Source organism: Mya arenaria, chromosome 14, assembly GCF_026914265.1.
Source record: "Mya arenaria isolate MELC-2E11 chromosome 14, ASM2691426v1".
Classification (NCBI taxonomy): domain Eukaryota; kingdom Metazoa; phylum Mollusca; class Bivalvia; order Myida; family Myidae; genus Mya; species Mya arenaria.
This window is the reverse complement of record NC_069135.1, coordinates 37,030,862-37,175,040: the sequence shown is the minus strand read 5'-3', so window position 1 is coordinate 37,175,040 and position 144,179 is coordinate 37,030,862. Positions and strand designations below refer to the sequence as shown.

Genomic DNA, 144,179 nt, shown 5'->3' with positions numbered 1-144,179 from the left:
AGGTAAAAGTGTTTGACTTTTGTTAATACTATAGCTTGATTTTTTCTAAATGTTTTATTTGTACAAGGTCCAAAATTCGAAGCTGTAGCTTCAAAAATAAGAAAGTAGGTAACAAGGTAACCTAATAATGTCGATATTGATATTTGTTTGCAAAACTGTGAGCATGGTCGAAATTTCATTACAGTAACTTAAAAAATAAGAAAGGAGGTCAACAGATTTCAGTCAAGATCATCCAAAGAAGGCATTGACACTTGTTTTCAAAACTGTACAAAGGTCCAAATTTCATTGTTGTAGCTTTAACAATAAGAAAGTAGGTGAAAAGGTCGCAGTCAATGTCTTTTGGGGTCAAGATTGATATTTATTTTCATAACTGAACACATGTTCCAAATGTCACTTCTGAAGCTTCAGAATAAAAAAGTAGGATAAAGGTCACAGTCAAGGACTTCCAAGCACATCATTTATTTTTGTTTTCAAAAGTGTGCACATCATCAAAATTCCTTGCTGTTGCTTCAAAAATAAGAAAGTATGCCGAAAGGGGTGTGGCCAGCTTTGACCCTAAGGCATAATATGAAATGTTTTAATGAAGGACGACTTTATGATGTTACATACAAATTATTAAAGGTGTGGGCCTATCGGATTAAGACAAGAAGTGTACACACATACACACGAACGATGGGCAGTGCGCCATCACGTAGCTCTTCTGACCTTTAACTCTTACTTATTATAATTTGTACGAATCAGATTTTAACAAAATGTGCTTATAAGAAACGTGTTTCCCCCGATATGAGGCCAGTTTTGACCCCCGCGCCTCGATTTGGACAAACTTGATAGAATCCCACTATATGATGATACACAAAAAAGATCAAGGGTCTACGCATTACGTTTGCAGACAAGAATATTTCACTATGTTAGTATTTAAGGAAATTGTGATCCCCAGGGCGGGCCAGTTTTGACATAAGGGGCATAATGCAAATTTGATAGACGACCATTGGACAATGCTACAAAACAAATATCTTACCTCTTAGCCTCGTGGTTTTTGTCAAGAATAGTTTCGTAGTTTTCCATTCATGTTGCCATGACAACCAGACTTCTGCATGGAATTAATTCCTTTGAACAAGTTTGAAAGAGCACCACCAAAGGATATCTCCTGTGATGTTCATTAAAATTGTTCAGGCGGATTAGGATGAGATGAGGTTTATAAGCAACTGTTGACGCCGGACGACGGACAAATTGACAAAATCATTCGCATATACGTAAATGATGTACATACAAACATAAATCAACATCGCTGGTAACGTCACATGCATGTACTTCACGTCTTTATTCCTGACTGGTTCAAGTTTGCAAAACAAAGTTGGCCACCTATAACTTGGTAATTTCGGCCCGATTGGATATCACCCTTCTCCCGGTTGTTATGTCGCAGGTGCCAGAACGAAAAGTTATCGAAAAGGAATACGTTTATAATTTATATAGTTATTTAGAATATATGTAACATGTATATACGATAAAAGATGTATGGCGATTATATAAATGTTACAGAATTAAACAATAGGTCTTAAGTCTAGCATTATGAAACATTAATGGTTAATTAAATAGTAAAAATATCAATATACAGACATAAAACAGAAAATATTAGCAAAAAACACATATGCGAAGACACACAAAAAAATAGGAACCTGTTACTTTTGTCCTGAAATTGAAATGAACCTACGTTAATAATCGATGTGTTTCTGACATACTGTTTAAGCGACATTCAGTGGCATGTTTGAAAGTATATTTGAAAATCGTTAAAACAATGCTCATTTTGAGAAAAATATATCATGTATTTTTTATATGTTTCCGACGGATCACAAAATTGAATTCTCTGCCAAGTTGTCTTATAACTAGAAAATCTTAAACCGCGGAAAGTACATACAAAATAGTTTTCCTTTTGACTAGCTTCATCACAAATTTCCAAGCTTTTAAACTAAGAGTAACAACTTTTTAATCGTCATCAAGTACTAATATTGCTATATAAATCGAACAACAATTTCTTTGAAATATTACTCTAGAGTCAGAAATAAGGATGAAGGCAAAATGTTAAGTTGGGTCATAGCTTGAAAATATCGTAGCCTGCATTTCTTTATTCTAAACGGGGCCTCATAAACCACCTTCCAGTACTCAAAATGATAAATTAAAGTTTGAATGATGTATCAAAATATCTTGAGGCTCACCTTAATAAATGCTAAGCTTACAACTATGTATATTAATATATGTCTTCATATAGTCTCTTACCGAATGCATCTTATACAAATCAAGAGGTTGAAATCAATAAAAACAGAAACACTGAAAACAGCAACACGTACAAGTTATGTAGTTATGTCGCACCTAGGATTAAACTGGGTGTTTGCTACTTTGTTATTTGTCCCAGTTCAAACCAAATCAAATCAAATTTTATTTTCCGTCGGTATGGCATAACAGAGAAAACTATGAATAGCTATTAGTCGACTTAATGCAGGAAACGTTTTTCCCGTTCGGTAGCCACGTGTGAAATATCTCCCAAGAAGATTGCTGGACTTCAGCCCTACATACGGAGTGTTCATGCGGGACAATGCACCATGTCGTATCGTATTATCAGTTCAGCTATCAGTGTACCCTGCCTCAGCCATGATGTGCATATCAGTCAGTACAGAACAGTTGACATTGTAAAAAGTATCGATTTTCATATATGTTTGCTATTTAAGTATATTCAGTGTTAACTCAATCTCGGCCCTAAAAACTAAGTCAATATGTCCGTGACGCAATGTTTCCTCTTTTGTTTCAATTCCTTCAAATACTAGTGCACATTGAAAAGGTCAAATATGGTGTACTTGAATATCCAAGATTTTGCTCTTTTTTCCAACATAATTCTGTTGTGTAAAACTGCAATCTCACAGTTGGACTGTTTTGACAACTTTTTTTATTTCTTGTCTACAATGAGCCAAATTCTGTGTAAATGTCTACTTATTAGTTGGGTATTCGAATATGCAACTAACTACTAGTTTGTGGTTGGTTATTCGGATATTCATCTACCTGCTTTTAGCCAGTTGGCGATTTGAATTATCAACTACATAATAGTAAGATAATAATGTTCATATTAAAATGTTATTTGTGAATATCAAACTGCCAACCAGTTGCAAATTCGGGATTTAGATATTGTCCTGTTTTATGATTGAAAGGTACACATGTGAATTAGTCTGAAGCCAAATGTTATTTTGTGACAAACACTGTTTTATTGGGATATTTTTCATACATTTGCCAATATTCAATCATTTCCAGATTGTTATTCGTTATTACTACCAACCAGCTGATAGTTTGGGATTAAGAGTTGATCATTTTTTATGATTACTCTGTGTAATGCACCAGTCAATAATAAACACGCACCAGGTACTGGGGAAAGTGGGGAAATGGGCCGTGTTTTTTACCTTCAATGTGGCCGGAGTGCCGAGTGAATGCGGTTGATCTGTTTTCGCGCCGAAAAAAAACGTAGAATGGGCCGGGCGTGGCCTCACCTAGTACGCAGGGCATTTGGCGGGGATTCTACCAGCAGTTTGTCCCGGCAGGACGGGGATTTAACCTGGGATTAGCTTGACAGAAATCGAAGTCCCCACAAGGACCAGGGGGAGGGGGATGGGGGTTGCAATTGACCGATGCATAAGTCTATCCAGATGCTGTAAAATTTCCTCGATAGTTTTTTCTTCCATGTCATTAGTCTAATGATACAGCACATGGCGTTTCGTAAACTTTTTTAGGGCTGAACACATTTTTGTAAAACAGTGCAATACTATTGTACCATTGTGCTTGGTTATGGTATTCCTTTTAAAAAGCTGCACTCACTCACGAATTACCCAACAACAGTTACACCAGTAACAATCTCTATTACATCTCGAATATTAATATCATTCGGAAACTTCATATTCTTACTGAACACGAATGTTAAAATGTTGAGAAATGCCCCGTTTTCCTTATATTAATCAGAATATTTTTGTCTGTACGTTGTTGTGATGGATTAGGTGGTTTAATGCACGTAGTCTACTCATTAATTATTAATATGCAGGCGAATTACATTAAAATGCAAACGCACACACATACCTTTGTCCTTAAGTTACATTATTAATTGTAAAACATGTAGCTACTAGCGATTAACTACACAAGTCCAAATAATTATTAACATTATATTGACTTACAACTTTGTAATGTATTAGATACTGCGCAATACAGCTTCCTCATATACGCATGTCCTTTTTGGTGACTTTCAAAAGATGATGTTCAATTTATAAGTTTAAGTCAGAAAATTCAAATTATTTTTTTTAATATGACAAACTCGTGCTCAGTTTATAGTTTGACATTGAATAACATTTGTTCGCGCAATGTGATTTACTATCACCCTACTGGTCCTCCTTATTCGGGAGTATACATGTGTAAGCGAGAAAGAAATGGGTTAAGTTTTTTGACATAATCTCGACTAGCATAATGGGCGTCTAACAGCCGCTACGACTGTCACACTGAACACAAAATGATTTCATATACATGTATGTATTCACTGAAATTTAGAGTAAAAGGGCATAACACAATCCATATACAGAATTGCTTGATTATAATTATGTTATAACACTGTACTAAAAACAACTTGTATAACTTGTTTTGTAAGAAAATATGTCGATGTCATAACATGCTGTTTAATTATGTGGAGATGGGCTGGGAGGATGGAGCAAATTATGCTAACTATTTTGCTGAATAGTTGCAAGCAAGCATTTCTGAGATATCATGAAAATGTACGAAGGATAGGCTAACTATAGGCCACGTGACCTCTGGTCTCTTTATCATTGGATAGGTGTGCACGCGAGTTATCTTAGTCAACACGGCGCCGTGGTAGGCATGTGAGTAATGTTGGTGCAAATAGAAGTGCTTTTAACACAAATATGTCCAAAAAGACAGATCTAAACACTTTTGATTTCATTAAAAAATAGTACGTCCTCAAGCCTTGCATTATTACACAGCGTTACATTAACCAACAATGAGTTACATATATATATATATGCATGCATAGCAACAATTTAACTCTCTCTCTCAGCAGAACTCTGTATTTATAGGAGAAAGGGCTGGTGATAATGATGCTGAATCTGTTAAAGATAACGCAAGCACCAAATTTGGTCAAAGGACAAGTTTTGCTAAGCAAGCTAGAGGTCGAGGAAAATTTTACCAGTGAGATAAATGAAAGTGAAACGGAAGTGATAGAAAATAATAGACATATTAAATAGACACTGACCTTGCCTATGACATTCGATGTTCAAGTGTTGAAACCAAAGCTGTTTTTTTAAAGTCAACAACATTAAATCCGTTTGAATTCATTTCCTAACTTTAAAAAAAAAGAAGTCCATTTCTTTATAGAATAGTAAGTCAAATAAAAGGAATGGTATAGGTATTTTAACACCAAAGTATGTTTTTCTCAATACGGTCAATTCTATTATATCATATGGTTTATGAGATACTTAAATGACTTGTAAATAATGTCCCTTTTGAGTATATCATATTCAGAATGTTACAAATGTGTTAAGTCAAGACATAGCTTGATTTACGTGTATTATAATCTTGTTAAAGAGGAACAATGTTGGGGATACAATACTGGAATATGGTATATGGTATTATTGGCATTTCCAGGTATGATTTCTGTAATATTATTTTTTTGCATAGAGTCAGTGACACACTAGAAACTCAGTAGGCTGTTTATTTAGGATGTATTATGACGTAAGCATGTAGTCCTACAACTGTACAGATTTCAAACATTTTAAAAACATAGTTACATGAGAATGGGAAACCTATCACGCTAGTTATTTGGTATATTAATGGTATGAGGATTAATTGGAAGCATAAAGAAAATGCATGGACATTACGTCAGCACTATCATTCTACTTGAACTTCATGAACATGACGTCAGTATTATCATTTTACTTCCGTTGTTGGCATATGTCTTTACATAAATCTCTTGTCTTGATATAAATCTCAAGTTGATAATAAATTGTGTCACGACGAATACATGTACTGTGAATTAAACAGTGTCCTTGTTAAAAGTATTTCTAGGCTTAATATCCTTGCCACATTGCTTTGTGAAAATGTAGAATTAAAAACACTTGACTCCTGCCATAGTGAATACTATTTCGGTTTCAGCCATAAAACGTCGCTTCGTTTCCTCATCAGTGGCACAGAAGCTAGAACCGTCAATATCCGGATATGGAGGGTCCTTATCGGCCATGTCAAGTGGTTACAATTTAAAATCAAGCGCTCAAAAAACTTTGATCTGACTTCCTTGGTTGGTTGGAAGTTTCGTTATGCGTAGCTTCCTTTAGGCACTGTAGGCAAAAATGAAAAAATAAAAATTCAAAAATGCAATGAAATTTGAAGGGTGAGAGGGTAAGGAGTATAGTGTCGATCTGCAGCGAATCCATCGGATATGAAAATAAGTCCGTATTTAGTTACACTATTTTTCAAAAAGAAAGTAATCGAAGGTTTTCAGAAGTGGTGCGAAGTAGTGTGGTAACGAAACTTCCAAACAACCAAGGAAGTCAGATCAAAGTTTTTTGAGCGCTTGATTTTAAATTGTAACGATGCGACGTCTTCTGGCTGAAACCTGGTCGTCTTGTCTGTCCTACCCATTTCCATTCCGGTATGCCTTTCTGTGTCATAGTTTTAAATTAAATGCATCTGACCTTGCGACGTGTGAACAGCTCATGACATAAAATAATTCAAAAACTCATAATAAATATGTATCTGCTGCTTTTATTGCAGAATTTTAATTTAAATCTGCATTTGATCTATTTTATTTTATTTTTGGAAAAATGTTTTTATTGTTTTACTTACGAAACAAATGTGTTAAATTAATGTGTACTAGTTTAATAACTCAGATGAATCCTCGATTTAGCATATATACATTAAAGGGGCTGTCTCACGTATGATAAAATAGCAGGAAAAAAAGAAAATTGTCGAAAACTGACATAAACTTGGCATCGATGTGTACAATGCATTGAAACTTACTAACTGAAGTACCACATAGTTTACAATTTATTTAAGTTTAGCAGTTATTTCGTATTTTTCCATTAAAAAAGATTACTGGGTATGTCTACCTAGTAGAATTCATTTCTTATGCGTGATTGACTAGTCGGTGTTATCACGTGATATTATCGAGGTAGGGGTGTAGCTTAATTATGTCACCCGATTAGCATCAGCCTTTGTAGCTCAGTGAGTAAGACGCTGGACTTCAATTTTGGCGACGCGATTTCGAACCCGGTCTCCGACATATTTTTTTTTTACATTTTGGTACTTTTTTTTTTACAATTATGATATCAAAGCGTAACACATTCTATTAGATAATTGTCCTGAGATTCGTTACAGAAAAAACTTTTTCTGGTGCCAATCTGTGTTATACAGTCCCATTAAAAACATATTTTCGCCACTCATATTACATTTGTAACCAGTAAGTGAGTTTTTTACCTACGTCTGTCTGTACGTCCGTCCGTCCGAAACCATTATTCTAGATTTATCTCTACAATGTTAAACACTTAAATATTTTGCTTTACATAACATAACATTTATTCAGCATTAAACGTTTACACATTCATAGCCAACATAAATTATATCACTTTGTCGTAAAAAGCAAAGACATGGTCAATAAAGAGATGTTGTATAATTTCTAACATATTTGTAACAATGGTTTTAGTTATCACATCATGTTAATTTCGTGATCGTAATATAAATGCAAAGTACAAAAATCAAACTAATATTTCGTAATGTTTTTCTTGAATCTGATGACATCAAAGTTTTAAACTTTTGTTTTGTAGGCCAATGGCAAAAATAAGGTTTAAAGTATTCTTTCCTTAGACTATTATAATATGGACAAACTAGAAGGAAATGCTATTCGTTTTCAATAACATTCATGTTGCAATAGGTACAAATTCTATCTGCCCTCGGTATATTATGATGTCTACCCGTTTCAATCAATAAATCGTAATATGAAACTCGAAATTTTGTAAGTGCTATTCTAAATTTGTTCGTTTGTATCGCATCTAGGTAATTTTCTTGTTTAAGTTCTTTTTTGTACCCACAGTATGTTTCTAATCTGTTTGATTCGTTAATATCTGTATTCCACGATTGTTTAAATATATCAATAATTCTTTGCTTTATTATTTGGATGGGGTTTATTTGTATATCTTGAGTGTATCATATATCAGACATTCCAATTTCTTCTAATATGGTTTATACATGGTAAGCCCAATTTAATCCGTTATAGTTATTGTTGTTATCGATATCGTTCTTTAACATTGTATAAGTATGCTTGGAAAGAGAATTATTATCAAAATTCAATATTCTTATCCAGTACTTAATAATTCTTATTTTACGCTCTACTACCATTAGATGTCTGCCTAATTCTCCATATAATGCAGATAAATTGGTGCTTTTTCTGACATTAAGAATTTTCCTCATAAATTTACAATGAATTGATTCAATGTCTTTTGACGGGTGGTATCCGAAATAACTCTGCACCATAGTTTAGGATGGAGCCAATAAGACAGTCAAAAAGTTTACATTTATCTTTTATGTTAAGGTTTAATTGATTAAAAACAATAAACAAATTATGTAAGGCATACATGGAATACATGTTTCTGTGTTCTATTCCAGTTGCCATTCTTAAATAAAGTTATACCTAGATATTTGAAGGTTTCAGTTATTTCTAAAATTGTATTATTAAATGTGAAGTTACATTTTGTTTTTCTACCTCTCTCAAATATCATTATTTTAGTTTTTGCTGTGTTAACTTTTAAATCCCATAGGTCACAGTATACTTATAGATCATTAAGCATATTGTGTAAGGCTATGGGTGTTTGGGCAAAAATGATTGCATCGTCAGCAAATAAAAGTAAGTATAATTTTACATCATTTATACTACAAACACCATCTATATTATGATGAATATTTGATAATATATCATTCACGAAAAATAAAAACATCAGATTGGAACTGGGATCCCCCTGTTTCACACCGATGTTTCACGTAAATAATGGAGACAGGTTTGTTTTATATCGTACACATGCTTTGACAGAACTATATATTGCTTAAATGGCCTTAACAAACCGCGTGCTTATATTTTCAGTTATAAGTTTGTGAAATAGATGTGATCTAGTGATTTTATCGAAACATTTTTCAAAATCGATAAAACAACAATATAACTTCATTTTCGAAGCGAGAGTTTTGGCAATAATTGAGTGTAGAATATATATACAATCGAGCGTCGACTTTCCTTTTTGAAAGCCAAATTGATTTTCTATGAGCTTCTCATTACTTCTGCTCCAGTGTGTAAGCCTATTTAGTAAAATTTGTGAGTATATTTTTGAGAGGATGTTAATAAGTGCCATTCCTCTATAATTTTGGGGGGTCTTCAACGTTTCCACCTTTAAAAACAGGGACGATATTCCTTCTCCAAAAGATTTTGGATATTCTCCCGTTATAAAGATATGATTATATAGTTTCGAAAAAAGATAGTGATATGTGGGTGAATATATTTTTATAAATTTCTGCGATTATATTATCTAGACCGCTACTTTTATTATTATTATGTGAGAAGACTGCTTCTTTTAGCTCTGTTAATGTTATTTCTTTATCAAGGTAATCGTCATTAATATTTCTCATGAGGTTAGGATTATCATCATTATTGGTGGTAATGTACAAGGTTTTGAAAGTTTCATATAATTCTTCAACCTCTAAATTTACATCAGTTCGGGGAGGTTTTTTATACTGGTTCTTTACTTTTTTTCCAAAACTCCTTTGGTTTTGATTTGCTGAGGTTTGCTAAAACTTCTTTTTCCTTTGTATTATATTTGTTTTTATTTATACGTCTTATCTTATTGTAGTTTGTCTTACAACACATCTGGAGGGATACAACGAAATCGGAATGGTAAATGGTTATTGAAGAACAAATGGTTGCGGTATTGTAAGTCAAAGGATGGGATTTATTGGTGGAACTATTGCCTGTTTGGCGGGACTGATGACAGTGGGAAGACGTTTATAGCTGGTATGACCGATTGGAAGAACTTGTCATCGTTGGTTAAACGTCATGAAAATGAAACGTGTCATAGTAATGCTTCCGCTCGAGTTGAAAGTTATCAAGACATACAGTTTGGAAAAAGTGAGTCTATTAAAGCTGCACTCTCACATATTTACCGTTTTGACAACTTTTTTTTATTTCTTGTCTTCGCATGAGCCAATTGTTAGGTAAATATCTGCAAACCAGAGATATGATATATATAAGACTGCTGACAAAAGATCAGATCGCAGGTTTTTACATTTCCATTTGAAAATAAATGTTTTATGGCTAAAAGCTTTTCTAACGGTTAAAGAAAAATGCATAAAATGTCAATTTTTGAACATAAATATGAAGTCCTGCGATCTGATTTTGTGTCAGCAATCTTATATCACTGGTTTCCATGGATTTTCGCAAAAATTGGCTCGTTCCAAGACAAAAAAAAGTTGTCAAAACGTTCAATCTGTGAGAGTGCAGCTTTAACAAGAAACTGTCGGAATCCTCTAGGGCAGCAGTGGAGAACAACAGACATATCTTGCATAGGATGATTGAAATAATAGTTCTCTGTGCAAAGCAAAACATACCACTACGAGGGCATACTGAGGAAACTAGTAATTTCTACACAATACTTACTGCATTTGCACACAATGATGCAATTCTGTTGGAGCACATAGCTAGAATACAATATAATGCAAAGTACACTTCCCCTGACATCCAAAACAAACTCATTGACATTTGCGCTGAACATGTCAAGGAAAGGATTCTTTGATTTCTTTCTGTGCTGGTCGACTGTCGAAACTGTCCATACTTTGCAATAATTGTAGATAAAGCTAACGACAAATCAACTAAAGAACAGTTGTCGCTTTGTGCGAGATTTGTTGACAATAAGGGTACAGTAAGAGAGGATTGATGTCTTTAAAGTTCGAGCGCAGTGTTACGATGGGGCATCAAACATGTCGGGGAAATATTGAGGAGTTCAGGCTCTTGTTCGTGAAAAATCACCGCATGCTTATTACGAACACTGCAAAGCTCATTGCCTGCATCTCGCGTTGTTTCTCAACTCAAATATTTCTTGTGTTCAAACAATGATCCCAACAGTCCAGGATATAAGTTTTATGTTCGATTACTCTGCAAAAAGGCTAGCAGCTTTCGTGGACGAGTTATCTTGATACGCCACCACTAAAGAGGTAATGGAGCAGCAAACGAAACTGCGTACTTTGTGCGAAACAAGGTGGTCGAGTCGCGCCAATGCCCTGGCGACGTTCAAAAACGCATTTCCCGTTGTAGTTCATACGCTTGAGACAACAAAGCAGGGCAGTATCTGGCAGGGATACTTTGCATTGACTTCATTATAGCATTGATAGTAACTGAAAATGTGCTTAGTTCCACGGTTGCATTAACAAACCTATTGAAAATAGAAGATAGCGATCTATTGCAAGCAATTGGTGAGGCTAAGGTCGTCATTCAGTTAATGAATAATGAGCGAAACGACCCAGACGTGTGGGGCGCTCTCTATGAAAAAGCTACAATTGTTGCCGCGGAATTTGATATAATCCCGTCGAGACCAAGAAGAGCTGGTAGGCAAAATCACCGCGCTTAACCGGATGTAGATACAGTTTCCGACTATTGTAGAATAATTAACACTGTTCGTTGTATTCCTTGACCATTTGATACTGGAAATGGAGATTTGCATTTTAAGCAATGAAGACCGCTTCTTGGCACAGTATCTTCTGCCAAACCGACTGCCAGGTCTACAAGATGAAATGTTTCCGTCAATATATGCCGCATATGCTCCAGATCTCCAGCATTCATTTGAAGCTTTCGGTAACGAAGTTGCGAGGCGGGGAGTTCCGTGGAATATCGCGGCGAGTAGACCGGCTCGGCTCCAAGGTACGCTACGACAGACGAGCAAAGATTTGTACCCATGTATTTATAGAATTCTCGGAGTACTGTCGACAATGCCTCCGACATCAGCATCATGCGCACGAGCGTTTAGTGCAATGAAGCGAATCAAGAACTATTTACGGTCGACCATGAGCACAGACAGGATGTCATCGCTGGCATTTCTCGGCATATTCACAAGGACATGCAATGGACGTCGACATTAATAATGATATAAATACATTTGCTTCAAGGAAGTGCATGAAGCTTAACTTTTTCTGAAGCAAGTATAGCCGGCCATTGCTACAGAAAGTGTTTGATTTGTGCGATGTCTTTTCATGACGGTTTCTTAATCTGATTACTTACATGTTACTTGACGTGGTTGGTTATATGTACACGTAATAAATATATTCTGAATACAGTACGGATAGTTTTTTTTAGTTATTGTTAATTTAATTTTGGTGAAAGTTTGAACTGCTTTAGAACATGTATGGAATATACGTCTCAGCTTGGCAAAAGCTACAAAATTATAAAATTTATTTTCCTTCAATATATGCTTCAAAAATGCCCCAAATTACAGCTGCGGCGATATCGGATTTCAAAATGTTCCGGGGGGCTTGCACCCGGACCCGCCTACAACTACGGGGCCTACACATTGATTTTTGCCAAGCTACGCCCCTGGCCATGATCGCTGGATTATTTTCTAATAAACCCGTATTCCTGTTGGATACTGGCCGAGGTGTTCCGATTGACAGCCTGGTACACAGTAGATTGGTACCCTTATTCTCTTTTTTATCAAAAATTAACGTAGGGTACCAGTCTAGTACACAGTCGTGGATATTTAGTTGTTGTTAACCTTTTGTCAGTTTCATGAAAGTATATTTTTTGGTAAACAAATTAAGGTAAATGATCATTTCTTTTGTTTGAGTGCATTCTTATTCCCAATCCCTGGAACTAAATTGCTTAATATTAACTATTATGTGATAAATGAACGGCTACGTTTCTAAATAGACACATTAATTGCTTTAGATTTCTATTTTGTTAACTGTAATGTAAATTCGCGACTGAGAGTGAGAAAAGATCCATCAGCCTCTTTGTCGCACAGGGGCAGGATGCGTTGTTTTGACCACGCCCAGCCGCCTCCCCCCCCCACCCCGATTTTCGATCCATTCCCCGGTCTCCCGGTGGGAAATAAAAATCCCACGGAATTTAACAACAACATTTTTTTAATGAGATTTTACATCAGGCAATAATGACAAAGTGAAACCACAGTATGTGAGTGAAACCGAATGTAAACAAATGACTGTACTGGTTGACGGTACATTTCCGAACAGGGCACAAATCCCGAACACCAGCTAAAACACGCGTTTGTTTACCGTGATCAATTATTCAATGACGTAGATCAATACATAGGCTTGTCTTGGTCACATTTGCAGTTTCATCTTGTTTTGTTGAGAACTCTACTAAAAAAATGCCATTCAATGTTAATACCTTAAAGATCAAAATGTAGCACACGGGGGAGTGACGTCAGAGGGCGCACGCGCATCTTTAGGTTTTGCAGTTATGTTGACCCCTGAATACTACAAAAATCTGCCTGAATTTCAGCCTTTTTGAACAAATCCCCTAGAATGGTCTCCAGGAATATGTCATGTATGTCGATGGGATGTATCATTTGAATACTTGTATAAGATCACCTTGCAACCTTCTGTACTCTAGCATACATGTGATAATTTCTTGGGTCGATTCCGGGACACTCGTCGTAATGTCAACGCACACTAGGGGGGTCCGGGGGCCTGCCCCCCTGGTAATTTTTTTAAATGGGGAACGTCTGTGGTGCATTCTAGAGCATATCTGGGGCTATTTTAGTCGTTTTTAACGTCGGGAAAATGTACCTATTTTGACTGCCAAGACATATTTTTTACTTGACATGGTTGTTTTTTTCTGCATTTTCTTGAAAAAATAAAACCACCAGATATTTTCCCAGGTTTTAAATGAAGTGCTAACCAGGAGGATAAATTATGCAGTCTACTTTCGGTTTCATCAAAACAGGAAATAAACAACTATACGGGCACCTGTTTTCCCGCGCTTTTGAGAACATATTTATTTTTTTATCACATTTAAAACGTTTGCAATTTATGACACAATATTTTCCAGACGATAAAGAAGATTTTCCAGTCGATGAGCTTTTTTCCGTTTGGAGATGCATATAATTTTGATAGAGACATGTCAACAGTCGGCTGTATAAAGCGATCCCGTGACTTACCATGGTCACGTGATTAAAGCACTCTATATAACCACCTGTAAACCCCATATCGTCAGTTTTATTTCGGCCTAAAAATACACACGATAGTTCGAAAAAAAGTTAAAAACACTAAAATCCTTATCGACGCGTAAGTTGTTTAAAGTATAACCACGTATCGACTTTGAAATTTGAAAGGAATGGGATGTTTTCCGTGTTTTAATTTTTTTTTTTACTCATTTTGTCACTTTCTTTGAACTTACCTTCATGCTCGTTTGTCGGTAAAATGTGTGCAAAATATCAATTCATCAATTAAAAGCTATCATTCATAAGACCAAACAATTCCATATGAAAACAATGAATTTGTAAACAAGAACCCTCCACCACTCGTTAAGCACAACAATATGCCGATAGATCAATTATCGGGTGATTGATGATGACCTCGACGACACACGTACCAATTAACGGATTAGTGTCAACATGTCCTGTGTTTTACGACCAGTGTCCCGGACAGGCAAAATAGCTGACTTACATTGGTAAAATTAAGATAATCGATTCCGATTCCGAGATTATTTTTTTTCGTTTTTTTTTTATGACTTTCCGGGACAATCATGCACTCTCCGTGACTCCGTGACAGAGATACGATTTCCGGGACAATCCCGGACGTCCGGGACGTTATCACATGTATGACTCTAGAGATGGCGAGTTAAAAAAATATGTTAAAGGAGAAATTAACAAATGTGCCTCTACTGCTTGAATATCAGAAGCCGTAATATCGAAATCATTATGTAAGGTTTTCACCTCTTCTTATACAGATTCTCTTTCTTTTTTTAAAGATTTTTTAAGATATTAAGTAAAATGTGGTTTCCATAATTGTGGAAGTGAGACAATTTACATCAACAGTATTTTTGTTGAAAATCTCGGGGTTCTTATACCAGTGTCTGTTCTTTCACAAAGCTCTTGGCAAAAAGCCTGACTTGCCTAATGTCATACCAGTTTGAACATAGTAAATTCTTTATAGTATATTTTTGTGATTTCTTTATTGTTTTTTTTCATTTATTTTATCATATCATATCTTATATGTGAACATATTTCTACAGTCTAGTTAATTGGAGGTTGTCATGGTGCGGCATGAGGCGCTTCACAAAGACGTTCTTGGCCCTTCTGGCAGTCACAAGCTTGCTGATGGGAGGACTTTACCTCAGCTCCTTCTCCTCGCTCGCCAGTAGTGGTTTTGGTATGATGAATTGATAAAACCTATCATGCCATGGACATAATAATAGCTTGTCTATTTTTTCAGGGGAGGGGAAAATGTTAAGATAGAGTGTTAGACCAAACAAAAATAATGTTGTTATTCTGGTAACATGCTGATAAATAATAGGCTAGGTAAATGTAGGTAGGGAAAACATTTTTTTGTAAAAGCATTTTATTGTGTTTACTTTTGCAGTTGTCCAAGCGATTTCCATACTTATATTTACAAACAATAGTTGGACTAAGGACTTTAAAAAAAAAGTCAGTCTGGTAATCAGAATCGCAACATTTTTTTTGTTTTAAGGGTTGAGTTGCCAAATTCTAAATAATGGAGATATGAGACAATTTATTTTTGATATCCAGGACTACAAGTTAATTTATATTATGGTATTACAAAAATGGTGCCTTTACAACCAAACAAAAGGACATAATTGATAAACAGCCATATTGCTGTAGTACCTTGAGAGTTATCACCCTTATTTATTGAAATTAAATCAAAACTGTTTTGTCATTTAAATAACTTGTCAGAATGTGTATTTGCAGAATAATTATGTCAGTCAGATTCGATAACCAGCCATGTTGCCTCAGTCTCTCCAGAGTTATGACCCTTGAATAGGCAAAAGCTGAACAGTGTCCCCTCCAGTTATCAGCAACTTAGTGTCGTAAAAATAGGATGGGCATATTTTGTGACTGTAGGCAAGCAAGACGTTTAAACTAAAAACATTCTTTTGTTTGTTACAGGTCTAGTAAACAAAGCAAGAAAACCAGCATTTCCTGGAAACTCAATGGTAAGATTATTGATGCCAACACATTTTTTGTAATTTGTCCTTATGTTTATTTAAAGTAATACATGTAGTTAGATGACATGAAGTAACATTTTAATGAATAAGAATGGGCTCAGTGAGCGTAGCTAATGAGCCCTTCTTAATCATTCAAATGTTACTTCAGGTCATTAAACTGTCTTTGAATACTTCCTCATTGGTTGACACATTGTAAACGCAAACTCTGCCAGGGAGTGTGTATCGAATGAGTGGCACTTTTTTTAAGGTGGACCTTCAAACACTGGTGAAATGCTTAATGATTAAGCCTAGTACTAATGATTGCCTACCTGAACTGTTATTGTCTGAAAATGTAGGTTGTATTCTAAAGATATTAATAAATAATAAAATAAAATTAAGAAGCGCTCTTTATGATATTAATATAAAAATAAAATACTGTGTGGGTGTTATTTATTTTTTATACAAAGTACAAAAGTATTTCAGGATTATCTTTTGAATTGCAGGTTCTTACTTGTCATATGGTATTGTTAATTTTTAGGTCGTTGAAAGCAGTTTTAACACAGAGATGAAAAAACGGGTAAACACTTTGCGCCAAGAATGCAACAGACTTCAGGCGAATGGCTCCAGCTTCCAATCCATAGAGAAATCCAAATTAGATCATATAATCGTAGATGACAGGTACCAGACTTTGTACTGCTATGTACCCAAGGTTGCGTGTACAAACTTGAAGCGTGTGTTCCTACTTCTTACGGGTAAAATGAATGTGACCAATCCTCTGGAGCTACCAGCAGGTGATGTTCATGGCTCTTACGATACATATTTACGATATCTTGATTCATTCCCTGCTGCAGGAGTCAAATATAGACTAAACAACTACAAAAAAATTATGTTTGTTCGAGAACCCCTTGAGAGATTGTTGTCTGCTTACAGAAATAAGTTTATGCAGAGGGGTAATGAGTATTTTAAAGAAAAATTTGGAAAGAAGATTGTGAAGCTGTATCGTGAAAATCCAAGTAATCTTTCCCTGGAGAAGGGTCATGATGTTGAATTCCCTGAGTTTGTGCAATATTTTGTGGATCCAAAGACCCTGAAAACGAGATACAATGAGCACTGGGCTCCTTTCTTTGATTTGTGCCACCCTTGTCATTTGAAGTACAATTTCATCGGAAAGTATGAAACAATAGACGAGGATGTGGCCGGACTCCTGAAAATCCTGAAAGCAGACCGCCTGATACATTTTCCTGACCGGGGAGACTCGTATAAAACCAAGAAAACCGAAGATATCCTCACCAAGTTCTATGAGGGTATTCAGCCACATTTAGTGGAGAAAATTATCCAGATATATGCCAAAGATTATAATTTGTTCGGATATGAACAACCAATGTAGACAAAATGTTCAGGTCTTGATTTACTGCTGTATAAAAAAACGTGTTTTTTAAAGCCGCACTCTCACAGATTCAATGTCTTGACAACATTTTTTTGTTTTCGAACGAGTAACTTTTTGCCAAAATGCATCGAAACCAGTGATAAAAGACTGCTTGCAAAAAAATCAGATCGCAGGTTTTCATATTTATGGTCAAAATTTTTTAATGCATTTTTCTTAAAGCATTAGTAATGCTTTTTAATAGCCATAAATCATTAATTTTTTAATGTTAATATGAAAAAATGTGATCTGATTTGTCAGCAGTCTTGTATCACTGGTTTTCAGATATTTAAGCGAAAATTGGCTCATTCCAAGACCAAAAAAGAAAAAGTTGTCAAAACAGTAAATCTGTGAGAGTGCAGCTTCAAACTTCTTTTACTTGTATGATTTTGTTCATCATGATAAACTGCATTTAGCATTTGTCGCATATCCATGATATCATAAAATTTGCATTTTTAATATATTTTACACATATGACAGTTTATTGATTAATTTGTCTTTTAATATATGTTTTACATTAAACTCACACAATTATTTTAAACTCCCTCATAGTATATTAAGTAAGTACTTCATTGAGTTTATAATCTAGATTTTTTTTACAAGTTAATTAATTATATAAAATGAAAAATAAATTTCTAGTCCAATATTTAGTATCATTATGTTAATTAACATTTCCTGATCTATTAAAAATGTATATTATACATACAGTCAAACTCTATTGGCTCGAAATCACTTGGCTTGAATTTCTTGTTGGCTCGAACCGGATGTAAAGGACAAATTTCTATGTACTGAAATAAGCATTCCTGGTTGGCTTGAATTTTCTGAGGCTTAATGTATAATTGCCGGTCCCTGGGAGTTTGAGCCAACAGGGTTCCATTGTACTCCCATTAATTTTTTTATAATAATTCTATTATTATTATTATATAATATATGATATTATATTTTTTATTGTATATTCATTCCAAGATGATCAAGTACCGGTTGAAAATTAGAAAGGCACAAAATGTACAATTAGTTTTTCCATTAACTTTGCCTATAGTTTTTTCTAAAAATAAATAAATTCATAAGCCCATATGGCATCAGTAAGTTAAGACACACTTATGTGGTTTTCTCCTTACATGTATTTTGTTACTGTGCATAGACAAATTTTTGTACAATGTTTTGAAATTTTGAGAAGCTAGCCTTGGTCTCTTTATTTTTTCTTTAAATAAGCAAAGTATTTTGATAATTGTCTATCAAGGTAGTTTAGAGAAGGAATTTCCCCTTCCCTGCAATGGTGCATGTATATGGTTCTTTTCCTAGGCAACTAAAATATTTCAAGTCTGTCAATAGATTTATATGAGGGAGAAGTATAAGGAAATATTGCTAGGGCCAAAAACATTTTTTTATTAGGCTTTATATTAAATCGTAATCGTCATCATTGGAGAATGGTGTTAAAGGAATCTTCTGTATAAAGCTTCAAAGGTTTTAAACTATATATAAAAACAGACTAAGTTTTAAATGTTTTTTTTATCAACTGATTATAAAAAAAGTAGGGTCTGCCCCTATTTTGATAGGGTCTGGTAACCCAAACAAAATGTATTTTTTAGGCCTATCCAAAACAATTTCTTGTGAATGGCATTGAAATCAAAATAAATTATTTTACCTGTGATTGAAAAATGGTATAAATCTAGAGTATATATCACAATAGAATGATTAAAAACAGTTTAAAGGTATAATTATTTAATTTTATTTTTAAACGCTTCCATTTTTGTAAATTATTTCTTAATTCTACTGCTGATTTGTAAGTTTGTTTATTTCTATTTTAACTGTTTAGGGCTATTCCATTTAAACCTATAACCCCTACAGAAGAAAATTTACCTTCTTGGGGTCCAAATTAGCATACCCAGGTATGAGACACCCACCCATATACGGTACTATTTAAATAATTGCCTTCCTCCAGGGGGTTATATGTTTTACTGGAATAGCCCTTAGTACAATTTGTTAGATGTTACATTAACTGTATATGAAATTAATTTTTCACTAATGATCTATCTGATGTTTGTTGATCATATGTGTGTGTTCTGTTTTGAAATTATTGTTTTATACCAAATGTTTGTCCAGATCTGCATTGAAAAAATTGGGTATTTTGTCTGTGATTTTTTATCAATAGTTTTACTATTTCCACCTTTTGTCCACTGTTTTGCCATTATTAAAAAACCAAAATAACTACAAATACAATAATTTTTAAATGTTATTATCTAATATTGAAATGAATTTAATGAGGGGCTTATTCTTAAAATTTCTTAAGTCATTTCCTAACTTAATTCCCATTGATCTTACTGAAAAAAAACATACATTGATGTTAAAAACACTTAAACATTTCTTTTAATTTGACGATGAAAATGTTAAGAAATCAACTTAAGTTAGAAAATGACTTAAGATGCTTTATGAATATGACCTCTGGCCCTTTGAAATTTTGAAAAATTTCGAGCCATTATTTTGACCAATCCCAATGCAGTGTACCACCATATCATCCTTTACACATTTGTGTGGGGAATTAAAATTGTGCCTTGTCAAACAACATACGGCTTAATCAGGTTTCATTTTCATGTGCTTTGAGGTTAATCAGTTTTGCGATAAAGAAATGACAATTTTATAAAGGCTACAAGGGCTATGTCTATTCTGTTGCATTTAACAAAGCTTGTAAATGATGATAGAACTCATTCTTTGGCAAGGGTAAATGTGAGGTGAGGGGACCAGGGCTTCCATTCAGAATTTAAAAATGGGAGTCTGAACATCCTCACAGTCCATATTGTTTTTCATTTAAGTGATGGTTTAAGTCTTTCGAACCCCACAATTTGTTCCATTATTTTCCAACTATTGTGTAAAAAAATCAAATCACTTGTTACTTTAATTTGCAATTTCGCAATTTTATATTATAATAAATCATTTTACTTCAAGACTGATTGAAAATGTTACCATAAAAGTAATATTGACACCAGGTTTTGATGTTTTGAATTTCTAAGCATACAACTTTGGAAGTTTTCTCCAAAATTATTGAATTTTTTCATACTTCCAAAGAATCTATTTTGGATGATTTAGTTCATTTTTAGAGAGAAATATACTTCCAAACTACTTTAAATGGAAGCCCTTGGAGAAATTTTTGTCAGTTGATGCTGTGTTTTAACAGTACAACAAGAAGATCAATAGTTATTGCCCTTTCAGGCTAGATAAATGTACATGTGAACCACCGAAAGTATGTTTGTAATTATAATATTACTGCTAATACAACTGTACTTATAAAGGTACATGTAAATAACATTGAAATGTAAAAAATATGTTCTTTATATATAGTACATTCAGATATTAAACATTAAATATATGCACATGTATCTACGTTCATCATTACTACATTACCAAGAGTTATGGATTTGAAAAATTATCTTTACGCTGCACTCTCACAGGTTGGAAAACTGCCGAAAACTCAAAATTTCTTAAGCGTAAGTAATGCTTTTAGCCATAAAACATCATTCTTCGACCTTCAATATGAAATCTGCAATCTGATCTTTTGTCAGTGTAATTATATCACTGGTTGTCAGACATCTACACAAAAATTGGCTCATTCCAAGACAAAAAATAAAAAAGTTTTCAAAATGGTCAATCTGTGAGATTGCTGCTTTAAGATTACAGCTCTACTCATTTGTAAGACACCATGTTATAATTGTAAATGTACCGTATGACAACAGGATAATGTACAAAGTCTTAAAAGTCTAATAACATAAAAACTGTCAGGTAGCTTTCTGAGACTTAAAGCTGCACTCTCACTGAGCCAATTTTTACTCAGATTTCTGAAAACCAGTAATATAAGATTGCTGACAAAGGATCAGATCGCAGTTTTTCATATTTATGTTCAAAATTTGTTTATGCCGAAATACTCAGTTTTCTTAAAGCATTAGAAACACTCTGAAGCCTCATATTTTTCAAACATGAATATTAAAAACTGTAATCTGATATTTTGTCACCAGTCTTTATAATATTATTGGTATGAGATATTTTCACACGGATTGGTTCATTTCTTGAAAAAAAACTACTGTTGTTAAAACAGTCAATCTGTATGAGTGCAGCTTTAATATTAGTTTGAGCAGCATTTTATTAAAAAAAAATATTCTTTTTGATACTAAATTATTGTCAGATCTCTGTTACAGGAACAAAAATGATGATTGGGTTTGAACAGTGTAAATTATTAGTTTGTTTTTATAGTAACAGTGTTTTGAAATTTGTGTTATTTAATTATAATTTATTTTTCAATATTTTGTACTAATGATGCTGCTACATTTACATATACCCGGTAGTAGTATGTTTGTTTATCAGTCCAAGTTAATTATGTTGTTGTTCTCATTTTAAGTAATATATGATAATAAGTCCACCGATTCTACAAAGTATTTTTAATGAAATCCATCGATTTGATAATTCTACAAGTTTTGTACTTTTGTTATAACATTTGTTATGTCAAGAAATTTTACAATTTCTACAACCTACAGGTAGTAATGTATAGTTATCTTACATTTTAGATATTGTGTTCAACTGATATAATGTTTCCAAAGACTTAAGCATATACGATTTCTTCCCTTTGTCCTTGTCCAGTTTGATAATTATGAGTAATAATGTGTCAGTGCTTGTGGAACTTAAGAATTAATTAAGGCTTCCTTAAAGAATTTGAAATTGGAAGTATGAACTTCCTGTCCACCTTTCTGTGGAAGTTTTTCACTAAAATGTGGAAGTTTTTGTCTCGATTACAGTATTTTTTCCTCTATTTTCTGACTAGTATGTTAAAAATCAAATAGTTTGCAACCGTTACTGTGCATAACTTGCCAAATTCACATATTTCTATTGTAATAAATCATTCTCCATGAAGACTGACCATAAAAGATAAAAAGTAATATTGACACCAGGTTTGATATTTTAAACTTCCAAGCTTTTTACTTTGGAAGTTGTTTTTTTTCAAAATTTTAAGTATAGAAGTTTTTGTATTTCCAAGTTTCAAGGGATCAATTTTGGAAGTTTTAGCCCATTTCCAGGGAGTAATAGACTTTCAAACTTCCTTTAACAGAAGCCCTGATTAAAAGAAATGTTGTTTTTGCCAAAGTTCAGTTCATAATTGAATATTTACTAGTCAAAGAGGTATGAACAAAAAAAATCACATGTATATACAAGCCTACCCAAGACAATCTTTTGTTACAAATGTTAATCGGTTTAATCCAGTACAGCAAAATAGGCAATTTAAATTAAATAGCTTTACAATACTTTAAATGCATTTATATTGGTGCTACAGTTCGAATTATGGCTTAGCATGGCTTAGTGGTGAGATTATAGGTTTTCAGTAATAAAAACATTGTTTTACATTGTTTCCAATCCCTTTTAGAGCAACACACTAGATGTTGTTTTTTTTGTGATTTAATCTTGTATTTGTTTTGAAAATAGTTGATGGGTTGATTGATTGTATTTGTATAAATAAAAATAAGAAAAAATAGAATAAGAACAAAAGAGTACACGATATAAAGACAGATACAATGTATAAGTTAAATTGAAAAAAATCCTAAAGATTGAAGAGATGAATAAACATGTTAAAAGTGCAGATTTAAGTTTATTTGGCAGAATGTTAAACCATTATATGCTAGGGATTGCACAAACAACATTCTACATGATTAAAACGATAAGATTTAACAACTTTACCCATTACACCATTACCACTATTGATAGCAAAATGCTTGAACAAAAGTGAACTGCTTTACCCATTTATACAATAAATGCATTTATTGGAAAAATAATGACTTATATCTGCTTTAACTGTCATCATGCGTATCATTTTTTCATGCATTTCCTGTTATCATGGGAGGACTGTACCTAGTCGTAGCTGTAATTATGCATTTTAGTTGTTATACAATATAATTTATGATCATACTTAAATATACAGTTATATGTTGTTTAGTTATATACAATAAATATGTGTAAAGTATAATGGGTTTACTTTTGATTTAGTACATATAAAAAGCCTCAAGAAAATAAAGAGAAATTGAGAAAATATGAGAAATTGAGAAAATAAAGAGAATTTGAGAATAAGTGAGAATTTGGGAAAATATGAGAATTAGAGAAAATACAAGAATTTGATAAAATATGAGAAAATCAAGAGAATTTGCGAAAATATGGGAACTTGCTTTTAGATTGACTTGAGCTCTGATTAATTTGTCGTTCTGACCATCTTGATTGTTAAGTTTTTAGCATGTCTTGATCATAACTGCATAAATTTTAATACTACATTTTGTAATGAAGTAACACCAAAAATATTTTGCCGTCTGCTCCATGACCTCTTAAAACCACTTTAAGGCACCTGTGAAGTCCATTACTACTCCGTAAATCTTGAACGTTGGATGTACCAACTTTGTTTTTGACATGGAAGTCAGCTCTGAAGTCAATTTCTCCTCTGTTACTCTTGAACCTTGGATGTACCAACTTTGTTTTTTGCATGGAAGTCAGTCGTGATGCCAATTTCTACTCCGTAACTCTCGAACGTTGGATGTATCAACTTATTTTTCCCCTTCCTTAATGCTCATTATTCTAGAAGGGAGTGGTCATGTTACATCCATGGCTAAAGGGCACAGGGGTTAAAGGTCAAATACACATTTTCTCATTTTAGAATATACACTTAAACTGCTTGAACTATTTGGCTCTTCCTGAAATAAGTGTTTTAGAATGCAAATTCCCACATGTCAGTTCAAGGTGAGGGATCATAGTTCCAATCATTTTGGTGATGTTTTCATAGCGTTAAATGGTAGGATTTCAGAATTATATATAGTAGAAATAACCATTTTACCCAGGGTTTATTTCATAGAGGTCAAACATATAAAAGTATTTTGCCGTCTGCTCCATGACCTCTTTAAACCACTTCGTACATGTATTTAGGAAGAACTTATTACAAAGGTATGTCTTTAACATTTGCGGCCACCTTATAATAATAAATATAATAAAGCATTTATGAAGTTGAAACCGTAATCATGGTTCAACTGACCTTTGATTTTTAAGTCACTTTGACATAGATAGACATCTATAAATTTACTGGAAATTGTGGACTGCACATTTCTCAGGTTAAAATGTGAACTATTATGGATTATTTTTTTACTATTCTTGTGGAGATGCAGAGTTTAAACATGAAATGGAAACAGGACACATTGGAAAAAGCTTAATCCTTATTACCAACACTCAGAATCTTAATTTGTATATATATTCAATTTTCTACAGAAAAAAATAACCTGAAGTAGGGGCAAAGCATGACCTTGGATAAACCAGGGCTCAGTTCATGTGAAATCCTTAGAAGATCCTGGGATCAGTCAGTTCCAGTTATTTATCTGAACCATTGTATGACTAAAGGTCATTGTGACCTTGACATTTGATCATGTGACCTAAAGATCACTATGGTCATCTTCTGGCCAACATTAGTTTTTTATCAAAACATTTTTATGCCCCCAAAGGTGGACATATTAAAATTGAACCGTCCGTCAGTCTGTCTTTCCGGCTCATCTTCTCGTGTCCTGGCTGTAACTTTCTCTTGTATGGACAGATTTTTAAAATAACTTGCCACATGAATTGACCATATTTTTTCCCTGGTTAAGTTGGCATAAGACCAACAACAACACTGGCACATTACAGTGACCATGCATAGGTCTCATGTGGTGTTTCAAAACATCAATGAGAGGTAATTAGTGTTTTTATATATTTCACTTGTTCATTCCTTGCTTTATCCACACATTTCATTGCTATTTTTCTCCTTTTTTATGTACTGACATTGTTCAAAGGTCAATGTCACATTCGGGGGCATTCGTCACATACTGTGACAGCTCTTGTTTATTTCTAAAGGGCACTTTCATTTCAATCATGGACCTTTTGACCTCAATATCGATAGGATTTGTCTACATGTTAATGACCAACCTCATGTACATTTAAGGATCCAGAAAACAGGTATTCTTTAGTTACTGACCGTAACAACGAATGGATACTTACAACAACAAAATTACTGAAGGCTTTTAAAACCAAAACAATTGAAGGATTTGAGTTTTATTCGTTAATAGTTAATACAAATGTTCATATAAAGATACATATTAAATACACTGAAATGTAAAAGATGAGTTCTTAAATTGCAATATTTCACATGTTTTACATACAAGAATAGCACAAGATATGATTTCAAAAAGCAGCTAATGAGCACAAATGTTTACATTATGTTAGTAATTACCAACACATGTATGTATAAAAATAAAACAACAAAATGATAAAAAAAAGAGTGCAAACTTAATATAGTTCTTAGCACAACCGATACGAAACAAAGGCAACCACAGAACAAACAGTTTTAACAAACTTAATTAAACACACCATAAAACATAAAATACAATATATCATATTGAAGCACCAAGAAGTGATACTGGCAGACTGCTATTAAAATGCATAGGCAAATTAACTAATGTGTCTTTAAAGCTGCACTCTCACAGATTGATTGATTTGAAAACTTTTTTTAATTTTTACATCTTGGAATGAGCCTATTTTTGCTTTATTTTATGTCTGAAAACCAGTAATATGATCCAGACCTAGTTTTCATATTTACATTTGAAAATTTATGTTTTACAGCTTGAAGCCTTTACAACAGCTTAAAAAAATGAAATTTTTGGCCATACACCCAACAATTGATAATTCTTCTATTGTGAGTTATCTTGTATGACTGAGTTGAATGCACTGATGCCAAAATCAGCTGATTATGAGATAAAGAAATGAAAAAAGGTCAAATCTGTCAACCTGCGAATTGCAGCTAAGAATCATATATTGCACTGAAGTAATGCAGAAATCATATAAAAGCATAAACACACTACTGGCACAATAGTGAAAAATATGTTTGTTTCACAAACATTTGTTTGTTTCACAAACATTTTTAAGATGAAAACAAACAGAGTCTCTTGCAGTCTTGCTGTCTTGCTTCTTGAGTTGATGTTATAAACTGCTTTATTTATTTCATCTGGGGTTCTTTTTGTGAAGTTATAACTATCTGTTTTGTTTTCTTTTCAGTGGTAATCTGTGAATACATCATGATATTTGCGTATGGCCAAAGACATTAAAAATTAAATCATTGCATTCATTATCTTAAACATATAGAACTCATGAAATATGAATTCATAAACAAAAAAGTAATCTCAATCGAACAAGAACACATTATAACTCTGGAGAATACTGATACAGTAGAAATTAATCATAGAAAAAATAGAACAGATAAAACATAATATACAAAAAGCCTCCAAAAAATTCTACAATTTCTAACACTCTATCAGAGTTATAGTGGTATTACTTAGTACTATATTACATACAGACTACTAACTGTAACGGCAATATGGTAGTAATTCATCAAATACCTGTATTATCATGCTTTCCGTCGCCTACCGGTATATATAATAGATAAACAATATAATGCCAGTAATGATAACTATTCACTGTTACAGAATCATCTTTTCATTGGCATGTACTGTTAGGCCAAAAAAAATGGTTTGGTTAGGGTTACATCAATTTCAAAAACAGGTAGGGTAGGTAGGCTTTTAGATTTTTACTCTTTTTTATTAGGCTTTATATAAGAACGTTATTGTCATCATTGGAGAATTGTGTTAGAAAAAATATTCTGTATAAAGCTTTTAAGGTTTTAAACTACATATTAAAACAAACACTTAAAAAGTTGTTTTTTTTATCTTTTTTTAAGGACTGACTATAAAAGTGGTAGGGTCGACACCTATTTTATCAGGAGGGTCGGGTAACCCAAACCAAATGTTTTTGTTTTTTTGGCCTTATAACATTTCATGGTGATAATTATTTTGCACAACTATGCTGACAATGATTCTGCGGATGCACATACCGGGGGTATCTGCATGTGAACACAACCATTTCGTTCTTAATCTCATACTTAAGTAAAGTAAAAGAAACAGCCTGGAATTCATATAACTGGGTTTTCCCATGCCAGTTCCAATAAAAGGTGAAACTTGAGCCATTGAAATGCATATAACAGACCAATGACTCTATTGTTTTCGAAGAAATGTGTGTATATTAAAACGGTATCATTTTGTTTGTACCGTAGGATAAGCTTGGGAAAACCAGAATATTTATAATTCCCGGCTTACACTATTAAGACGGTAGAGCTTAAAGATTATTATGTCTTGTTTATTGTTAACAGTTGAACAAAAGTTAACATCACTGGTTGTTATCATGTTCTGCAAACATGATATAGTAATAAAATAAAATACATAGCAGCTCAAATATTCTGATACAAAACATATTGTTTATTTAAAAAAAAAATACATTCTAAGATGAGGGCTATTCCAGTAAAACGTATAACCCCTAGGGGAAAGGCAATTATTTTAATAGCATATGTGTGTGTGTCTTTTTTCACTAATTTGGACTCCAAAAGGGTTAATTTGCTTATGTGGGGGGAGGGGGGACAAAAAATAAAAGTGCCTTACCCCCAGGGGTTATATGTTTAAATGGAAAAGCCCTGAACATATGTACTATCTATTTATACATGTATAATTGTACAATTTGAGTAACCAGCCAAAAATATTTCCAAATTGGCAAATCTGCAAAATTAGCACCATGACTAAAACAGATTTCAATTATAAGACCCATAAAATAAATAAGACCATATACACTGAATGTGTAATCAGTTATCCTTTATATAAAAAAAATACATGTTTTGCATGTTATGCGAAATATGTAGAAATTATATACTTCAATAAACTTCCTGAGAACAGCTGGCGATTTATCTAGTAAGAACTTTGATAAGTTTAATTAGGTATTAGAAATATGCAGTTCAAAGAAAAAACTTATATAATTTGTTTCTACATGTAAATGTAAGGCAACATAAATAATTATAATCCCCCCCCCCAAAAAAAATAATAATATGGCCTGTTTAATTTAGTTTATGACTTTTATACAAATGACTAAGTTCTAAAACAGACAAATTTCCCTACGAGAGTCTATGGGGGTTGAAGTATGGTGGGGGAAGTCTGTATGGAGGGGGGTCAGAGAGGGCGTCCTGTGGCAGAGGGCCTCCAAATGAGTGGTGGGGTGGGACAGGGGGCCCTTCCTCTGTGGACGGGGCAGCACGATAGGGTGGGGAAGGGCGCCCATGTGGGGGTACTTCAGGGAGAGTCTCCTGTAGATAGTCAGCCGGCAGCACCAACGGCCCCTTGGGCTTCATCGAGGGGTCCAGCATCTCCAACTCTTCGGGAAAGATGATTGGTCGTCGGTCCTCAAGAAACATGGGCTTGTCCGAGTCCGGTACCCGCTTGCTTGGTCGCCTGTGTCTACAGCATATCAACAACAAGATGGCTATAATCACTATCACTAATATTGCAATTAATGCTGGTAGAACGATCTCTATCCAGGCCTTCTCGGTGGCTGGAGCTGGCGTGGGTGGAGGTACAGTTGTGGTGGATGAGAGACATACCCCGACATAAAAAAGTTCTGCTGATGTGGGTGGATCATCAGGAAAATGAGATGAGAAAAGTTTGGTCACTGAGTCGTTTTTATGGACAATTTGATTGAATAGAAACTCTATTTCTTGCCGTTTGCAAATGTTCGTGAACAATGAATTGTTTCCCCAAAGGAACGGAAACATTAATGACCCTTCCGATGGTTCAAAAAATGTAAAATGGCGCAAATCACTGTCATTGTAAAATTTGGCAAGTGTATAAGCAACCTGAATTAAGTAACTCCTATAAGCCTGTAAGGAATTCAAACTAAAATGTAAGCTACTATTCAAGTTAAGAAATATCTTATGCGTAACTTTAGTCTGAAACTTGTATGTAATACTGATCACATCTTTAGCACTCTGTCCTTGTGAATCTGTAGCAGTAAGTATGAACCTTTTAATCACCGATCTTGATCTGTTCCCAGTCGCATCATTTTCAAATGGAATTCCATACAACATCTGACCCTCAGGATCAAACATAAGCCAGGAGTCTGTAGGCAGGGTTTTCCCACTGACAAGGCTGATGTCCAGGGTAAGGTTACGGGAATTCCCATCCTCCTTGTCCAGAAACATACTTTTGAGAATGTTATACTGGAAGTACCTGCCGACCATTACGTCCAGGTGATCAATTGACTTGTTTACATAAGGGGGCAGGTCTGGGGCCGCTGAAAGTAGATATAGACTGGTTAACAATTGCTTTAATCTGATTAAGGCATCAATGCCTTCAATTCAGTCATATTGGATTTCACAACAGAACAATTCTCAAATGTTTGGTAAAACTACCGAAAAGTTCATTTTTTTTAAAACATGAGTAACGCTTTTACCCAAAAAACATCAGTTTTTGAACGTAAATATGAACATCTGCAATCTGATCTTTTGTCAGCAGTCACTGGTTTCAAGACATTTATGCAAAAATTGGCTCATTCAGAGACAACAAACAAAAAAGTTGTCACAACGATAAATCTGTGAGATTTCTGCTTTAACTTCATGGTTCATGGTCTAGACATAGAAAGCAACAGTTTTCAAACACAGTCCTGTGTAAAAAGGAACTGAATATCACAACAACAGCTAAATATACTCTTTAACTTATAAACATGTACATGTTCCTGGTATTCATTATCCAATAATTGGCTAAGAGGATTTCTTGGTTGATACCGCATGCAAAACTTAAAATAACAACTGCATTATTAAACATGCTCTGAGCACAATTTCAATAAAGGAGCATTTAATATTAAAATATTTTTGTTAATATTGTGAGCCAAATAATAATCCATTAGAACATGCACGTCATAATCTATTATATGATATATTATTTAACATGCACACACATATAAGTAAAGACAGCTAATTATTGCTAATCTAAATTAAGTTTCATATCAGTTGGCATGACCATGGCATTGGATGAAAAGTCTAAAGTGTAAGTGAAGAGAGATGATATAACAGTTAGTGTCATTGTGGGCGACTTAGATGAAACACAAACAGAAACTCTACCAGTTGAAGGTATATGAAGGATGCCTGACACCACAGATGATGAAACTCTCCAGACAGAGGAAACACTTGTTGTTGTGATGATAAATAAGGAAGAAACAAAACTTGAGGTTTTAGGTAAATATATTGAGATTGAAGATGAAACTGCTGTTGGTTTGATGGGAAATGAGGTTAAAACACTATTTGGGATTTTAGGTGAAGATATTGAGATTGAAGAGGGAACTGTTGTTGATGTAATGGAATATAAGGAAGATAATCTTCTTGTGAATATATACATAAAGATTTTGAGATTTAAGATGAAAATGTTGTTTTTGTGATAGAAAATGAAGTAGATACACTACTTAAGAGTTTAGGTAAAGGCATTGAGATTGAAGATAAAACTGTTGTTGATGTGATGGAAAATAAGGAAGATAAACTTCTTGTTGATATATTTACAGATTTTGAGGCTGAAGGCGATAATGTTGTTGATGTTGATGTAACAGTTCTTTTGAAAGATGAATTCTGAAAAGACCAAGAAGAATATTTAACATGATATGATGAGTTTGATGAATGTGATGAAAATGAGCTAGTAAAAAGTCTGGGTTTTTTTATTCATGGTTTGACTTGATAAAGGCATGGATGAAGGTAGGGCAGCTATTTTGTGGTGTGCTGAATAAAAAGATGAATACGTGAAGGAATTTGTTTCAGAATCTGTAATGATAGTTGGAGTTATAGGCAGCTTTGGGATGGAAGAAATTATAATTGCTAACTGCAAGTGTGTCTAATGTTGTGGAGCCACTTACTGATAATGAAACAGACAATGTTGGTGTGTCAAACAACAAAGCTACTTATGGGGAGTCTAACAAACTAGTTATAGAAAGCATTGGAGAAGTAAAATAAGATGAAAAACTAGATGAAATAATTGTTGGCTGTGTATTAAAGATGGACATTTTGCTTGAATACGGGGAAATGATACTAGTTGAAGGAGGTGAAAAGAAAGAAAGATTGGTCAGTGAATAAGATCTTGAAGATGGAATAGATCAGCTTAAAATGGTTGTTTAATGGCTTATGATTCATTGAATGAACTAGAGCTGTAAGTTGCTATCAATCTTGAGGATGTAATTATAGATGGAAACATTGAGGCAGACAAGCTCGTAAAAAAATATGAAATAAAACTTGTATTCATTTTATCTGATGAGAAACCTTGAACTGAAGATGTACTTACTAGGGAATTAAGAACTTATGTAAGACCAATGAACCTCACTAGTTTGGGATGTTATAAACTTAAAATCTGAAGTCAGTGTTGATGAAATACTGGAAGATGTTTGAAGCTCTGCAAAAACTGACAATGATAAAGGTAGTCTCAGTATGCATCTTACTTTGAATTCTAAGTTAACTTGACAAAAATAATGAGCTTGTTGACAGAAAAAGAGTTTGATCTTGACTAAAGTATTGAAGTAGTACACTGACGTTGATCTTGACAATTATATTGAAACAGATCTTGAAGAATATATACAGCATTTGAAAAATATATTGAACTAGATCTTGAAAAATATGTTGAAATAGATCTTGAAAAATATGTTGAACTAGACCTTGACAAAAATGATAAGCTTTATCTTGACAAATATAAAGATGAAGCATTACTGACAAAGGAATCAGTCAAACTAGCGGGTGTCTGAAAAGGTACTGATGTCTCAAGCATGATTATAGAAACTGAAATAGGTGAAGATGATAATTATGCTAAACTAGAGGATCAACATATGAGGTAGAGGTAATTACTTGAATTTCGAGACACAAAAACAGATATGCTGAAGAGCAAATGAACATGTGCATGGAGGACATGAACGAGGGGGGTGTGAAATTTGGTATATATATATATATATATATATATCACTACTGACAAAGTAAAGGAATGCATAGCAATAGGGAAAGAAGAAGATGAAAACAAAGAAAATATAGAACATTTTGAAAAAGGAGCTGATAAAGCTGACAAGTTCAATAAGTGATCAAAGCTACACAGATATGCAGGTGCTGACAATGATGTTAAAACTGAGAGTATTACAAATGAAGATTCAAATATAAAACTAAATGACGATGGCACAGTGAAAGATGGAGCAGAAAAGGAAGATAGAAGTTGGCACTGGAGGTGAGAAGGAAGGCGTAGCTCTATTTAGTCTTCCATGTAAGGCCGCCCTTTTTTCCCTGGGGGGTATGGGGCGGTCGTTTTGCACATACCAGGCTATTACATCATGGCCCAGCTGTTGTGTTAACTAACCCACATCTATGTTGAGCTGCAGGACACCGGTAAAGTCAGCTAGGTGTTCAAAGTGTCTACAGGCTAGGTGCCTCGATCACATTTCCTGGGCCTGCTGTCAGAACGTGCTTGTATCTTTTATGAATTAACTCCTCTTTGTTGGTCCTTGAAACATTGCATGCTGTTTTAAATTATATCTTTAGAAATAAAACTTGACAACTTATTTATTAAGCTCAAACTAAGGTCAACGAGGTAGGCATCTTTGATATTTGGCACATGCAAAACTAAAGCCACAAAATATGCAACTGCACTGTTATAACAGCAAAACGAGGACCAAACATTGTGTTTATATGAGATAAAAGAGACAGACACGCTACTTGAAATCACAGAAAAAATTAACACTGACGAAATGGACAAATCAGTTTGATATAATAAGAAACTAGAGGAGTGAAAACTCAAATCTGTATAAACAAAAATAGAAGTATCAAGATCAATGCAATTATCAAGAGCCATGCTATTATCAAGAGCCATGCTATTATCAAGAGCCATGCTATTATCAAGAGCCATGCTTATATCAAGAGCTAATGGCACTGTTATTACCAGGCTTTGTGTTAGTCGGATATGGTTGCATCCCAACATGCATATGGATAACTTGTCTACCACGAGACTCTGCAGACTTGATTGGCTCGTCCACGCGGATGTGGAAGGTACGACTGATCCGGTCATGACAAAAGGTGACAGCGGGGTCTATACAATCAGCCCTCATCCGCATGGTGTACACACCGAGGTCTCCCAGCCCTGGGGTCCCTGTCAGTACACTTGTGTTGCTGTCATACTCCAGCCACTCTGGTAGCTTCTTTACTCCCTTCTCAACAATCTGGAATACAACAATATAATTATTTTATGTTAAGGGAATATTCTTTAGTTTAATTTCAACATAATCAAGATCAAATCACAGTAAACAAAAGTGTAGTATTAAAGTTATTGAGGATTTTTTAATAGTCTATCAATATATTTCAAATTGTTATTGTTTGATTATAGAATTGTTTAAACCAATGTGTCTGATTATAGTGTTGTTTAAACATTAGTGTGTCTAAATTTCACCCACTGTGTCAGAGATAAAACTTAAGGATTTATCCATTAATATAAAAATACGTATCTCTAAGCAACATAACTGTCACAAAATATGCCTGTCTTAATTTTAGGACCCATGTTTGGTGATATGGATTGAATGATAAGCCAAGTTTAGAGAGCCTACAATGTGAAAACAGTTTTTGCCAAATCAAGAGGCATAGCTCTGGAGTGTCATGGTTTGTGAATGAACCTGACCAAGATATTCTGCTCATACACATTCTGACTAAATTTGTTGATGATTAGACTGTGGCTTCTAAAGTTTTAGATGGGACAAGACCGATTTAAAGGTTATTTCTGTAATTAAAGGGGAATAACTCTCCAGTGACTCAAGCGATCTGGATGGTTAATAAACTTGTCCCAAGATATTATGCCCATACACATTCTGACAACATAAGTAATGATTTTTGGTGAAAGGCTTCTTAAGTTTTAGATGGGACAAGACCTATTTAAGGTAATTTCTGTAATTAAAGGGGGATAACTCTCTAGTGACTCAAGCAATAGGGCTCGTTGACTAGCTTGTCGGAGATTATTATGCCCATACACAATGTCACATTCTGGCAAAACAAGTTGGGATATTTGGTAAAAGGCTTCTAAAGTTATTGATCAGACTAGACCTAAAAAGGGTCAATTCTGTATTTAAAGGGCAATAACTCTCTCGACTGACAAGAGCGATATGGCTGGTTATGGAACTTATCCAAAATATTATGCCCATTCACATTCTGACCAAATTTGATGGTTATTGGACAAAGGCTTCTTAAGTTTCTGACTGGACAAAATACTGGAGGCAAAAACCAAATAGCCAGAATACCCACTCGCCCATACACTGCAGGTAAAACTATAATATGTCTTGTTCAATGAACAAGCGTATAAAGATTACAAACATAGCTGCAGCAACTCACCTTAACCATCTTATAGACACTGAGAAACTCCGAATCTCCGACCACATACTCGAACCTGTGTCCGACCAGAGCGGTAACATCATCCAGAACTATGGTGGTCTTCCCCTCCAAGGTCAACACAAATGTCAAGGTCACCAACAGTCTGAAGGCCATCCTGGCTCAAGGTAATACTGTTGTCACATCTTTTTTGGGGTATCAGATACTGCCTTCACCTTAAAAAACAAACAGGCAATGTGTATTTATATTTTATAAGAGGAAGAATAATTTATATTAAATATTATTTTTAATACTTTGGGTATTACCAATTTAGTGAAAATGTTCCCAACCATATTAAACATTAAAATCATAGTTATCAAAGAAATTATTAATCCAGAAAAGTAAATAATTCTGAATATTAAAATGCTCAAATGTTTCCTATTTCATAACTAAACTTTCATGAACATATATTAAATAAAAATGGGATGATATTAAAAATCCATCAACACACATTAATGACAATATGCACCGCACCACTAGCCTGTTAGCCCATATAACACTGAATAGAAGACTTTCAGGATACTAAAACATGATAAAAGACATCCGTTTCCAATATCCACTGAACAGAGACACACAAAAAACTTTTAGTATTCTAGGCAAGCTACACGTACTTCTTTGAGTTTCTCACATCTAACATTCCGGTTTCTAACTCAATAAATGCTTCATGAATATTTGACCGAAAAATCTGGGAGACCAATGCCAGAAAGTTTTTTAACCCAATCTACTCAAGATCTAATTGATATTTATTAGAAGGTCCTATACTGCAGCAGAATGTCTCCCAATTTACAGCTGCATGCAACATGGAACTAATGATGTCTAACAATAATGAACGATTGTTAAGCAACAGTCTCTCCCATTATACAGATCAATAGGATGTTTTCTTTTACGGATATCAATATTTATGTTTAGTTTTGGTTCATTTATGATTAGGCATTCAGAAAATAGAAAATAATCATTGATTTACAAAATTGTACCTTCTATATAGCCAGTAAGAGTAAAAATATAATTATCCAGACACTGCTGAAGAGAAAAAAATCTCCTAGCATAGAAATAACACGTTTGCAATAAAACAGCACCTATTTTAACTTCAAAGGATAATTATTTTATGAAAATGAATCATATAAATAGCCATCCAGTAAGAATAAAAATATATCCACACACTGCTGAGGAGTAAAGAAAAACAACTAGCACAGAAAAGAACTCTCTAGCAATAAAACAGCACCTAAACTTTAAAGGACAATACTCATAGATTTACTAACATGTACCTTATATATAGCTATCCTAATCCAGTAAGAATAAATATCCACACACTGCTTAAGAGAAAGGAAAAAAAACTATCACAAAAAAGAACACTCTAGCAATAAAACAGCACCTAAACTTCAAAGAATACTAATCATAGATTAACAAAAGTGTACCTAAGAATTATAGCCATCCAGTTAGAATAAAAATTTATCCACAAAATACTGATGAGAAAAGGAAAAAAAATAGCACAGAAAAAGAACACTGGCAATAAAACAGCACCTAAACTTCAAAGGTTAATTATATCTGCCATGCTAACAGGCAGCAGCATACATCTGAATCTCATTAAAACATTCCCCCAGCCTGGGTCTTCCAGTGCCGACCTTTAGAACACCAGAGAGCCTGACATCCCTAGTATGCTAACCCTCCCTTTGATCTGCAACTCTGACAAGTTTTAACCATCTTACATTATTTTCCTCATACTGTTTAGATCACTGGATATGTTATGTTTTTGTCCAAATGCTTCTGATAAGCTTCATTGTCTTCCAGTATGTCTACGAAATATCCATTCTCATGCAGAGTGACTTTTCAGTTAGATTTAATCAAAATGTTTCCAAACTGTAGTACATGTAACTAGAAAATCATGATTATGATTCAGGTTGCCCAGTAAGCACAGTAGTTAGCGCACTCGCTTCTCACCGAGGCCATCGGGTTTAATTCCCGACCTAGGAGCATGTGAATTTGGTTAATGGTCTCAAAGCCAGACAAGTGGGTTTTTCTCTGAGTTTTCTCCATTTACCCATAACAAAAGACCACACTCTCGCACGACATCGTGCCAATGAGAGTGACTTATTAAGTTATCATAACTTTATCCAAAATCGTTGTAAAATATATAATGTTAAAACTAAACTAATTATTATTTCAGCCCAAAAAATTCAAATGTTAAGTATTTAATTCTGGCATTGCCTTGTAAAACTTAACATGTTTCCTGCTCTCTTCCATTTTGCTAGAAGTGTTTCCTATTCCGCACTAAGTTAATTGTTACCCATTTGAACATTGATTTAAAGCTGCACTCTCACAGATTGATTGTTTTCACATTTATTTATTTTTGTCTTTGAATGAGACAAGGTTTAAGTAAATGTCTGGAAACCAGTGATATAACACTGCTGATTAAAGTTTGAACATTGATGTTATGCAGCTAAAAGCGTTACAAAGGCTTTAAAGCTGCACTCTCACAGATTTATCATTTTTACAACTTCTTTTTATTTTTTGTCTTGAAAAGAGCAAATATTTGTGTAAATATCTGCAAACCAATTATATAAGATTGGTGCCAAAAAATCAGATCGTAGATTTTCATATTTCCGTTCGAAATTAATATTTTATGGCTTAAACCGTTACTAACAGTTTGAGAAAAATGCATAAAACATCATTTTTTTAATTTAAATATAAAAATCTGTGATCTGATTTTTTGTTAGTTGTCTGGTTTCCATGGCTTTTCGCAAAAAATGGCTCGTTCTAAGACAAAAAATAAAAAAGTTGTCAAAACTTTCAATCTGTGAGAGTGCAGCTTTAAAATAAAATTAAATTTTTGGCAGATTACCAAACAATTGAGATCTGTTCTATTGTGAGTTATCTTAAAAAAATATGACTGCATTGAAGGCACTGATGACAAAATGAGCTGATTCTGTGACAAAAAATCATTAAAAAAAGGTCAAAACTGTTAATTTGTGAGAGTGCAGCTTTAAGAACATTGATTTAAGCTCTTACCAGACAGCAATGAAGCAGAATAGCTTTCAATTCTTTGCCAAAAGGCATATATTTCCGAGACAAAAATTAACAGAATACATGACCTTACACGGGAAAGTCATCATTTAGATGAAAGTCGTGTAACTTAGATGTCCATCAATTCCTCTGGGGACATCAATGATGAAGAAAGCCATGTTGTTTTCCAAAAAAATAAATAACTGCACCTGACACCAGTTGCCATGATACAACTCATTTATCACAGTGCAATCACTAATGTCTGGTACGACCCTTACCCAAAACACATTATATAACCATTACCATCCGAAAACAAACCAACAGATGAATCTGATTGTATGAACAAAGTAATTAAAGAATTCCAAACAATTTGATAGATGAATCTGTATTATTTGATCGTATGCAACAATGTCGTTAATTACTTGAAACAATTCAATAGATGCATTTGATTGTATGCAATCTTCATAAGAACCATTGTTTTAATATTTATTCATTCTTTTCAGTAAATTAACACAATTGTATTATAATTTTGGTACATCTTATTTAGGAGTGCATCTTTTAAAGGAAATATATAATTTCTTTATCATAAAATAATGATAAAGTAATTCTTATTTATTAAATGCAGTACTTATTAAAAATAATGGCTATATATGAAAAAAGCTACTTAATGTCCGTTGTTACTTACCGGTACAAAATTTCAAGAAATTTGTAGCTTGTTGGATAAATCCAAAGGCAAAAGAATGTTTTAGCTAAAATCACATACACCAATCTACCTAAATATGTCAACTAATGAGGTGTACCAATAAGTAAGAATAATGAATCTGAATTATCTGATTGTATGCAAAAATGTAATTAGAGACGTGTATGCAACAATGTCATTAGAGACTTGAAACAATTCAATAGATGCATCTGATTGTATGCAACAATGTAATTAGAGACTTGAAACAATTGAATAGATGCATCTGATTGTATGCAACAATGTCATTAGAGACTTGAAACAATTCAATAGATGCATCTGATTGTATGCAACAATGTCATTAGAGACTTGAAAGAATTCAATAGATGCATCTGATTGTATGCAACAATGTAATTAGAGACTTGAAACAATTCAGTTGATGCATCTGATTGTATGCAACAATGTAATTAGAGACTTGAAACAATTCAATAGATGCATCTGATTGTATGCAACAATGTCATTAGAGACTTGAAACAATTCATTAGATGCATCTGATTGTTTGCACCAATGTAATTAGAGACTTGAAACAATTCAATAGTTGCATCTGATTGTTTGCAACAATGTAATTAGAGACTTGAAACAATTCAATAGATGCATCTGATTGTATGCAACAATGTCATTAAAGACTTTGATTCCCTTCATGCAAATGAATAGACAAAATATTCTGATAACGTTTTGCAGGGAAGAAAAAAACCCATCTGATATAAACTCCTTTAGGGAGAGCTAAACTCAATTTGCTATTCAATCATTCAATGGAGAAGAAACCTGTTATTGGCTGTAAAGCTGTATCATAACAGTTTCCAACAAGAGGCCCAAAAGGGCCTATGCTCTACTGGCATGGCTTTTGTGGTCATATCAATCCAGAGCATGTATGTATGGGTAAAAGGCAACAGACATATGGTTTATGTTTTGTGTTTGGCTTACCTGAAAACGTAGCACGTTCAACATCTGAGCCCAGAAAGTATTGTAAGCAGATTAGTTCCATGAACTATTTTAATATGTGCCAAGTAAAAGTCATCTGACAAAAAAAAAATGCTTATAAAACTGTACTCATAGTAAAAATTTCTGTAGTTTTAAAAGTTAAAAAAAGTTGGTCAAAAGGTCAAAGTCAAGGGCATCCTAGGACAACATTGATCAATTTGAACAAACATTCACAAGCAATTGTGCTGAGATGGATCCAACGAACACACAAAAAGATTTTTAAACCTTTCCAGATTTATGTTTACCAAACCTGTGAACCCTGGGTGTGGCCAGTAATGACACCAGGTGCATAACTTAAACATTCACAACCAATTTTGTTAAGATGAATGCGCAAACTACAGAACTTAAAGCTAAAAAATGGCCTTTGGGCTTTCAACAAGAACAAGGCAGAGTAATTCACAAAATCAGCTGCAGAAGCAAAAAGAAAATTGTCTCTCAAAATCCTAGACTTGCAAATTGTCTCCCTTAACTCTAAGACTTGAATTTACATGTACATGTAAACTTGGCTAAAAATAGAATTCGCTCATGCAGACCTGGCTAAAAATAGAGAGCATTTCTTTAAAACTTTCATGGCCCATAATCTAGGCATTCATGGGCGGAAGGAACCGAGCTCTAATGGATATCTAGATACTGTACAAGTTTCATTGAGATACAATAAAAACTGAAGACTGTATCGTGTTCACAACCAATTGTTTACAACCAATTGTTTACACAATAGCATTTTTTTATACTATCAAGGGCCATAATCTAGGCATGCATGAGCGGATCTGGCTGGTTTTCGAAAGGAACCCAGCTCTAATAGATATCTAAATACTATACAAGTTTCATTGAGATACAATCAAAACTGAAGACTGTATCGTGTTCACAAGCAATTGTTTACAGACGCACGAACGCACGACCGCACGGACGCACGGATGCACATACTACGTACACATTACCATCGCATAAGCTCTTCTGGCCTTTGGCCAGTAGAGCTAAAAATAGCCTGGTTTACCTGCCCTGACCATTTCATTCTCTTGTTGTGAATGGTATGCGGGGTACCAGCTAATTTCAACAGATAGCCTGGGTTACCTGCCCCTACCATTTCATTATCTTGTTGTGCATTGTACGCTGGGTACCAGCCAATTTCAACAGATAGCCTGGGTTACCTGCCCTTACCATTTCATTATCTTGTTGTGCATTGTACGCTGGGTACCAGCCAATTTCAACAGATAGCCTGGGTTACCTGCCCTTACCATTTCATTATCTTGTTGCCCATTGTATGCTGGGTACCAGCCAATTTCAACAGATAGCCTGGGTAACCTGCCCTCACCATTTCATTATTGTGTTGTGCATTGCAGGCTTGGCACCAGACAATTTCAACAGATAGCCTGGGTAACCTGCATTTAAGTTGCTGTTTATTATATGCTGGGTACCAGACCAATTTCAACAGATTGAAATCCTTATAATAAAACAAAACGTTAATGTAATAACTTGCAAGTGGTACAAACAGCGAGTGCCTAAGATTGCATGTTTATGGCCAATAAATTCACGAGGGGCACCCACTCACAAAATCTATAACCAGATGAACTTTGATCTAATGGTGTCTACTTCCTAGTACGAGGACTGTAATTCACTTACTGGCCATAAGTTTTGGACAGGACAGGAATCAATATCATTTCAAGAAAAACACATATCCCATGTCTCTGCATGCTCAATCAATTATGGAATAATTTGTGCTTCCTTTTTAAGATTTGATATCAATCAATACTGGCAGGCCAATGTTAGCATATGAACGATCTTATAGTTCGATCTTTTATTTTGTATACCCCAGTAACAAAAACACTAGGAAATGCAATTGTGCATGTTTTCCTTGCAATGTCAACAAAGTCAATGATAGGTTCCATCTGTCCAGGAAAAAACGGCTGATAACAAACCTGTGAAATCTTCTTTGTACAGCCTCTAATGAGATTACAGGCTGCAACAAAGCAAACACGATTTCCCCAAGAACATGGAAAAGCAATTCATTTTAAGAATGCATGTCACCAGAGTGCAAATTATATAATGGAGCTTTTTTGATAATACACAAACTTAAAGCTCATCTATAAATTTCTTAGTGACACTATTATTCAAAATCAATACATACACATGTGAATCAAACATACATTTTGACTGATAAAACCTTTGACTACTTACTAAATAATGCATTTATGGAAAATATTAATTACTGATAACAATTTAAGATTGTAACCATGTATTTATCAGCTGAAAACACAAAAATATTAAATGCTTGGTGAATGCTAAAAGATTTACAGTGGTCTAATATAGTCTGAAAAGGTAGAAATACCGTGTGTTATGCACATTTGTTTCAAAGTTAACTTGGTATCCTTTATAAGAACCATTGTTTTCGACATATATTCATCCCTTTTGGAATATTAAACATGAGTATTAATTGTGGTAAATCTTATCTGGAAATAAGAGTGCATCTTTTAAGTGACATGTATAAAAAAAATGATTTAACGGTTTCTATTATGTGATCAATGAATTATCAACTTTTTTACAAATATAGCCCAAGTACCACGAACTAATCCATAAGTTGCAGACTGAAGTATTTATCCATAATTCTTCCATTACCGCCTTTCAGAATAAGCTCCAATTTCTCATAAAAGCATAAGTCACTTTTATCAGGATTAAGCTAAGCTCATTATTTTGTTTTTGGATAATTTGTGTTATTTTTACACTCCTTTATAATTTTGAACTTCAAAGTGATTATAAGTCATATTTAAAATCAATCTTATACTTACAAATGTATAACAAACATATATTTTGAGCGATAAACCTTTAACTACTTACTAAATTAGTATAAATAATGCATTTATCGAAAATATTAATTACTGATAACAAGTCGGAAAAGATTTACAGTGATCAAGTATCGTCTAATATTAAACGTAGAAATACTGTGTTTTCTGCAACTTTCTTTCAAACTAAACACAGTACTTCTCCTTCATAAGAACCATTGTTTTTGATATTTAATTATTCTTTTGGGTAAATTAAAAACAATTGTATCAATTGTGGTACATCTTATTTAGGAGTAAGAGTTCATCTTAAAAGGAAATATTCTTTATCATAATAATGATAAACTAATTTTTACATTTTTAAAATCAATATAAAGCAAGAACAGTTTGGCTATATGTATAAAACTACTTACTCTTGTTTCTGACAAAATTTCAACAAATTTGGACCTTGTTGGATAAATCCAAAGGCAAAAGAATGTATTAGCTAAAATCACATACACCAATCTACCAAAATATTTCAACTAATGAGGTGTACCAATGAGTAAGAAGGCAACCCTGATCAGGAGCAATTAGATGTTGGTTAATCACCTGTCCAGGTAACACAAGACCTGTCACAATTCTCGTCCATCACCACACTGGGGGAGCAACACCAGCCAAGTATTTGCATATAGATTGGTGCAATACAACATTAATGTTCACTTGGGTAATGGGCGATCAGTCAGAATTATGTTATAGCATTACTGTAGTTGCATAAGTTACAGGTAGTTTATATGGTACTAAAAATATAAACATATTACCAGAAACATCTAGGTGTGGAGGTTACAGAATAGAATGATTCAACTTTAGGCCACGAAATTAACTGCTAGATTTTTATGCAAATTTGTTGTTCTTTTTATAAATGGTGGTGAGGGTACATTTTATTTTTTTTATTTTTTTTCTAGATGACTGTTTTACCATTGAATATGTGTTCGTGCTCTTTGCTAATATTGCATAAGGGACCATAAACATGAGTTTCTAGACGAACCACAATAGGATCGTTACAATTCTCCTTTTTAACATGTGAATGTTATACATCAAAACCGTACTTATAAATAAAAGCCGTTCCCATACAGTACTGAACCAATACTCAAGTACAGACCCTAGTTTTATCTTTTTATTTAAGTCAATATAAATAAAGATCGTCCCTGGACCAACTGAAGCAATTAATACTCAAACGCAGATCCTAGATTAACAATTTTATTAGAGTCAATAAAATTTAAGAGGCAGCAGAAAAAGGCGGGGCAGGTGGGTATAAAAATCTAGTAATTAATGTATAGTTTCCTAAGCAATGCTTATGTTAAGTAACTTCCTAAGGTGATGAATATGTACAGGCTCCTAATTAATCTGTTGACCAGAAATAAATCAAGATTCATTCTTAAAAACAATACCAAACAAGATAATGATCATATTAAATGTATAATAAAAAAATATATTTAGTGGTCATCATCTTCTTTTGTCCCATGAAAAGGCAGCATTTCTTATACTACTACAATATATTAAAGATGTGTACATAAAAATATAATTATTAATGTATATGATAATATCATTTGCTTTAAAATAAATTGAAAACACATGATTAAGACTGATTTTTTTTCCTGTAAAAAAACATAAGGTTTCACAACTTATTCATAAACAGGTACTCAGCGTTTTCCCAGAGCTAACATTATCATATCATCTGATAAGAACTTGAGAACAGGAAGTTTACAAATTCACTGTATATTAAATTATCATTCAACAGTTCGGAGCAGCTGACTTCTTCCTAAAAGATAGACCATCCCTTGAACTTACATCATCAATTTGCTGTAACATAATTATGCTCTTAAGACTTTGCAGAACATTTCATGTACTTATGAAACATACATACAAGATTATAAATGAGCTATGTGATTTTTTTCTCTAAAATGATTAAAACTTTTCACAGTTTGAATGAAAAAAATGTCTAAAAACAATCAATAGGTTTATTGGACATGAATTGGTAAATATGAATAATTAACAGATGTTATTTTCAATTTCCAAAAAGACATGCACACCCGCTAAACTCCTACTAGGTGCTAGTTCAATACTAAACAGACTACCAAATATTCAATTTATTAATTCATAAGTGGCAGTTTCTGTACCTGGTATAGTTATCGTTATTTGTGTTTCAATTAACTCTCGAAAACTACATTGAAATACTCACAATTATTAACCATAGCCAATGACTGAAAGTTTCATCATTTAAGAAAAACAGTTTATAGTCCAGAAAGTCGGAGAAAATCAGAAAACCACTGTATCCAGCAATGCTGATCAATTCCCCACACAGCTTTACCCTGATCTGAAGACTGGCTCCACATCTGCAGGCCTCACTGAAAAAGCTGTCAAAACAAATCCCAGATACTCCACCGCACAGTGGAAAGTACAGAAACATATCTCTCTGAGCATGATCAAATTTTGACCTCCAGTGATTTTTTGTTTGAAATTATTTTTACCAGCATGTGCCATGCAAATTGGGAAAAAAGTAAACTTTGAGAAAAAGTCAGTTCTGATCAATGCTATAGGTTGACAGTTCTGATATATGTTAGAGGTTGATAGTTCTGATCAATGCTATAGGGTGATAGTTCTGATCTATGCTATAGGTTGATAGTTCTGATCAATGTTATACATGTAGGTTGATAGTTCTGATCAATGCTATAGGGTGATAGTTCTGATCAATGCTATAGGTTGATAGTTCTTATCAATGCTATAAGTTGATAGTTCTGACCAATGTTATAGGTTGATAGTTCTGATCAATGTTATAGGTTGATAGTTCTGATCAATGCTATAGGTTGATAGTTCTGACCCATGCAATAGGTTGATAGGTCTGATCAATGCTATAGTTTGATAGTTCTGACCAATGTTAAAGGTTAGTAGTTCTGAGCAATGCTATAAGTTGATAGTTCTGATCAATGTTATAGAATTATAGTTCTGATCAATGTTTTAGGTTGATAGTTCTGATCAATGTTATAGAATGATAGTTCTGATCAATGTTTTAGGTTGATAGCTCTGATCAGTGTTGTACATGTAGGTTGATAGTCCTGATCAATGCTATAGGGTGATAGTTCTGATCAATGCTATAAGTTGATAGTTCTGATCAATGTTATACATGTAGGTTGATAGTTCTGATCAATGCTATAGGGTGATAGTTCTGATCAATGCTATAGGTTGATAGTTCTGATCAATGTTATACATGAGGTTGATAGTTCTGATCAATGCTATAGGGTGATAGTTCTGAGCAATGCTATAAGTTGATAGTTCTGATCAATGTTATAGAATTATAGTTCTGATCAATGTTTTAGGTTGATAGTTCTGATCAATGTTATAGAATGATAGTTCTGATCAATGTTTTAGGTTGATAGCTCTGATCAGTGTTGTACATGTAGGTTGATAGTCCTGATCAATGCTATAGGGTGATAGTTCTGATCAATGCTATAGGTTGATAGTTCTGATCAATGTTATACATGTAGGTTGATATTTCTGATCAATGCTATAGGGTGATAGTTTTGATCAATGCTATAGGTTGATAGTTCTGATCAATGTTATACATGAGGTTGATAGTTCTGATCAATGCTATAGGGTGATAGTTCTGAACAATGCTATAGGTTGATAGTTCTGATCAATGTTATAAGTTTATTGTTCTGACCAATGTTATAGATTGATAGTTCTGATCAATGCTATAGGTTGATAGTTCTGATCAATGCTATAGGTTGATAGTTCTGACCCATGCTATAGGTTGATAGTTCTGATCAATGCTATATGTTGATAGTTCTGACCAATGTTATAGGTTGATAGTTCTGAGCAATGCTATAGGTTGATAGTTCTGACCAATGTTATAGGTTGATAGTTCTGATCAATGTTATAGGTTTATAGTTCAGATCAATGTTATAGGTTGATATTTCTTATCAATGTTATAGGTTGATAGTTCTGATCAATGTTATAGGTTGATAGTTCTGATCAATGCTATAGGTTGATAGTTCTGATCAATGCTATAGGTTGATAGTTCTAATCAGTGTTATAGTTTGAGGCAAATCCTCCAATAAACCAGTGAATACCAGTTTAAATAAGTGGTATACTTAGAGGCAAACCTCCTATAGACCAGTGTTTGACTATTTCTAATCAGTGTTATAGTTTGAGGCAAATCCTGCAATAGACCAGTGTGTGACTAGTTCTGGTCAGTATTATAGTTTGAGACAAACCCTCCAACAGACCAGTGTATGACTAGTTCTAATCAGTGTTACAGTTTGAGACAAACCCTCCAACAGACCAGTGTTTGACTAGTTCTAATCAGTGTTATAGTTTGAGACAAACCCTCCAACAGACCAGTGTGTGACTAGTTCTAATCAGTGTTATAGTTTGAGACAAACCCTCCAACAGACCAGTGTATGACTAGTTCTAATCAGTGTTATACTTAGAGGCAAACCTCCAACAGACCAGTGTATGACTAGTTCTAATCAGTGATATACTTAGAGGCAAACCTCCTATAGACCAGTGTTTGACTAGTTCCAATCAGTGTTATAGTTTGAGACAAACCCTCCAACAGACCAGTGTATGACTAGTTCTAATCAGTGTTATACTTAGAGGCAAACCTCCTATAGACCAGTGTATGACTAGTTCTAATCAGTGTTATACTTAGAGGCAAACCTCCAACAGACCAGTGTTTGACTAGTTCTAATCAGTGTTATAGTTTGAGACAAACCCTCCAACAGACCAGTGTTTGACTTGTTCTAATCAGTGTTATAGTTTGAGACAAACCCTCCAACAGACCAGTGTGTGACAAGTTCTAATCAGTGTTATAGTTTGAGACAAACCCTCCAAGAGACAAGTGTGTGACTAGTTCTAATCAGTGTTATAGTTTGAGACAAACCCTCCAATAGACCAGTGGGTGACTAGTTCTAATCAGTGTTATTGTTTGAGACAAACCCTCCAAGATACTAGTGTATGACTAGTTCTAATCAGTGTTATACTTAGAGGCAAACCTCCAACAGACCAGTGTATGACTAGTTCTAATCAGTGTTATACTTAGAGGCAAACCTCCTATAGACCAGTGTATGACTAGTTCTAATCAGTGTTATACTTAGAGGCAAACCTCCTATAGACCAGTGTATGACAAGTTCTAATCAGTGTTATAGTTTGAGACAAAGCCTCCAACAGACCAGTGTATGACAAGTTCTAATCAGTGTTATAGTTTAAGACAAACCCTCCAACAGACCAGTGTATTACTAGTTCTAATCAGTGTTATAGTTTGAGACAAACCCTCTTATAGACCAGTGTTTGACTAGTTCTAATCAGTGTTATAGTTTGAGACAAACCCTCCAACAGACAAGTGTATGACAAGTTCTAATCTCTGTTATAGTTTGAGACAAACCCTCCAACAGACCAGTGTATGACTAGTTCTAAACAGTGTTACAGTTTGAGACAAACCCTCCAACAGACTAGTGTCTGACTAGTTCTAATCAGTGTTATAGTTTGAGACAAACCCTCCAAGATACAAGTGTGTGACTAGTTCTAATCAGTGTTATAGTTTGAGACAAACCCTCCAACAGACCAGTGTATGACTAGTTCTAATCAGTGTTATAGTTTGAGACAAACCCTCCAATAGACCAGTGTATGACTAGTTCTAATCAGTGTTATAGTTTGAGACAAACCCTCCAATAGACCAGTGTGTGACTAGTTCTAATCAGTGTTATAGTTTAAGACAAACCCTCCAATAGACCAGTGCATGACTAGTTCTAATCAGTGTTATAATTTGAGGCAAATTCTCCAATAGACCAGTGCATGAAGAGTTTAACACGCAACAATTCATACAAAGATAAAAAGCATTAAATGCCCCATAATTCGGGTAAAAAATGTCAATGCAGTACATTTTCAATCACAAATTCATTTCTTCTACACATGGTGCAAGATCATCTGTAACACTTTGAATAATTTGCTTCAAATGGCCAAATATTTTTTTACTACATCCAAAATAGGGAAAATGCTATGGGATTGATTCCAACCAGTCTTTGATTCCAGATGGACAGTCAGCACCATAACAATTATTCATAGCTATCTGCATTGGATGCCTTATCATCTGTAAAAATCCATAGCACTTCCTCCAAATGGTGCAAGAGGAATTCAACAAATTTGATTTTGTTAAAATGACACTCTTATTGAAAATCAGTAAAAACACATGTATAAAAAAATAAACCTTTTACTACTTATTAAAAAATTGATTTATGGAAACTATAATTACTGTTATCAAGATTGTAACCATGTACATGTAATACCTGAAAACGCAAAACTATTAAATGATTGGTGAGTGCTAAAAGATTTACTGTGAACTACTATTGTCTCATAAGGTAGAAATACCATGTTTTCTGCACCTTGCTTTCAAATTAAACTCGGTATCCTTCATAAGAACCATTGTTTTTGACATTTATTCATCTTTTTTGTTAGATTTTAACAATTGTATTCATTGTGGTAAATCTTATTTGGGAGTAAGAGTGCACCTTTAAGAAACATATACTTCATACACTTGTATAGGAAAATAAGGCTTTCAAAATGGACAGGGTGCTGAAGAAAAGAGTACTGAGAGACAAGAGAGCACATTGTATTTGGCAGTGAATAAGCAAAGCTTTACGAATTTCATTGAAAATGTTAGAAAATTTGCTCTTTTAAAGTAATATTAGTTTTCAGCTTATTAATATGTAATGTTTGATTTAATTCATAATCACATTTCAAGTTTTAATCAAAACAAAAGAAATATTTTATGTTTGATTGAATTGGTAATCACTTTTCAAGTTAAAATCAAAACAAAAGAAATATTTGATGATCTTCAGCATTAATAACTTTTTGAAGGCAGGAGTGGGCACATTCTAGTCATGAGGGCAGATTAGGGTGCTTACAAAACAGACAGGGTGCAGCACCCTCCCATAATCCTACAGCTAAAACCCTAGGGAAATAAACAAGGGATTGTAACAAAATAGATGCACTGGAAAATAATCTCTGAAACATTTACACACTGGACTTAAATACTCCAAATATTTCATGAGGAGTTTGACACCCAAGAATTTGTGTTGCAACAAAGAAACATTGGGCATTAAAGCTGGATTTTTCATTTTGACAAAAGCAATATTACAGCAGATAATCCTTTGTTTAAAAATCTGGCTTAGATTAATAAACAAAAGCAGCAACTGTTGCAAAATACCCATTTTAATCCTATTTTAATAATTCCAAGTTTGGTGATATGTGGTTGTAGGGTGGACACTGTAAATAGTATCAAACTTAGTACTATAATTACATTGTCTGCCCTCTAGCTGTGTATAGCTTACGTACAGCCACTTATCGCCAAACCTGGTATTTAAAAAATAGGATTGGGTATTTTGCGATTTATCGCCCTATAATTATAGAAATTACCTAGAACCTGTCATTCCCTATAAATAGCTTTAATAGCCATTGTCCAATCATCACCAAATTTGGTAAGAATTTGTATGAGCAATATTACTTTGTAAGGTTTGATACCGTAACCAGAAAAATGTCCCCTCAGTCACATGAGAGTTATGACCCTTAAATTGGCAATAATTATACTTTCTTTCAGAATATTTAGAACAGAACAGAAACTTTCTTTAGATCACAAAGAAATATGTACACACATACCAATACATCATAATGCATTGTTTAGGTTTATATCTTACCAAAATAATTGGGACTCGAAAAGTCGAAAGACAATAAAGACACAAAACATTACATTCAACAAAGGAATTATTGGTCGATCTTTACATATTTTGAATCAATACCTCTTCAGAATTTTATACATTGAAGGTTTCTGAATGTTGGATAATAATCATAATTTTGGATTGAACAGACTTGTCTGCATTCCTACACTTAAAGCTGCACTCCCACAGATTTACCGTTTTGACAACTTTTTCATTTTTTGTCCTTGAATGAGCGAATTTTTGCGTAAGTATTCATTCTGCAAACTGGTGATATAAGACTGCTGAGATGAGATGGCAGATTTTCATATTTCCGTTCGAAAATTAATGTTTTATGGCTAAAAGCTTTGCTATCGGTTTAAGAAAAATGCATAAAACATCAATTTTTTAACTTAATATGAAAACCTGCGATCTGATCTTTGCAGCAGTCTTATATCACTGGTTTCTAAGCATTTTTGTGTTGGCTCATTCATAGACAAACAATAAAAAAGCTGTCAAAACATTATTTCTGTGAGATTGCAGCTTTAAACTGTTTACAATTTTGTCATATCTTGCAATCTGGTTGTATAAAGTTATATCCTTGATTATAAAGTTATTCTAGATAAACCCTCACAAGCTGAATTCTACAACAAGCAGTAGAGCTTACTTTCCGGTGTATCTGCTTTGGACAATATTTTATTACAGCTCATAAAAAATATAATTTAGGCAGAAAACCGGTATAGAGAAAACTGGGTCTGGTGTCGGCCTGAAGCAACTAAATCAGCAACAAGCTTCCGATTATTAGCAAGGTGACCTACTAATTGAGATAACTTGTCTGTGATATACCTATAAACAACAGTTAAAGCATCCATTCCCATTCAAAGACGCATAATTATAATGCTTCTACTTAACCAGTCATTGATATTAGACTTTTGGATTAACAAGTCCGAATTCTTATACTACTGCTTGGCCAAATTTTTCAACAATCCCCGCTATAAAAATTCCAAATTTGAGCAAGCCTGAAGGATATTTTACCAGTGCAGGGTTTGCAGGCTTGTCTTAATTTCAACCACTGCTTAACCATGATTTTTTTTTAACTTGAATACCAGTGCGCCTGTCCTTAAGTTGTTCTTTATGTAAATGTTGCATACAACATAATTCGAGCTGTACAAAGGGATAACCTGTTTCAAGATTGTTTGTCCATTTTTATTGCAAAAAGAATGTTTAACTTGTCTTCTAAGACTGCAAGGTTTCCTGAGCAATATGCAGCTTTTGTCGAGGAAATTCATGGAAAATTGATTTATAAATATACAAGTAGACAAGAAGAGTGAATTCTATTTTTGCCCCATAACTTGTTGTATGTTTATTTATATATATATATTTATATGATAGGTGGAAATAAATCATGGACTTGATACTGTCATTGAATGGTAAATTTAAAGGGACTAGACACCAGACGGTCCCAAAATCAGCAAATACAGTTTTTTCTCGAAACAAGATTAGAATTATCAATATGAATTAATATGAGGCCATTAATATATCATTTTACATGATTAAAAGAATATATGTCACTGTCTCAGCCGAAGTTACCTGTTTAAAAATTGTTTCCTAGTTTATAGTACATATAGTCATTTAGCATATATACGTGAAAGTCACATGATAAGTAGAGGATACATATATACTGACGCTATCTTTTAATTTACTGGAATTTACATGGAAACAAACAAAATCAATAAGGAAACGGAAAAATATGCAAAAAAATGCAAAAGATACATGTGTTGTTGTCGATGTGATAAATCAGCAAGTAAGATTCGATGCATTGCACTCAGCGATATCAATTTTATGTAAGGTTTTGACAAAAAGAGCACTTCAAATGGTATCATCTGGTGTCTAGTCCCTTTAATCATTCATTGTTTGTTTTTAGACTCACAAATAGTCGTTAAGCTGGTCTTGTCAACAAAATGGTTGCCTGTGGACTACAGTTCTATTGCAAAATCAGGCCCCAAATGCAATTGGTTATCAAATCAAAATGGAAGGAGTATTATTTGCTAACAAAGAATTAATGAAACAGAACAATTATTCCTAATATTTGTTAAATAGAAATAATGTTAAACCATTAAGATTTATTGATTCTTATTTCCAATGCATACTTTTGGAAGAAATTCATTCAAAAAAATTGTATAAAAGGTATTAAGTCATTGACACAAGCTTTCTTGAACAAGCTCAAAAACTACTTGTTCATATAAATTATATATCGTAAGATTTTCTTGAACAAATCTGAACAAATAAACATTTGACTAGTTCTTATCAGTGTTATGGTTTGAGGCAAATCCTCCAGGGTTGATACAGACTTGTAGGCCTATGGCATAATATGCTTATTTCATTCACTGAGTAAGCAGAGGGAAGGTACAGAAGAACAAGGTCAAAGTTCTTTTACAAACTTCAAATATAAAAATCAATTCCATTCATCTTCTATTCTTTGTAAAGCTGTTATTTTGTATTGTGTTAAAGATGACATCCCTGAATCTAATACAGGGGGACAAGAAAAATAAATAAAGAGAATAAATATTGAGAAAAAAATAACATATCAGGGTTGTTGTTATTTTTGCAAATATACAGGATAACAATTATGTATGGTACCAGTAGCAAACTTGATTATAAAACGGTAACAACAATTGCTCTCAACCCAAAAACACATCTTGTGCCTACATGCTAGATTTCTTGACATAAATGCAGTCTATGTAATTTACTGACCTCCCCAATTCCACAAACAACAAGACATATTAAATATTGTTTCATAGAGCATTCATTAGCTACAAGATTAATTTTCCCCAATTCCATCACAAACTAGCAAAACCAATAACATTGCATAAAAGTTGACTTTAAAGACCTAGTTTAAGCCTTCTATAAGTGACCCCTCTTATCAGAGTATCCTGTTGTGCAGTTTTAGTGGCCCTGATCAAATAAATTAATACACAGGAAATTGGCAACTGCCTGAATGAGTACCGTATTTTCTCGACTATAAGACGGGGAAATTGGGTCCCGATTTTTACCCCCAAAGTAGGGGACCCGTCTTATAAGCAAGTCGATAAAATATTAAAAAAAGATTCAAGTCAAAATCAGTTAAATTTTACATAGGGTATTCGTCTATCCAGTCTATCGTCTGCTGATATAAGTATGGGGCAATTAAGTAAACAACAACACGAAATCTCTTCACCGCGCGTGCTCTGACGTCACACAGTGTACCGTTATATCTGCATTTTTTCTCATGGCGCGTGTCAGTATAATTAGTACGACAGATATATCAAATCAATAAATTGGAATCTTAATATGATGTAGGTACCTAACTGTCAATTTGATTAAGCAAACAAATGACAATGCGAATATGAATCCTTTATGTTCGTCGCCAATCAAGGGACAATATTGCCTAAAGCATTATTGCTAAACAAACACCTATTCATGCCTCGGCTTTTCGCAGTTATGTTATTGAAGCCATTTATTTTGCCGAAGAACTTCATTGGTGTCTTCAATAAAAAATAAACTAAAACAAACATATGTTGTTATTAATTAATTATTACAATTTCGATAAGTAACGACCTGTCCTGCAAACGTATGTACTCATTTTTAACCTACCTCCAAATAGAGAGCTCACAGTTGCCCGCCATTTTCTTTGAGTAAAACAAAAACAGTTACCGCGAAAGTCGATAATTGTCCGTTGAGCTTGAACATTTTTACACATTAGGAAGAATTTTAGCATTTTAGATTTGCTTAAAAATTGACCCCGTCTTATAAGCGAGTCGAAACAAAAAGCACCAGATTTCATAGGCAAAGTTAGGGGGCCGTCTTATAAGCGAATCGCCTTATAGTCGAGAAAATACGGTAGCTACAATAATGAGCTATCAGGGATACTTTTTTATTATTTTGACATTTCATGTGTATCCCTGTAACGTGGACGTCACGAGTCTGCCATAGTCTAAAAATCGTCAAAAGACTCATTGACGGCCATTTAGGTGGACTACCTGAATGAGTACTAGTACTTTGACTTTCAACAAGAGAGATTTATAAATATTATAATGATATGTTTTGCAGTACTAGAACTGTGCTTACTTCAGGCCTGATGCAAATAGTATTGAAACATTAACAGTGTTTTCCTTCAATGTGACTGAATTTATAAGGAGAAATGTGACAGTTTATTGACCTTTTTATTGCCTTTGTTTAAATCAATGTCATTTGAACTGAATTTAAAGGAATTACATGGCTGCCATTTAAGTGAAACTGGGACCAAAAACAAATGTAATCTTACTCCCTGGTGAAGGACTGGTAGTATCAAGGGAAACATCCGAATTCAGGTCATGTCCGAATAAGAAGTATTTGAAGATATGATCATAAATACTAAGGTCAGTTTCTAAGCATATTGGCATCGTAACTGTTCATTTAAGTTTAAAGGATATAAACATAATACCAAAAATCTTACCAAAATTGAAAATACACTAATTACAAATTAACAAGTTAACGAAACGAAAAATTGCCCTAACACCGGTTTGCAGTCAAATCGGCTATGAAAGAAAGGTAGAACAAGATGGTCGAGGAACAAGATTAAATGGTATAAAAAGTCGTTGGAGTTCAAGTTCGAAATTCATAACTAGTACCTGCGCGCTATTTTCGTTTAAAATGTTTTGGGAAAGAATTAGAAAGAAACAACCGGTTTACAAAATGCGCCAAAGATGATGCCCCTCTTCCCTCATAGTCAGTCGCATGCCCCTCGATCATCCATCATTGTCCCATGCTAAATGTGATGCCTCGTTGTCATATGCTCAAGTGTTGCCGCACTCGTTTTCATTTATCATGTACCTTCGGTGTCGTCAATAGTGACTCCCTATATAGCTCGTGACCACGTTGTCACAATTATATTAATATATATACCCCGACCCCATGGCTGTCTTGGGCTTATGTGCAGCCCCTCCAATGTTGCAATAGGCTAAATAAGATTCCTCCATCGTTGCCTAAGCTTCAATTGTTGTGTCATAACGGTTTAAGAAAAATGCATAAAACATTAATTTTTGACTTAAATATAAACATCTACGATTTAATCTTTTGTCCGCAGTCATACAGTACTGTTAAGACCAAACTTTACACCCTTGTGCACTAGGAGTGAACTACTAGTGAACAATTTGTGCACTATTGATAAACTAATGTAGTCTGTAGTTTATTTGATAAGCCAGTATTGATTTTTCTGGTCCACTGAGATTGGCCTTACTATATTGATTTTATATCACTGATAAGATCTTTTCCTCTACCAGTTCATTTCAAAACTTGTGACAAAATCTTTTAGTATTCACTGATGACTTTATGATGTAAAGCCATTGTACTAGGCTTATAAGACAAGGGGTTTCTATATTTGTCAATTTTATTTTATTGTTGATAAAAAAGAATATTACATTTCTTAAAATAAATACAATAAGTTTATTTGAAAGCCAATATTTTGAAACAGGTGTGTTATATAATATACTTGTGTCACTATTGTAACATCTGAACAATTATGACATTTTTTTTGTAATTCAGACATTTGATTTAAGTCATTAAGTGATAACAAAATATTAACTCTGAATGCTTTGTATATACAGTTAACAGCACTATTTCTATCATAATATTTACAACACATAATACTGTTTTGCTCCCTTAACAGACGTAAGCTAGAACAGATGAAATTTCTTCCCAACAACTCATCACAAGTACACATTGTTTTTGTCCATAACACGCACACACTCAGCCCACACCTGATGATGTAAATCATTTTTTCGGGCCAGTAACAAAAGAAAAGGGGACCCGTCATTTACTGGTCATATTTCTTAAATAAATTATTTCTTAGCCAATATTTTAAATAAGAGTGTAAAATCCTATGTATAAAAGTGAACAGCACTATTATATATTCAAACTGTAAATACAAAATCATTGTATCATTTATGATAAAAAAGTAAATGTGATTTAACGAAAGAAAAATGCATGCGGTTGAAAAAAGATCTTGCCTTAATTAGAATAATTTAAAAATAGTAGCTCAAGCTATTTTTCAGATTTTTTTACGTAACTATATTCACGATTTATTTCATTAACTTTCCATAAATAAACATCTTTAAAGCCTAGCTTTAGCATTTGATACTGAATATATCTATTTATCTTTTTCTATAAAAATAGCACAAAGGGAATTGTCCTACCAAATGGCCAACTAACCAGGCATTAAAATTAATTGAATATCAGCAAAATGATAAAACGCTTATTCATTACTTTTGTAATGAGATTACCCATTGTAACAGTGTTAGCCCCAATAGGTCAGAGCCAATAAACAATACACAGGAAGTATCAGGAACCCTGCTGTGATAACATTCAAAATGGCAAAAGATGAAATTATCCTATGCATTCAACCATTAACCAGGCATTACAATGAATATTATTTCATATTAAACTTGCTATTTGATGTTAAAATACATGATATGCATGGTAAATATTAAATATCTCCACTCTTAATAATTTGATTAACAAATGATGAAAAGTGTCATTTAAGATGCAGAATAAGATTTACCAAAATTAATAATATTGTTTTAATATTCCAAAAAGGATGAATAAATGTCAAAAACAATGGTCCTTATAAGGGTACCGAATTTAATTTGAAAGAAATGAGCATAAAACACGCTATCTCTACCGTATGAGACTATTGTAGACTACAGTAGTGTACAGTAAATCTTTTAGCATTCACCAATCATTTAATATTTTTTGCGCTTTCTGCTGTTAAATTCACGGTTACAATCTTGTTATCAGTAGTTAATATTTTCCATTAATGCCTTATTTAGTAGGTAGTTAATGGTTTATCAGTCAAAATTTTGGTTTGTTATTCATGTGTATGTATTGATTTTGAATAAAAGTGTCACTTTAAGAAATAGTATTTTTATTTTATTATGCAGTTGCAACACAAAATATAATAAAAATTAACTATTTTCCATCTTTTATTAAAGCGTATTTGTTTGCATCTCTTCTCTAAAACAAAATTCGTAAAAAATATATTGAGTTTCCTTCAAAGGCCTAGTTTTAGGAATGGTTGTCATGTTAATTGTCTGCTGTGTATCCCTTGTTTATTGCACTAGTGTCATTGCAGGGGCCAATTTCCTGTGTATTTGTTTATTGGCTTGGGGCCATTTAGAGTTGACAACATTTAGAGTAGAAAATAGCATTAGCTCATTAATACACAACCACTTCTTGCATAAACATATATGCATAGCAAATGTATTAATTTGACTGATTGGGAGTAAATAATAAACAAAATAAGTAAAAAGGGTTTTATTCCATTTAAGTTGTAAAATATAAATAATTTTAATGGGATATTATAAATAATACTACTCATATTCTTATTCTAAAGCATTTGATAGTTAGCAGGAGGCAATAAAGATAAAAATCAATACACAGTGTACTATGGGGGGGGGGGGGGCTCTTAAAGAAGGCTTAAATTAGCCTTCAATGGATAGTATTTCATTAAATTATGGAGCAGCATAACCAATAATACAAAATGCCTGAAATATACGTTTATCTATTATGTGTATCAAATTAGAAATGCAGTTAGTAAATCTGGGTACAATGTAGAAAATATACTATAATATTTAATGGTGTACTTATTTGATGATGATTGCTGTCAGGCTGTCACCTTAAATCCGAACACATTTGTTAAACAAGAATAAACATAAAATTGAAAGTTTCAGAAGAGTTGGAAGAAAATCTTTGTTAATATATCCTTTGAATGAATCAACAATGGCACAACAATTTCACAGTTTGAGCTTGGAACAATATATAAGGCGTGAACTTTGATAATTAACTATTACAAATAACGAACAACGTGTAATTATCACCTTGTGAAACTTTAAAGAAAGGCTCATGAACTCCTTTGAATGTTATGTCATAAAAGTATTTGAAGATGAAACCCTTTTATTTAGAACCAAAGTTATATAATTAAAGCTGTCATGATAGCTTTAATTATATAACTTTGGTTCTGTAATTAATATGAAAATAATGCAATGCATATTTATAAAGAAAACAAAAACATTTAAATGTTTGACAAATTAGCTTTATTTTATAAAACAACATCAATCATATAATTCTATATTGTTAAAATGAAAGGTCAAAATTGATTATAATTATTCTATAAAATAGTTTACATTAAAACATCTGTTGAAACTAAACACATCATTCTAAGTTTCACTGTAAAGATAGCATTTATTATAGACTGAAGAAGCCTTATCTGGTCCGCCCCTTGTCTCCATTTAGTCTTTCCCATGTCTTACCCTTGTCTTACCCTAGTGCACTACGAAGTGCACTACGAAGTGAACTGATAGTGAACACGATGTGCACTTACTGTCAAGTTTGGTCTTAACAGTACTGTATATCACTGGTTTCCATGGATTTTCGCAAAAAATTGGCTTGTTCCAAGACAAACATAAAAAGTTGTCAAAACGTCCAATCTGGGACAGTGCAGCTTTAATACTAAAACTTAGTTTTGTGCCATAACAATGAAAAATATACAGTACAGTATCGAGGTCATGAATAAAAATGTTGCCTCCTTCGATGTCGAAGGTTAAAGTGTGACATCCTCCCAAGTTGTTACTTGTAAAGATTTTGCCGCCCTAGTCACTGTCGTAGGTTGAAGTATTACCTTCCCAAGATTGCCATAGGTTAAAGAGTTGCCCTCCATGCTTAAGAAAGCTGCCACTCCGTCGAGATAATAGGTTAAACTATTACCGCTAATGTCGTCAAGCTTAAAGAGTGCCATCTTACCTCGTTTGCCAAATGATAAACTCGTGGTCATATGTTTATAAGTCCCCCTCCTTATCATATGTCAAAGTGTCGACCTCACTCGGTGTCGTAGTTTTAGTGCGGCTCTTCTATCGTTGCCATTGCCCACCTCCCCCGTTGGCTAAGGTTAAACTCGCCGTAACTCGTTGTACTCGCCGAAAGGTTATAAGGCCCGTGTGCGAGTATAAATAGCGTACTCATCTTGTCACCACTGTGGCCGATCCGTGGTCTAGTGGTAACACACTTGACTACAATCCAGGGGTCAAGGTTCGATTCCCCGTCGCATCACTTTAAAAAACTAATCGTCTTCCGGGAGGGACTTTCAATAGGGGTCTCGTGTGACAGTGCTATACACTGAAGCAGGTTAAAGAACCAGGGTAGATCTAACCAGGGCTACATTCTATATGTGCACTATGCTCCAAAAACCTAAAATGACTAACAATCTTAACGGAGCACTCGCCGAATTAGTCCATATAAACACGCGTCCATATCCCACTTGTTGTTTTCATAGCCAAGAATGACAGATCCCAGCGCTCAGTATATTGGGCGGAAAGATAACGGGCAACTATTAGATAGTTCTAAAATGGCGATGCTTTGTTGACAGATCGATCTGAATGTGTGTTTCATAAAACACTTAAGAGGTATTTGCTAAACAAAAAGTGTATGTTTAACTTTTGTGTTTTTATTTAACTATGCAGTGTTAAATATTATGGAGTTACAGTTGAAAAATATATTTTATATTGATTTGAATAAGTGGATTTGTGGCGTTTAGGGAACAAAATGAATATCCTAATGTTAAATAACACGAATGCGAAACAGTGGCTCCAGCTCTTTTAGGAGCTGTGTTTTATAAGAGCCAATATTTACACATCAACTTCCATTCCTTAAATGAACTGCCTTTCGGCAATTGCGTTCATCGATTGATGAACGCAACATCTTCGGATATGTTCGGATCGTAATTCATTGCATAACAGTATACATGAAAGCTATTAATCTTGTTATTGATTGTATTGTGTCTGCAGGTCCCGTAAAATATAGATCAACATTTTTAAAAGTGTTAGTTTATTATATTTTAAATATATTGGTACAAGAAGTGTTTCAATTTTACGTTTTAAAGTGATTTCAAGTAGTTGATCTTTTCCTGCGTTATTGTGACGTCATTTGAAAAAATGTTTCCGGTTATAGTCGGGTCGTTCTATTTACCGAATAGGTAAGAACGGGTTACTGAAAGGTTTTCTTAAATGAAATGAAGTATTTTTTTAACAATTCTTGAATGAAATAATGAACTATTGGTGTAAATATAAGGAATGAATTGCGGGGTTGATGTCATTATCGGGGATATGAACGCAATTGGGTTGGTCAAAGTACGCGTGGAGTCCTTCGGACTCCACACAGTGATAACACACCAACCCCGCAATTCATTCCTTAAATGACACTTCCGAGCTAGAACAAAAGAACGGATATCATCGTAAAACGTAAGTATGACTCGTTATTTTATGTAATATCACAATTATGAGGGCTTATTTGAGAAATCGGGGAATGCAGTGCCATATAAGTATGTTTAATCTTCACACGTATTTCGGTTATTCTGTAAACATATTGTTTATTGAGTTATAAAACCGATTCTCCGATCAAACACATGCATGTTTACAAACGAAAGAAGAACATATATATTTTATATTGATTTAAATAAGAGGATTTGTGGCGTTTAGGAAACAAAATGAATATCCAAATGTTAAATAACACGAATGCGAAACAGTGGCTCCAGCTCTTTTAGGAGCTGTGTTTTATAAGAGCCAATGACATTTCCGAGCTAGAGCAAAAGAACGGATATCATCGTAAAACGTAAGTATGACTCGTTATTTTATCTAATATCACAATTATGATGGCTTATTTGAGAAATCGGGGAATGCAGTGCCATATAAGTATGTTTAATCTTCACACATATTTCGGTTATTCTGTAAACATATTGTTTATTGAGTTATAAAACCGATTCTCCGATCAAACACATGCATGTTTACAAACGAAAGAAGAACATATTCACAAATTTTTAGCTGAATATCGCTCAAGACGCTTACATTTAAGGTAAAACCAGTATTATCGAGTGCTTTATTTTGTCGGGAATAAAAATGACCGCCTGTTCACCGGAATAAGCATGTTTATACTCTTTTTCTGGGTTGAGCTGGAGCCAAAAGCCAGGGAGCTGGAGCCAAAGCGTGGAGGTTGAGCCAATACGCTGTATAATAATGCACTCAACTCGGCATATTTGGAATAGTGGAAGTTCTGTATTTATAACTAGTATTAAGATATTGTTGTATTTTTTAAAATATATGATTATTTATGAATATTTAATGCAATTCGTCTGATAATGTGCGTTGCAATCTCAGAAATGTCGATGGAGCTAAACAATCCTTGCACAACATCTATATAATTATATGGCTACTGTTTCTTGACCAGTTTTTACTCTGGTCAATCAGATTAATTGTAGTGGATGTGTGTCATTTAACAAAGATTAGATGATAGACGAAAAACTGGTAAACTATGTGCTAAATTACATCAACTTAGAAATTAAATGACCGCTAGTACACCTAACACACTACACATAACTTGTATTAAGGATATGGAGTTATGTAACCTCATTGGGTGATGGTCCTGAACAATTGTGTGAAGTATTAAGTCAATTGAATGAAGGGTATAGAAGTTATTAAACAATATCCCAACCTGCCCTAAAACTTTAACCTAAGTTCCATAGTCAATCAGGGGCCATAATTTGTATAAAAGATAATATGGAGTTATCTAACCTCATTATGTGATGGCTCGGAACATCTGTGTGAAGTATTAAGTCAATTGAATGAATGGTATTGGAGTTTTAAGCGAAAATCCCAACTTGCCCTAAAACTTTAACCTGCCCTAAAACTTTTACCTAAGTCAATCAGGGGCCATAACTTGTATTTATGATAATATGGAGTTATGTAACCTCATTGTGTGATGGTCCTGAACAACTGTGTGAAGAATTGAAGTTATTAATAAATATTCCAACTTGCCCTAAAACTTTAACCTAAGTTCCATAGTCAATCAGGGGCCATAATCTGTGTAAAGAATAATATGGAGTTATCTAACCTCATCATGTGATGGCCCTGAACAACTGCGTGAAGTATTAAGTCAATTGAATGTAGGGTATTGGACTTATAAGTGAAAATCTCAACTTGCCCTAAAACTTTAACCGGACGCCGACGCCGACGCTGACGCTTGGGCGAGTAGTATAGCCCACCTATTCTTCGAATAGTCGAGCTAAAAATAAATGAATAAACATATATCTAACAGAACAAAATAGATCCCAGATTTTGCTGCACATCTGGCTTTCTGACTTGGAACATATCGAGGAGTAATACATTTGACATTTTTTTTTATTTAGTAATCTTTATTCATAAATAATTTAGCGTTCGGAAATTGCCGATATTTGATATTTCTCATCAAAACGTGCATAATTATACAATGTATTGGCTCAACCTCCACGCTTTGGCTCCAGCTTCCTGGCTTTTGGCTCCAGCTCAACCCAGAAAAAGAGTATAAACATGCTTATTCCGGTAAACAGGCGGTCATTTTTATTCCCGACAAAATAAAACACTCGATAATACTGGTTTTATCTTAAATGTAAGCTTCTACAGTAAAATTCAGCTGAACATTTGTGAAAATGGCACTGCAGTCCCCGTTTTCTCAAATAAGCCCTCATAATTGTGATATTAGATAAAATAACGAGTCATACTTACGTTTTACGATGATATCCGTTCTTTTGCTCTAGCTCGGAAATGTCATTGGCTCTTTTTTATACACATTCGGAGCTCCTCGGCCATTTTATCGAAAACAACCTCGGATGTATTTGGACGGTTTACATACTCAAAAAGTGGTACGTTTAAGTCCGCTACAAGTAGATCGCGTAGTAATTGTATTTAGCAGTTAAACTTTGTGACTTAACTCTTGTGATTCTTTATTATGTTTGCAATAATACAATTCAATGGCAATCAATTTAAACTTAGATCAATATATACAACTCTATAACACTACATTTAATTAATGATATAATTCAAAATTTTACGAACTACGAGGTTGTTTTTGAAAAAAATGGCCGAGGAGTTCCGAATGTTTCATACACAGCTCCTAAAAGAGCTGGAGCCACTGTTTCGCATCCGTGAAAAAAGTTCCCTCCATACGCACATTGTGGCTATCGCCGAATGAGCAGGGCCCGAGTGCGAATATAAATAAGCTTACATAAACACTCACAACTAGCCCTCTCTTATTGTCAAATTTGGTTGGCAAAGGTTGACCCCTTGAATGAAATATTTTAGGTATTTAATTATTGATAAATATATCACATCTTTTATTGAAGTATTGCGACAGTAATACCATTTATCAATAGTCAAATAACAACCTTATGCAACTATATATGACCTATATACCTACCACTTGAAAATAAAAACATAAAACATAATACGCAAATCATTATTATCATAAAAGTACATTTAACCCAAGCTACCCGGATAAAGGTATTGGATTTTTCTTGTGTCACGTTTTTCAGTCAGCAGCGAATCAATGGTTACATGGTAGCTCTGTATAAACCATAAAGGCGACAAAGGCGGAACAATACAGTATACCAAGCCAAAATGGCTACAAACACAGCTGTGAAATTTTCGTTTTTGGTTGTATTAATTTTCGTCCCGTCGGCGGCGGGATGGTGGCAAGACATGTAAGTAGTTTTGAGGGCATTTTAACTTGTACAAAATAATAGTTTATTGTCTAATTAAAATCTAAATTTATATAACAAAAGTTGGTATTTCTTTATTGTATGATTTCTATTTACGTAACTGCACGTAATGACTGTCTTATGTATTGATGATTTTAAACCTTGTAATTAAAAGCTGCACATTCATAGATTGAACGTTTTGACAACTTTTTTTATTTTTTTTTCTTGGAAAGAGGAATATTTGGCGTAAGTATCTGCAAACCAATGATATAAGATTGTTGACAAAAATCAGATCGTAGATTTTCATATTTCTGTTCGAAAATTAATGTTTTATGGCTTAAACCGTTACTAACGGTTTATGAAAATTGCATAAAACATCAATTTTTTAACTTAAATATAAAAATCTGCGATCTATTATTTTTCAGCAGTCTTGTAACACTTGTTTCCATGGATTTTCGCAAACATTGGCTCGCTCCAAGACAAAAAATATAAAAGTTGTCAAAATGTTCAATCTGTAAGAGTGCAGCTTATGTTGTGAAGAATCGTTAAATATTATAAATTATATAAATGTATTTATACACTTATAACATTGTACTGAAATTATACAGGATATTTATATTTGCCCTTCGAACTATAAAAGAAAAGTCTCCGAGGTTGTTTTGTTTAAATTGGCAAAAGTAAAGAAATTTTAACAAACACATTAAGAAAATGATACATTCACACTAATATTGAATTCATATATTAAATTTTCAAAAGCCATATCTTGGATAAATTTATTCTGGGACTATTTAACCATTCTAGCGTTAGTTTTTATTCAACGATTGTCTCTTATCACCTTTTAAAGGATATTTTTGATAAAATTCAAAATCATGTAACTACATTCAATGGAATAACATCGGCACTTGAAATGTAAACAATTATTTCCGGAATTCTTCGGTTATTTCCAAACAGGAAGTTTTCAACACTCAACATATTGCGTATTACAGATTGTAAAATCTATATACGTAAAATATGACTGTTTTTACATTGAGCATAATAAATGCTATGTTATGTGGTTTTTCGTATTGAATTGCTTTATACGCAATTATTTGGAAGCCATCCAGATTTTAAACTGATTTATATGCAAACCCACGTATCAATTTCAAGCCCTCACTTTTTCCACAGTGTTATTTTTGGATCTGCATCATATTTAAAGTCAAGTAAACTGTTAACAAAAATCCTCCTTGCGTTCCTCACGGTTTGTATAGAATTATAGTACAATCGAACCCCGTTAGCTCGAGCTCGTTTTGACTCAAATTCCTCGTTGGCTCGAACTGGGTGTGAAAGAATGATTTCCTTAAATTGAATGTACCCATTCCCGCTTGGCTCGATTTTTCCGAGGCTCGAGGTATTTTCGCCGGTCCCTGGGAGTTCGAGCGAACAGGGTTCGACTGTATATCGACATTCTTATATGGATGTATATATATATAAATCATTGACTTCGAACTAAAAAAGAAGAGTCTCCGAGGTTATTTTTTTTTTAAACTGGCAAAAGTACACACATCTTAACTAACACATTAGTGAAAATGATACATGTACACTAATATTGAATTAATATATTAAACTTTTAAAAGCCATATCTTGGATAATTAAAAACCATCCAGTTAATAAACTGATTTATATTGCAAAATTATGTATCAATTTCATTCCCTCACTTTTTCCACAATGTTATTTTATAACTACATCATATTAAAAGTCAAGCAAACGGACAAGAAAAATAAACCCTTGCTTTCATTACAGTCGAACCCCGTTAGCTCGAGCTCGTTGGCTCGAATTAGGTGTAAAGGACCGATTTCTTTATACTGAATGTAGGCATTCCCGCTTGGCTCGAACTTTCCGAGGGTCGATGTATTTTTGCCAGTTTCTGAGAGTTCGAGCCAACGGGGTTTCTTTAATTTATTTATTAAATTACAAAAAGTCAGTACTGTTTAATGCTTTGTCTATGTTTTAATACAACAATGTATCCATGAATTTGACCGACAAATAAGCTTTTTATCCGACAATTCCTTTTTCATTATTCATCAAATTAAATACCCATTAGACGCGATGTACTTATAAAATCAAACTACAAAACAGATGAATAATAAAATTCAAATACTAGCATGAAAGTTAGAAATGAAATAAAGCATATTAGATCATTTAATTCAAGTTGTTGTTCAATAGGAATAGAAAATATAGTACTTTGTTTCACAAGTGACTATTTGTTATAAACTGCAGTAACACACATTCAAAAATGTATGTAATATGTGTATGTTTGTGTGTTTTCAAATTCATGACACTTAAAAAAATTCTTAAAAATGTAATAAAAGTCAAATATATTGACTCGCGAAGAAAGAACGTGTTTACAAAGAAATGTTATAAATTCGCATAGTAAGAACTGGTTCCTGGACGCTTCTGTTTGCGGTATGAAGCTGAGGACCAAATGATGCATGCCTGTCGAAAAGTAGCATGGTACCTATGAACGGCATTGTTTTGGCAGTGCCGACCAAAAAGGCGCCTACTGTTTCGTTTCGTTTTTATAGTGATTCTTTTTAAGTGTGTGTTTTAAAGCTGCACTCTCACAGATTTGCCGTTTGGACAATCTTTTTATATTTTTTTTGTCTTGGAAAGAGCAAATTTTTGCGTTTATATCAGCAAACCAATGATAAAAGATGGCTGACAAAAGATCAGATCGCAAAATTTCATATTTCCGTTCGAAAATTAATATTTTATGGCATAAAAATGCATAAGACATCAATTTTTAAAATGAATATAAACATTTGTGATCTTATTTTTGTCAGCATTCTTATATGACTGGTTTCCATGCATTTTCACAACATCTGGCTAGTTCCAAGACAAAAAAAAACAACTAAAAAAGTTGTTAAAACGTTCAATCTGTAAGAGTGCAACTTAAATGTGTAGTTTAAAATCTTTAAAGTATTTTACATAGTGTTACTTTAAGCTGCACTCTCACAGATATACCATTTTTACAACTTTAAAAAAAAAATTGTCTTGGAAAGAGAAAATTATTCCGTAAATATCTGCAAAGCAATGATAAAAGATTTGCTGACAAAAATCAGATTGCAGATTTCCATATTTCCGTTCGAAAAATAATGTTTTATGTCTTACACCGTTACTTAAGGTTTAAGACAAATGCAAAACATCAATTTTTGAACTTAAATAATAATTTTTGTCAGCAGTCTTGTATAACTGGTTTCCATAGATTTTCGCAAAAATTGGCTCTTTTCAAGACAACAATAAAAAAGTTGTTAAAATGGTATATCTGTGAGAGTGCAGCTTTAACATTATTCTCCAATGTTGACAATAATGTTCCCTTTTAAAACCTTTTAAAATGGCCTACCTACCCTATCTGATTTTGATAATGAAGTAACCCTAACCATACCATTTTTTTGCCTAACCGAAAAGAAAAAAACACAATCCTTGTTGTAATGATGGCTTCAGCGAACAAACGAATACGGGAAGAATAGAATTTTTCTTGTCTACATGTATATAGTTCACTGATTTTATTTTAGCAAACTTTAAATTGTTTGATCTATACAGCAGATTCAGTCACACAACCAATCATTTCAGCGTGAATCGTCATGCATTTAAATTGTTCATTTATGTTTTATCTTATTCATCCGTTTATTTGTTGTAGTTTATAAATACTTATACCTGCTTAGTTCTACGTAATAGTTCATTTTATTAGAATGAAATAAAACTTTTTCCACACACTATTACTATACGTTCAGTGGCGTAGCTGACCCTTTATTCATGTGGATTCATAATTGGTCTGGGGGCCGGTCTTTGGGCATGCCTCCCCTTCCCCCTGAAATTAATGAAAATGATGCAATGTGTTGCATTCTAGGCGTTCTGGGTATTTTAAGTACTGGAAAATGGGCAGTGTTAGGATAATAAATAAACCCTTCACTTTCTATATAAAAGCAAACAACAAATGCACCAGTCAATTGTAACCACGCCCCCCCCCCCCACAAAGGTTCGGGGGTATACCGGGGATAGCCGGGGAAATGGGTCGTGTTTTTACCTTCCCGGTTGCCCCACAGTGCCGGGTGAATGCAGTGGTTTTGTATTCGCGTCAAATATAGCGGGGAATGTGCCTTACTTAGGGTCCTTGGGGTGCGAGGGCATTTGGCGGGAATTTTACCATCATTTCGTCCCCGCAAGGCGGTGGTTTTACCTGGGCTTGGTTGGACCGAAAGTCAAAGTCCCCGCTATTCCCCGGACCTGGAGGGGCCGTGGTTACAATTGACTGGTCCATAACTTAGCCCCTGGTATGTTAAAAACACTCAAACTGTCTAACAGAATTCTTATTTTCGTTCCTTTTGCCATTGAACCATATAATTACATGTTCGGTATGTCTGTAACAAAATGTAAAGTAATGTACGAATACTGTAACTTGGGCTGAATTTTATTTTGTCAGACTCATGTGGATTCAGACGGGTATTCGCGTATAGGCAGCTACGCACCTGCTGTATATAAACTAGTTTTTTCACCATACCTGAACGGTAATGCCACCTATGTAGTTTAACTGAACCTCCGCAGATTTTGGACCGAGCAGCGTCCAGAGAACTGCCCATACCAGGACAACGTGACGCACGTGTGTTCTGAGCTGCGGGAGGAAAACTTCACGTGCGTGACAGTCGCGTGCTGCGATCACTTCAAGAACGGTGACGTCGAAAGCGGAAATGACGTCTCTGAGTATGATGACGAATCTTTCTCAGATGAGGATGACTATCACGTGTACTACTATGGCAGGACTGACTCATGCCGGTAAGTGAAGTGTGGTGCTGTATATCAGGACCGACTCATGCCGGTCAGTGAAGTGTGGTGCTGTATATCAGGACCGACTCATGCCGGTAAGTGAAGTGTGGTGCCGTATATCAGGACCGAGTCATGCCGGTAAGTGAAGAGTGGTGCCGTATATCAGGACCGACTCATGCCGGTAAGTGAATTGTGGTGCCGTGTATCAGGACCGCCTAATGCCGGTAAGTGGAGTGTGGTGTCGTATATCAGGACCGACTCATGCCGGTAAGTGGAGTGTGGTGCCGTTTATCAGGACCGACTCATGCCGGTAAGTGAAGTGTGGTGCCGTATATCAGAATCGACTCATGCCGGAAAGTGAAGTGTGGTGTCGTGTATCAGGACCGACTCATGCCGGTAAGTGAAGTGTGGTGTCGTGTATCAGGACCGACTGGTGCCGGAAATTGAAGTCTTGTGTCGTATATCAGGACCGCCTCATGCCGGTAAGTGGAGTGTGGTGTCGTCTATCAGGACCGAATCATGCCGGTAAGTGGAGTGTGCCGCCGTGTATCATTACCGCCTCATGCCGGTAAGTGAAGTGTGGTGCCGTATATCAGGACCGACTCATGCCGGTAAGTGGAGTGTGGTGCCGTTTATCAGGATCGACTCATGCCGGTAAGTGAAGTGTGGTGCCGTATATCAGGACCGAGTCATGCCGGTAAGTGAAGAGTGGTGCCGTATATCAGGACCGACTCATGCCAGTAAGTGAAGTGTGGTGCCGTATATCAGGACCGACTCATGCCAGACAGTGAAGTGTAGTGCCGTATATCAGGACCGACTCATGTCGGTAGGTGAAGTGTGGTACCGTATATCAGGACCGACTCATGCCGGTAAGTGAAGTGTGGTGCCGTATATCAGGACCGACTCATGCCGGTAAGTAGAGTGTGGTGCCGTGTATCAGGACCGACTCATGCCGGTAAGTGTAGTGTTGTGCCGTGTATCAGGACCGACTCATGCCGGTAAGTGAAGTGTGGTGCCGTGTATCAGGACCGACTCATACCGGAAAGTGAAGTGTGGTGCCGTATATCAGGACCGATTGATGCCGGAAAGTGAAGTGTTGTGTCGTCTATCAGGACCGACTCATGCCGGTAAGTGAAGTGTGGTGCCGTGTATCAGGACCGCCTCATCCGGTAAGTGGAGTGTGGTGCCGTATATCAGGACCGACTCATGCCGGTAAGTGGATTGTGGTGCCGTATATCAAGACCGACTCATGCCGGTAAGTGAAGTGTGGTGCCGTATATCAGGACCGCCTCATCCGGTAAGTGGAGTGTGGTTCCGTATATCAGGACCGACTCATGCCGGCAAGTGGATTGTGGTGCCGTATATCAGGACCGACTCATGCCGGTAAGTGAAGTGTGGTGCCGTATATCAGGACCGACTCATGCCGGAAAGTGAAGTGTGGTGTCGTGTATCAGGACCGACTGGTGCCGGAAAGTGAAGTCTTGTGTCGTCTATCAGGACCGACTCATGCCGGTAAGTGGTGTGTGGTGCCGTGTATCAGGACCGCCTCATGCCGGTAAGTGGAGTGTGGTGCCGTATATCAGGACCGACTCATGCCGGTAAGTGAAGTGTGGTGCCGTGAATCAGGACCGCCTCATCCGGTAAGTGGAGTGTGGTGCCGTATATCAGGACCGACTCATGCCGGTAAGTGGATTGTGGTGCCGTATATCAGGACCGACTCATGCCGGTAAGTGAAGTGTGGTGCCGTATATCAGGACCGACTCATGCCGGAAAGTGAAGTGTGGTGTCGTGTATCAGGACCGACTGGTGCCGGAAAGTGAAGTCTTGTGTCGTCTATCAGGACCGACTCATGCCGGTAAGTGGTGTGTGGTGCCGTGTATCATGACCGACTCATGCCGGTTAGTGAAGTGTGGTGCCGTATATCAGGACCGACTCATGCCGGAAAGTGAAGTGTGGTGTCGTGTATCAGGACCGACTGGTGCCGGAAAGTGAAGTCTTGTGTCGTATATCAGGACCGCCTCATGCCGGTAAGCGGAGTGTGGTGTCGTCTATCAGGACCGCCTCATGCCGGTAAGTGAAGTGTGGTGCCGTGTATCATTACCGCCTCATGCCGGTAAGTGGAGTGTGGTGCCGTATATCAGGACCGACTCATGCCGGTAAGTAGAGTGTGGTGCCGTTTATCAGGACCGACTCATGCCGGTAAGTGAAGTGTGGTGCCGTATATCAGGACCGACTCATGCCGGTAAGTGGAGTGTGGTGCCGTGTATCATTACCGCCTCATGCCGGTAAGTGGAGTGTGGCGCCGTATATCAGGACCGACTCATGCCGGTAAGTGAAGAGTGGTGCCGTATATCAGGACCGCCTCGTGCCAGTAAGTGTGGCGAGGAGCCGTATATCAGTTCCTCATATAAAATTAAGGCTCTGTATGATATCTTGTGATGCACCCTAAACGTGCAAGCAGGTTATGGGCATGCATTGAAATTTTATGTTTAAAGCTGCACGCTAACAGATTGCTCGATTTGACAAAAAAAATTGGAACGAGACAAATTGCGTTAATGTCTGAAAACCAGTAATATAAGACTGCTGATAAAGGATCTGACCGTGTGTTTTTTTAATATTCACACTCAAAACTTGATGTTTTAACCAACGCTTTACGAGAAATTTAATCTTCGGCAGTTTTCCAAACAATTGAGGTATTTTATATTGTGAGTTATCTTATATGACGAAATTGAAAGCATTGATGCCAAAATCAGCTGATTCTAAATAAAAAACAAATTCAAAATGTTTGTCAATCTGTGAGAGTGCATGGGCTGAGCTTTAACAATATAGCGGGGTCATCTTATGAAAGCACGGAATGTACGATTTTTTTCCGAGTAGTTATCATGAACACCTTGATTCGATACTAAGCTTAAACCTTATCGCTCAGTTTGGGAAAAGTCTATTTGAGTTTGCAAGATTTTTTTTCTTTAACCACTTCACCAGTGTGTGTATACCACGTGATAAATTACGTCATTTATGCTACGTCGAAAGGCAATATTTTGCTTTAAATAAAAACTTAAAACTAGGATAACTCTTCTTTTACTACACCATTTTAAATGAAACAAAGTCAATGCCGCTTTTAAAAAGAGCACCGCCTTCGTTTTATTATCGGAGTTTGATAAGGTGCAAACACCTCGACAGACCAATTTCAAAATAATGTTTTGACAATGCTCCGTCATACGGCCGAACTGTGAAAACGTTTGTCGAAGTGTTTAAAGAAACTAAACTCTCAATCAATCTCTGGTAAAAGCCCAAAGGCGGGGCTCCGTAAGCGGCGTAGACTGCGCAACGTTTCATTTCAAATGGTAAAGAAAAAGTGAATATATCTTTGTTTAAAGTCTTCATTCGAAGCAAAATGTTGCCTTCCGACGTAGCATTTATGACTCAGTTTGTCACGTGGTATACATACACTGTTCACTCGAGTTCTTGATATTGCGATCGTGTAAACAATGCCTATAATAATACATGTATGAAGCTAACCGTAATTGGCGAGAACGCGATCGAAGCACTGCTTCAAAAATCAACTGCTATCGATATATCTCCTGTATGTTTATCAATATTTCATAACCATTGGTGTGCTCTAATACCTGGAATCGAATAACACAAATGATGATAATAATAATAGGGTCCAAAAATACATTTGGTTCGGGTTACCCGACCTTAGCTACGAAAAAGGTGCCGACCCTGCTGTTTATATATAGTCAGTTGAAATTTAATAAAAAAATAAACTAGATTTTTTTTATTTAAGTGTGTTTTAAAATGTAGTTCAAAAACGTTAACGCTATATACAGAATATCAATTTAATACCAATCTCCAAAATTGAAAATAGCGTTCTTATATAAAGCCTAATAAGAAAAAAATAAGAAAAAAGCTTACCTACCCTACCTGGTTTTGAAAAAATATATAACCCTAACCACACCATTTTTGTTGCCTAATACCGTTTTGTTCCGCACACAGAGTTTGCTACTCCGTTCGTTCGTGCACGCTGTTCCAGTGCTCTCATTGCTGTTGTGACGGCTACACCAGGGATTTCTTCGGAGGATGCAGTAAGTGTAGTTTGTATATACAGAAGAGCCCCGTATTCTGAGGACGTCAACTGACTTAAAATTTGGGATATTTTTTAAACTTTAAAGCGATATTGAAGTGATTATCAATTATTGAAAAAGAGTATTGTACTATTGTACAAGGTATAGAGGTCGATATGTGTTGCCACAGGTGTAGATTTAAACTAGTTTTTAACATGGGTGGTTCCAGGATTTGACGTTGGGGGGGGGGGGCGTAACTTAGGGGCGTCTTTTGAGTTGCGCCCCGGTCTCAAACACGAAATTTATTTGGTTGGAAGTGTTAGAATGGGGGGTTGGTGGGTCTCCCCCAAAATATTTTTAAACAATTTCAGGTCATAAATGGTGCATTTTGGGTAAACGAAACAAAAACGAATTTAGAGGGGGCGGCGGGTACGCCCCCACCTGTACCCGCTAGTACTTAATGTATGATAAATCAAATAATTTCATTTCATAACGTCTGCGCATTTCAGGGAAGAAAAATGCGGGTATCGAGTGTGAGAATGGCGGCACGCGCCACCAGGACTGGTGGGGACACTGGGAGTGCAGTTGCCCGCACGGATTCATGGGCAAAACATGCGAGACACGTACGTACATGTTTATGTTTTGTTTAAACTCAACTATTTTACAACGATTGTGAAACAAGTTATAACAACATTATATTAATCACTTTTATTGGCACGATGTTACGCTGGAGTGTGGTCTTGTGTTTTGGGGGGAAACCTAAGTATCCGGAGGAAACCCACTTGTCCAGCTTGGTGACCACAAATCAAACTTACACGAGCCCTGGCTGAGAATCGAGCCCGGGTTGCCTCGGCACTGGGATGAGAATCGAGCCCGGGTTGCCTTGGCGATGGTCTGAGAATCGAGCCCTGGGTGCCTTGGCGGGAAGCGAGTTCACCAACCACTGCGCTAACCTGACAACCAAACTGATAATGGTTGTTACATTTGTCTAAGAGTCCGTACATCACACATATCCATATCTTACTTATTTCATGCGTCGTGGCGGGGCCCGGCGTCTGGATTTCCGCATTCGAAAAAAGTATAGCGTTTCGGGCGTTGAATCAATCGTAACAACTCGGCCATCTCCGGCAAGCTTCGAGATAGACTGTATGACACCGGCCGAGGTGTTCCGACTGGCGTTGAATGTCCGCCGCACAAAATATTTGGGATACAGTGGAAAATGCAGCGCCATTAAGTTTCCATATTTTATACCTTAGTTCAACAACAATCTTATAACAGTGAAAAGTTTATGCAGAGTATTATCATTTTTTTTAATTTAGACATTAGCTAAATACAGTTTCTTAAGCCGCCACAAAGTTATTGTTTATTTCACAAAGTAAATGTTTGTTCACACAAAGTATACATCACAAAGTTTAAGCTAAAGATTAAGATAAATGTCCTTCACGCAGCTATAACATATACATGACATTACTCTTATTCTTAATCTAAGGCCTTATAACAATATAATTATTATTTGGTGAAAAGCAACAACAACTAAAAGACAAGATATATTGCCCATTTCTATAATAAAACCTTCAGAACTTCACAGCAGGAGACTCAGATCAAAGATCTGATAGTCAGCACAAGTCAATAAAGATTAAGATCAATACACAGAAGTTGTGTACTATAAACGGACTGGGGGGGGGGGGGGGGGGGGGGTCACTTAAAAAAGTCTTAAAGTAGGCCTTTAAAATGTGAGAAGTGACTATCAACACTATAAAAGAAAGTTCTTTGTCTTCAAGCAATACAACGACAAAATAAGCTTGATTACTGAAATATCATAATACAATGAAACAAACATTAGAGTCACAAATGTGAGCAATGCCAATCATAACATTAAGAGGCTTTTTTAAATACACCAATAATTTAGGAAGTGCCAGAGACAATATTATGTAAAACTAAATGAATGAATTAAAAATAATTTCTTAAACTAAAATGAAAATAATAGACTGATTTTTAGAGAAAATGTAAGGCATAATACCTAAGTTCCCAGTACCTATATTTCTTTGTGCTCACTTTTGAAGAACAAGACCCACTTTAGCCTACTTTTTGTGCATAAAACTCACATTTGCTGTGAAAAAACCACTATTAACTTACACAAAAAAACACGCTTTTAAACACACATTTTAGGGGAAAAAACGCTTTTTGAAGTGGGTTTAAGCGAGTTTTGGTAAGAAGGCTTAAACATGGCCATGGAATACATTGCAATGAGATCTAACTCAATTTATACCTTATATCATAGTTTGAGATGCAGGACATCGTATTCATTGAGACAGTACAATGATTAATGGTTGGTGATTAAAGTATACAGTTATATAGCTCTGTGAAAAAAGCTTTAAAAGGCTTTTAATTCCCATTGTATGGCAATTCGTTATATACATAATTATATTCAATTTTATTGGACTTACCCATCTTTACCGTATCAAATATTTGGATACAAAAGCTTGTTTACCATATTTTGCGTTCTAATGATGTGTTTCAGCGGCCAATGGTCGGATTTATTTTAATTGTATTCAGGGCATCAATCGTAAACAATTGCCTCAAACTGTTAAAGAATAATGATTTAGCGGGATGCAGATATTTTAAGTAGGACTCGTCGTATGACAAAGCAAGTTCAACCGTACTGTACCCAATAATTTTGTTTAAAGTTTGAGGAGTTTCAAATTTACATGAAGGGAAAATATTGTGCTTGTTTTTTCCCTTATAAAAGGACTAGACACCAGATGATACACTTGCAAGAAAAAAATAGAAAATTGTATAAAAACTTACATAAATTGACATCGTTCTGTGCAACGAAGTGAATCGTACATACTAATGTATAAAATCGCTTACAACACATGCATCTTTCGTAGTTTTCGTGCATTTTTCCAATTCGAAATTAACAAGGGTTTTCTTCCACGTAAATTCCAGTAAGTTTAAAAATAGCATCGGAATGTATTTAGCTGTACTCATAAACAGATATGATTTAAACTGGGAAACCACAATGCGCTATATTAAACGGGGAACGCAGATGAAATAGCAACAATAGTATTTAAACCATATAAAGTGATATGTTATAAAGTGATGTATTATCGGCCTCCTACTAGCTCACATTGGCAATTCTAGGCTTTTTTGGGGGAAATACTGTATTTGCCAATTTTTGGTCAAACTGGTGTCTAGCCCCTTTAAAATTTAATCAACTACATAAGTTATGGACACCTGTGTGAATGTACATGCATTTAACACAGCACGATTCAAATGTACGCACTTCAGAAGCGCTCGTTGAAAGCTTCGTGCCAGATTGCACGAGTTATTCAACTTGCCCCTAAAAGTGGTGTGTCATTTATTGTCATGGTATCGTAACTTTTTCCGAAACAGCGATTTGCCACTGCGAGAATGGCGGGGTCTGTGGGACGCTTGACGGCCGGCCACACTGCAACTGCACGGCGGGCTTTGAAGGGCAACGTTGCGAGAGAGGTCAGATAATTTATTTGTAGTGCCTGCCTTTTTAAGACAATTATAAATTTGAGAAAATTCACAAGACATTGAGTTGGAATTATATATACGTATAGTCAAATGTAATATTTGTATAAATGTATGCCTACTTCAAATATGTCCAATTATACAATTGGGATAAGATTAAAACATATATCAGGTGTGGTATTCAATACTCAACTTAAATTAACCTTATGGTCATACTTCATTGACTTCATTCACTCCATTGGTCATCAAATCCGATTAGCTGCATCGTTCTCAAATCCAATTATGACCAATATTGAATACCACCCTCAAACACTGTATACTATCGTTGAATACATTTGTCCGATTGTTTTTGCAGCCATGTGCACGACACCGTGTGAGAATGGGGGTAAATGTGTGAGGTCGGGTGAATACCAGTTCTGCGACTGTCCGGTCAACTACGCCGGACAACACTGCGAAGTGCCATGTAAGAGCTGCGTCTGATCATAAGTATCACAAATCATTGTGTAACCATTCCTTTGTAATGATGCACCAGTCAATTGTACCCCCCCCCCGCCAGGTCCGGGGATTAGCGAGGATCTGACTTTTGGTCCAGCCCAGTAACCACGTCCCCCCCCCTCCCCGGGAATGTCGGGGTCTTTCGGTCCTGCCAATTCCAAACAAACTGATGGAAAATCCCCGCCAAGTGCCCTTGCACCCCACGGACATCCTATTATTTGAACTGACTTCTTTCAAATTGGGTGAGAATCAGGATGAGGCGCCATCTTTTTTTAAATATCTCGCGAGATCTCGTTAAACTCCAGGTAAAGCTTGGCTAAACGCGAATAAATCCCGTTAAAAGAACGGATATTTCCCGGCACAAAGCCATGGCACATTCCCCGTTATTTTCGTAGTTACAATTGACTGGTGCATTATTGAACCTTAAAGGCATGTTATACATGCTGGCTTTTTTATATCCCTTTCATGTGTTCTTTCGAGACTTATGGAGTCACCCTTCATGCGTATGTAGTGTTATACATGTACTACTTACTACCTACACTACACGTTGTTACGATGAACATGTGATAAAAAACGGAATCTAAATTGAATGTGGTTAACTTAAATCAGTATTAAAACAAAAATAAAATTACTAGTAGTTTAAAATATCGATTTATAACTCATAAAACTACTGACATCCTGTGCCTGTGTTGCAGTCAAGCAGCCTGCGACATGCCCCCATATACAGCAACGCTTCGATGGGCGCATGTACTGCGACTCCGCATGCGCAGAAAATGCCGACTGCGCTTCCGGCGAATTATGTTGCCGCGAGGGATGCTCCACCGTGTGCCGGAAGCCCGATGGAAAATGCGTCATGGACCAGAAAACTTTCGACATCGGAGAAATCTATAAGCAGGACTCGTGCACGGTACGTGATGGCGTGTACGCGCGCCGACACACATGCCCTTTAAAGCTGCACTCTCATAGATTAACATTTTGACATATTTTTTTTTTATTTATTGTCTTGGAACGAGCCAATATATGCGAAAATTCATGTAATTAAACCAGTTATATATAAGACTGCTGACATAACGCAGATTTTATATTTAAGTTAAGAAATTGTTGTTGTATGCATTTTTCTTAAACCGTTAGTAACGGTTTTAGCCATAAAACTTTAATTTTGGAACAGAAATATGAAAATCTGCGATTTGATCTTTTGTCAGCATTTTTTTATCACTGTTTGCAGATATTTATGCAAAAATGTGCTCATTCCAAGACAAAAAAATACAAACGTTGCATAAACGGCAAATCTGTGAGAGTGCAGCTTTATGATACACGCGGAAACGATAGAGGGGTGTCGAAGACCTTTGTGGTTATTCAAACTAATTTTTAAGCCTGAGACATGCATTAAGTATGTTAGGTCATTTCATTTGGTGAGTGTACGCGGTTTCAACGATATATTCGACAGGGACTTGAATATGACTTCGATATAGCGAATAATTCGAGAAAGAAAAATCGACATAAGCAAAAAAAGATATATATATATATATATATATATATATATGGAAACAAAGGGAAATAATCGGGATCGGGAAAAAGGTTCGACATAACCGGAAAATCGAGATATAAGTGAGAGTTTTGATTGTAATTTCGACAATTATTTCCTATTTCAGACTTGTGAATGTATTGAGGGTGGTATGATGCCGTGTATGGCCTTGTCCTGCGCTCCTCCCAAATGCACCGGCTGGTTCGTCAAACCTGGGGACTGCTGCCCTTCATGTCCAGGTAAGGCTCAAACAACATAAGGAACTCCCCGGCCAGTTCGCATTGAAAAGCCTCGGATGTATATGGGGTGTAACAATGTCAGAAATCTTAACATTTAACTACGCTGCAAATAGAACGCGTAGTAATTTCAATTTAGCAGTTAAAATTAATGACTCTGCTAGTTGGAATCATAGTCATTTATGCAAAAATATACACAAAGGCAATCAATGAAGACTTAGTAATATACAATGCACGTTAAAAAAATACAATTAATTAATCTAGTATTTATTTTTTTACGAACTACTTCTACTAATGTACCGGCATTTATCTGAGGTTGTTTTGGATGGAAAATGGCCAAGGAGTTCCGAATGTGTCAACCAAAAGCCTACCAAATGTGAACTACCAGCATGTACCGGTCATCAACCTATATGTTTAAAGATACACTCTTACTCACAAATACGATGTACAACAATTAATTCAAATGTCTTAATTTGCCGAAAAAGATGAATAAATAGTTTGGTTTTTTGAAAGAAAGGTGCAGAAAACACGGTATTTGGACATAATTAGACGAGAGCTGTTTACTGTATTTTTTTGGACCCACAAGTCATTTAATATTTGTGCGTTTTGAGCTATTACTTACATGGTTACAATCATGTTATCAGTTATTTATTTTTTATATAAATGCTATTTAGTAAGTAGTCAAAGGTGTATCACTTATAATTTATGTCTGTTATACATGTGTAGGTATTAAATTCAAATACGAGTGTCACTATAGTAAAGATATATGATACAGATGCAAAACTTCCTGATTTGCGTTCTTGTATTTATATCATTGAAAGATAAACCACTTCTTAAGTAGACCGCCCTACACTTTAACCTTCCTTGCACTTCATTCGGATTGTCTCGGTCATTTTCATCGAAAACAACCTCGGTTTGCAATGTCAGTAATCTTTACATTTGACTACGCTGCAAGTAGATCGCGTAATAATTTCAATTTAGCAGTTAAATTTAATGACTTTTCTCTTTGAATTCTGAATTATTTATGCACTATTTCACTTCATTGACAACCAGTTTAAAGCTACCCTCTCACAGAATTACCGTTTTGACAACTTTTTTATTTGTTGTTATGGAATGAGCAAATTTTTGCGTAAATATCTGCAAACCAGTAATATAAGACTGCAGACAAAAGATCAGATCGCAGATTTTCATATTTCCGTTTGAAAATTAATGTTTTATGGCTTAAACCGTTGCTAACGGTTTAGAAATATGCATAAAACATCAGTTTTTTTATTTTAAATTAAAAAAAAATCTGCGATCTATTTTTTGTCAGCAGTTTTATGGTTTTCATGTATTATATAAAAATAAAAAAGTTGTCAAAACGTTCAATCTGTGAGAGTGCAGCTTTAAACTTAGATATACGAAATACCCGTTAAAAACTACAATAAATTAATGTTATTATTTAAAAAAATACGAACTACTTCTATACTGATGTACCGGCATACATGCACATCCGATGATGTTTTCGATGGAAAATGGGCTAGGAGGTCCCAATGCCTTGCACTTTCTTGTCCTTTCCAGATGAACGCCCACCTCCGACAATCCGTTGCCCGGTGCGTCCTGTCGAGGTCAACGTCTCCTGCAAGACCGACTACGCCGACCTCACCGATGTTAACACGGATGTATGTGCAAAGGACGCTCAGGGAAACAAGCTTCCGGTTGGTAGATATGTACTTCCGGCTATTTTTGCTTGGTGGTAATAGGCCGTCACGGATGATGGAAGTTCAGAACTGCGTTCATAACATTCTAAAACATAAACATCGTAAATAATTATTTGTCATTGATGTAGCGCTAACAAGTTCATGGCGGGACTCGTTTATAAGCCCAGTTTTTATTTTATTTTTTGCATTAATTTTATTAAAATGACATCTATTGCTGTACATAAAGGTTTACTACTCGGAGACCAAGTTGCAGCACTGCCACTGCTGGGGCGGCCAGACGACGGTGACGGCCAGCACCCGCGACCGCGTCTCGGGCTTGGTGGCCTCGTGTAAATTCCAGGTCATCGTAACTGGTACGCAGTCATAGAAGCACAATTACCGCATTGGCGCGTAAATGGTCTATGTTTTATGCTGTGGCCTCTTTAAACCTTTATTCAGAAGAATAGTTCAACACCATTTTCCGATAATGACAAATATGATCTCATATGAAGCCTAATAAATTATAGAAGGACTACCTACCCTACCTGTTTTTGAAAAAGATGATACACTAACCAAACCATATTTTGTCCTGGGCATTGTTCATAACGGAACGTAAATCGTGTTGTATTGTATTACTTTATTTTATTTTTGTTATGAAATACATTACCTCATGAGTGATATATCGGTGTCTGAAGCTCGGTTTAGTGTTAAAGGTATTATTACTCTATCCTAGCTGGTTATAGTTAACGTAACTGAAAACAAATCGGACAAATACATGAGTATACACTCGAACCTCGTTGGCTCGAGCTCGTTTGGCTCGAATTCCTCGTTGGCTCGAACTGTGTATAAAGGACCGATTTCTTTATACTGAAAGTAGACATTCCCGGTTGGCTCGAATTATTGCGAGGTTCGAGGTATTTTCGCCGGTTCCTGTGAGTTCGAGCCAACGGGTCTCGACTAAACAAGCATATAATTATTAGGTTCAATTACAACGAACGATTTTCTTTCGCAGATCGTCATCCACCGAAGTTCCTCTCCTGTCCGAATGACGTGTTCATTTTCGAAGGGGAGACACCCCGCTGGCAGAAGCCGAGCTTTTGGGACAATGTGGGTGTGGCCCACGAGCGGTCTAACGCCCATCGAGACTACTACCCCATAGGCAACCACCCCATGCATTATGGCATTGTGGACTACGACGGAAACAGAGCGGAGTGCTTCTTCACTATCTCGGTGTCGTCCAAAGGTTAAAGATGCACTCTTACTCCCAAACTAGATTAACCACAATGGTTTTAATAAACCAAAAAGGATGAATACATGTTCAAAACAATCGTTCTTATGAAATGCCGTGTTTAATTTGAAAGAAAGGTGCTGAAAACACGGTATTTCAACCTTATGAGACGATAGTAGATCATAGAAAAATCTTTTAGCATTTACCAATCATTTAATATTAAACACAAGGTTACAATCCTTTTGTCAGTTATAAATATTTTTCATAAATACATTAATTAGTAAGCAGTTAAAAGTTAATCACTTAAATTTATGATTGTTATACATGTGTATATGTTGATTTTAAATACGAGTGAAGCAAACGTTTAATAGGTTTTTAACACCTCTTTTACATATTTCTCCACAGAAACCCCAATTGCGGATCTCCCACAAGGACTCAAGGAGCAAAGAGGGGAAGTAGTTGTGAAGACTGGTGTCATAGGTAAACTACAATATGTACATGCGATTTGTTTTGTCTTTAATTCCTTTTCACAAGCGGATCTAGAAGGGGCCGCGCCCGGCGCGCGCCTACTCTAAAACGTTCCAAGTTTGTTTTTGACATCAATATGGGAGAAGAAAAAACGTAATAAAATACACTAATAATGCGCCATTTCCGACTACAAAGTGTTAAAATTTTCTTGAGGGAGTAACCCCAGACCCCCCATGAAATATTTTATACCATATACTAACGGTTCTAAGGGAAGGGCGCAAGGTCAAAAGGTTGCGCCCCTGAGTTACGCCCCCTCTAACGTCAAATTCTGTATCAGCCCGTGAATATAGTCAATAATTTATATCGATGTTTTGATAATGTGGGAAAATGTGTTGGTTTGATGCTTTTACTTTCATGACCGTTTGTTGTATTTTTCACTAGTTGGAGCCGCTGTCGGAGCACTCGCACTACTGGCCTTGTTGGCCGCCGTCGTCTATTGCTGCTGCAGGAAAAGTGCGCCGGCTGCCGCTTCCGCTTCACCCCCACAGCCACTTTCGGGCAAGACTGGATACTTCAACAATATATATGCACTTCCCGTGGACGTGAAGCTTCCACCTTACAGCCTCAACGGAAACCCGGATGAGATGCCTCCGCAGTACGTAAGCACACAGGACCTGCGTGTACCGGAAGTGAAGGAGCTTCCGCCGCCCAGCTACTCCAACCCCGAGTACGGGATGCTAGGAGATCTGGATGGCCGCAAGGACCGTGACGTTGCTGAGATCAACGTGGAGGTTGATGACGACGTGTATGAGAAAGCCAAGGATGTTATCACTAATGCTTAGACGGTTTCAAAGTATAAATAACCGGTCGTTCACAGATGCCAGTTTCAATAATGCAAACAACTTATGTTGACATTGTTTATACCTGATTGAAAATATCCAATTTAAAGGACCATTGGAAAACAGATAACGAATTTATTACCATATACTTGCAGATAGCTTTCTGTGAAGTTGTAAATAAATATACTTTGATCACTGGAGTGATGACGTCTTTGTTCGAATACAAAACACTTAATGTATTTATACAACAGTTAATGATTATTTTCCGAGATTAAGTGGCTGGTTCACAAATTTTATATTTATCAGTTATGTATCTGTGTTCATGGTAAACTAACTCATATCTATGCTGGTTCGGTAATTTTACCAAATAACAAACTGACCTACCAAGAAATATGTTGGCGAATGCGAGTACCAATAACTGACTTTATATTTAATCAGAATTGTGTTTTATATTTGTTACATTGTGTTGTTATTGTTCTTGACCTGGGTGATTGTTAACGTTTATGACGAACGTATTTCTTGCCTTCGAATGAACATGTATACTTACCTTCAATAAAATATAGTTTTAGTTTTCAAGTCTTCTTTACAAATTGCATTTAGATGCCGTTTTTGTTCTAAGTATTTCTTATAGAGGCCTTTTTCATCAACCCCCATTACTCTAGTACGTTTCGGCCGTCTAAAATTATCCTGACTTCCTGCGTACCATTCGGAACTCCTCGGCCATTTTTATCGAAAACAACCTCGGATGTATTTGGACGGTTTACATACTCAAAAAGTGGTACGTTTAAGTCCGCTGCAAGTAGATCGCGTAGTGATTTTATTTAGCAGTTAAACTTTATGACTTTACTCTTGGGAATCTTAATTATGTTTGCAATAATACACTTCACTTGCAATCAATTTAAACTTAGATCAATAAAAACAACTCCAAAACACTACGTTTAATTAATGATATAATTAAAAAAAATACGAACAACTTCAACTGATGTACCGGCATACATCCGAGGTTGTTTTCGATAAAAATGGCCGAGGAGCTCCGAATGCCTGCGAACTTCATAGAAATGAACTGAATAAATTATGATGTTCATTGGTCAACTAAAAACCTCATCGGTCATTGTGAAAATAGTCAAATAAAAAAAGAGTTTCGGAAACGAGCGCTTGAGAGGCGTGGTGCGTGACCTGTTTCTAGCGACGTTTACTTTAAGGTATCGGTCTTCTTGGCCGGAAGTGCCTCTGAGTCGCCATGACCGCGGCATATCACGAACGGTCCCTGTCGCTTGAAACCATTGCAATAAGCGATAAATCGCTGCACGGTTAACGTTGAAGCGCCTTGCAATGCTTTCAACGTTCCATCCCACTTCCGATAGCATGTAACAGGACGTCGTCGGATAAATCACGGGTTACAATTATTTGAACGTACACAATTAAACCGACTTGTGCCGAATTCAAAATGTTCATTATAAAAAAGAACCAATTATGCGAACAAAACAAGTTATGCAATTTCACCGTAAATTTGAAAAACACGTACATTTTGTGACTTTTGCCTGTAGACCCTTTCCCATTCCTAACGGCAATATCTTAAAGTGAATGACCAATGAATAATCTTTAATAAACATGCAGTTGTTCAAAATAAAAAGTACTTTCACAAAATAAATACCAGCATGGATGAATATTTAAAGTGCCTGAAAAATCATAAGGGAACACGTTGTCGCATGAATTTTTCGCTGAGAATATTAATGGTTAATGATAAAAGATCTTCCATTTAACATTCAATCCTTCTGGGTATATGAAGACCATTTAGCTAATTTCACCGCAAGAGCAGTTTAATCAGAAGTAAAAAAATCTTCACTGAATCAATTCTGTATCGTATATCTGAATTCCCTCTCCTTTAGTATCTTATTTATAGAACTATTATGCAATTTATAGTTCCACTGAGGTCAAACCCAGAACTGCGAGGAGTTTTCCAGTTTATAGGAGTTTCCCCTTTCATATCTATGTTTTATACTCGTGTTTTACTGTCAATATACGCAAGATATTACATACTCTTCCATGAACTTATTTTGTAAAACAAACATTATTCCAGGTATATTTCAAATACTGATTTTCATTGAAATCTGGTACTTGCGAGTATGAACTTCAAATCTATAGGACTCATTTATTTTTCTGGTCTAAAAAAATCTTGAGCTTTACTAAAAACGTCGTTTCGGGACTTACTAAGGTGCTGACAAATTAGCTGAAGATGGAGGTATAGAAGGATACGGCTGACCAATTGCTGAACATATAGATAAAGAAGGAAATTCTTACAAGCAAATAAAAGTGGTATGAATAGTTATTGTAAATACTTATCTTATAATGATGTGTTTTTGACATTGATTTTTACATTTGTGACACAACATGAGATTTTGGGCCCAAATGAGGTACCTAGGCGAAAGTGAGTTATTTTCATATTCACAAAACTTATTCTTTTCCCGACCCAAATTATTATTATTTTTTTTTAAGAATATCATGCATATCTTACCTGACACTTCAGCAAAAGACAGAAAATGCTTTAAGATTATTTTTTATTGGAAAAAAAAGTTAATTGCGTGACGTCAATTTTGAAAACGAGGTTACCTCATTTGGACCCAAAATCACAGAGTGCGTCACATTTTATAAGAGCGTTTAGTTGTAAGCTACATGCACCCCACACTAAATCTAAATACAGCACATGATGTTTCGTTACCTTTTTAGGCATGAACACATTTTTGTTTTGAAATAAAATATACAAAAAACACGTTTTTAACAAAACATTGCACTACTCTGTAATAAATTGCGTGACTTTGATATTCCTTTCAAAAAAGCCGCACTGACTCAGAAATTACCCAACAACAGTTAAACCAAAAAAACACAATACATATTTGAAGATACTTATTGTTAATCAAATGTTTAATAACAACCTATTGGTGTAGGTCCTGCACGTTATTTGAGAATATGAGCTTTATAGCCTGATATATGCCGGAGATCGCTTCTACGGATGTTTAAGAGGTAACATTTTCTCCAGTACTTGCCTCCGCGCCCTCTTGCAGAACGAGCGTGTACATATAATTTGGTCAGGTTGCGCCCATGCAAGTGAAAAACTTAGTAACTACACACACTCCTTCTTCCATAAAACAATGATCGGGGTATGGTTATTAAAAGAATGTCCTTCAAACGTTCCAATCGGACATTGATATATCATTTAATGGAAGCAAAATAATTTACATAACACGTATTATGTACACTACAGGTGCATATATACCGTAACGCGAGGACATCTCGATATCGATACCCCCCCCCCCCCGACACACACACACACACACACACACACACACACGCACACACACACACACACACACATAACCACCATCATCACCACCATTTAAACCGTTCTTATGTCGGTTCTGATGGAGGGTGGAGATTCAAAGTTACGCCAAAATCCCGGTTGATTTAAATAATTATAATTTAATCAAGTGTCGTTCTTATGTCATGAAGTAATGCTGCTTTTAAAGACCTTCAAACTCAACTGCCCTTTTCAGTTTTCTCGAATAACTACACTGCGAATCATACTCTGCAGGTGTAACACGTGATTTTTCATGTCACTCGTATCGAATGTTCGCTTTTGTGTACAAACAGTATTCAACAAATTTGACAATTACCTTGTGTAAGAATACTGTCCATTTGTTTACTTTCTTCGTTACGTGGTGTACGGTAGCACATGAATTAGTATAATGTAACCCAAATGAAGGATACACGCACAAGTTACGTCCCTTATATTAAAACCTATAATTTGTAGTTAATAGTGAAACATGTATTATTTGTTTGAAAGTCATGACATCTTAAATTAAGTGCGCTGCGTCGAGTTTCGAAAAACATCAAAGGTATCATTTCTATTCTTTTCTAAAATCCAATTAAGGCTATTTTCATCGACATTGAGGAATGAGGCAATAGTCGTGATTTGTTTAAAATTAAACAACAAACCTCATCTGTTTTTTTCTGTACTTCGGCTAACGACAACCATAATAATGCGTTAGGCAAACTTTTTTATAGCTAAAGAACTTCAGCGAACACGCTATATATTACCTTCTTGGATGTGTTGTAAACATCAAAAAATAAATATCAACATTAAAGTTATGGAAGCCAGAACTAACTTTTTTATCATTTGGACATTCATTATGTTTACTCATTAAGGGAGTCGTTCACAAAACATTATGTTTACATTCACCTAGAGTCTTAGATAGAGAAAACCTGACATTTATATGGAGTTATGACATCATTGTTTATTTCAATGTTCATGTAGCGCTCGCATTGGATTTTGTGCAACATCATTTAACCAATGATAAATGACAACATTTCATTCAGAACAAATACTTAATTGCAGAAGATACTGCTAATTTTTAATCATAATGAATGATTATTTTAAATGTAATGATAAGTTGGGCGAGCAAGCAAATGACCAGGAAGCTCTTTAGTGCTTCATGTAATTGGCTTGCATGCCCTACTGCGTTCATACAGCTTGAACCCCCCCCCCCCCCAAAAAATGTGATCAATCCTTCAATAATTAGCAATCATAACATTGATTAATTACTACCAAGTCATTTGCTAGATTAAAACAATTATATTTTTTTTTTACAGAACACTATGCAAAGATACACAAGTCTGCGGGGCTTTGCCCTAGGTTGTAACAGATGGACTCCAGTGGCTACATTGGTCAGAAATCTAGTAGATGGCAAACTCTTGAACGCTGAGGATCTGCTGAGAATGCAAAAGGCCATACAGTTTGTGTCAAGGTTAGATGCCAAACAGCTGGAGAGAAAGAAAACCATTGAAGTTCTACATAGTCAGCTGCTACATAGTGGAGAGTTGGTATACTGCTTTTACATGTATCTGATCTGTTAAAACCATTCTACTATTTAAGAATTAGTTCTGTACAAAATGTTAATTGCTTATTACTGAAAAATACTTTTTAGTGAAATTTTTAACATTTTAAGAGATAATTATTTTATAGTCAGATGTTAATTATTCAAATGTTTAGGCCGATACCCATGTACCATGAATTTTAGTATCTCTTACCTGTCAAAACAGCAATGCCATCTAATGTATGGTTTTACCTGCTGCTTATTGAAGTGAATGACAGGGGTATTTCTTATCTGTGTCTTCATATATATGACATTCCCTTCTTAAATTAATAATTTGTTCTAAAACCCATCAGTTCTCTGTGTATCTTTTGCAAAATTTGTAAAAACATTTTATCAGTACTAAGCCATGTATTATAAAACCTTTGAGTTTATTATAAATATAAATGAATCATGCTGTTTCCAGGTTCCCGAAGAGTTATCTACACTGGATTTACACCATATGCTTACTAAATGCGGCAACATCAATGATTGCCATAAATATCTCTACAGTGCCTATGTAATGGAACAAAAGTTCAAGAAGAAACAAACTATAAACACAGAGATGAGACTAAATTTGAACCAGGATCCACCTCTTTTTAGAACTAGTGGACAATATAGAATTGTCAAAAGTCTCCAAGGATTTTTACATGGACCACCAGTGGTGTTTGATTTGGGTTATGATTTAAATCCAAATGAAGCCTATCAAGTGTATTTAGAATCTATGCAATGTGCAGAATATAACCTACATCATCCTCAGCCTCTACATTTACATTTCACAAGCTTTAAAAGAAACCAGGAGTTTCGTGAGCGTTTTAGTGATGACAGTGAATTCGAAACAGATATTCGTGCTGACTTTCAAGAAGCATCCATTTTGGATCTCTATAAAATTCACAGCAAACTAATCTACCTAAGCCCTGATGGTCCACCACTTAAAAGATTTAGTGGCAAAGAAACTTTTATTATTGGAGGAATATCTAGTAGAAACAAAATTGAACGCTTGTCATATGGCAAAGCTCAGGAGCTTGGAATCCGTTGTGCTTCATTTCCAAACAGATTTAAAAAGTGAGTATGTCCAACTATCAATTTATTTCTACAGTTTTATTAAAAATGACAAATTAGTGGTAGCATACATGTTTATCTGTTAGTCTTTGACTGGTCCTTACAGTTTTGTTTGTGGATATTTTTTAGAAGAAAAAATATACTCCACATAAATAAACTGGAAATGTTCAGTTTAAATGTAAGTTTCTGGGACCAAAAAGAATAAAAAAAGACAAGTCAATGAAAAAATTATATTCATACTATTTTTTTCAATCGTTATGACCCAAGAGCTCTTCATTTTAAATTACAGTTAAAATTGGTCACAATGAGGGCAGAAGGGTACTTCTGAGAAAGGTCAGGGTGCAGCATCCTCCCATAACACTTTAGCTAAAACCCTTACAGGGGTATCTATTCTTACACCATCAGTTTAGCAGTTACTGTAACTTGCTATGTACATAGTTACAGTAAAATAAGATTACATGGTAAACTGTTGAAACTTACAGTAATTGTGTTGTTGAATGTTTCAGGTGGGAGGGTCATAAACACCAAAACCTCAGCTTGCTGGAGGTATTCAAGGTGTTAAATGATGTCCATCTCTGTGGTAACTGGGAGCAGGCGTTGCTTGGCAATCTGCATCCCAGCATGTTTCAGAGAAAGAAGAGCAAGGAGATATCAAAAACTGTTACTATCGAGGTCTAGATAATGACCAACCCCGGAACTGTTGGGACTAACTTTCATAATTATGTATGTGATTCCTTATTGAAGAAAATCGGGGCTATTCAAGTAAAACATATAACCCCCGGGGGGAAGGTAGTTATTTAAATAGTATATAGGTGGGTGTCTTTTTCCGCTAATTTGGACCCCAGAAGGGTAAATTTGCTTCTGTAGGGGAGTGGCATAATTTAAAAGTGCCTCCCCCCCCCCCGGGATTATATGTTTAAATGGAAAAGCCCTCATGGAGATCAAATACTATTTATGGTGTGATGATTGATTACAATTGAATAACTGTCATTGGCACGCACAATAAATGATTGTTATCATCAATAGTTGATTTTCAGTGTAATATTTTACAAAACCATATTATACATAGGTGCATAGTTATTTCTTAAGGGAAAACCAGAGTTCCTGGAAAAAATCCGATTGTCAGGCCTGGTGACCACATATCAAACTCGCATGCACCCAGGCCGGGAATCGAACACCGGTTGCCTAGGTGAGAAGCGAGTGCGCTAACCACTGTGCTTACCTAACACTCTCAAAGGAGAGTATATAATTGACACTTTGTCCATAAGTTTTTCTAACCTAAGGATTTTGAATTAACTTTGTACAAAGGTTCATCACATCAAGCTGACATGCAGACATATCTTAGTCCAAGCCTAAAGTCAGTTAAATCTTTGTCATGTTAACTTTATTACTTTTCTTCCCATTAAAGTTATTTGGCATAAAACATTGCAATTAGCTATTTATAATTGGAAAACTCTTAATCCGAAAATTATCGCCAGAAGGCGGAGTTATTGAAGGTCAACCAATCAGGATGTACATTGAGAAGACCCTGATCAAATGATAAAAAGTTTGTTGTAATGCAATAGAAAAAGCTGAGAAATCATGAAAAATGTTGAGTGGGGGTCTCATTTAGTAAGGAAAGGTATAGCAATTAAACATGTCATATTGCATATAGGGTCAGTGGTATCAATTTTTACAAATAGAGAACGGTTTCCTCTCTATAACTTTAGACAGGAATGATGCATTGAGAAAAATTGTTTTGCTGTATAGCAAGGCCACATCGTTATGTATGTTGGGACTGAATTTCACCTGTTTACGAACAAGGTCCAGGTCTATAGTAACGGTTTTATTTAGATACACAATTTAATTTACCATAATTTTCATATTGCCTTAATTTAAAACCTGGTTTTGTTGTATTGCAGCACTTTTAGATACTCAATTATCAAGACTGACTTAATCTTTACACCCTTTTATTCATATACTGTAGGTACATGTATATCAACTATAAAAACATACATAAAACAAGAACAAGTAGACCTCAGTACAGAGCTTGGTACCTAAAAAATATTGAAAAGGAAATGTACAGTTTGTCTGTTATTGTATTTAAGTACAAGAGCTTGTCTATATATAACAAAATTAGACAGATATTCACTGTCAGATGCCATACAAAAGTAGATGCTTTCTGGGCTTGCTCAAAATCTTGGTTTTATACAGAAAGCCTGTGTTCAAGGCAATTCCATGTAGTAGAACATAGGGCTTGTTCATCCAAAAAGACTAATTTCGATGACTTATAAAGTGATCAGAATTTTGAGTAGTAGTTTTCATTTTTGCTTTACTGGACAATAATGTCTGTGTGCTAATGTCTCAACCAACAGAATCGTCAGATTCATTTCTGAGTTAATCAAATAGAGGGCTTCGAACAAAACCAACCTACAAAGTTTTTGTCATAGATTGAATTTATACAGTGATTAATTTTATCAGTTTACTCCTCATCCCCAATGGGTAGTGTAGAAACATTCGTGCCAACACTAAGTATTCTTAGGTCACTGCATGTATTTCGATAAGTTCACTATCCATGTGTTTTAACATGTCTATAAAACATCTTGTATCAGAGTTTAAGTTGAAGGTCTAGGGTGGGTTTTCCACATCTGCGCCCAAATCTAATCGTCGAAACTTGTCCAAGTTGTAAAAACACGCCCGCACTACTCTTCCTCCAAAGTACCTTCCGTTCAGGTCAATAATTGCTGGAAATACAAACAAATAATACTTAAAGATGTACTTTTACTCCCAAATATGATGTACCGCAAATAATACAATTGTTTAGGTTACCAAAAAGGATGGATACTTATGGTTCTAATTAAGTTTAATTTGAAAGAGAGGTGCAGAAAACATTGTATTTCTACCTTATGAGACAATAGTTGATCACTGTAAATATTTTAGGACTCACCAGTCATTAAACATTTGTGCATTTTCTGCTATTAAATACACAGTTACAATCTTGTTATCAGGAATTTAGAAAGTAGCTTTATCCCTTAAATTTTATATTTGTTATATATGTGTATATATTGATTTTAAATGTCACTTTAAAAGCAAACGTTTAATATTTACAAATAAAATATGTTACGGAGAAACCATCATGGTGCGAAGAATCATGTCTTTACCAATGTTAACTCAGAAGGTTTTTAACCATTTTTACATATTTCTCCACAGAAACCCCAATTGCAGAACCAGCCAGTCATCTAATAATTGTGTGTTTACAGCTATTAAAATAAATGGTTACAAATTGTTATCTGTAATGAAAGCTTTTGACAATTTTCTTTTTTTCTTGCATTTGTATCATCTGGTGTCTAGCCCTTTAATTAAGAGCACCAGAATTTGGTTTCTTTTTAGGAAAGCTACTGAAATCAACTAATAGTAACTGTTACCTTTGATCGCTGAGTCGATCCTGTCAAACTCCACAAATATTCTAACAGACTCATCTTCAGTGGTGTCAGGCATCTGGAAAACAATATCAAAGCTTACATCACGAAGTTGACACTAAGACTAAGGCAGTGGGTGAAATAAGCACAAGACCTGCACTTGCAAATTACTTTCCAGGCTTCCCCAAACTCTGGATATTAAAGCTGCACTTTCACAGATTGACAGGTTTTTTTAGTTTTTATCTTTGTCAATGCCTTTAATTCAGTCATAAAAGATAACTCACAATAGGACAAGTCTCAATAGTTTGAAAATTGCTAAAAAAAACTCAATTTAGAAGGCTTTTAGCCATAAAATATAAATTTTCGAAAGTAAATTTGAATAACTGCGATCTGATATTTAGTCTTGTATCACTGGCTTCCAGATATTTACACAAAATTACTGATAGGCTCATTTCAAGACAAAAAATTAAAAAAGCTGTCAAAACAGCCAATCTGTGAGAGTGCAGCTTTAAATAGCAAGGATATTGAAACTTTCGATACCAGGAACTTGTCTCATTTCAATGACTGCCATCTAACACCATCTATTTTATCCAAAGGCTTTCAAGGTTATTTTTTTCTGAAAATGCTTCACATTGATTTCGAAGAAGTAGTAACAAATTCGCTTATCTCGTAATACAAGATTATTGTACAACTAGAAATGTAACCCATACATGTGGGCTGTCTGTACAATCCGGCTACAGCGCTCTTTAATGGTCCTTCGACATAACCTGTGACATGCTAACTTCACCCTATTTATTATCATCCTAAAGAAATCCATCCCATAAGCACTTTGTAAAATCTCTTAATCTTAATACATACAAGGGGCTTAAAGCTGCACACTCACAGATTTACTGTTCTGACATTTTTTTTATTTTTTTTGTCTTGGAATGAACCATTTTTTTTCGTTTATGTCTGGGATATGATTTTTTGCTACTAGGTTAATATCACTGGTTTCCAGACATGCACGAAAGAAAAATTGGCTCATTCCAAGACAAAAATAAAGAAGTTGTCAAAACTATCAATCAATGAGAGTTCAGCTTTAAGAATTGGGGTATAAAATTATGTTGTATATACCCACCTCAAAGATGAGACACTTGATGACCTTGCCATATTTTCCACACTCCTCGAATGTCTCCCCCTCCAAATCACCATCAACCTCTCCCGGGCCTACCATGTTCTGAAAACAAAATGGGAAAACCCTTAGTAAATCCTTTGCAAAATCAGACCCTCACAGAATGATTCATAGAATAAATTGGTAGAAATAGTTTTAAATTCTGGTAATGTTTTTTTTGGATTGTGAATATATATTTGACAAATCAAAGGTTAATATCTGGTCTTTCTGAGAACAAAATGGAAAGGCTTTTTTTGTTGTTTTAAATAGCTAACATATAATGCCGACAATAACAGCCACTGTTCCTTAATTTTTGTGTTATATTTCACGACTTAAAAAACGAAAATATTCATACAACAATGACAGAACAAAAATTACCCTTAGCAGTACGACTTTTGTTGGATTTCTTAATACGTTGGCATTAGTTTGAACCTCTCTCGGTGTATCTGAAATAAGTACATAAATATCATACCATCAACCATCCCTTTATACTTAAATTTACAATATACGTAAACTATATTCATTTACATGGAATGAAACTTTCAATTTCATTATTTTCTCTGACAATTAAATTCCGATACACTGAAAAATACTTAATACTGAAACTCCTTAATTTACGATACATTTCATGCAAAATCATCTATGAAGACACCTGTGGAACTAAATGCCAAATGGTTACATGTCGAGCCTGTAAAAGGTGCCTTTGACTCAAATATACTGCACTTCTATGCACTTGCAACACAGATTAACACGGTGTTGAACAAAACATGTACCTGCAAACCAGACCCCAGCATAGTGAGCCTCTATTGAAAGTGTTTTTTTTTAATCCTAAAATGCATATTCAAGATACAGTCTGGATAAGGAAAAATTTAAACCTTTGACTTTTATCATTGAAGTGCAGACCTGCGCCTACTAAGCGACATGCCGGCTCATCATAGTGAACCTTCATGGAAAGTTTTTTTGAAAATCCTATTATGCATGGTCAAAATACAGCCAGGACAAGGATCATTTTAACTTTTGACCTCTAACCTTGACCGTTGAAGTACAGACCTGGGTCTTATTCATCACATGGCATCTGATTATGGTGAACCTTTGTGGCTAATTTTTTGAAAATCCAATGATGATCAAGACAAATTCATTCTTGACAGATAGACACACTTACGAACACACTCACGCATGCATTCAGATACAGGGAACTGCCAATGTGAAAACTGTGTCCTGCTCACTACAAGCAGGCTCAACATAAAATGATATTACACAAATAACTAACCTTCTTTGTATGTATAATTTTTATATACCATGGTATACCATTTTGGAGATATAATTTTACCATTTTTAGCTACTACATGTATGCATAATGTTTACTGAACATAGTATACCTTTCGGAAGATCTCTCTCATGTATAATCTTTCCTCCACGTTTACTGGTCTTCTCCACAAACAGGGCTGTGCTCATGCCTTGCTCAGACTTGCCAAGTCCCTGTCCCTCCTTGTAACCATACCTTGCCATGATCTTTGAAGCCACTGAAAGCCTGAAAAACAATTGTACAATTTCATGATAGTCTGGAAGCAGAGTTTTATTACCAGGAATTTCTTCCAAAACTCTCCATTACGTTTCAAACAAAACTATTAAAAAAATTGTTAATGCATTTTCAATGTTCAGATATTGAAGTACTATCACTCAATAAAAGAACTATTTAAGAGTTCCTGTTTAATTTACATGTAAGCACTTTTCAAAGTCTTTGTAAACCATACACTATTATACAGATAGGTCAACCATGCACAATTATCATGTATTACACCTTACATAAATTTGTCCCTTATTTGAATATATAAAGTTGATTGGTCTGTATGTCAGTGTATTTTAATAAAAAAATCCATTTTTATGACGCAAGAGGTCCATATCATATTTTTGACCTCGCCGAAAATATATTATAGACTGCTGATGCCAAATAATATGGACGGCTGAGCTCATAAAATATTTGAGTACGACTTGCGATTGTCACAACAGCGAAAAATTGTTGCAGACATTTATTTCTTTGTTTAATAAAACACATCAAAAGCGCCTAAAAGATATTGAATGGTGATTTAAAAGGTTCGAAACAGTACAAGAAATATTTACACACCACTTAAAGCTATATGGCATTTATAAGGACCGGCAAGTCAGCCCCCAAAGGTGAATAGACCTCGGCTAACGCCACTGTCCATAAACACCTTTTGGGGCTGACTGGCCTGTCCTTATAATGTCATATGACTCTCAGTGGTGTGTTATACATGTATTTCTTAATTAGATGTCAACCATGCACCAATATCATATAGATGATGTGTAAAACCCCCCTTTGCCTGTTGTTCATGTAGAAGTTCTTCAAGAACAAGAACCATTTTCGTATATCACCTTATGGTGTTGTTGGGATGGTTTTAAAAGTCACCTTTAGTATTAAAGACTAAAAATCTCATAAAATTCATTTTTTTTTAGAAAATGAGTTCATCCACCTGCAGCAATCAAACGACAACTTACCCCCCAGTACTTGCCATTCCCCCAATCGCGCCATCATCGGAGAATTGAGTATCTAAATGTTAAAGAATACTGTCGATAGCACAAAGAATTTAAACAGGGTCTAAAACAAAACCTCAATACATTTACATGTTTTCAAATAACAAAATCAATGTGTTAAATTTAAGTTTAACTTAACTGTCTTTTAACACTACATGATCTAAAATGGGGATGTCCAATGCACATCTTTAAGATTTGCTGTGTAAATGAGAGATTGAAATTTGGGCACAAACAATATTTGATTATCGGAAATATTCAAAAAGACAATTCTGATAAATCTATGAGTTTACAATCAAAACTTACAATAAGAAGGCAACAACAAGTTATTTGTTGATTCAAACATTTTAAGTTGGAATTGTTCCATAACTGTCATCTCATAATTATGGTCTCATGAAATAGTATGATAAATATATAACAGCCTTAGCAATATTAAATATTTGAAAACATAATGGAACATTGAAGACTTGAAAAAGTTTAGAACTGATTTTCAAGAACTCTCGACCACAGTTTACTACCAAATGTATGCTATATTCCTGCCAAAATACTGCTCACTGACCTGGTTTGATTGGGGGTTCCTCCAGAAGTATTGAGGGAGGGGCTATGGCTGCACCAGACATCTCTGACTTTCCTGCAATGATAACCCCATCTTACTTTAAACTTCCGGAGTGGTTACCAGTACTTGACAAATGTCCTTTTAGATGGGTCAAAAGAATACTCCCCTAGTGCAACTTAAATCTATTATCTTTTGGTAGAGAACCAGACGCATATACCACAAGGCTATTTCAGCCTTTATCTTGTTTTGGGGCATTTACATATGTAATTTTCTTTAAACCTGCACTCTCACAGATTTACTTTTTTTTCTTTTTTTGTTGTCTTGGAATGAGCCAATTGTGGCATAAATATCTATTCTATATTGGGCAACCAGTAATATAATACTGCTGACAAAAGTTCAGATCGCAGATTTTCATATTTCCGTTCCAAAATCAATGTTTTATGGCTTAAAGTGTTACTACTAAGAAAAATGCATAAAACATCTGATTTTGAACATAACAAGAGATGTTTGTCAAACATTATGCCCCCCCTGAGCGCCATGTTGTCAGGATTATATGGACAATTGAATGAAATATGCATGGACCGAAATGACAGCTGATTTGTTGCTGTTTTAAGATTATGACCATTAAAGTGTGAGGATAAAGTGTGTTATGACCATCATGACCTTTGACTCTATGAACTCAAAATCCAGAGTCATTAGCTGGTCACCAGAAACCTAAATGTCAAGTTTGAGGGCCATGGGTGCAGGCATTGTCAAGTTATCAAAAGACAAGTTTTTTTCGTTCAAGGTCACTGTGACCTTGACCTTTGACCCGATGACCCCTTAAATCATAAGGGGTCATCTACAAGTCAGATGCAACTCCAAGTCAAGTTTGAAGGCCATGGGTTCAGGCATTGTTGAGTTATCACTCGGACAACCTTTTACCATTGAAGATCACTGTGACCTTGACCTTTGGCTCTATGAATCCTAAAATCAATAAGGGTGATCTACTGGTCAGGCTTAACATCCATGTCAAGTTTGATGATCATAGGTTCAGGCTTGTTGAGATATCATTGGGGGAAGATTTGTTAACTTTTTTGCATTAAAGGTAACTGTGACATTGACCTTGGCCTGATGATCCCCAAAGTCGATAGGGGTCATCTACTTGGCAGGCCCAACCTTCATGTCAAGTTTGATGACCATAGGTCCAAGAATTGTCGAGTTTGCTTTCAAGGTCACTGTGACCTTGACCTTTGACCCCTAAAATCAATAGGGGTCATCTACTGGTCAGGCCCAACCTCCATGTCAAGTTTGAGGGCCATGGGTGCAGGCATTGTTGAGTTATCACTTGGACAACCTTTTATCATTCAAGGTCACTGTGACCTTGACCTTTGGCCCAATGACCCCTAAAATTAATAGGGACAATCTTCTGGCCAGGCTCAACCTCCAAATCAAGTTTGAGGGCCATGGGTGCAGCCATTGTCAAGTTATCACTCGGATAACCTTTTACCATTCCAGGTCACTGTGACCTTGACCTTTGGCCAAATGACCCCTTAAATCAATAGGGACCATCTTCTGGCCAGGCCCAACCTCCAAGTCAAGTTTGAGGGCCATGGGTGCAGGCATTGTCGAGTTATCACTCGGACAACCTTTTGCCATTCCAGGTCACTGTGACCATGACCTTTGGCCAGATGACCCCCAAAAACCATAGGGGTCATCTCCTGGTCAGGCCAATTCTCCAAGTCAAGTTTGAGGGCCATGGGTGCAGGCATTGTTGAGTTATCAATCGGACAACCTTTTACTATTTAAGGTCACTGTGACCTTGACCTTTGGCCCAATGACCCCCAAAAACAATAGGGGTCATCTACTGGTCAGGCCCAACCTCCAAGTCAAGTTTGAGGGCCATGGGTGCAGGCATTGTTGAGTTATCACTGGAACAACCTTTTACCATTAAAGGTCACTGTGACCTTGACCTTTGACCCATTGAGCCCCCCAAAAAAATAGGGGTCAGCTACTGGTCAGGCCCAACCTCCAAGTCAAGTTTGAGGGCCATGGGTGCAGGCATTGTCACGTTATCACTCGGACAACCTTTTACCATTCAAGGTCACTGTGACCTTGACCTTTGGCCTGATGACCCCCAAAAACTATAGGGGTCATCTACTGGTCAGGCCCAACCTCCATGTCAAGTTTGAGGGCCATGGGTGCAGGCATTGTTGAGTTATCACTCGGACAAGCTTTAAAATTATTTTACCATTAAAGGTCACTGTGACCTTGACCTTTGACCCGATGACCCCCGAAATCAATAGGGGTCATCTACTGGTCAGGCCCAACCTTCATGTGAAGTTTGATGACCATACGTCCAGGAATTGTTGAGTTATCACTTGGACAAGCTTTGGTCTACCGACGGACTGACCGACCGACCGACCGACCGACATACCGACATGCCTGTGCAAAGCAATATACCCCGCTTCTTCGAAGGGGGGCATAATTATGAAAACATGGGATCAAGTTTTTTGTCAGCAGTTTTATATCACTGGTTTCCATGCATTTTTGCAAAAATTGGCTTGCTCCAAGACTAAAAATAGAAAAAAGTTGTCAACATTCAATCTGTGAGAGTGTAGCTTTAACTGCTTTATTCGAATTTTCATATAAACAGTTTAGCTTCAACATCTTTGGAATGAAGGAAACAGAAGCAAACTATCTTTTAATGTTTTCCTAGCATATATGATTATATAGTATATAAAGACTAAGAAAACATAAAATAGTTTTTATGTATACTATATAGGCAACAGTTGGTAAACATAGACAATAGATTGCCTCTGTCCCTTGTGCTTTGAATAGAATGAAAAGGAATGATTCGAGGTAAACGGTATAACAGAGGATCGATGAAACCCCAATAGCCTAATTGTATCGTTCAGTCGAATACCATTCCCATTTTACCCTCAGTTAACTAGCTGGTGCCAGTTTGACACGCGCCGTGACTAATTGAGGTTTCAAACTTTTAAAAGACCTGCCTTACTGTGAAATCATTAATGTTCTGATCATAAATACAGATAGGGGAAGCCATTTAATGCTAATTAAGAATTTTGCAAACTGTGAAAACACCGAAAAGGTGCGTATATTGTCACGTTCGGTGCTTAGTAACCTTCAATGTACTAGTAATCGATTAATTATTTCATTAAATGAAAAAAATCGAGTACAGACACTCATCACGCACATCTTGTAAACTTGGAGATTTTCATTAACAGCACACGTGCTTATAACTGTCATTTGCTGCATAAAACACATTTAATTGATTTGGTTCATTATTTGTTAAAGGCAGTTATAATATATTAACAGAATAATGATCGTAAGTTATACAGTGAGACAGGTTTTAACACACTATACTGCGACCTCTGTAAATAATATACTAGAGTATGTACGTAACAAGGCACTTGAAAAAGTGAATAAAGGGTTTATATTTCGTGGGATCTTGAATTCGTGGATCACCCAACCCACGAAAACCACGAACATTAATGCCCCACAAACATTAATGATTTCACAGTATACCATAGGTGACTATGTGCTGAGGTTTCTAAACATTACGGTATTTTGATCTATAAAATACATGTCTAAAAACTGGCTCTGTTTTGCTCAAAAGCAATTTTATTCATGATTTTTACATATTGGTGTAATGACCAGGGATTTTTAGCTCTTAATAAGTTTTTGTTCAAATTTGGGCTAAACATTCCTTAAAAGCGACACATTTAATATGACAGCACCGCAAACAAAAAGCACACATACTTCTGACAGGTCTTTCATAGCTGTCCTCATCATCTTCCCGTCTGCGTCGGGCCCGCTCCAACTCGCCAACGCTTTCCCGCCCAGGATCCCTGTCCCGACGATCTCTTCCACGTCTACAACACCAACAATGAACGCAAAGGTTAGCATAGATCAGAAGTTTCAAACATAACCAGTGCTCCAGCTAAGATTTGAAAAGGGCAGATTGCTACTTCAGACAGGGCACGTTTGATGTGAATTGAATGACCTTAATGGATCATTTGCAAGGGCCAGTGTTCATTTTTTATTGTGTATTTGTTGAAACTACTTTCAATACTTAAAGTCTGTTATGAATATCTTAGCTGTTACTTTTACTGTAGTGTCAAAATTATGTTTATTTTGTTGTTTTTTCCTGAAAATTGACTTTGTTAAACAAAAGGGCAAAACAGGGTGTAGTAAGACTGCAGAGTGCTTAAAAAAGGCAGCAGCGTGCACCACCCTGCTATTGAGGGCTAGCTGGAGCACTATCATTTTGCCATAGTGAAGTTGTGTACAAAGTCTCATGCTTAGGTATTGAGCCTCTGACAACATGTTTATGACAATGACTTTTTAGATGACCGTGATGCCACTGACAAGAATGCTATAACTATACCTTGACTTCTCTGACATTGAAACAGACCTAAAAATCAGTGAAAGCAGCCTACACAAACCTGTCATCGCGTCTCTTATCATCCTCGTCCCGATCTCGTGATTTCTCCTTCCTCTTCTTCATGAGTTCCTCATAGTCATTGGGCCTCAGTGGGTTGTACTCATCTTTCACCCCCGTCAGTGAGGGGACGGGGTCGGATGGCAAGAAGGGTGAAACCCCTAGTGCAGGGCTGTTACGGACAATCTCCTCACGTGGAATATTCTCCAGCTGTGGAATGTGACAACATTAATGACCTGTACTGCAACAGTTAAAACCTTTTTATGGCTAGTAGAACATTAAATATTATATGATTTATGTAGTCCTTTCCAATAACTCATTCATCTACCCCTGAGTATACTTCAACCCGGAGACTTAGTCCCCGGAAGTAGAAAAGTTCAAATACTTAAAATGCCAGGGATGCCAAGAATTACCGTAAATGACTGGTTATAAGGCGATAGTGGTTAGAAGACGCAGGCAAAACAATCTGTGAAAAACTCAAGAAAAAACTTTTAATCTATGTTATGGGTTTTAGGACGCATTGAAAACATACAAGAAACATTGGCTACACCCAAACATGCCAAAATTGAAGCTTGGCTTATGAAATATAAACAAGTTGCCAGAAATATTTGGACAATTGAATGAAATATGCATGGACTGAAATGACAGCTGATTTGTCATTGGATGCATATGAGGCAGGTCATCTACTGGTCATACCTAATCTTCATGTCAAGTTTGATGACCATAGGTCCGGGAATTGTTGAGTTATCACTCGGACAAGCTTTGGTCTTCCAACAGACCGACCGACATGTGCAAAGCAATTATATAACCCCTCTGCTTCGAAGGGGGGCATAATTAAACTAGATGTTCACTGAAAACTGATACTTCAACTCATGCATTTAGTGACATATAAATTTCTACTGTCTACTATATAAGAAAATAAAATATGGACAATCAGAAAACCTTTTTTCAGCTTACAGTCACACTGACCTTGACCTTTGACCCACTGACCTCAAAATCAATAGGGTTCATCTGCTGGTCATGACCAATAAGCCTACCTAGTATGAGGTCCCTGGGTCAAAGCGTTCTCAAGTTATTGATCGGAAACCGTTTTTCATGTTAAGGTCACACTGACCTTGACCTTTGACCTCAAAATCAATAGGGTTCATCTGCTGGTCATGACCAATACACCTACCAAGTATGAGGTTCCTGGGTCAAAGCGTTCTCAAGTTATTGATCGGAAACCGTTTTTCATGTAAAGGTCACACTGACCTTGACCTTTGACCCACTGACCTCAAAATCAATAGGGTTCATCTGCTGGTCATGACCAATAAGCCTACCTAGTATGAGGTCCCTGGGTCAAAGCGTTCTCAAGTTATTGATCGGAAACCGTTTTTCATGTTAAGGTCACACTGACCTTGACCTTTGACCCACTGACCTCAAAATCAATAGGGTTCATCTGCTGGTCATGACCAATACACCTACCAAGTATGAGGTTCCTGGGTCAAAGCGTTCTCAAGTTATTGATCGGAAACCGTTTTTCATGTAAAGGTCACACTGACCTTGACCTTTGACCCACTGACCTCAAAATCAATAGGGTTCATCTGCTGGTGATGACCAATACACATACCAAGTATGAGGTCCCTCGGTCAAAGCGTTCTCAAGTTATTGATCGGAAACCATTTGGTATTCCGACCGACCGACAGACAGACAGAGCGACCGACCGACCGACCGACATGTGCAAAACAATATACCCCACTTTTTTCAAAAGGGGGCATAATAATTTTATCTCCTGGAACTAAATCTTCTGTTGAAGTGCATTTCAGGGGTAGATAAATGAGTGATGGTAAAGGACAATAGAATGTGACTTAAATATGTTGTTGGCATTTTACATTTATAAGGGTGAAGAAATTATGGGGTAGTAAAATCTAAATTTCTGACCCTATTTATTTATGTTGTAACATTGTCTTGGAATTAAAATTTTATACATACATGTATTTGAGATGGCGCCATTTAGAATTGATCATATGGCCTTGAAATTCTCAATATTTTTGGCATAAACAAATTTCAACCAGTTTGAGTATCCAGACCGAACAAGCATGTACCGGTAAATTATGACTAGATTAACTTAAAACATTTAATGAATAATGTTCAAAATGAATATAACTTCAGGTTGATATAAATAAAGCATGATGTACACTTTTCATAAAAGTCTCTATGAATTAATAGAAATAGAAATAATTGACAAGGCGTCCGTTAACATAGGTTTGGAAGTATATTACCCTTAAAAGTGAGCCAAAAGTTCAAAAATTGAGTCCTTCCAGTACAAAAACTTCCACTATTTTGGAAAAAACTTCAATAAATGAAGGCTTGGAAGTTCAGAATATCAAAATCTGGTACAATGTTACTTTATGGCCACCTTGTTAATAAGTCTTTAAATTAAAACATGTTTTGGTAACAAATTATTATATATTTGGTTTATATAGTTGGACAATAGTGGAAAATTCTTGAGACACAAACTTCCAAATTTCCGAGCAAAATTTCCGATTTGCTGTCAAGGAAGTTTAAACTTCCAGTTTTAAATTCTTAATGGAAGCCTTGAATTGATGCGTGCCTACCTTTCCAGTGAGCATATTAAACTTGAGAGAGCCATCAGAGTTGTCTGATACTTTCTTGAAGTCTGCTACTGGAGCTAAGGTACTCTGTTTCCTTGACGACTAAAAATGAAAGGTCAAATGTTAATCGCAATTCTAAATTTTTAAGGTTATAACAAGTAATAAGAAAAAATATCAAGGAACTGATATTAGAATACAACATACATTTTTAGCCAATGATATGGCACAAAGGCAATCATTAAGTACTGGGATAATAGGCTTAATCATTAAAAATTTCTACTTTTGCGGGTGTCTTAAGGTCCTGCTACTGCCACTCATCCGATACAGACTCAGTGCTTCAGATTTTGTGTTGACAATGTGTAAGCCAATGAGGTAGTATTCTAAGACTCTAAGACAGTTCACAAGTCACTCAGCCCATTCTTAATCATTAAAACCTAACCTCATGTCATCTAACTATTACATAATATCATAATGCTGACTCAGTACAGCTGATAGCCGTTCTCAAGCTTATATTGTACCAAATGGTGTAAGCATTATTTTTTCCAAAATATGACAATAATTCTAAATACAGGACCCTCAATCTAGGTGAAGGGCTGAATTTCCAACAAGGGCTGTGTTTCTGGTCCTTAAATAAAAACCCCACCTGAGGGCACCTGCGTTGCCTGGTAACGAGGCTTGCCGAGTTACTGGATATGCAGCGTGCCCGAGGGTCTGATTTTTCTTACTGGACCAGACACACAAAATGTGTGTGCGATGATGTGTGCAGTAATTTTTATTCAATGCATACGTTGTTCCTTCAATACAACATATTTTAAGGATTATTTTGTTTGTTTAGAAGGTATATTTTACATTATGGTAACGTTTATGGAAATCATCTATTGAAATATCATGATCGTGCTATAAAAAAAGAAATAAAAGTATTGCGTCACAGCTCGTGACTCATCAAGTATGGTGGGCGCCAGATAGAGTTTTCAACCTTGCTGATATCACCGGAAATGCCTATCCAGTGTGCTAGATTACCTTTGTCTGGATAAGTGATGCCTTCTTTGCTTGCAACTGGGACTTCATCAACTTGTAGTTGGATGACCAGCCAGCTGAAATTATAAATATAGTAAATGCAGGTGCAGATAATCATAACTTTGTGTTCGCTGGCTTATCAATGAAACTGTGTTCACAATAATATTAAAGCTCCACTCTCACAGATGAACCGTTTTGAAAACTTTTTTTCATATTTTGTCAAGTAATAAGGCAAATTTTGTGTAAATGTGTGGAAACCAGTGATATAAGACTGCTGGCGAAAGAGCAGGTCACAGTTTTCCATGTTATCATTTCAAAATTGATTATATATGACTAAAAGTGTTACTAATGCTTTAAGAAAAATGATTTTTTTTGGCATTTTACCAAACAATTAAGATCTGTTCTATTGTGAGTTATCTTTCCGGTATATGACCAAATCGAAGGCATTGTTGCAAAATATAAACTGATTCTGAGACAAAAAAATATAAAAAGACCCAAAACTGTTTGTTTGTGAGAGTGCAGCTTTAAAAAAAGGGAAGCATGCCTGACTGGATACATCTACTAAGTCTGTCATATGGTACAAGTATTAGTCGCGTTGGTTGAAAACTTAACATTTGAAACACCAGTTTTGTTACATCTGAAGCCAAGTAGTTAGGTAAGAATTTGAGTTTGCTCATTCAAGTCTTTTTAAATGATTGTGAGCATGTGGAATAAAAAGATCCACTTACCTGCCACCCCTCCCTTTTCTTCCTTGTCAATATCAAGGTCATCGTACAGTGACATGGCCTGATGTTCAGTTTATTGGACTGGACACCTACAATAATTAGTTTCCTTGATCAACACAATGACTTCACATGTTGAAAACAATATATGAAAATAATGATTCAGTGGTAAAAATTAACACAAGCCCACAAGCTCTGCACTGGTAAAATGCTTTCTGGGCTTGCTCAAATTCTGAATTATATATAGAGGGCTTGTTAAAAAATTTGATGCCAAGCAATAGTATAAGAATTCTGGCTTTTTCGTCTAAAAGATAAATTTCAATGACTGATGATTACTTTGTTTAAAGAAACAGCATGTCATTAACAGATATTGTTAGACTACTGGCTCTTACTTCTTCATATATTTTTTTAAGTTTGAAAAAAAACCTTATTTTAGCAGACTTGTCAAATTTTACCAGACTGGACTGGACTGGTTGGTCATACTTGCTTCAGGGACTTACATTTTACAGAAAGTCAAGAAAACATATTGTCAACTGTGAAACAGTGGTTGAGTCCAGAATAAGCCCAATTGTCTTTTAAAATATTGACATGAGTTGTTTGAACTGAAAGTTTCGACCAGGCTTTTTAAAAGTTTAAAACCTCAAAATAATGCAAGGAATTGAGCTTCTTCCATCAAAATTGTATTTTGATGGGAAAAGTGGCAATGCAATAGGACAGACCATACAAAATTTGTAAAAGTAATGGAAATTGAAGCTCTGGGATACACAGGTGTGACATTTACACCTCACAAGTAGCTACAACAATGAGCGACCAGGGATACTGTTTCATTATTTTCCCCAGATTTACAGATATAGGGATGTTTGATAAACAAACGACACATGTAAGTGTTTTATGATATCTGAACATGTTATTTGGCATAATGAGATGAATAACTATGTGTTTAATAGTAGACAATAGTTTTTTTCATAGAAATTTGAATTTATAACAGAGATAATTTCAAAATTGTGGCTGCAAAGAATCTCTGCGCAAGGACCGTTCATTACTTTTTGCTGGGATGGTGGACGTCACAAGTCTGCGATAGTAAAGAAATCGTCAAAAGACTCGTTGACGGTCATTTAGGTGGACTAACCTCGCAAGTTACTGAGAATGCCGCTGAGCTGGTAGTCCGCTAAGCTCAAGGTAGTTTACCAACGTTCAACACAGTGTGTTGAATAAGAAGGAAGCGTTTAAAAGACACGTTACTTTGAAAAATGAAAATAATAAAACTAGAACTTCAGACAAAACAGGTATTCAATAAGAAATTTGAAGTTAAATCTGTTAAATTAGACTCACCGAAAATAAGATTTCATCTATCTTACCAAGCGCTTGGATTTTACTAAGAACGACGCAACAGTTAAATGGTCCAAATAAATCGCTACCAATCTCCCACGCAGTGAGTCCCCTTGAAAGATGTGCCCACGCCGTTCCAGCCTACATGTACCTGTTTACTTCTATAGGGTGTTTTAATAGATGGAATAGCTACTCTTTGCAGTTATAGTTCAATATTAAAGTATTTAACAAACTTTTATATTTGTTTAACCAGAGGCGAAGCCAGGCTTAAATGAATGTTACGCATGAAAGGGGAGGGTGTGGTAGGGGAATATCCCTGTAGCCGTAGGGGGGTTTGGGGGTGGGGTGGGGGGGGGCTCCCCAGGACAAAAAAGGAAAATGGAACTAACAAGTTGAGCACTGATGTGTATTTGGCGGGATTTATAGGTTCAAGGCCGCCGTCTTTGTTAATTAAATTACCAAGTGATTAATTTAGGCTAAGTAAGCCGTATCTAGCACAGAAAAACGATGCTTACTATAGCTGATCTTCCCTTTATTCTGATATCAGTAACTAGGTTAGTTCTCTATTTTGATGCCATTTTGGGCCATATTTTTTTTCATTTTTCAAATTGATGTTACGCACATGCGTAAGTGCGTAACGCTGGCTACGCCTCTGGTTCTTCTTTACCTACTTGATCCGCCCATTCATTGTTCGAGCATTTTAAACTTTCATACAAAAATTGACACGTTTCTGTTGCGGTTTACATATTTCAGGAGGGTACTACAGGCTTGCCCAAAGTCGATTTTCAGCGCCATAACTTCATTCGTGCAATGTAGCCTCCTATTCTAAATGAGCTCATATCGTTATAAGCCTCCTCACACATAGGCGAATACCCCCCGACGTCAACTCGCGTGTACTGGCGAATAGGAGTTGAGTTAAATTCGTTCCCATTAGTTTACGTACGTTGTACATCGTTGATATGGATGCGTTTGGGAGGTTTTGCGTCCGTTGCGATTAGTCTTGTTCGTCGAAAAATTTTGAACATGTTGAAAAATTTGTGACGAATAAAAGTTTCGTCTATTATTTGTAAAAATTCGTTTCAATACGTTAACTAATCGGAAAGACTTCGCATAGCGTTCGTCAACTGGCGTTAGAGTTCGCATGTTATCAGGTCGTCATCAGCTAATTTGCATTCAAGCGATCGCATGACGAATCTTTGCGATAGTTTGCAAACTTGTACGAAATCTAGCGAATAATTACGTATTGAAGCTAACTGAATCCGAAATTTCATGATAATTTAAAGCGAATTGAAACGATTGGTTGACGTTCAGAAAACGAACGGCAGACGCTTGCATACGAATCATTGCGAAGGGTTAATACGACATTCGAATCCACGCAAATCATAACGCATTTCATTTTTTGAGTAGTTTTGAGTATCTCAACAGTTTTTTGTATTTCTTGAATTTTGTATATTAAAGGAGGAGCCGAAATATTAAGATGATTAGAAATTCCTTCGTCAAAATGGAAGATATAAAACGTCTGATGCTGGCAGTATGTGGCTGCTATGGCCCACCAAGAAGTCTTCCAACAACAACTTGACATCAACCATTTCATAGAGGCCGATGTAGGGGGAGATGAGGAGCCAGAGCATGGTTCAAGTGGGGATGCCAGGATCTATAATGCATCAGAATTTCTGGAGATGGTGCAGGATGGTTCCGCTGGATTTCCAGACCCACAGCCCTTTCCCAATGACACCGTCGACATGCCCTTTTTTCTTGGTGGTGGTGGTGTGGGGGGGGGGGGGTGACGCCTTAAGCCTCAGTGAGCACATGCAGAAACCCTTTGGACAGAGAGCCCTAACCGGGGAGGAAATATTTCTTAATTACCGGTTATCCAGGGCTAGGAGGGATCCGAAAACGCCTTTGGCTGTTTGGTAACCGAAACACACAGTCGAACTGCTTACATAACAAAAACCTTTATGTTTTGGTTCATAAATAATTTGTTCGATAAGCATCAATTCGAACCAACCGAAGTTATCCAACCTATCGATGCTCGATTGGAATTTCATTTATAGACAATCTTTTTCACGTTATTTTTTTACGCGTGGCAATCTTTGTCTTCGGTCATTTCAGATACTCCTCTCAAAGATGAACCACAGTCCATCCACAGTGAGGCTGATTGTCAAGACATGCTACATTCTCCACTTGATGAGGAAGAGGTGCCACACTATGTAAAATGAAGAGAACAGAAGAGGCGACCTGGTTCCTTGGGGAATGGGGGAGAGATCGCAACCTGGATGATACCAGGACTGTCAATATCAGGGGCTTCAACACAGCAAGCAAAAAGTGAAGATTGTGAGAAATACTATGAAGCATTGTATCAACTCTTCAGTGGGAAGTGTGCCATAGCAAGACATGAGGGTGCCAAATTAGAGGTTAAAATTAAGTGAAAATAAAACTAAAAATAATACTGTACTTTTGTTTGCGAAAATATAATTGTGAACTCAACGTCTATTTTAAAAAAAGAAATGTATCAAAATTTTAATTTCAAAATATTGATAAAGAAAGGAAAATAAATATTTAACTTCAGAAAGGTATGGAAGTCTATTGTAAATAGCATCAAAACTTTGCAATATTAATAAAATTGAGCCATCAAGGGGAAATGGGACTTATGGTGTTGCAAACTTGTAGACCCAGATCACCCGCCGCGTCTTCGACAATTCCAAATTGACCCCCCACCTGGTTTTCGCCAGTCGTGTACAGCGTCCGGTAACGGCCGGATGTGGAAATACGCTTTCGGAAAGCTTCGGACGGCTTCGGAAGCATGCGCAAAGTTGCGCTTTGGTTTGCATGTTTGCGTTCGTAATCGCTTACGGAATGAACAAAATTTATTCGCGCGATCCAACGCATTTTAGCGAATAACAGTAATCGCTCGTCACACTTCGTAAATCATTCGCAACAAATAGTTTCCCTACGTTAACCTTTCGTTATATTTCAAATTGTGTAACAAATTTTTGAACAGTTTCGGTCAAAATTCGCCAGAATTGACAAAATTATCCAATTCGCCAGGCTGCGTTTGATGGATTCGCCTAAAGTTGTGTGACTCTATGAATGGCATTCCATGCAGAGACAGCTTAAAAAGCTGTTCAAGTCGGACTGCATGGTGCACGGACGTCACAGTTTATACAATGTATTTCCCATTGTATTTCACAGATTTTTCTCCTTAAACCACATAAAAGCATACGGCGATCTCCATTACTCGACAAAGCAGTGCTACATTTCACTTCATTAACATCTGACATATTACAGTGTGTGTATACCACGTGATAAATTGCGTCATAAATGCTACGTCGGAAGGCAATATTTTGCTTCGATTGAAGACTTAAAACAATGATAACATTTCATTTTCTTTACCATTTTAAATGAAATATAGCGCAGTCTGTGCAGCTTACGGAGCTCCGCGTTCGGTCTTCTACCAAATTTTGATTGAGAGTTTAGTTTCTTATAACAATTCGACAAACCTTTTCACGATACGGCCGTCTGACGGAGCACTGTCAAAACATTGTTTGGGAAACAGGTTTGTTGAAGTGTTTGATGAAACTAATCACCTTATCAAAATCCGGTTAAACAAAGGTGGGGCTCTTTAAGCTACATAGACTGGCCTTTGTTTCATTTAAATTGGTGTAGTAAGCGAAAAGTTATCTTTGATTTAAGTCTTTATTTTAAGCAAAATATCGCCTTCCGACGTAGCATATATGACGTAATTTATCACGTGGTATACACACACTGATATTAGACTGAGCTATGATTAAGCTCTACTGGACTCACTTGGAAATCCACTTTTGTATTAATAGTTTAGTTATCATACGGGGCCCGATCAGTGTTTTCTTACCTCTACTTCTTTGATCAAATTTGGCTTTTCAACTCTCTTAACTTGCTTAGTTGAACATTTCTTATCCAACATCATACTTATGTGATGCGTAACATTTTTTTTATTCATATGATGTATCCGGAGCCAAAATGATGTTTACGTTAAATATAGTTTGTCCTGAATATAACGTAGAAATCAATTTGATTTGATTTACATTTTTTTTACAAAATACATTTTCAAAATGAGTATAATGAGGAAAACAATATCTGCCCTGTAGTTTGACTCGATGTAACTGACATTTGTTTACACATAGCACTCATAACTTGTACATGCATTTGAAGGACATGGTTACTCTCATTAAATATAATATTACGGACAAATACCCGCCCTAGAAATTGATACCTCAGCAGCAAAAGATATTTTTAATTTTACCGACATTCATATGACCAAATTGTGATCAAAAAGATATCGTCACATGGCTAAATCAATCATATGATGCTATAGATAAAACCTGTATTCACTATATTTAATCGTACTTATACACACAGATTTAACAAATATTCTTTATATTCGGTAGAAGGAAAGCGATTTTAATTCGCGACGGTTAAATTAATTTTCTACAAGTACTGAAACTAGAAAATATGAACTTAATAGCAGCGCTTCCGATCAAAGGACTCTTGTTTACCCTAGTCTTGATCGTACAGACGCATGGATTATCAGTTTCGATAAACCTTGACCCGGAGCCCACCTGGGAAGCATGGAAGTCCCATCAAGGAAAGGTGTACGCGTCAGCGGATGTTGAGCAGAGGCACCGGAAGTGGTGGGAGGAAAACCGGGGGCTGGTCCGCGAGCACAACAGCCGGACGGATGTGACGTTTACCCTGGAGCTGAACGACCGCGCCGACATGGTATTGTAACGGACATATGTGCAATTTAACGTTCATGTGGATGAAATACAAAATAAATATGGATCGCGTGTCTTGCTTGCTATGTATACAATGTAGGTTAAACAATATATTACATATATAATAGCTTGACGCAAAACATGCAGATCAAGGATGAAATTACTGACCGATTTAGACTTCCTTGTTAGGCAAACTACTTCAGTGGTTTTACTGTTGATCTAAAAGGGATGTTTAAAGACGCACTCTTACTCTGAAATAAGATTTACCACAAATAATAATATTGTTTTAATATTCCTTAAAGAATAAATACATGTCGAAAACAATAGTTCTTATGAAGGATGCCGAATTTTATTTGGAAGAAATGAGCATAAAACACGGTATTATATACCTTATGAGACAAATGTAGATCACAGTAAATCTTTTAGCACTCACCAATCATTTATATTGATGCGCTTTCTGCTATTAAATGCACGGTTACAATCTTGTTTTCAGTAGTTAATATTTTCCATAATAACATTATTTCGTAAGAAGTGAAGTTATTAGTCAAAATTGATGTTTATTATACATTTGTATGTATTGATTTACAATAAGAGGTTAAAAAATCGTCAATTCATCCAACAATGTATTTTCGGTCATATTTTCAAATATTTGAAAACGAATTTCCTCTTTTCAGCAACTTACATGGACTTTAGGTGACACTCTTACTCGAAATCAATACATACACATGTAAAACAAACATAATTAATTAGTGAAACACCCTCAACTTCTTAGTAAATAATGCATTTCTGCAAAATATTAATTACTATTAATACTATTATAACTCTGTATTTAATAGCTGAAAGCGCAAAAATATTAAATGATTGGTGAATGCTAAAAGATTTACTGCGATTTACTATGGTCTCCTAAGGTAGAAATGCCGTGTTTTCTGCGCATTTCTTTTAAATTAAACTCGGTATCCTTCATAAGAACCATTCTTTTCGACATTTGTTTATCCTTTTTGGTATATATATAAGAACAATAGTATTAAATTTGTTAAATCTATGTTGGGAGTAATAGTGCATCTTTAACATTATTACGTATTATAGTATGCATATTCCTGCGACTTTCCAAGAAATAAATACATTTTGTCAATATAATACAGTATATAAGGATGCTCTTGGCAAGTAAGATCTTTTTTGAGGAACACGGACCCAACCTAATCTACGCTAATGTGACCATTTTCGCACATAAGTTTTCTAGACACTTTATCAGCAGCCTTTTGGAAAGTGTGGACTGACTAATTGCTTTTGAATATGAATTTTCTAGAAAGCTCGATATAGATCCTCAAGTACTGAAGATACCCGTGATGTTTGATCCGCGGTAACATCGTGACTTTGTATATATGCTTCCAGGAGCCTCGTCCAAGGCCAAAGGAAATGCAAATCAACGATATCCACATTGGCAGTGAGAGGCTACAGTTTGCCCCAGACTCTTGGGACTGGCGAAACAAGGGGGCCGTGTCGCCCGTCAAGAACCAGGGGCAGCTGGGAGACCCGCAGTCTATAGGTTAATATAATTTAACATGTATTACATTTTTATTAGACGGCTGTACAACATGCGTGCAGTTAATAATTTATAAATTATCTTTCACTCAAATCGATAACGTCTATTACATTTATTCATGTAGTATATTAATTATGTATCTCCGGCCTCAGTTTCTTAACATTTACTTTCTTAATTTTGCGTACTAAACCAACCGAACGAAGGTCTTGTCATAAACTTGAAAGTTATATTTGATATTTAGGGGCGGGCGAATGTATGGAGAGCTTCCATTTCATACAGACTGGCCAGCTCCTCGAGCTGAGTACTGCTGAGGTGCATGACTGCTGCACGCAGGGGGGTCTAGCGGTCCCGGACATTTTCACGTGCATTCACAACATCGGCGGCCTCTGCTCACAGTCCGGATATCCGATGAGTCAGGGATCGTGTAAAAACAGCTCCTGTTCCGCAGCAGCGCAGGTGAGTTTTACTGCTTGAATGGCCTTGAACAAGGACTTCGGCACATCACAAAACACTTGCAATTTTCATGTTGATCGTGTGAATTGGAACGTGTTCTTTTCGGTTATAGTAATTTGCGTTATGTCGAAGTATTTCCCGAGGTCCCAATGACTTCGACATAGCGAGTTTTGAATGTAATTCTATGCGGGTCATTATTATTTGTTGAACCGGCATAAAATTAAATACACCAATCGTTATACTGGCCGATTCTGTTCAGTATTATTTAAAACAATAGGTAACTGGCGGACAGAGGGTAAAGTCGGGCGACGAAGATGCCATGAAGACAGCGGTGTACGGCCGTCCCGTGTTGGCGCTGGTGGACGCTAGCCACGCATCATTCCAGGTAACTTTACATGTGTTAATGTTTGCAGACTATTGAAACAAATTTTAGCTTTTTCTATGCTTATTAATATAACTCCATTTTGAAAACGGCTATTATATATATAACACTGATATGATGCATTTTCAATGACGTGAAGTTAGAAGTCGGTACCTATATGAAGTTATGTCCTTTCTGAGTGACCAAAAACATAATCATGTCAATCTTATGACCTCTAATTCTTATTATGATTTAATAATGGCTTGAACAGTTTTATAGAATAAACAGCTGTAATATGTATCAATTTTAAAAGTAACATCGACATTATATGCCGACGAGATTTATTTGTCTAGGCTGAAAACATTGAAAAGTCTACGTACGTATCAACAGTTTCTCCCTTTTTAGTTGTACCGGAGCGGTATTTACAGCGAGCCGGCCTGCTCTCCCACACGGGTTGACCACGCCCTCCAGGTATAGTACATACGTGGCCACATAAGTTCGATTATGTTGGCTAGATCTCAAAACTGGTGTCCTTTTAAAATTGCCAAAATAACGTGGCTCGAACACAGAATGAGAGGCGAACACTTCGAGGAATGAAAGATCACATTCCCCGGTATCGATAAAAGTGAAAGTAATAACTAAGAGAACTACTTTTAAAATCAAATGTAGTAACTTCCCTTTGACCTCAAGTTTGAACCAGTTAATTATGCTAATAATTTAATATTAAAACAAACTTACTAAATACTAAATGGTTATGACACTGGTAAAAACAAATATTAATACCATCTTACACTGAACTGAACACACATATCTATTCACTATAATATCTTGACCTAAATTATCTTAGGTGGTAGGGTATGGCTCAGATGGCGGAAAGGACTACTGGATCTGCAAGAATAGTTGGGGTACGTGACACTGGTTCTTATATTTTTGTTTGTTTCAACGACTATTTATCAATTGATAAAAAATAATAAATTATTATTATTAAAGGTTTACATCAACAATCTTACGTATAGTCGTGATACTAGTAACTGTGGTCCAAAGTTGTTTTTATAAGTATAGTAGAAATCATCAGCATCGTGATTAGTAATGAAAGACATATTCGAAATTGACAATAATAAATTAAAACAATATTCCTCTCAAAACCGCCATGGGTACAGTATACAAATGATTTATGTTTAATTTAACACACTTTTGGCGATGTGCCGGAGCAGTCATTTCTGAATGTAATGGCGCTATATTAAAATACAGTCGAACCCCGTTGGCTCGAACACGATTTGCTCGAATTCCTCGTTGGCTCGAACACGATTTGCTCGAATTCCTCGTTGGCTCGAACTGGATTTTAGGACCGATTCTTTAAACAAAATGTAAACATTCCCGCCTTGCTCGAATTTTCCGAGGCTCGAAGTATTTTCGCCGGTTCCCGGGAGTTCGAGCCAACGAGTAAAAACTATAATATATTCATTGTTTATCTCAATTTCAATGTTTATATAAAGATGCAATAAGATTTGATATATCCATTCCAGGCAAATCTTGGGGCATGGATGGGTACATCTGGATCGCCCGGAACAAAGGGAACATGTGCGGGATAGCCAGCTTCGTCTCTTTCCCCGTCTAGTGGGCACCAGGCTTAAAGGGACATTTACCCTTGGTTAAATGTTAACCACATCAGTGTTAATTATGTTTTGTAACACACCGTTTAAATGTCACTTCCTGGCATCCATGTTCCCCTCGTGGCCAAAAATCTCGTGGACACCGTGTTTAAATATAATTTTCAATCATTGACTATATTTTCATTGTAAAATTGGAATAAAGCAATTCTTTTTCTATGCAACTTAAATTAAATTAGATCGATGCATCTCTGGAACGCTATTCACTTTGAGAAAGCGTACAAAAATCGGCATCGGTTCAATACTGTTGCCGTGACGGTACAAGTATCTATACATATTTAAATGAAAGCGCTAAACGCCTTGAAAGGCTGTAGTCGTGACATGCGTTATTTTACTCTCTTGTTTGAGCGCCTCCAAATTGTTTCCGGTAAGTACCTGTCATATGAGAATCAGTAATGTTTATTGATGAAATTAATACAACTGGCTATTTTCATAACAGTAACTTATAAACCTATATGTAATAGAATATACGAACATTGATTTCATGTTGCAAGTTTTTGCTGGCGTAAAGTTTATTAAATGACATCCGATATTGGGACGTTTTGACTATTTGTAGTAGGTAAAGTAAGGCTGTGTATTTTAGTCAGCACATTCTTCATTTTCTGAGTAATTATTTAGAACAATCTACTCCCCTCAGTTCCTCACCAAGATATATTTCAGATTTCTCGGACTGCTTTCAAATTTTCGTTTACGTTGCAGTCTTTAAAACGTGTTGATGTGAGGGCAAAGTGAGTCGACTGATATGGAAGTCAATGGTTGCTAAGGAAAGTATTGGTTGATATGGATGTAAGTTGTTGCTTAGGAATAAAATGTTTGCTAAAGAATAAAATGAAGTCATTGGTTCCTATCGATGAAGGTTAACATCGAGTGTCAGGCACGTAAGCTACATGTATCAAATTGTTAACGTCTTCTTTCGGTATGACACGTTGAGGTATCATGAACCTGCGACCTTCAGCAACCGAAGAGAATGCTCAACTATTGAACTATCGGGGCGGATACAGACTACTATACAAGAAATGACTTTCTTTGCAACCAATGACTTTCTTTCCAACTTCCTTCATCCAAAGCGACCAATGACTTCCTAAGGAACTCATGAATGCCTTAGCAACCAATTATATCTTAGGCATTTACCTTCATCCATAGCAACCAATGACTTCCTTGCAATTCGATGATTTTTTTAGCAAATTTTGACTTTCAACCAACCAATCACTTCCTTAACAACCATTTACTACCTAATCTTTTAAAGACTTTCTTAGCAAACTAAGACTTTTTAAGCAACCAGCATCCACTGACTTTCTTAGTAAGCATTGGCATCCTAAGCAAGCAAAGACTTCCTTAAAAACCGACGACTCCTAATTAACTACGTCTTCTTAGGAGCCAATGACTTCCTTACCAATAACTTTCAATTACTTCTTTAGAAGTTAGTAACTTCTTTAGCAACCATTGACTTCCTTAGCAACTAATGATTTACTAAGCAACTACCTTCACCCATAACAACATATGACTTATTTTATTCTTTGGCAGCCACTTATTCCTTAGCAACTTCTGACATTCAGATCAACCTTCTAAGCAACCGTTGACTTACATTTCATTCAGCTAACATTGCCATCACATCCATTAGCCATTGTAAACAACCACCTGATAATGTCCTGACTTCCCTAGAAAAACTTTAAATTTCCATTTACAAGGAACAACCTCCTTATCAACCATCAAGTTACTCGGTAACCACTTACTTCCTAGGCAAGTAGCAACATCCTTAATAACCACTGACTTGATGATCATTTTAATCAAGCGATATAGGGCCCTCTAGTGAAACGAATGTTGAACTGGCGCAACAAACAACATTCAATAATCAGAATCTAACGTTTTCGCGACATCGAACGTTAATAAACGTCAAAAAACGTTAAATCACGGTCAAGGTATTAATGACAACAAAAGTGTTACGTTGACATCGCGACATTGTGTACTTTGTTTGTCCATTGAAATGGGTAAATAATATGTGAAAACATATTTTTAACAAGTTTGTTTTATTGATTGACATTTTCATTTAAAATGAGTTTGCATTTTTATTTTTGTAATATTCTATAATAAAAAGTGTATACATATCGTTGTACATAATGGAGCCTTGTTGATTGGATATTTGTTTTAACTACTATGTGTTCAGAAACTTGACATCAAATTTTACTTTTTATGTAAATAAAGGAGAAAAAAGTAATAAAATGCGCCCAAATGCACCATTTAGGACACGAAAATTAACTACATTGAAAATCTTGAGGAGTACCCCAACCACCTTCCCACAACTCTTTAAACCAAATAAATTTCTGTTCTGATGGAGAGCGCAAGTCAAAAGGTTACGCCCCTAAGTTTATCTCCCTCTAACGCCGATTCCAGGATACACCCCTGATAACTGTTTCTGTTTCACATCATCGGTCCAACCTTCGTTACAACTCGGCCATCTCCGTCAAGCTTCGAGATAGATCGGATAATGATTTCGGTTGGATAATGGACGAGGTGTTCCGATTGCAACGCAATAGCCGAGTTTATCTCCCTCTAACGCCGATTCCAGGATACACCCCTGATAACTGTTTCTGTTTCACATCATCGGTCCAACCTTCGTTACAACTCGGCCATCTCCGTCTAGCTTCGAGATAGATCGGATAATGACTTCGGTTGGATAATGGACGAGGTGTTCCGATTGCAACGCAATAGCCGAGTTTTTTTCCGATAGCAACGCAATATGTTGGTTTCCGTGAGACATTAATCTCTCAGTTTCATATCTGCTTGTTTTATTAATATTCCTTGTAATGAATTGGGAGAATGTATGTTCTCGACAATATCACTAGATCACATGAACATTAAGTCTTGACACAATAGTATGGCGGCCAAGTGTTATACTCATCAAAAAAGTTAATACGTAAATATCGCTTAAAAGTGTTATTCGGTAGTATTTTCTACTTTTTGGTAAAAGCTTGAATGTCGATTAAAGCCGATTGATAACGCCGATTGATAATAAGTATCTTCCATGGGTAGATGTATCCAAATCCCTGTGCAAACTACGGAAACGAGGTTTAAATGAGGTGGATGAAAAGGTACCTTCCAATGCCGAGAGTATAAGATCGGTTCATCCCAATCTAAGCGTAGGGTATTTTGCGGAAACGAGGTTTCAGCAGATCACCCTGCGCGAGGGCTGGGATGAACCTATCCTACACGAGTGGCCGTGGTAGATAACTTTTCTCCCATCACAGTTTTTCAAAATGTAATAAAAAAGTATTTAAATTTTTAAAAAAAATACATACGATTAATTTTAATTTTGTTTGCCCCTGGGCAAGACAAGGATTTCCAGCATTGCCAAGAATTTCGATCTGCCAATCGTAGATGATGTTTCCAAATTATTTAGAGATTTAGCCGGACTCTCTTGCACTGATGTGCGTATTAATTATTGTCTAAAATTTGTCGTGGAAAGATAACAATCTTTGTTCCGTACACACCCAGGAATGAAGAAATGAGCTTCTATCAGGTTTCGTTAAAGCTGCACTCTCATATATTGACCGTTTTGACAACTTTTTTTATTTTTGTCTTTATATGAGACAATTGTTGCATACATGTCTGAAACCATTGAAATATGACTGATGACAAAATATAAGATCGCAGTTTTTCATATTTCCGTTCAAAAATGGCTGTTTTATGGCTAAGAGCGTAACCTTAAGACAAATTAACTGAGATCTGGTGTATTGCCATTCATCTCATATGACTTAACTGAAGGCATTGATGCCAAACTCATCTGATTTTTAGACAACAAAAAAAGTCAAAACTTTCAATCTGTGAGAGTGCAGCTTTAACAGTGCAGATCTACGTGATACTTTATAGCATCTACATCGACTCATTCTCACTCCTCTTTCCACCGTCATTCTATTTTATTTCAATAAGTCTATAAGATTTTGGTTTGGAATTCATTTTATTTGCGTCATATACACTTTTGTAAAACAAAGCTTTATACAAGTAATTTGATATATTGTCTTTCAAAAGAAAAGACGAAGTGGCGAATGTAACTATGTTATCGCGAAAACAATTTTGAGATCGTTTCAACATATCAAATTAGGCAACATACAATGCATTGTACATAAAAAGTAATCTAAATCAAAAAAAAACTGTCAAATTTAAAATCGATGATTTTTTAAAGAGACGACCATGTTCATCGTGCACTTGATCTGAAGTTTCATTTGAAAGCTGTTTTCTCACAGATTGAACGTTTTGAGACCTTTTTTTATTTATTGTCTTGGAACGAGCTATTTGTATGTGGAAATCCATAAGAAACATGTATATAAGAATGCTGACAAAAAAAATGCATATTTTTATAATTAAGTTCAAAAATTGATTTTTTTTTATGTTTTATGCATTTTGTATCCATACGGTATCAGCCATAAAACATTAATTTTGGAACGGAAATATAAAAAATCTACGATCTGATTTTTTGTCAGCAATCTTATATCATTGTTTTGCAGATATTTACGCAAAAATTTGCTCTTCCTAAGACAATTTTTTTATATAAAAATGGTATATCTGTGAGAGTGCAGCTTTAAATCAATGATTTTTTAAAGAGACGACCGTGTTCATTGTGCACTTGACCTGAAGTTTTCATTTTCAATTGTCAAAAAGTTAAGCTCTTTCGAGCTTATGGCGCTCTCTCTGCCGACCTCATACAGCTGTTGTTCGGACCTCGCTCTCAGGTCTGATGGCAATGGGCTTGCCAGATCATTCTCATCGTTTGATTTGTCTTCTGCATTAGTACACATAACTTCAGACTCCGCTTCATTGTTATCACGTTCAGGCGGTTCCTTCTTGACACTTGTCTCACTTTCTACTAATACTGCAGCGTTACCATTGGTATGTTCAGTTTCGGATATCAACGTTTGGTACACATTGTCAACGCGCTCAGTGGTGTTGTTAGCCGTACTAAGCTCGCCATCTCGAATCTGATCATATACCTGAGACGACTTCTCCTCCGGTCCAGTAACTAGTATTGACACGGAATCGCCTTGGGCAACATATTTAAGATTACTATGGAGTTGTTTCTTCTCCAGCTCGTTCAGTCTATCTAGGTTGAGCTGGCGCAATACCTGAAACAGCGTACAATTAAGACTTACAATTAAGACTGTGTTTTGTTCCACTAGTGTTGATAACTATTTAAAGGGATTAGACACCAGATGGTCCCTAAATCGGCAAATACAGCAACAAGCCTATAATTGTCAATAAGAGCTATTATAAACCCGTTAATACATCAGTTTACATGATTAAAAGAATATGTGTCTCTGTTTAAAAATAGCGCATATTGGTTTCCCAGTTTATAGTGTGTATATTTAGCATGTAAATGCCACGTGATTAGAACAGATACATATACCGACGCTATTTTTAAATTTACTGGTATTTACGTGTTAGACAAAGCCAGTAGATTTCGAATTGGAAAGCGAAGTGATACTTCAGTAAGATTCAATGCGTTGTACACAACGATTTCAATCCAAGCATATGGAAGTATCACCTCGTGTCTAGTCCCTTTAAAGCTGCACTATTACAGATATACCCGTTTTTATTTTTTGTCTTGAAAAGAGCAAATGTTTGCGTTAATATCTACAAACCAAAGAAATAAGATTGCGGACAAAAAATCAGAACGAAGATTTTCATATTTCCGTTCGAAAAGTAATGTTTTATGGCTTTAACCGTTACTAACGGTTTAAGAAAAATGCATAAAACATCATTTTTTTTAACTTAAATATAAAAATCTGCGATCTGATATTTTGTCAGCAGTCTCACATAACTGGTTTCCATGGATTTTCGCAAAAATTGGCTCGTTCAAAGACAAAAAATAAAAAAAAAGTTGTCAAAACGTTCAATCTGTGAGAGTGCAGCTTTAAAATGAAAAGACTATTATAATTAATGACTAAATAAATTCCTACGATATAAGCATAAAATGCATATATTCAAGAATTGCATAGATAATATCATTTCTGTTTGCGCAATATTCACCTTTTCCGTGGTTCTGTCGCTGGCGCCGGACCATCGTCCACGTCTTGTTCGCCTAAAACATCTACAACAGGCAATACTGATCGTTCAAATCTTTAAACTATAATACATGTTATTGATTTGTTGAAATACATATAAAAAGGTGATGATGATGATGATGATGATGATGATGATGATGATGATGACAACTTACAGTTGTTGGTTTATGTAAATGCGGAATGGCACAAAGACGAGTATCATCCCGGCTATAATGGACACAGGGATGGCGACTGCCAGTCTCAAAGTGCAGGAACAACCCTCTCCTGTAGGTAAAGAAGTGGATTGGATTTGAATTGGCTTTTCATTTACTGTTATTGTAGATATTTCATTAGTATGAATCCTAAGGTAGCGACGTATATCTCCCAAAGTTTCACGATTTCAGTTTCACGATTTCTGTGTACTGCACACTTATATATGGCAGCATTTGCTAGTTACTTATATGTTAAAAAGTATTTTTATAAGATTAAAAACGATTTGATAATGCCAAGCCCCATAAAAAAGAAAAACATTACTCGGTTGCCGAGGAGCTGTCATTGGTTTTGCCGTTGGGGTTGTGTGTGTGGTGCTATCCGTGCTGAAGTCGGCGCTGTAGTCGGCGCTGTAGTCATCGTAGGCATCGGTGCTGGATAAGTAATCCGTGGACGGAGACTTATCATTGTTGTTGTTGTTGGTTATCGGTTGGTCGGTGTTGGCGTTGCCCGATTCACTGAAATGTGTGGCTGCATGCGTCGAGTCCAACGCTGTCGGGGTTCTATACAGCCATAATATAACATAACAAATTGGGTATATTTCATCAATTTCATAACACAGACTTTATTTTATTTACTTATTAGAACATTTTAATTTACGGATTGTAAAACATGTACTAGTACTAGGAGTGTGCCACTAAAATTAATTGGCTTCAAAATTACTTTATTTGTATTCTTAGAGGGGCCTGGAGGATATGTTGACACCTTCATAATATGTAAATTACTCTAATTGACTTGATGCATCTAGAGTGTGGTCTTAAGATTGCTTTTAATTATGTCTTCTAGAACGATTTGCATGTTTATGCCAACTTTCTGGTATGTGGACTAACCCCTCTGTTGTTAACCCCTCTGTTGTTGTGACGCCTTCAGCTCCGCCCCAGCAGCACAAAACTACTGAAATATGCATATGGTTGTATGACATTAATAATAAAAAGCAACATTTATAAAGGGACATATATATATAATTTTCGAAATATTGATATAAAACAACATACTTCTGACATAGGCCTATAAGGCAGGTAGCTAAGAAACATATCTGCAAAAGCATTAGGTCATTCCAGTACAATAAATGTACCTGTAGAAATGATACATCTCATGCCATGTTTCAATTTTGGCATGTTTGGGTGTAGCCAATGTCTCTTCTATAATTCTTTGTATAAAAATAATCTTGGTCCCCAGAAAGAGAAAAGTTAGCATATACTTCAAATGTCATGATTTGCTTTTTTCTGGCTTGGGTGTAGCCCATGTTTCTTATATAATAAATGAAAACAAACAAATCTTACAGAAACCAAGGTTTATACAAGAAACATTGGTTATACCTAAACATGCCCAAATTGAAACATGGCATCTTAAATATAACGTTTATACTTCCGGGGACTAAATCTATTGATTCGATTGAATTGTATTCATGGGCAGGTAAATCAGAAAGGACAATAAGTGGGTATATCTTAAACTTTCAATGCTGTTTGAGAATTAAAGTTGCACTCTCACAGACTGACTGTTTTGACAACTATTTTTTTCATTTTTTTTGTCTTGGACTGAGCCAACTTTTGCGTTAATGTCTGGAAACGGGTAATATAAGACTGCTGAAAAAGGATCAGATCGCAGTTTTTCATATCAAAGTTCAAAAAATGATGTTTTAATGCTAAAAGCGTTACTAATGCTTTAAATAAAATGAAAGTTTCGGCAGTTTACCAAACAAGTGAGATCTGTTCTATTGTGAGTTATCCTACATGACGGAGTTTATAACACTGGCCTCAATTTCTCGAAACTTCTTAAGTCCCTTATAACAGGATTAGGCTAAACTCACTATTTTTGGCTTTCAATAATTTGGATAATATTTACTTCTTTAAGAGTTTTTATACTTTAGATAGGAATTATCTATGTTAGTTAAATTAAACCATTTTTCGTTTATCAAAATTCCATTCAAGTATGTATTTTGAGTAATTGAAATAAGCTACTTAAGCCTGTTAAGCTTAAGAAGTTTCGAGAAATTGGGGCCTAATGCCTAAATCAGCTGGTTAAGAAGTTTCGAGAAATTGGGGCCTAATGTCTAAATCAGCTGATTAAGAAGTTTCGAGAAATTGGGGCCTAATGTCTAAATCAGCTGATTAAGAAGTTTCGAGAAATTGGGGCCTAATGTCTAAATCAGCTGATTAAGAAGTATTGAGAAATTGGGGCCGAATGTCTAAATCAGCTGATTAAGAAGTTTTGAGAAATTGGGGCCTAATGTCTAAATCAGCTGATTAAGAAGTTTCGAGAAATTGGGGCCTAATGCCTAAAATCAGCTGATTAAGAAGTTTCGAGAAATTGGGGCCTAATGTCTAAATCAGCTGATTAAGAAGTTTCGAGAAATTGGGGCCTAATGCCTAAATCAGCTGATTCTGAGACAAATTCTTTTTTTTAAAAGTTATCAAATCGGTCACTATAGTGCACCTTTAACACAAGATACTTCTAGTAAATAGTGTTTCAGTGGGAATGTGTATTATGAAAACGACACATTACTTCCTGTAGCAAGTGGTGAATTGACCCTTAAAGCTGCACTATCACAGATTAATTGTTTAAACAACTACTTTTTGTCTTGAAAAAAGCCATTGTTTTGCATAAATGACATGAAATCAGTATTCCAAGACAAAAGAACAGAACGCAGTTTTCATATTTACGTTTGAAAATTGATGTTTTATTTACGTTTGAAAATGGATGTTTTATGGCTATAAGCGTTACTAAAGCTTTAAATAAAATGAAAGTTTCGACAATAAACAAAACAACTGAGATCTGTTCTATTGTGAGTTATCTTATATAGCTAAATTGAAGGCACTGATGCCAAAAAATGAGATGATTCTGAGACAATTTTTTTTTTTTTTAAAAAAGGTCAAAATTGTCAAGTTGTGGGAGTGAAGGTTTAAGTTGGTTAAGACTAGCAGTGACACAGTGCCGTAGCCAGACTTAAAAAGACACCGAGGCAGAATAATCTATGGGGGTCCGGGGGCATGCAACCCCCCCCCCCCCCCGGAAAGTTTTCTTTGCAAGAAGCAATTTCCTGCATTCTGGAGTATCTTTGGTCGATGGATCGTGTACATTGAGGCAACAGAAGTAAGTCGAAAATAGTAATCTTCAAAGCTATAGAAAATGTTCTTTGCCCAAAAAACATGTGCCTCAGTGTTGCTACGGCACTGTGACATCATTATTGAATTAACTTAAAGCACTATTTAAAACAAACACACTACAATTGGCAACTTACGTTAATGTTCATTAAAAGAGTATAGAAAATAATAGAAGTATAAAGCAAATACCCATCGCCAGAACAGCGCTGATTTTACAGCATCCCATGAAAAACACTGCCATTTCCATGCAAACACTTGCGAGTCCAAGTCTGTAAATAACACTTGTTTAAAACACTGTCCAGCTAGAACGTTATCAAACTTTCAATTTAAAACTAACAAACGGAACATAAATTTCCCGTTGATTGTGTTGTTCAAGTGGGTTTCAAGTTGCGAAGAACATCTCTTGTAAGTACATCTTGTATATGAAGGAAACACCAGTGAATCATACACTGAACACATCAACATGCTACTCGATGAAACTATATAAAAACATTATATTGTTATAATGAAACCCGGGTATTTTATATCTAAAAAGGAAGTCCATTTATCTCAAGTGTCGCTTACATATTCTTCCTGGTATCCAGTTTCAGTGAATAAGAACGGATTTATATGAACAAAGTGTGTTTAAGACACATAGCGGTTTTAAACATAACATGCGAGCGTCTTACTTCGGTAAGTTTAAAGTAACAGGGACGTTCTTTTCATGTTTAAAGGGGCTAGACACCAGATGGTCCCAACATAGGCAAACACACCATCTCAAAACAAGCCTAGAAATATCAATGAGAATTAGTATGAGGCCGATAATACATCATTTTAATACACCATTTTACTTAATTAAAAGAATACTTCGTCGCTGTCTCAGCTGAGTTTACCCGTTTAAAAATAGCGTATAATGGTGTCCTACTTTATAGTGTGTCTATTAAGAATGTGGAGGTCACTTCATGAGTACAGGTACATATACCGACGCTATTTTTTTATTTACTGGGATTTCTTTACAAACCCAGTAAATTTCGAATTGGAAAAATACGAAAAAATGTGAAAGATACATGAAGTAAGCAATGAGATACATCAGTAACTATAATATTCAATGTATTGTACACACAGATATTCAATAAATGCATGTGTTTGACATTTTTCTCTTTTTTTTTTCTTGCACTAGTATCATCTAGTGTCTAGTCCCTTTAAGGTCCTTCCACAGTGCAAAAATCGTTTGAAGGTCCAAAACATTAAACGTTTAAAACATTCAAAAATTTCCAGCATGCTCGCAGAAAGTATTAAGAGGGGATACTCCAAAGAACTACTTATTATCATGTCCTTTTAACCTATTTGTGTGCTCATGCGCTCTATAGTTAGCAGAATGACGTCGAAACCATGAAATAGGTCCCCCCGGTTAGCTCAATCGGTAGAGCGTTGGACTCTGAATCGGACAACCCGGGTTCGATTCCCGGGCGGACCAGGTCACTTCTGTTGTGATTGGTTATGAAATCCTTTCTACGACCATTCGCACTGTACCACTGCCCCTGGCATGTACAAAAGTTGTCAGTTCCTTGCAGAGGTGAAGGCACCTAGTACTGGTTCTGCCCAGGATAGGTGTGCAGTGGTTGAACTGTCACTCTGGGACCCTTCAATGTGATCACGCCTGGACCCGGAGTATAAACTATTAACACCACCACCACCATCAAATAGATTAATATTAAAGATTTACACCGAGGAAGCAGCAATTTATTCACCGCATCCCGTCCACCATGTTTACTGACAAAAAAAGCAGTGATAACTGTGTACTACAGGACAGATTATTGTTTAGGTGTAATCAGGACTTTATCAATCATTTACGAAAGCATGTTATATCAGAGTTTCATTCAATAATATGCATTTGCATTTCTTCGAAAATTAATGTTTTTGACAAAACAATCAACAATGTCTTGAGCGTTTGTGGCCATTGAAGGCAATTACATGTTTGTAGCCAGGAAATGAGTTTAAGCCATTATGTTTCATTATTTTATTAAAATCTTTCTGATTTGAAAATATATCATCAAGGGCCCACAAAACCTTGTTGGATGGGTAGTCTGGAGCATGTTGCCACAAAAACTTGCTTAGATGGTCGACTGACTTTTCCGAAAAAATCCAAACGCTTTTCGATCTAAAATCTTCGTAAAATTCGGTCAACTCCTTATATAATTACACCAAAACATGGCAGAGGATGAATGGTTTACCTCTGAAAAATAGTGTTCCTCGATCAAAACGAAATAAAACATGAGCTTTTGAAACGTTTAATTTGTTGGCCTTCCACACCACCTTTTTTGCACTTAAGACTTCATCACATGTAAAGCATATAATCATGCACATGAAACCAATACATGTTGGTGCTTTCAGTACTTTTTGTTGCGGTCATCAAGGCGTTCCTACCAAGTCATAAGAGCTACTTCGAGCTCTTTAGAACCTTTAAGAGTTATTTTATATTTAGAAAAAAGTTATGTCACGTGTCATCGTGTGATAAAACACATTTTATAACGACGAGTTCCAGTTTTTATCTCATGCGTTTTTCATGGTGGCTAATGTCTGATATTAAGTGTTTCCTCGATGAAAGGGATACAATGCGACAATGCGAAACCCGCTATATACATGGTTGGGAAATAATGAACGCGTCATGTGATGGGGCAACGCACGAAGTTTCTTTTTATTAAAGATGCACGTCTACTTCCAAATAAGCAGTTAAACAATTAATACATTTGTCTTAATTTACCGAAAAGGATTGATACATATCGAAAAACAATGATTCTTATGAAGGGTAACATGTTTTATTTTAAAGAAAGGTGCAGAAAACACGAATTTCTACCTTATCAGGCGATAGTTGATCAGTGTAAAAATTTAAGGACCCACCATTTATTTAATATTTGTGCGTGTTTGGGCCAAATGTCATAAATAGACAAGAAACGCCGCAATGCGACGAAACCAGGTTTTCAATGATTGACAGAACTTCAGCCGGTGTCTGTTTTTCTATTTTTAGTAACAGTGACCTTGACCATAGGGACCCAAACGCAATCACATATAAGATATCCATAAACTCTTCCTTTATACCAAGTTGGGTCAAGATATGTCAACCCTAACTAAAGTAATTCAGTTTCAATTGTTTTTTTCTAATCTTAGTAAAGTGACCTTGACCTTGATCCTAGGGACCCCAAACACAATCCCATGAAAGGTATCCATAAACTCTTCATTTATACCAAGTTTGGTCAAGATATGTGTACCCGGACTAAAGTTATTCAGTTTTAACTCTTTTCTTCTATTTAGTAAAAGTGACCTTGACCCCAAACGCAGTCCAATGAAAGGTATCCATAAACTCTTCCTTTATACCAAGTTTGGTCAAGATATGTGGACCCTTACTAAAGCTATTCAGTTTCAACTGTTTTACTATTTTTAGTAACAGTGACCTTGACCCTAGGGATCCCAAACGCAATCCCATGAAAGGTATCCATAAATTCTTTTGTCATTCAACGAAAACGGTTTGTCACTCCAAATTCACTGACCTTGACCCAAAAATCAATAGGGATCATAAACCAGTCATGACCAACCGACATTCCAAATCCCTGGTGCAAGCGTTTTTAGTAATCCAACCAGAAGCTTTTGACTTAGAGGAAACTGTTTTCCCCTAAAGATCAATGTGAAATTAAACTACTGATCCCAAAACCAATAGGGGTCATCTACTAATCATGACCAACTGGCATATAAAGATTGAATTTTTTGGTGCAAGTGTTCTTAACTTATTCAACAGAAATCGATTTTCCCCCTCAAGTCATTGACCTTTGACATTAAAATCAAAAGGGTTCATCAACTAGTCATGACCAACTGGCATAACAATTATTAGCATAAAGTAGGGAAACGTTTATTTTTCATTTCAAGGTCACCTTGACCTTCACCTTTTGATCCCAAAATCAATAGGGGTAATCTTCAGGTCATGACCAACTGACAAACCAAGTATGAAGGTCCTTGGTGCAAAGGTTTATTAGTTATTGAACAGAACCATTTTACAGATTTTGGTCACCACTAACATTATTGTGTACCTAATGGTTACCGTGACCTATTCATCTCAAAATCAATAAGGGTCATCTACTTGAATACCAAGTATTAAGTTCTTTGTCTTAAAGAATCTAAAGTTATTGAGCTGAACTCTTATATTTAAATAATTAGGGATCATCTCTTAATCATGACCATTCTTTAATGCGTTTAGTTATTTGGGGGAAACTATTTTTCCGCTTGAGGTGACCACCAATACCATTTTTCAACTGAAGGTATCTGCGCCCTTGGCCTGCAAAAGGGGCCATGAACTAGCCATGACCAAATTGAATACCAATTATTAAGTCCCTTGATCTAAAGGATCTGAGTGAAAACCTTTTTTCACCACACCATTACCGCGACCAACACCCTTTGAACTGATCTTTAAAATCAATCGGAGCCATCTACTGTCATGACCAACCTGCATACCAAATATGAAGTTCGTTGGTCCAAGTGTTATTGAGCGGAAACGAAGTGTAACGCAGACTGACTGATGAACAGGGCAAAAATATGTCTCCCCCCATTCATTGGAGGAAAACATAATAAGAGTTAACCAAGTTGTTTCGCCTTAATTTTCCAAAACAACCATTCAAGCCCACTTAATTACTACAATAGCTCACCCTTGGCTCAGGTGACAAAAATGAATGGCCAGGTTTCGACTTGGTGTGAACATTTTGACCAGCTACTCCATTCAATTTCGTATGAAGATTCAATGGCCTGTCATACGGAATGGCCAACCCATCACCAAATCTCCCAGCCCTTAGGTGGGAGATGATTTCATTTTATTCAACAACACAATCGAAACAAAATACATTATATAAATAAACAAATGAGGCTGTTTCTTGTTGATGCGCAAAGCAGGTGGGAGATGGAGCAAGGAAGGCAGAGAAATCTGAAAATAGATCAAAATGCATTTTATAAATTATAAACAATAATTTTCACATCTGATTGTACAAATTATTTCAACATTTCATACATTTTAATATTAATTATTTGTAAAACAAGAATTGTTGTAGGACAGTGCACACAACTTAATGCCGCTTTGTCTTAGAAATGAATACAATAATGATAAAATATATGCCTGTCAAAAGCAAAATTCAAATTAACAAGAGCAAGGCCTGCGGGTGCTGAACGCTCGCCTGATTTTATCCTTGTAGGTGCAGAGGAGGTACAATTTTATTAAAGATATTCATAAATATTTCCTACACAGTATTTTTGGTTGTATTATGTTAAATGTTACAAAAATATTTTGTGTATGAAACTTAGCTGTTAACAAGGGGCAATAACCCAGTCAAAATATATGACAGGGTAATGTAACTTGTAACACTCTTATTTCATTGTAATACATTTGATAGTGAACAGGTATATCAAGATATTAAATATAATACAGTTTTCCTATTTTTAGTAACATTGACCTTGATCCCAGTAGCCCTAAATCCGATTAAATTTTTCATAAATATTTCTTATACACTAAGTTTGGTTGCATTATATTAAAAATCAGACTAGCTAAAATTACCAAAAATACTAAAATATCCCCAACCCTTCACTTACCCTTCCAAATGAGTGACTCAAAAAACTTATATAAGGTGCATTTTCCATTTATTGTCTGTGAAAAGAATTTGAAATCAATGCAACAAAAATTGAAGAAGCTATGTCCAATTTTCAAAAATCAACCAAAATCCATCAAAACTCATGTGTTTTTTTAACCACCAAAAACAGGCGATACTCAGCATCTTTAGGGTACAATGTGAAGAAGGGTATAAGATGAACAAGTTCCCCAATTTTCAAAGTGATAGCTTGGATAGTTTCCATGTAGGTGACCTAACACAAAACGACTCCGACGAGGATGAAAACAACGACAACGCCCCAAATGCTATCCCATGGAAGTACTCTATAAACTCTTCCAAAATACCAAGTTTGGTCACAATATAAATTATCAACCCTAACCTAACTTATTTAAATCCAAACATTTTTCTATTTTAAGTAACATTGATCTTGACCTTGACCCTAGGGGGGCCTAAATGTAATCCCATGAAAGGTCAAGCCAGAGAGGAATTTGAGCCAAACAAGTTCGAGCAACGGGTTTGACTGTATATTGGACTAGATTTACACACTCCTACACAGACTGGATATTGATGCTTCTAATGACTCAAATGACCAATATTGGAACTTCACTACATCTCATGATGGCACTTATTTTGATTTTAATGATAATGAGTAGAAAATGTGTGAATGAGTGTCTTATTTTTGAAGAGAAGAAAAGTAATAAAACTTGAAATAGATTCAATAAGTGCACACTTTCTGACCAAGTTTCATGAAAGTCAGAAAGAAAATGAGAAGCTAGAATGTTCATAAAAGTAATGTTACATGCAAACATTTAACAGCAAAAACAAGTAACCTACCTGCAAACTAATGTCTGTAAAGCCACTCTCTGCCACTTTTGACCAACCCATGACGCCCTTCCAGTTTATACAACAGTAGTTTAATGCCTGGAAGAAATGTCCATTTAGAGCAATTGTGTCCAGTGATAATCCAGATGAATAATCATACGTGTAAAAAAGCTACAGATCTCTGCCATTTACTTAAACAGTTAAAGAATAAAACTATTATCAGTAAAGCATACTTTATATTCAATACAATAGCCAGCAATTAATTTAACAAAAATTTTAGATTTAATTTTCACCAGTTACTAGCAGTTATACTGAGTGTATGACTTTGATGAATACAATAGTTATTTACTAAGTCCTGTTGACTTCTGAGGAGAGGGCAGCATTATTTCATCAATGCAGCATGAAAACTTTTTTGGTGCCATTTGAAGCGAGGAATAATTAATTTGGATATTAAATATCGCCAAAAGACAAGGTTTCCATGATGCTACTGATGACGGTCTTCAACAAGGAAGGTAATTACAATGTGGTGACCATTAAAAAGGAGTTCCATAAGGGCACTTGTTTTATCTTTGCCCATGGGCAAGATAAGGATTTCCAACATGGCCAAATCTTGGATATTCTTATCTGAGGTGGGAGAGTGTTTTCTCACTTGATTTATTAAAAAGGTTGGATAATCAAGAGTCCTTGTATAATTTGTTTCAATGCAATAAATGATGTATTTGCTGAGATCTTGACCTAAATGTGGTTACATGCAAAATCTCAATCATAATTTTGAATAATAAAGGGCTATGATATGCATTTTAAACAAAACATTTCTATCTAACTTATTAAGTAGTACCTCTGTGTTAAGTTTCAATCCAATACATCAAGAAGTTACTGATATATTACGGTAACCTATGTGTGCTTACATGCAAATCAAGAATGTTCACGTCTAATAGTAAAGGTAATATTTTGCATTTTATACTCGTTTAATCAAGAGGGATGGGAAAAGATGTCTAAAGGTTAAATGCAATACATAATGTGTATGATGAGATAATGACTTAAAGGTGCTTACATGCAAAACTTTAATCAAGGTGAGAAGCCAATGCTAGAGTGAGTAATATAGTTCTCCTTATTCTTTGAAAAGTTGAGCAAATAATCAACTTACAATGCTTATAAAGCTACATGTAGATTTTCCCCAAACCGTTGATTGACATACCTAGATGGCTTGATCCTGTTCCTGGCTGTGATCCACATGCTTTGAAATGGTTGCCTCCATCTAGCCCTTCTGAAGCCCGGCCTCCGAGATCTGCTGGAATGCCAAACATCCCCTGAAAAAAAAGTTAAGTATTTCTCTCGATTTACATTCAATCTAAACCTAAATAAATAAAAAATATAAGTATCAAAATAGCAAATTATAAAAAAAGCGTACAAATATTAGTACAATTCATACGAAACCAGAAAATGCATGTGGTGTAACTATGTATACGGGAAAACATTCTAACAATCTGTGAGACAATTGATCATACAATATGGATGGTACTGAGAGAACTGTCAGTCAGAGCAGTTCTCACTCCCACAAGATACAATGCAGGACCAGACAGTATCCTTGGCCAAGCAGACGGCATCGCTAAGTAGCTATTTATGACTCACTTTCTGAGACACACATATGACAGGCATAGAGAATTTGTTCAACAGGCTGTTTAACAACTACTGTGCCAACACCCACTTTCCATTGTGGTGGCCCCATACCCAAAGGCGAATGTTAAGAGACGTTAACCCCTGGCAACCCTGCCCTCAACTCTCCATCGAGCAGCTCCAAATGCTCAAACAGCTTCCTGGCGGCACACATGGGATTATTGCTAGTGACGATTAGGCGCTCGCACTATTATCATTAATGCCTTTCTATTTGTAAGCATGGTGAGCAGAAATTCAGCCCAGTTTCCATTGGTTTTCCTGCGTATTCATTCAGTCTGGGCTGGTATTCAATAGTAGTCTTAATTGGATCTAAGAGCTAATCAGAGTACTTGTTATTAATAACTGACCAATAGAGTGAATGAAGTCAATGATGTATGACCCTAAGAATAACATCATTTTTATCAATGGAGTCTGAAGTCAGGGAGTAAGTCCACCATTGGTTCGTGGCCACCAAGCCGGACAAGTGGGTTTTGTCCAGGTACTCCGTTTTCCCCCACAACACAAGACCACACTCTCGCACAACATCGTGCCATTGAGAGTGACTTAGTTTTAAAATAAAGCTATCATAGCTTTTTTAACAATCGTTGTTAAATATATAATGTTTAAACTAAGTCCACCATTCACTGGCAGACAGGATCAGCAGTAGCAGTCCTTGTTTTGAAGCCACCTCTTGAGAAGACAGTCACATCTGACATTCCTCACAAACATGTCTACATATGCCAAGCACAAGAATAACCCAAAATAAGTGTCAGGATATAAAGTGATCAACCTAAGACTCCATCAATTTTCACCCTTAAATTGCACCATTTTAAATTCAGGTACAGCTGAGCCAATATTTTGGTTTGTAGTTTTCCATTGTGGGCTTAGGTTTTGATCAAAGGAATCACTGAATTGGAACCATTTTAGTAATGTCAGCCTGGCCCTATTCAAGTAGCCCTACAGTCCATATTGGACATGCATAAAACACTGCCAACATTTTTTTAAACAAGCAAGCATAAAGCTGCTTAGTATCAGTGGACGTTGTCTTTTTTCGCCCTTTTATTATCCAGTTAGGTGTCCCTGTATAGGTCAAGGCGGTATCTAACACATGACCTGCCTTTGGTAACACCGTAACATGGACAAGGTGTCCCTTGGTAGGCCGGCCCCCAATGGTACGCCTTGGCCTGTCATTGGTGACAGCCTTGTGTGGGTCTTTAAACATTTAAAACCAATTTAATCAATTCATTGGTGTAAGTTGATTGCTGTTCTTCATCTTTGGGCATGAAGATGGTTAAAAAAGGTGATCAAGGAACTAGGACTAACACCTACAATAGTCAACCAATCACTGACTCCAATTAGATTCATTGACAAGCCCACAATGGAAGCTGAGCAAACAAAATATTGCCACAGCTGTATCTGCAATACATGTGGTTATAGTATAAGATTGAAATTTCATGATGTCCAACATTGATCACTTTCTATCATGACATTTAATTTAAGCAAATCTTATTTTCGACATCCTTTAGCCATGCCTATGGGAGATAACAGACACCACCGTCTCCTCAAGAGGTGGTCACAAGATCAGAACTGCTGGCACAGACCCCAGCTTCCAGAACATGGTTAGACATCCTTCCCAACTTCTCGTCAAAATTGGGCATAACAGGTAAAAGAAAATCACATGCCCATCTCTTAATTGTAGCACACCTCTTTGGATGGCAAAATCTTTCACAACAATGTGGCTTTATGTTCTGGGGGAACTTGGGTACCCAGTCAGAGGTGACCATGAGCTAATAACTGCACAAACCGGTCGGGACTATGTTTTCCACGGACCAGTGCAAAACCTTTTGATTACAGCTAATTTCAACTTGTGAATTCTGTACAAACATTTTTCCATTAGTAAACATTAGTTTTCCTTTACACTATTCAAAATGTCCTTTGCACTGTCATGTTTGCTTCTACTGCCTTTGGTAACACAAAAACTGCTAACATCTCAAGTTGGACATAATGTTATATTTAACATCAAACAAACTAACCATTTTGCTTAAAAAAGACTTTGCTATTATAAGGAAACAACTTTTGCCAAAAAAAAAACTTTCTGTAAAAGACGTACAAGTAATAACTTTACAGTTTAAGTTTATTCCACCAGTCATGCAAGTCAAACTTCATGACAGTAATGTAGAAGTTTGCATTGTACTTCTTGATGGAAAAGTTGGTTGATTTGACACTGGTTGCCCAGATCATAATCATACAGGGACACACAATAACACAAGAAAGAGAATGGCTATTAGAATACTCAGCAATGATCTAATGAATGCCACCAGAAAGCTGTTGAAGTGTTAGGAACTCAGCAAATCCCCCCTCCCTTAGGTCAAAATATATAGAGAAAAATTTGGTCACTTTCCTATAAATTGTTTATTTTTTTCCGGTTACAGATATTTTCTTTGACTATTTGATTACAACTAATACTTAATTTTATTAGTACTTCAATTAGTAATCAGATAAATGAGCTTCATGATTTTAACAAACTAGACTTTACACTTAATGATGGTTATATTCAACAAACAACTGAGTGTTGAAGCTTGTAAGAAAAGCCTTTGCATCTTGATTAAAACAAAATATATCAAAACATTTGTATTTCAAAATTTAACACCTTGTACACTTATTTTAGTGGTTGTAATTTTTTCTTCATTGTTTTGAAATGCTGTTGCGGTCTGTATTTTTTTCAGTTGTACCGTATGTTGTGACCATTAACCGCAACTGGAATCTATTTAGCAGTGCATGATGAATTGTCTAGGAATGACCCTTAAACTGAGCACAACTCAATTCCCAAGACCAGTTCTAATGAACTGTCTGACAAGATGAAACCCAGAACATGTTGATGACCTGTCAGAATGAAGAGTCACAGTACCTTCAAAGGTCCCAGGTTCAAAGCTGTTTGGGTTCTAAGTCTCCTTTAGCGCAAACAGAAGGAATAAGGAAAGGAAGTTGGTCAAGGAAAGGCATGATTTATTTAAGTGTTACTACAAGGGTGGGAAGAAATGCAAGTTGTTGCCTCAATGTATAATTGATCCATCTTTGAAAAAGGTTTTTGATGCCCATAATAAGAAAGACAAAAGGAACATCCAAGGGATATCCATATCGTGAAGAAACACCACCGCTAAGAACTACAGAATCAATTTTAGACAATGCAAGTTTGGCATTAAACTCTTAAAACAAATATAAGAAAAGAGTCAGAAGTGCATTAGTATTTTCAGACATCAAATACTTTAATCCACAGCAGAAAGTTTTGTTCCTGACTACATGCATGGGGTGTTTTTAGGTACACCACAAAGAGTTACTTTGTTTGTGGTTTGATGGGGGTTGTAAGGAACCATATATAAGTAAAATGGTGAAAGATATAGACACCAGACTGAGTTGCATGAAACTGACTGATTTAGTCATTCCAAGACTACCACGTAAATTGTTAGGTACAAAGCAACACTGAAAGGAATCTGATCTATGAAACTGGCTTCTGTTTTATGGACTTCCCTGTTTGGATAGGATCCATTGCCATACTTCTACAACTTTTGTCACCTTGTGAATGGAATATATCTGCTTCTTGGGCCTCTATTTCAGATTCTGACTTGATGATCTGGTTGAAAAGGACCTGTCAGCATTCTACAAAGGCTTTGAGTTTCTTTATGGCACCAACAATACAGGGTTGAATGTCCACAATATAGGCAGTCAAAAATTATGGCTTGGTCTGCTAAGAAACATGGTCTACTGTTGGCTTGCGATCGGTCATGCTTTGCCTTGTGGATTTAAATGGTTGGCTTCTGCATTCAGCCCATGGCACAGGAAATATCTCCAAGCAGCTACTGAGCATGCTGCATGGATTGAAGCAACTGAAACATGATGCTGCTAACTAAGCTGATGAACCTTTAAAAGAGTTTACACAAAGACATGACAACTTCAGGGAAAAACAAGTCAAGAAACTGTCTGGAGTAACCAACTGTGAGATAGCTGGCAACAAATTAGTCCTAGTTTAAAATGCAACAGCAGACATAACACATCTGTGTGGTGACATCATCTACTAAGTCAAGAGAGTTAAAATGAATGGACAGATTATGTACTCAGCTAACTATAACGAAAGAATTGAGAAAAATAGTGCAGTTTATCATTGTTCGAACAAATGGAAATGAAGGGTTGGGGCTGGAGCAGTTCTTTCTCACTGGACATTCTGGATAGTATTTTGCCAGACTGTGAGACCTTAGAAGTTGCTAACCTTCTCGTGACTGATGTTATTAAATTTTAGGTTAACAATAAAAAGGATAGGACATTCAAGGTGTTTAGGTGGTTGGACCTGTTTTAAGCTGTACATGAGCAATTTATTTGTTAACATATGTAGTTAGTCTAATTATTTCTGCCATCTGACATCAAGGCAAAGTAAATATAGTTTGAGGAACAAAATCTTATCTGGAGTTAACCCAAAATTCATATTTTTACATGCCAACAATGAATTAATATGTCTGCAGTGCAACTCCTGGGAGCAGCATTCTTGTGCAAGGAGTGAGACTGCTTGAATGCCCTCAAGAGGGAGGCTGGGGATTACCTGTTACCCCCAGGAAGGAACTACAAATGACCAAAGCCCCGACCAAAGAAGTGACGATGGAGGCCTTTTGGAGTGACATTGAGAAGGTGACCAGGACAGCGGGAGAGCGTAAGTTCACCACTCTGTGCCAGCTGAGCAACAAAATACTAACACTCCCACACAGCAATGCAGATACAGAGAGAGTATTCTAAATTGTGAGGAAAATTCAAACAAACAGCAGGAACAACCTTGGCCAGGAGACATTGGAAAACATCCTTGCTGTCAAACTGAAAAGTACCACTGCCTGCCACCAGTACCAGCCAAACTTGGACATTCTGATGGCTGATTAAAGTGCATGTGTGCCGTACAACAGAAAAAGAACGATTTTGTGATTGTGTATGGCAATGTATTGAAATCAAAGATAGTTTGCATTTCATCCAGGATAGAGTTTTTTGTATATTTTATGTACAGTTTTATATAAGAATATGATACATACTTATGTTATTAATTCATATTATGATTCTGTTTTATACCAGTATATAAATAATAATGAAAGAAGGAATGTTGACATATGTTGCCAACATACACTGGTATTCATCTAGCAACCAAAGATAGAAGGGATGGGGTTGACATATATTGCCAACATACACTGGTAATCATGAAGCAACCAAAGAAAGAAGGGATGGGGTTGACATATATTGCCAACATAGACTGGTAATCATGAAGCAACCAAAGAAAGAAGGGATTGGGTTGACAAATATTGCTAACATACACTGGTAATTATCTAGCAACCAAAGAAAGAAGGAATGGTGTTGACAAATATTGCTAACATACACTGGTAATCATGAAGCAACCAAAGAAAGAAGGGATGGGGTTGACAAATATTGCCAATGAACACTGGTTATTATCTAGCAACCAAAGAAAGAAGGGATGTGGTTGACATATATTGCAAACTTACACTGGTAATCATGTAGCAACCAAAGAAAGAAGGGATGGGGTTGACAAATATTGCCAACATACACTGGTAATTATGTTGCAACCAAAGAAAGAAGAGATGGGGTTGACAAATATTGCCAACATACACTGGAAATCATCTAGCAACCAAAGAGTGAAGGGATGGGGTTGACAAATATTGCCAACATACACTGGTAATCATCAGCAGTATGTTTATACCACATGATAAATTACGTCATAAATGTTACGTCGGAAGGCAAAATTTTGCTTTGAATGATGATTTAAAACATAGATTACTTTTCTTTTTCTTTATCATTTTAAATGAGACAAAAAGCAGTCTATGCCACTTAAAGGGCCCTGCCTTCGTTATATTCCGGAATTTCATTAGGTGAGTAATTTCTCTAAACACTTCAACAAACCTTTTAGAAACTAATGTTTTGACAGTGCTCCATAAGCGTGGCAGTTTCATGAAAAGGTTTGTTCAAGTGTTTAAAGAAACTAGACTATCAATCAAATTAAAGAAAAGACCTTATGTGGGGTTATGTAAGCGGGATAGACTGCCTTATGTTTCATTTAATATCATGAATTAATATTGTTAACAATGAAGCAACCATAGAAAGAAGGGATAGGGTTGACATATGTTGCCAACATACACTGGTTATCATCAAGCAACACAAGAAAGAAGGGATGGGGCTGACAAATATTGCCAACAATCACTGGTAATTATCTAGCAACCAAAGAAAGAAGGGATATGGTTGACAAATATTGCTAACATACACTGGTCATCATCAAGCAACCAAAAAAAGAAGGGATGGGGTTGACAAATGTTGCCAACAAACACTGGTAATCATGAAGCAACAAAAGAAAGAAGGAATGGGGTTGACATATGTTGCCAACATACACTGGTAATCATCTAGCAACCAAAGAAAGAAGGGATGGGGTTGACAAATATTGCCACCATACACTGGTAATCATCAAGCAACCAAAGAAAGAAGGGATGGGGTTGACAAATATTGCCAACATACACTGGTCATCATCAAGCAACCAAAGAAAGAAGGGATGGGGTTGACAAATATTGCCAACAAACACTGGTTGTTATCTAGAAACCAAAGAAAGAAGGGATGAGGTTAACAAATATTGCCAACAAACACTGGTTGTTATCTAGAAACCAAAGAAAGAAGGGATGGAGTGGACAAATGTTGCCAACAAACACTGGTAATCATGAAGCAACCAAAGAAAGAAGGGATGGGGTTGACAAATGTTGCCAACATACACTGGTTATCAACTAGCAACCAAAGAAAGAAGGGATGGGGTTGACAAATATTGCCAACATACACTGGTAATCATGAATCAACCAAAGAAAGAAGGGATGGGGTTGACAAATATTGCCAGAGAACACTGGTAATTATCTAGAAACCAAAGAAAGAAGGGATGGGGTTGCCAAATATTGCCAACATACACTGGTCATCATCAAGCAACCAAAGAAAGAAGGGATGGGGTTGACAAATATTGCCAACATACACTGGTAATTATCTAGAAACCAAAGAAAGAATGGATGGGGTTGACAAATATTGCCAACAAACACCGGTATTCATGAAGCAACCAAAGAAAGAAGGGATGGGGTTGACAAATATTGCCAACATACACTGGTAATCATGAATCAACCAAAGAAAGAAGGGATGGGGTTGACAAATATTGCCAAAGAACACTGGTAATTATCTAGAAACCAAAGAAAGAAGGGATGGGGTTGCCAAATATTGCCAACATACACTGGTCATCATCAAGCAACCAAAGAAAGAAGGGATGGGGTTGACAAATATTGCCAACATACACTGGTAATTATCTAGAAACCAAATAAAGAATGGATGGGGTTGACAAATATTGCCAACATACACTGGTATTCATGAAGCAACCAAAGAAAGAAGGGATGGGGTTGATATATATTGCCAACATACACTAGTAATCATGAAACAACCAAAGAAAGAAGGGATGGGGTTGACATATGTTGCCAACATACACTGGTATTCATCTAGCAACCAAAGAAAGAAGGGATGGGGTTGACAAATATTGCCACCATACACTGGTAATCATCAAGCAACAAAAGAAAGAAGGGATGGGATTGACAAATATTGCCAACATACACTGGTCATCATCAAGCAACCTAAGAAAGAAGGGATGGGGTTGACAAATATTGCCAACAAACACTGGTTGTTATCTAGAAACCAAAGAAAGAAGGGATGAGGTTTACAAATATTGCCAACAAACACTGGTTGTTATCTAGAAACCAAAGAAAGAAGGGATGGGGTGGACAAATGTTGCCAACAAACACTGGTAATCATGAAGCAACCAAAGAAAGAAGGGATGGGGTAGACAAATGTTGCCAACATACACTGGTTATCATCTAGCAACCAAACAAAGAAGGGATGGGGTTGACAAATATTGCCAACATACACTGGTAATCATGAATCAACCAAAGAAAGAAGGGATGGGGTTGACAAATATTGCCAAAGAACACTGGTAATTATCTAGAAACCAAAGAAAGAAGGGATGGGGTTGCCAAATATTGCCAACATACACTGGTCATCATCAAGCAACCAAATAAAGAAGGGATGGGGTTGACAAATATTGCCAACATACACTGGTAATTATCTAGAAACCAAAGAAAGAATGGATGGGGTTGACAAATATTGCCAACATACACTGGTATTCATGAAGCAAGCAAAGAAAGAAGGGATGGGGTTGATATATATTGCCAACATACACTAGTAATCATGAAGCAACCAAAGAAAGAAGGGATGAAGCTGACAAATATTGCCAACAAACACTGGTTATCATGTAGCAACCAAAGAAAGAAGGGATGTGGTTGACATATATTGCCAACATAGACTGGTAATCATGTAGCAACCAAAGAAAGAAGGGTTGTGGTTGACATATATTGCAAACTGACAATGGTATTCATGAAGCAACCAAAGAAAGAAGGGATGGGTTGACAAGTATTGCCAACATACGCTGGTAATCATGAAGCAATCAAAGAAAGAAGAGATGTGGTTGACAAATATTGCCAACATACACTGGTAATCAAGAAGCAACCAAAGAAAGAAGGGATGGGGTTGACAAGTATTGCCAACAAACACTGGTATCATGAAGCAATCAAAGAAAGAAGGGATGGGGTTGACAAATATTGCCAACGAAAACTGGTAATCATGTAGCAACCAAAGAAAGAAGGAATGGGGTTGACATATATTGCCAACATACACTGGTCATCATCAAGCAACCTAAGAAAGAAGGGATGGGGTTGACAAATATTGCCAACAAACACTGGTTGTTATCTAGAAACCAAAGAAAGAAGGGATGAGGTTTACAAATATTGCCAACAAACACTGGTTGTTATCTAGAAACCAAAGAAAGAAGGGATGGGGTGGACAAATGTTGCCAACAAACACTGGTAATCATGAAGCAACCAAAGAAAGAAGGGATGGGGTAGACAAATGTTGCCAACATACACTGGTTATCATCTAGCAACCAAACAAAGAAGGGATGGGGTTGACAAATATTGCCAACATACACTGGTAATCATGAATCAACCAAAGAAAGAAGGGATGGGGTTGACAAATATTGCCAAAGAACACTGGTAATTATCTAGAAACCAAAGAAAGAAGGGATGGGGTTGCCAAATATTGCCAACATACACTGGTCATCATCAAGCAACCAAATAAAGAAGGGATGGGGTTAACAAATATTGCCAACATACACTGGTAATTATCTAGAAACCAAAGAAAGAATGGATGGGGTTGACAAATATTGCCAACATACACTGGTATTCATGAAGCAAGCAAAGAAAGAAGGGATGGGGTTGATATATATTGCCAACATACACTAGTAATCATGAAGCAACCAAAGAAAGAAGGGATGAAGCTGACAAATATTGCCAACAAACACTGGTTATCGTGTAGCAACCAAAGAAAGAAGGGATGTGGTTGACATATATTGCCAATATAGACTGGTAATCATGTAGCAACCAAAGAAAGAAGGGTTGTGGTTGACATATATTGCAAACTGACAATGGTATTCATGAAGCAACCAAAGAAAGAAGGGATGGGTTGACAAATATTGCCAACATACGCTGGTAATCATGAAGCAATCAAAGAAAGAAGAGATGTGGTTGACAAATATTGCCAACATACACTGGTAATCAAGAAGCAACCAAAGAAAGAAGGGATGGGGTTGACAAGTATTGCCAACAAACACTGGTATCATGAAGCAATCAAAGAAAGAAGGGATGGGGTTGACAAATATTGCCAACATACACTGGTAATCATGAAGCAACCAAAGAAAGAAGGGATAGGGTTGACAAGTATTGCCAACAATCACTGGTATTATGAAGCAACCAAAGAAAGAAGGGATGGGGTTGACAAATGTTGCCAACATACACTGGTAATTATCTAGTAACCAAAGAAAGAAGGGATGGGGTTGACAAGTATTGCCAACAATCAATGGTATCATGAAGCAATCAAAGAAAGAAGGAATGGGGTTGACAAATGTTGCCAACATACATTGGTAATTATCTAGTAACCAAAGAAAGAAGGGATGGGGTTGACAAATATTGCCAACAAACACTGGTAATTATCTAGAAACCAAAGAAAGGAGGGATATGGTTGACATTTATTGCCTAAAAATATACTGGTAGTCATGTAGCAACCAAAGAAGGAAGAGATGGGGTTGACAAATATTGCCAACATACACTGGTAATCATGAAGCAACCAAAGAAAGAAGGGATGGGGTTGACAAAAAAATGCCAACAAACAATGGTAATTATCTAGTAACCAAAGAAAGGAGGGATGGGGTTGACAAAAAATTGCCAACAAACTCTGGTAATTATTTAGCAACCAAAGAAAGAAGGAATGGGGTTGACAAATATTGCCAACATACATTGGTAATTATCTAGTAACCAAAGAAAGAAGGGATGGGGTTGACAAATATTGCCAACAAACACTGATAATTATCTAGAAACCAAAGAAAGGAGGGATATGGTTGACATTGATTGCCTAAAAATATACTGGTAATTATGTAGCAACCAAAGAAGGAAGAGATGGGGTTGACAAATATTGCCAACATACACAGGTAATTATCTAGAAACCAAAGAAAGAAGGGATGGGGTTGACAAATATTGCCAACATACACTGGTAATCATGAAGCAACCAAAGAAAGAAGGGATGGGGTTGACAAAATATTGCCAACAAACAATGGTAATTATCTAGAAACCAAAGAAAGGAGGGATGGGGTTGACAAATATTGCCAAAAAACACTGGTATTCATGAAGCAACCAAAGAAAGAAGGAATGGGGTTGACAAATATTGCCAACGAAAACTGGTAATCATGTAGCAACCAAAGATAGAAGGGATGGGGTTGACAAATATTGCCAACATAGACTGGTAATCATGTAGCAACCAAAGATAGAAGGGATGGGGTTGACAAATATTGCCAACATACACTGGTAATCATAAAGCAACCAAAGAAAGAAGGGATGGGATTGACATATATTGCCAACGAAAACTGGTAATCATGTAGCAACCAAAGAAAGAAGGAATGGGGTTGACATATATTGCCAACATACACTGGTAATCATGTAGCAACCAAAGAAAGAAGGGATGGGGTTGACATATATTGCCAACATACACTGGAAATCATAAAGCAACCAAAGAAAGAAGGGATGGGGTTGACAAATATTGCCAACAAACACTGGTAATTATCTAGCAACCAAAAAGAAGGAATGGGGTTGACAAATATTGCCAACAAACACCGGTATTCATGAAGCAACCAAAGAAAGAAGGGATGGGGTTGACAAATATTGCCAACATACACTGGTATTCATGAAGCAATCAAAGAAAGAAGGGATGGGGTTGATATATATTGCCAACATACACTGGTAATCATGAAGCAACCAAAGAAAGAAGGGATGGGGTTGACATATATTGCAAACATACACTGGTTATCATCTTGCAACCAAAGAAGAAGGGATGGGGTTGAC

The 144,179-nt window shown here is 35.8% G+C and overlaps 7 protein-coding genes and 1 pseudogene across 14 annotated transcripts; 5 read left to right on the top strand and 3 right to left on the bottom strand.

The window, feature by feature from the left end:
- The first annotated feature begins 12,832 nt into the window (after positions 1-12,832).
- Positions 12,833-23,658, top strand: LOC128217989 (carbohydrate sulfotransferase 11-like). Its single transcript, XM_052925477.1, has 4 exons — positions 12,833-12,873; positions 15,311-15,447; positions 16,203-16,249; positions 16,779-23,658. Exons 1-4 carry the CDS (start codon positions 12,842-12,844, stop codon positions 17,625-17,627), a joined length of 1,065 nt encoding a protein of 354 aa, XP_052781437.1. The 5' UTR covers positions 12,833-12,841; the 3' UTR covers positions 17,628-23,658.
- Positions 23,659-25,738: 2,080 nt separating this feature from the next.
- Positions 25,739-54,748, bottom strand: LOC128217656 (dystroglycan 1-like). 6 transcript variants are annotated; one of them, XM_052924943.1, is made up of 4 exons: positions 54,676-54,748; positions 34,951-35,162; positions 33,518-33,794; positions 25,739-29,861 (listed from the first exon to the last, which is right to left on the bottom strand). In XM_052924943.1, exons 2-4 carry the CDS (start codon positions 35,101-35,103, stop codon positions 28,690-28,692), a joined length of 1,602 nt encoding a protein of 533 aa, XP_052780903.1. In that variant the 5' UTR covers positions 35,104-35,162; positions 54,676-54,748; the 3' UTR covers positions 25,739-28,689. The 6 variants fall into 6 exon arrangements, with proteins under 6 accessions (XP_052780903.1, XP_052780900.1, XP_052780906.1 ...); XM_052924940.1 differs by lacking the exon at positions 54,676-54,748 and adding an exon at positions 44,825-44,874; XM_052924946.1 differs by lacking the exon at positions 54,676-54,748 and adding an exon at positions 44,825-44,869 and having other exon boundaries at positions 33,578-33,794.
- An 8,870-nt stretch (positions 54,749-63,618) lies between these two features.
- On the top strand, positions 63,619-83,180 carry LOC128217803 (neurogenic locus notch homolog protein 2-like). The gene is made up of 13 exons (XM_052925198.1): positions 63,619-63,777; positions 68,356-68,583; positions 72,571-72,659; positions 73,148-73,261; positions 76,035-76,133; positions 76,495-76,602; positions 77,330-77,541; positions 78,287-78,398; positions 79,956-80,092; positions 80,322-80,448; positions 81,087-81,317; positions 81,708-81,782; positions 82,212-83,180. Exons 1-13 carry the CDS (start codon positions 63,695-63,697, stop codon positions 82,610-82,612), a joined length of 2,016 nt encoding a protein of 671 aa, XP_052781158.1. The 5' UTR covers positions 63,619-63,694; the 3' UTR covers positions 82,613-83,180.
- A 3,211-nt stretch (positions 83,181-86,391) lies between these two features.
- Positions 86,392-90,220, top strand: LOC128218094 (uncharacterized). The gene is made up of 4 exons (XM_052925632.1): positions 86,392-86,502; positions 87,257-87,487; positions 87,944-88,581; positions 89,085-90,220. Exons 2-4 carry the CDS (start codon positions 87,263-87,265, stop codon positions 89,254-89,256), a joined length of 1,035 nt encoding a protein of 344 aa, XP_052781592.1. The 5' UTR covers positions 86,392-86,502; positions 87,257-87,262; the 3' UTR covers positions 89,257-90,220.
- Positions 90,221-90,510: 290 nt separating this feature from the next.
- On the bottom strand, positions 90,511-106,420 carry LOC128216414 (splicing factor 45-like). 2 transcript variants are annotated; one of them, XM_052922973.1, is made up of 13 exons: positions 106,342-106,420; positions 105,016-105,101; positions 104,291-104,364; positions 103,274-103,372; positions 100,681-100,886; positions 99,995-100,107; positions 96,236-96,307; positions 95,644-95,695; positions 94,506-94,657; positions 93,505-93,572; positions 93,094-93,192; positions 91,983-92,055; positions 90,511-91,301 (listed from the first exon to the last, which is right to left on the bottom strand). In XM_052922973.1, exons 2-13 carry the CDS (start codon positions 105,068-105,070, stop codon positions 91,186-91,188), a joined length of 1,179 nt encoding a protein of 392 aa, XP_052778933.1. In that variant the 5' UTR covers positions 105,071-105,101; positions 106,342-106,420; the 3' UTR covers positions 90,511-91,185. The 2 variants fall into 2 exon arrangements, with proteins under 2 accessions (XP_052778933.1, XP_052778934.1); XM_052922974.1 differs by lacking the exon at positions 106,342-106,420 and adding an exon at positions 106,139-106,329.
- Positions 106,421-108,017: 1,597 nt separating this feature from the next.
- On the top strand, positions 108,018-108,676 carry LOC128217113 (uncharacterized; annotated as a pseudogene).
- A 1,988-nt stretch (positions 108,677-110,664) lies between these two features.
- LOC128217606 (procathepsin L-like) lies at positions 110,665-115,278 on the top strand. Its single transcript, XM_052924853.1, has 7 exons — positions 110,665-111,096; positions 112,485-112,638; positions 112,877-113,091; positions 113,366-113,473; positions 113,855-113,920; positions 114,297-114,354; positions 114,976-115,278. Exons 1-7 carry the CDS (start codon positions 110,830-110,832, stop codon positions 115,065-115,067), a joined length of 960 nt encoding a protein of 319 aa, XP_052780813.1. The 5' UTR covers positions 110,665-110,829; the 3' UTR covers positions 115,068-115,278.
- A 3,777-nt stretch (positions 115,279-119,055) lies between these two features.
- On the bottom strand, positions 119,056-125,090 carry LOC128217605 (uncharacterized). Of its 2 annotated transcripts, none has more exons than XM_052924851.1 (6): positions 124,718-125,090; positions 122,255-122,318; positions 121,689-121,927; positions 121,331-121,439; positions 121,141-121,201; positions 119,056-120,236 (listed from the first exon to the last, which is right to left on the bottom strand). In XM_052924851.1, exons 1-6 carry the CDS (start codon positions 124,773-124,775, stop codon positions 119,730-119,732), a joined length of 1,038 nt encoding a protein of 345 aa, XP_052780811.1. In that variant the 5' UTR covers positions 124,776-125,090; the 3' UTR covers positions 119,056-119,729. The 2 variants fall into 2 exon arrangements, with proteins under 2 accessions (XP_052780811.1, XP_052780812.1); XM_052924852.1 differs by having other exon boundaries at positions 121,689-121,882.
- Between the last annotated feature and the right edge of the window lie 19,089 nt (positions 125,091-144,179).

What these genes read in the sequence shown, in the direction of transcription:
- LOC128216414 (XM_052922973.1), bottom strand. Translation starts at nt 105,070, where the DNA reads ATGTCACTGTACGATGACCTTGATATTGACAAGGAAGAAAAGGGAGGG. An exon ending in GGAATGGCAAGTACTGGGGG is followed by an intron (nt 94,658 to 95,643) that starts GTAAGTTGTCGT and finishes ATTGTTTTTCAG; the next exon opens with GCTTTCAGTGGCTTCAAAGA. An exon ending in TGAGAGAGATCTTCCGAAAG is followed by an intron (nt 93,573 to 94,505) that starts GTATACTATGTT and finishes TACTTATTTCAG; the next exon opens with ATACACCGAGAGAGGTTCAA.
- LOC128218094 (XM_052925632.1), top strand. Translation starts at nt 87,263, where the DNA reads ATGCAAAGATACACAAGTCTGCGGGGCTTTGCCCTAGGTTGTAACAGA. An exon ending in TGCTACATAGTGGAGAGTTG is followed by an intron (nt 87,488 to 87,943) that starts GTATACTGCTTT and finishes TGCTGTTTCCAG; the next exon opens with GTTCCCGAAGAGTTATCTAC. An exon ending in TTTCCAAACAGATTTAAAAA is followed by an intron (nt 88,582 to 89,084) that starts GTGAGTATGTCC and finishes TGAATGTTTCAG; the next exon opens with GTGGGAGGGTCATAAACACC.
- LOC128217605 (XM_052924851.1), bottom strand. Translation starts at nt 124,775, where the DNA reads ATGGAAATGGCAGTGTTTTTCATGGGATGCTGTAAAATCAGCGCTGTT. An exon ending in CAGCGCTGTTCTGGCGATGG is followed by an intron (nt 122,319 to 124,717) that starts GTATTTGCTTTA and finishes TGCATATTTCAG; the next exon opens with TAGTTTTGTGCTGCTGGGGC. An exon ending in GAGGGGTTAACAACAGAGGG is followed by an intron (nt 121,928 to 122,254) that starts GTTAGTCCACAT and finishes ATGGCTGTATAG; the next exon opens with AACCCCGACAGCGTTGGACT.
- LOC128217656 (XM_052924943.1), bottom strand. Translation starts at nt 35,103, where the DNA reads ATGGCCTTCAGACTGTTGGTGACCTTGACATTTGTGTTGACCTTGGAG. An exon ending in GTGTCTATAAGATGGTTAAG is followed by an intron (nt 33,795 to 34,950) that starts GTGAGTTGCTGC and finishes GTTGTATTCCAG; the next exon opens with ATTGTTGAGAAGGGAGTAAA. An exon ending in TCCGACTAACACAAAGCCTG is followed by an intron (nt 29,862 to 33,517) that starts GTAATAACAGTG and finishes ATCTACTTTCAG; the next exon opens with CGGCCCCAGACCTGCCCCCT.
- LOC128217989 (XM_052925477.1), top strand. Translation starts at nt 12,842, where the DNA reads ATGAAAGTATATTTTTTGGTAAACAAATTAAG. An exon ending in GCTCGCCAGTAGTGGTTTTG is followed by an intron (nt 15,448 to 16,202) that starts GTATGATGAATT and finishes TGTTTGTTACAG; the next exon opens with GTCTAGTAAACAAAGCAAGA. An exon ending in CATTTCCTGGAAACTCAATG is followed by an intron (nt 16,250 to 16,778) that starts GTAAGATTATTG and finishes GTTAATTTTTAG; the next exon opens with GTCGTTGAAAGCAGTTTTAA.
- LOC128217803 (XM_052925198.1), top strand. Translation starts at nt 63,695, where the DNA reads ATGGCTACAAACACAGCTGTGAAATTTTCGTTTTTGGTTGTATTAATT. An exon ending in GGGCAAAACATGCGAGACAC is followed by an intron (nt 73,262 to 76,034) that starts GTACGTACATGT and finishes TTTCCGAAACAG; the next exon opens with CGATTTGCCACTGCGAGAAT. An exon ending in CTCAGGGAAACAAGCTTCCG is followed by an intron (nt 80,093 to 80,321) that starts GTTGGTAGATAT and finishes CTGTACATAAAG; the next exon opens with GTTTACTACTCGGAGACCAA.
- LOC128217606 (XM_052924853.1), top strand. Translation starts at nt 110,830, where the DNA reads ATGAACTTAATAGCAGCGCTTCCGATCAAAGGACTCTTGTTTACCCTA. An exon ending in CTAGCCACGCATCATTCCAG is followed by an intron (nt 113,474 to 113,854) that starts GTAACTTTACAT and finishes CTCCCTTTTTAG; the next exon opens with TTGTACCGGAGCGGTATTTA. An exon ending in GGGTTGACCACGCCCTCCAG is followed by an intron (nt 113,921 to 114,296) that starts GTATAGTACATA and finishes AAATTATCTTAG; the next exon opens with GTGGTAGGGTATGGCTCAGA.